General features: G+C 41.2%; 2 protein-coding genes, 1 long non-coding RNA gene and 1 other non-coding gene across 9 annotated transcripts; 1 reads left to right on the top strand and 3 right to left on the bottom strand.

The window, feature by feature from the left end:
* Window positions 1–8,301: 8,301 nt before the first annotated feature.
* On the bottom strand, window positions 8,302–19,210 carry LOC132486250 (uncharacterized). Of its 3 annotated transcripts, none has more exons than XR_009531464.1 (3): window positions 18,645–19,210; window positions 15,607–15,688; window positions 8,302–8,502 (listed from the first exon to the last, which is right to left on the bottom strand). It is a non-coding gene; the product is annotated as an uncharacterized LOC132486250 (long non-coding RNA). The 3 variants fall into 3 exon arrangements; XR_009531463.1 differs by lacking the exon at window positions 18,645–19,210 and adding an exon at window positions 16,977–17,143; XR_009531465.1 differs by lacking the exon at window positions 18,645–19,210 and adding an exon at window positions 16,453–16,580.
* RHOBTB3 (Rho related BTB domain containing 3) lies at window positions 18,617–74,806 on the top strand. 3 transcript variants are annotated; one of them, XM_060093170.1, is made up of 12 exons: window positions 18,617–19,460; window positions 19,581–19,806; window positions 27,741–27,927; window positions 37,245–37,399; window positions 40,462–40,573; window positions 43,277–43,642; window positions 50,641–50,753; window positions 54,206–54,326; window positions 59,093–59,266; window positions 62,442–62,608; window positions 66,916–67,012; window positions 71,895–74,806. In XM_060093170.1, exons 1-12 carry the CDS (start codon window positions 19,399–19,401, stop codon window positions 72,008–72,010), a joined length of 1,896 nt encoding a protein of 631 aa, XP_059949153.1. In that variant the 5' UTR covers window positions 18,617–19,398; the 3' UTR covers window positions 72,011–74,806. The 3 variants fall into 3 exon arrangements, with proteins under 3 accessions (XP_059949153.1, XP_059949154.1, XP_059949155.1); XM_060093171.1 differs by having other exon boundaries at window positions 18,617–19,400; XM_060093172.1 differs by lacking the exons at window positions 62,442–62,608; window positions 66,916–67,012; window positions 71,895–74,806 and adding an exon at window positions 59,361–59,731.
* Window positions 74,807–100,856: 26,050 nt separating this feature from the next.
* GLRX (glutaredoxin) lies at window positions 100,857–110,028 on the bottom strand. 2 transcript variants are annotated; one of them, XM_060091820.1, is made up of 3 exons: window positions 109,735–110,028; window positions 103,581–103,700; window positions 100,857–101,981 (listed from the first exon to the last, which is right to left on the bottom strand). In XM_060091820.1, exons 1-2 carry the CDS (start codon window positions 109,939–109,941, stop codon window positions 103,587–103,589), a joined length of 321 nt encoding a protein of 106 aa, XP_059947803.1. In that variant the 5' UTR covers window positions 109,942–110,028; the 3' UTR covers window positions 100,857–101,981; window positions 103,581–103,586. The 2 variants fall into 2 exon arrangements, with proteins under 2 accessions (XP_059947803.1, XP_059947802.1); XM_060091819.1 differs by having other exon boundaries at window positions 100,857–101,978; window positions 109,735–110,026.
* Window positions 110,029–141,077: 31,049 nt separating this feature from the next.
* On the bottom strand, window positions 141,078–141,184 carry LOC132487327 (U6 spliceosomal RNA). The gene has a single exon (XR_009531610.1). It is a non-coding gene; the product is annotated as a U6 spliceosomal RNA (small nuclear RNA).
* Between the last annotated feature and the right edge of the window lie 2,995 nt (window positions 141,185–144,179).

Here is a 144,179-nt window from a genome sequence, read left to right on the forward strand (position 1 = left end):
ATTTGTTTTGGGTATTAGACTATCTTGGGACATGTGACAGATACATGGCTGTAGCAGCTGGTAGTCTAAGGAAATGGCAAATGGCTTTGGGGAATCAAAACAGATTAATATGGTACAGTTGATAGGAGATAGTAATTTTTTCACTTAATGATTTAGTCACAATGCAAAGTTTTCTGATTCTCAACTTTTTCAGTCTTACAACTATGTACAGAGCTAGTGATTAAAATTTTCTTTAAAAGTCCAATAAATGTCAGCTGGTAATAATGTTTATGTAGTATTACATTGCCCTAATACAATTTTGTAAAAAGAAAATTAACTGAGTATTTGTGGAGAATGTGCTTTAAACCTAACACTATACATTTATTTGAATGACTATAGACTAGATTGAATTTCACTATACTCTAATAGCTACCCAATTTTTTATGTCATGTAAGAAGCCTTTTCATTTTTTGTTTTTTATTTATCTAGAAGCCTTTTTATTTTAAATGATTTTTTATAGCTAATAACTGTCAGGAAGCACAAGAATATTAACTGAAATCTCAAACAACACAGGAGTTAGTCAAAACCTGTCTCAAGGGTACTATATTTCTAGTGTTTGTCCATGGTTTCTATTCAAACATAAATAATCCAAGGTTTCTATTACTCAGAAACTTTCCCAGATTTTCCTTTTTGATATTCCAGAGGGAGTCATCTATCTCCTTACTTTGTATTTCTGTAAGGAAAGTAAGGGAGGCACGCAGTGAGAAAGGGATGAAAGAAAAAACGTTTCCTACAGTGTCTGGGGTGCGGGTTCACCGATTTCCAAAGCACAGCAATTTGACCTCTTCCCACCCTCAATGAAAAAAAAAATTCCCCAGACCTTCTTTTATTTTATTTTATTTTTATAAATTTATTTATTGGCTGCGTTGGGTCTTTGTTGCTGCGCGCGGACTTTCTCTAGTTGCGGCGAGCGGAGGCTACTCTTTCTTGCGGTGCGTGGGTTTCTCATTGTGGTGGCTTCTCTTGTTGCGGAGCATGGGCTGTAGGCACGCGGGCTTCAATAGTTGTGGCTCGGGGGCTCTAGAGCGTAGGCTCAGTAGTTGTGGCTCAAAGGCTTCATCGCTCCGCGGCGTGTGGGATCTTCCCGGACCAGGGCTTGAATCTGTGTCCCCTGCATTGGCAGGTGGATTCTTAGCCACTGTGCCACCAGGGAAGTCCCAGTAACAAATCCTTTGACGACTTATTTGATTCCTTGAGACTAGGAAGTCTTTCGGTATCAAGAGAGGACTCAGTTACTTCCTAGAGGAACTGCACAACAGTTCAGTCTCAGGTAGATCTCAGGCAGATCCTCTGCTTGACATCCGAAAGGTAAATTAGATTGTTTCCTTCCCTGCTCACTCCTTTAATCATTTACATAAATTATTAAATTCTAACATTTCTTTCAGTAACTAGAAAAGAGGGCAATTTCTCCCCTTCTCAGTCTTATCTAAACAGAAACTCTGAGTACGTCATCCAAACTTTAAACAATATTTATTTTGTTTGATATATATAGTATATTAAAAAACATATATCATATAAAATTTGTATGTAAAGTACATCTTTATTCTTTTTTTGCTTAATATTTCTGCTTTATATTAAAGAGATAACAAGCTCCTTGCTAATAAGAACAAGCCTCATCAAGTTACTTGTAAAATATAATGGGGCAATAGAGGGTTTGTTCTTGCCATGTTGACCCTACTGTTTTTGAACTGAGGGTGTTTTGACACAAAAGCATTTTTTAATAAAAATAATTAATATCAGAAACAAACATTAATGAATATTGGAATTTTGTAGTCAGCTAAATTACCATTCAACAATAACAGTGAAATAACTTTTTTTCAGACAAAAATCAGGAGGATTTACCACAGAGAGGGCCTGTTTATTTTATCTTTGAATGACAGCTTGGCTGAAGAATTTTAAAAGAAGAAAATTCTGAAGGAAGGATGGATGTGAGAAGTAATATTAATAAAAGATCTAACACACGGATAAAACTAAACAAACATTAACCTTTAAAATAATAATAACAAGGACTAAGTTTAGCAGTTAAAAAACACAAGCTAGGGGCTTCCCTGGTGGCGCAGTGGTTGAGAGTCCGCCTGCTGATGCAGGGGACGTGGGTTCGTGCCCCGGTCCGGGAGGATCCCACGTGCCGTGGAGCGGCTGGGCCCGTGGGCCATGGCCGCTGAGCCTGTGCGTCTGGAGCCTGTGCTCCGCAACGGGAGAGGCCACAACAGTGAGAGGCCCGCGTACCGAAAAAAAAAACAAAAAAAACACCACAAGCTAAAATACTGGACACCAATTACATGTCAGTTGGGGTGGGGTGGGGACATTACACATTAAGTTTACACATTAACTGATAAAGACTTGACATTCACATAATGTTAAATTGTTCTATCCAGGAACGTGTGTGGTGTGTGCTAGATTATATTTTCTAAAGATGCTCTAACAATATCTCCCAACCCACATGCTCTACTACAATGTGGCCTTAGCATTCCCCTCATCAAGAGATGGGGGTCTATGTCCTCTTCCCTTTAATCTGTCCTCTTCCCTTTAACTGTCACACATTTGTAAGCAACATAATACAGCTGAAGTGACACTGTGTGGATTCTAAGACTAGGTTATGAAAGGTGATGAGGTTTCATTCTTGTTCAGTGAGATACTCACTTCTGTATTCCTGAACCACCATGCAAGAAATCCAACTATCGTAAGGTCTCTACGTTGTGAGGAATCCACAAGGGAAGGGCATGTGTAGGCCATCCTGTTGTCCCCCAGCTGAAGTCCCAGTCACTACAAGCATCAACTGCCAGACATGTAAGTGAAGATGCCTCCAGATGATTCCAGCCCCAAATCATTGGACCACTCAAAGCAGATGCATCACTGCAAGCCGTTACAGTCTACCCGCCTGAGGCCCCAGACATCATGGAGCAGAGACCAACCATTCCTACTGTGTCCTGTCTGAATCTCTGATCCACAGAATTGGTGAGCATTAGATGGCTGTTTTAAGCCACTATTTTCAGGATAATTTTGTTATCCTAGAAATAGTAACTAGAGGAATAGGGAATGCCTTTTCACTGGTTCAGTTCTTTTATTGTTTTTCCTACTAATGTTTAGTTTTCTTCGTACGGATCTCATACATTTCTTGTTAATTGCATTCCAAAACATTTTAGCCTATTTGTTGCTATTATAAGTGGAATATTTTCTTATATTTTCTAACTAGATGTTGTTTATGTATATATGGATTATATGCATTCATTTGTTCCCAACCAACTTACTTGATTTTCTTATTGTTTTAATGATTTTCCTATTGATTCTCTTGGGATTTCCAGGCATACAATCATAACATCTGAAAATGATTTTATTCCTGTTTCTATTTTACTTTTATTTTCTATTTGTCTTAGGTAAATTATGTTTTATACATGCTGAGTTTACATAAATTTATTTTTAAGTGGTTAAAGTTATCAAACTTTTCTTTTATGAGTAAGTTTCCTGAGGAACTACCAAGTGAAGATGGCTTGCCAATTGTATATACAGTTCTGATGCTCAGGAGAGAAAATTGGGGTCTGAGAGTTTGAAATTTGAGAATCATCAATGTATAGACAATTATAGAAGCCATGAGAACAGATGAAGGGGCTCCAGGAGGAAAAGTGTATAGCATGAGAAGAAAGAAAGTCTAGGACAGAACCGTAAGAAATGCCAGTATGTAAAAGATTGGCAGAACAAGGTAACCCTGAGAGTGACCACAGAGAGGCAGGAAAAAACAAGGGGAGTGCTTTGTAATAGAAGGAAAAAAGATGACATTTCAAGAAGGGGGAAAACATCTGCAAGGTCTTGAGAAACCTGAGGAGAGTCTTCTGAATTGGGCAATATGGAGGCCATTGGTGACCTTGGAAACAGCAGTTTGACTGGAATGGTGGGAATGAAAACTAGACTGTAGTGAATTGAGAAATGAGTAGCATATGAGCAAGAGAGACTTACATGTAAACAACTCTTTGAATAAGTTTGGTTTAATTATTAGAATTAATAATGGGATTTAGCAAAAGTTCCTGAAGGCAAAAATCAATATAAAAAAATCAACTGGGAAACAGGGAAAAGTTTCCCTTTATAATAATGTATAAGATATCAAATATGTAGGAATAAACTTTAAAGAGCCATGTAATACCTGCATGGAGAAAATTATAAAACTAATTGAAAAACGTTAAAGAAGACCTACATAATGGATAGATATACTATTGACATAAATTGGAAGACTAAATCCCAAATTGACTTACAGACTTAATGCAATCCCAATTAAAATCTCAACTGATTTTTTTCATGGAACTTGACAATCTGATTCTAAAGATTAGATAGGATTGCAAAAGGTCAAAACACCAAGGGACACTTGAGAAAGTGGAATTGGATATAAGAGCTATCCTAACACTATGATAATCAAGGCAGCATGGTATTGGCAGGATAGCCAAAAGACCAATGTAAAGCACAGACCCATGCATTTATAGACTCAACATAGGAAATATGTGGCACTGCAGAGCAATAGGGAAAGGATACTCTTTCAATACATGATGTTTGAACAATTGGATATTCATATGGAGGAAAAGAAAATTGTACGTCCACTTTGCATCATATACAAAAGTCATTTCCAAGGTAGGTTAAAGACCTACCTGTGAAAGGTGAAATATAAAACTTTTGAAGTAATACAGAAAAGAAACTTATGATCTCAGGTTAGGGAGAAGTTTCTTAAACAAGACAGAAAAAGTCCTAACTAAAAAGGAAATACTGATAAAATTGACTTCATTAAATTGAAGAACTTCAGAAAAATGAAGAAAGTCAGAAGATACAAGAATGAGAGGACACATTTACAACCGATATAGCCAACAAAGGACTATAATCTAGAATACAGAAATTCAGATCAAGGGGAAAAGACCACTCAACATAAAAATGGACAAAAGACTTCAACAGATATCTCATAAAAGAATAAATCCAAATGGCCAATAAAATCAACCTTATTATTTGTCAGGGAAATGCCAGTTAAAATCACAATGACTTCCCACTAGAACTGGCAAAAATTCAAAGGTCTGAAAATAACAAGATGGTTACTTTGGTGAATAAATAGAGTAACAGACTCACTTATGTAGTATAGTGTAAATTGGAGCTACCACTTTGGAAAATTATCTCATAAAATTAAATGTATGCATATTTTATAATGTAGTAATCTCAGTCCTATGTATATGCTGTATAAAAAGTAGTGTACATAGGTGCATGTACAAAAATGTTCATAAGTATTATTTATGACAGCCAGAAACTGTAATCAACACACATATTCATCAATACTAGAATCGACATATGAGCCATGGTACCTTCATGTACCGGAATTATATACAGCAATGAAAATGAATGACCTGTTGTTACATATAACAGTATGGATGACACTTCTGTAAATAACTGACAAGGGAAGCATGACACAACAGAATACATACACCATGACTCCACTTATATTAAGTTCAAAAGCAGGCAACTACATTCTCTAAGATTGCATACTTGGGTAGTGTTTTGGTATACTCAAGCCAGGTAATTGAGGATTGTTTAATAAAAGGTGTGGGAAGGGTTTAAGAGAAGCTATAGGAAACAGTGCAGTGTTAGGGCTCATAACACCAGGAGCCATAATGATCCCTAGGCAGGACGGGGTAAGCAGAGGGAACCCAGAAGGAGAGAGTTGCATGAAGAGGTAAGCCTCACAAGAACTGTGGCCTTTGGTTGGTGTGATGGTTAATTTTATTTCTCAACTTGGTTGGGCCACAGTGCCCAGATACTTGGTCAAACTCTTTCTGGATTTGATAAGATTTTTTTTTTCTAAACATGAAATTAACACTTAAATCAGTGGGTTTCAAGTGAAACAGATTACCCTCCATAATATTGGTGGGCCTCATCCAATGAGTTGAAGGCCTTAATAGAACAAAGACTGACTCCCCCAATTAAGAAGGAAGTCTGCTGGCAGACTGCCTTTAGACTTGATCTGTACTCTTCCTCAGGTCTCCAGCCTGCTGGCCTAACTTGCAGATTTTGGATTTACCAAGCATCCACAATTACATGATCCAATTCCTTAAAATAAAACTCTCTCTCCCATATATATAAAACAGTGTTTTTTATATGTATACACACACACACACACACACACACACACACACACACACACACACTCACATATCCTATTTTTTCTATTTCTCTGGCTAACCCCGATGAATAAAACCAGCCTAGTTAGCCCTTGGAGAGACGCCGTAGCAGAGCAGCCAGAGGAGGGAAATATCCGGTCTCATTCTTCTCCCTCTGATCTCCCCATTGACTAAATGAAACTGAAAGCCAGAAAGGAAAAGAAGCCTGCTGATATAGTTCATACAAGTTAGCTTCCTAGTATACAGAGCAGGGTGGAGAAAAGAGAAGAGCAGGCCTTGACAGGCAAAGAAAGAGTTAAACTCATAAAGAAAAGCTTGGAAATTATTACCATAAAATTCAGGAAGGTGGTCACCTACAGAGGGGTGAGAAGGTAAGGATCCAGAAGGGACCCATGGGTTGGGTGTATTTCCTTGATCAGCATGGTGGGTCAATGAGTGTTTGTCTTATAATTATTCATTAAACTACACATTTATGTTTTTTGCTTTTTCTGTATTTCATAATTTAAAAGTTTAAAGAAGAAAACAACATTCAACAATAAGAACTTGTATAATATATGAGTTCTAAGAGTCATAATAATTTTCCAGGTGAGTAAGTTTGTAGCACTTAAGACAAGTCTGTCTAAAACACTAGAAAATTTATTATAGACAAGCATACAAGTCCTGACAAGTGAAAGAACTAAATAACTCAGAACTCAAAACTTTTAAAAATTTCCTTCCAGCCAGAGGGGGAAGAAAGAATAGTAGCTGGAGACTTGGATGTGTTTAAACGCTGATAGTAAAAAACAGTAGAGAGGTAAATGTTGAAGGCACAGAAGAAATGGGAAATAGATGGAACACAGTCCCTCCAATGTCAAAAGGGGAAGCACACATAGCACCACCAGAGGGGCTAGCCTTGAATAAGATGAAGGATGTTTATTGCACTGTGACTGACGGAAAAAGAAAAGGATGTATGTGTCTGCGTATCAGTTTGTCAGCTTAGCAGTGGGAAGTTGAGGAGAGTTCCCCATCTGATGCCTCCTTTTCCTCTGTGACAGAAAACATAAGGGAGGTGAAGGAAGGAGAAGATGCCAAAGTCAGAGATAGCAGACAGTGAGAAGGCTTGGACCACTTTGGAAAACAAGAGCATTAACTAGGTTTGCCAGGCAGTACCGAATGCCTGATTGAAGATACAGACCATGAATTTGTAGCACCATTAATGTGCAGAGTTTTGTGGATTTCTACAGTAAAATGTAGCAACCCAGATATGCACAGAAAAATCAGACACCTGGATTCATCCAGGGTTGTTGGGATTTTGGACTGAAGGACAATAGAACAAGGCATGTGAGGATAAAGACAGGAGATGTACCACGAGACCTCAAATGGATAGGGAAAGAAATGAAGAGAGAAGAGGGCTAGCAGGGAGGGAGAAAGTAGAAGGGTCAACGGTTTGGAGGTTCTTTGCGAGCATGAGCAGGGAGCAACTGAGTGATGGAAAAAGAATCACAGAATGTTGTATGTCCAGGCTGTAGAATATTGGAATGCATTGTTTAGATGTGAAGCAGTTGCAGGTAGTGGTAACACCTAGGATCTAACCACGGGAAAGGTGGGTTGAAGTGGAGTAGAAGTGAAGGTCACTGAAGATGAAGAGGCTAAGATGTTGAAAAGATAATTCATGTGGACACTGACATCATGGAGGACCACGGACTTCTTGGGGTGGAGAGACGAACAGTGAACAGTCTACGTGTAAGGGGATGAGGTACGGGGGTTGACTGGAAGTTTGCTCAGCAACAGGAGAGAGAGAGGGGAGTATAGTTTCTCTTGGGTCTCAGAGAACAGAAGTTCTTCAGGAGGATGGAGGAGTAATGGTCTGGTTCTCCCTTTCTACTCTGATTGGAATTCCAGAAGGTAAACTGGAAAGTTTTGGCAGAAAGGAAAGCATGGGCAAACCTTGATGATCAGGATAAGGTATAGTTGGGCCTGTAATAAGGATCTCGGGGAATGGAGCATGTTAGGTTAAACTGGCTATAAAGTTTTCAAGAAGAATTTGCCCTAGAAATGCCCTGATATTGAGTAGTGGGTAGTATTGGTGGCCTAGATGCCAGGTTGTCTCTGGAAGGCTCCAAGTTTTTAGGTCACTCCTTGCTATGAGAATGTAGTAGTAAAACACACATGTGCATTATACACAGTTGTTTGCATACCTGTTCAGCAGGTCATCAGATTCCCTTGAAGTCTTTGTTAAGAACCATATTTAGAAGGTGGATTTGTGAATGTGGCTATTGGATAAACTTTGTTGTTAATTCCATCATGCAGACAGATATTAGCCTCTTCTAAAAGACTGAACCTGCCAATCAGAAGAGAAAACTTGAGAAAATTGATCAAGGCATAAATTGACTTAATGCAGTTGGCTCTGGAAAATAAGGTCTCTATAACAACTTAAAGCTGCCATAACTCTAATTTAAGTGTTTATATATGTAAAACATCTTTGGGATCAAAATGACCTGTACCTTACGTGCTTAATAAATGTTTGTTGAACTGAAAAGGTAATAAAGGGCTTCCCATGTAGACTTTCCTAAAGGAAAAAGAAGGTAGTCACGTATCCTAGATTTCTAGGCCCTTTGATAGTTAACCTTGTCATTATAAATGAACAAATTGGTATTCTAGTTTATGCACTGCCCCTTTGTGCATTGGGTTAGCACAGGTTTCATCCCTTGAGTATGATCAGCTTTGGACACCTTGTCAAAATAAAGTTTCTGGACTTGTAAAACCAAGGAATGAGCCCTGGAAAATGTGACTTGACTGAGGCAATGTCATCCTGAGGCCAGTCTGAACAGCCCAGCTGGCCTCTCCCTATGACATTTCTAGCATGGTTGTTTAGAACAGTGACTCTATTTAAATCAATCTGACCTCCTGCAATAAAAATCTTTGAGACCATGATGGAGTCATTAGCAAAACACTGTTGTAATCATCATTAATGCAAGACGACTGACTAATTTATTAGAAACCATAGTGAGTTAATAAAATACACTGGCTGAAAATGACTCCTAATTCTAGAGTCCAGCATGGGGAGTTACTAATTGTGCACAATTTGTGACTGTTCATGGGTAGCAACCTAGTAACAGACTGTTCCATTTTAAGGCTACAGCTAATGAGTACTGAAACTCTTGTAACAAAACAAAACAAAACAAAACAAAGGAAACTCTGCTTTTCTTGTCCGTTTTGTATTTTTTGTATTATGTTATACTTCACTGCTTCCTGCATTATGCCAGGGTTGCACATTTCTGAGTTTCATTCTTTTTGTTCATGGAATCATAGATCTTTCCCAGAATTCTGAAGAGTTAGACATAATGACCCGTAAAAACAAGATTTTTTCCTACATGGCAAACATTCCAATAACAATTACTGATTATCCTGTTTCTGTTCACCCACAAAAAGATAGTTTCTAACTAACCAGTTCAACAAAATGTCGTTTCTTTCCAGAAGGAAAGAGTTTTCTTGCCCCTCAGAACTTCATAAATTCTCTTTAAGATTTCATAAATTCTCTTTAAGTCATAATGTAAACAAGGCCCATCCTTTAATTTTACCTAGTGTCAAGTAATTTAACTATTATTTTTATATTAAATCAACAATGATACTATGACTTAATGGCAAAACTTGAGAAGACAAAAAAAAAAAAAATCTGGGCTGTGGTGGGGAACTTATGCTGCTACCTGGGTGGCAGGTTAGGGATGGGGATGTTAGGGGCTTTGCTCAAGTACCTCTCATTTGGGGGATATTCAGTGGAAAATTTGAGAGGCTGTGCTTGCCACTGGGATTAGTTCAGAAGTGCCTTCGCTTTTAGTTTTCCCTATTTATCGCTTCATGGAGGAAGGTCTGAATGCCGTTTAATGTAGACTGAATTGCCTGGTCTCACCCTAGTCCTAACTCCAGAAGGAGCTTGTAACTAGTACTAGAACATCTTGAGGAAGCACATGGAACAAGCCCCTTCATTAGCAGAAACTGTATTGGCCCTGTAGGAGTAGGGCAGTTATTGGTTGAAAAGGGGTTGCATCTGGCTACAGCGGGGTGGGGGTCAGGGGGGAGGGAGAAACTGTAATATCGCTGGAGAGATGATAATAATCACACAAGTCCAGACGTTTTAGTTTGAAGGTGAGAGGAGACAGTACCCACCAAAAATAGTTCTCAAGTCCCAGATTTAGATTTTTAAAATTGAATGGGCTCTAGAAAGGAGTGTAGAGAGCAATGTCAGTAAAAATGTGCCCCAGGGGATCTCTAGAGAAAGTGAGAAGCAGGAAAAAGGGAAGACAAAACAACATCCTTCAGATAAGCTAGATAAGCCGTTAGAACACCAGAAGGACTATTCCCCAAGGATACAAGCTGCCAACTTAATATTTAATGGTATCAGTGGGCTTTCCTCAGAAAAAAAGATTGCTGAGAAAATGTCAATTGTTGTTCACTGTAAAAAGAGTTTAACCGCAGACAGGATTAAAGACTCAGAAGTGAAAAGTAAAAAGCAAGTCTAGAAAAATAGAATCAGCAGTATTGTCTGAGGGCAGAAGTCACATTAATCAGCTAGTGATAGCTGTTGAACGAAAAAGGAGAACATTTGAAAGCATGCTTGTGAAATGCTCCAGCTGGGGTAATGCCCAATGGATGGCCATGGCAGAGATGCATGTACCTGAACACGGCAAGTAAAAGGAGTACAAGAGATGGGGAAGACTTGAAAGGGATTTACCATTGGAAATTGCATAACTTTTATTACAGTTAAAACTAGAGCCAGATGATAACAATCTATTTTTTTAATGTAATTGAATTATTCCAAAAGGAGGTCTATCAGCAATGTATTATAACATTTAAATCTAATATCCTATATTTCTGTATGGCTACAAATGGAGTATCTCACAAAATATTATGCATAAATAAATGACACAATCAATAGTGCTTGATTATGATACTTGCATATATATTTTTCCAGGGCTGAATAACAGAGCAGGCATTTTAAAGGCCAAACAACCAGGTTTGTTTGAAGTTCAAACCTTTGAAAAATGCTGGTAAGAAATGGGCAATCCTGATTCCAAGGAACATATTTTCTGGCATTTTAAAGTAACATTTTAACTGAAAAACAGAACAACTGTTTGAAAAACATGATTGGGCACAATAATAGAGGTGGGTGGATAATATAAGTTCAAACGAACATTTTAGACCTTTTCCGAAAGAGCTTAGGGTAGTTGGATTTTGCACATACATAACATTCTGGATTCTCATGTTAGCTTCTCCAAACAGAATTAATGATATTGCAGCCTTGTGGTTTAGAAGAAATCCACAATTTAGAAGAAAGCTGTTGGCTATTTCTCTGGGAAGAATTATCCAAGTAATAAAATGAGTAACATCAACTTTTCTTATGACTGACTGTATGGTTACTGACCCTGGTACATGACTTTGCTTAGGTTACTCTATGTGAAGTACTGCAAGCTATAGTTGTTAAAAAAAAAAAAAGCTAATCTTGAATTTTGTGATTTTTGTGTAAATTTGCAAACTTTATCTCTCATTAGATTACTTAATATAATACAAATACATTTTCCACTGGGCTGATTTCTAGGCAAGTAGGTGTGCAGTTTATCTGTGTTACCTTCTCCTATCTTCCCTTTACTTCCTCTCCCACAGCTTTCCTTGCAGCAGTCCCCAGCCCAATGCCCTGTTCTGCTTCCTGGCAGTCCAAGACTCCACTGTGGTTTCCTTCTAAGCCTGCTCTCTAAGACACAGCGTTAGACACCAGAGCAGCAGTCTCCAAACTTTTCTGACTGAGCCCCCTATTGGAAAGAACTTTGAGCACACCCCCAATATCTTTATAAATGACATGCATGTATTACTGTTAATATATCATGAATACAATAAAACACACTGAAATAGAAAATTTTCAATAGATGAGATAAAGATGAAGTAAATCATATTTTAAATAATTTCAAAATGTATTACTAATAATACAAAATATACTTTTCTCTAGCATGTTATTGTTAACAAAGTCTTTTAGGGGAACAATAATTGAATATGCCTCATTATTCTTTAAATCTTGGGTCAACATTTTGTGATACAGCAACACAGATGTCTGCTTTTATGTTCAGTTTATTTAAAGGCTCTCTGAAAAGAATTCACAAAGATATGGGTTCTTTAAATGGAAGAACTGCTTCATTAGCTGGGTTGCTAAATCATACTTATTTTTCAGTCTCATCACTCATTATGCAAAGATTTTGGTTAAATCTGATGGATGCATTTCCATCTTACCTAATGTTACTCAAGTGGATTAAAAAATCCTATAAGATATCAGAGTTTTTATAGGTTACATGCATTTTCAATCGCAAAAATTACATATAAAGGGAAAATTTTCAAACATCAACATAGCATAGTGGGGACTTCCCTGGTGGCGCAGTGGTTAAGAATCCACCTACCAATGTGGGGGACACGGGTTCGAGCCCTGGTCCAGGAAGATCCCACATGCCGCGGAGCAACTAAGCCCGTGACCCACAACTACTGAGCCCATGCGCCACAATTACTGAAGCCCGTGCACCTAAAGCCCGTGCTCCACAACAAAGAGAAGCCACCACAATTAGAAGTCTGCACAGAGCAATGAAGAGTAGCCCCCTGCTCGCCACAACTAGAGAAAGCCCACGCACAGCAATGAAGACCCAACGCAGCCAAAATAATAATAATAATAATAATAAATTAATTAATTAATTTAAAACAAATAGACATACCATAGTGGGTAAGGGCATAGACCCTGGAGCCAATTATCTAAGAATCCCAGCTCCTGGATTCTTACTACTTGTATAGCTGTGGGCAAATTACTTAGCCTCTCTGTGCCAAAATTTTCTTTCCTGTAAATTAGGATAGTAATAGAACCAACTCAATAGGGTTATTAGAGAATTTAAAAAGTCAATATTTATAAAGCAGTTAATATGATATCTGGCATATACTAAGTATTATTTAAGTATGTTAAGAAATACAGGAAGACTTCTCATGCCCTGCTATTGGGAATATAATACTTAAAACCACTTTTGAAATCAGTTGGGTACTATCTACCAAAGTTGGACGTACACATGCCCTGTGATCTAGCATACCCACCAAGATATTATATTTTAAAACAAGAGTAGTCCTAGTGGCTTTGTTTGTAATAGGCAAAAACTAGAAATAATCCACATGTGCATCTAAAATGGGATGGATAAGGACTCCTCTGGTGGTCCAGTGGTTAAGAGTCTGCCTTCCAATACAAGAGAAGTGGGTTCCATCCCTTGTCGGGGAACTAAGATCTCACATGCCGAGGGGCAACTAAGCCTGCGCGCTCTACAGCCCACATGTGCCACAACTAGAGAGCCCATGCACCACAACTAGAGAGAAGACTGCATGCCGCAACTAAGACCTGACACAACCAAATAAATAAATAAAATATTTAAAAAAATAAATAAAATAAAATGGGATGGATAAGGAAATGATAATCTATGTATCCACTGGATGCTATTCAGCAATAAAGGAATGAAAGGAAGAAACCACGGCTACAACAACATAAATGCATCTTACAACTGATGATGAGTACAAGAAACAAGATGCAAAAGAGTATGTAGAGTGTGATGCCACTTATATAAAGTTCAAAGAGAGGAAAAAACAAAATATTAGCTTAGGAATGCAGATATAGGTAGCAAAACTGTAAGGAAAAATAAATAAATAATCATCACAAAAGTCAGGCTCATGATTATCTCTAAGAAAAAGAAGAAAACTGTAACTGAGGAGGGGCACCTGTGTGTGGGGGGGCAGTGTTTGGGTGTGTGCACCCTTGCATGAGTGGTGATAATGTTCTATTTTCTGGCCTAGGAGATTGCTTAGGAATGTTTATTTTATAATTATTTATTAACTACGTGCATAGGTATTATGCACTTTTCTGTATGTATTATATTTCACAGAGAAGAAAAATCTTAAAACTGTTATACGTTTTCTTTCCACAAAATTAACCTCAGTTTCTGGCTCCAGCTTCTTTGCTGGAATAACTGCTTATGAGATATACCTCAAATGAATTTCATGTGGTTGCTCTCCCTGTAATCTTAACTTGGAATCCTTCCTTTCTTCAAAAAAAATTTTTTTAGTCTAAGTAACTCATCCATCGGTGGTTACACTTAACACAAGTTTTGCATAAAACACAGTTTTTATTTTTTTAAGTCAGTTGTTGAAAATACCATTGACAGATGTATTAGAGAAAAAATACCTTCTCTACTATAGCTTTCCTTTGGCGGCTCACAGAATTGTCACTTTAAAATGCATCTCATTATTGAAACACAATCTAGTAAATACCGCACTGAAACAGAATCTATCCAATACCATAATGTGAGACATATTAAAAACATCTGTGCTTTCCATTTAACATTATAGTAAACTTCCCACATTGTGTAACATGTTCCAATACTTGTGTCATTAGGTCTTTAGCAATGTTTTATATGCATATTCTCAAGGTATTTGCTGTCAAAGGAATGCAGTTTTTTTTCCATCTGTGTTCCATGTGTTATTTCAAACATTTTTATCTTCACAAGAAGAAAACTATTTTCCCAATGGTATGTTGCTTTTTGACTTTTTATTTTTAAGGAAGCTCAGAAAAGGCTTCATAGCATTTATAGTTGGTGAATTTTCTTTAAAGTATTGGCTTGAATCATACACCCCTTAAATATTTTAGAAATATTGTTGAGCTTTATGAGTTTGGATGTCTACTTTTTAAGTGGTTAGCTAATAGTGATCAGTTCAGAACATCATTATCTGTAATACCTACTTTGGGTGAAGATGGTAGTAAAAGTAAATATAAATTCATACTTAAAACAGTTTTAGAAATAATTTTAACCATCATTGCCAACTTCTTGTCAGATCTAATTAGTCATTAGTTTTTCATCTTGCAGTGTGGCTCCAAAAGGGTTCCAGAAACGTCAGCTCAGCCCATTGTGTTTGCCTGTTCTTGCATTATTAACACTGTCTCCACTGATCCATGCTATAATAGTTTACTTAAATATGATCTATAGATCCATTTAGTTAGATACAGAAACTGCAACATGTGGCAATATGTTAAAAGTGAACAAAGGAGAGAGTCCTCCCCTCCCCACATGGTGAGCGGCTGTGCTACCACCCTCTCCCCAGAGCACCCTGAGTGCCTGCCCACTTAATGGATCAAGTTTGGGGTGCCACTACCAATCCTCACATTAAATATTAGTAGGGCTTAATTTCTTTCCCTCTTTTTTTTGGGGGGGGGGAACAAATATATGTGTTTGAAGATAAAAGTTCAAATATCTTTTCTGGAATTTCAGGGGTCAGCTTCTGTATCTTATACTCGTATGTGGCTACATTTTATCTGGGGATAAGAACATCTATCAGAATGAACATGAAACAGTGGCATTCCAGCCAGGAAAATAGAAAAACATACTGTTTGCGCTGGAGGACCTTCCTTGTGTGTTCTGCAGTGACCTTGAAGTTGGAGGACATATGATAATCCAATTTGTCACACCCTGGTAAAAGTGCAAACAAACAGACAAACAAACACTTAATGCTACTAATGAGGGAAACTACAAATATATAAACCAAATAAAAATTGTACATAAAAGAGAATTAATTATTTAAAAAGTAGTCTTAAGATAATTATGAAAAGAATCTTTAAGATATCAGGAAATGGACCATCTGTGACACTGTATTAGCCAAGATAAGTAATACTAGCTGCTGTAATAATTGACCCCAGAATGTCTGGCTTAACTCAGTAGTGATCTATTTTCTCACCTATATCACAGTACAAGGCATGCTGTGAGGAGGCTCTGCTATAACTAGTCATTCAGAGACTCAGGCTTCTTCTAAGCTGCAGATCAACACATGGCTTCAAGGTTGACCCAGCTTCATCCAGTTGGTAAATGTATGGATGAAAAAAAATGGAGAAGGTCCACCTTCTCTTAACTGCTCAGCAGGGCTCATATTTCACTAGTGAGAACTAATCACATGGCCCAATCTACATGCAAAAACTTTGGGAAATGTACTTTCTCTATGGGTTCTGGAAGAGGAAATGGGTTTGGTGAGCATCTAGACAGGTTTTTGTCATATAAACACAGGTTGGTCTAGGGATTCCAAAGCTATAACTTGAGTATCACCAGGTCTGACTTTGGAAATCCCTTGGGAAGCCTCTACCACTCTCTTTTCTGCCTGCTGTAATAAAGGAATCAGAACACCAGCACTAATTTTAGCTCTTGCTGTTCCCTGAATCAGCCACGATCTTGCACATCGCTACCTCTGCATGTGATTTGTATATGACGTCTGTCCATTCTTTCCACCAAAACTTCTAACCACCGATTCCTCCAAATCCAGCAAGCTTCTTGTCATCTTCTAAGACCTAACACAATAGTTACTTCCTCCATGAACGTCTCTCTGATGACACACAAGGCACATATCTCTTCTTAATGTTCAATGAACTTTACCCGTGTACTTCGTTCCTACCTCTCTTACTGAATGCATAAGCCTGTATTATAATTTTTAAGGAACAAGTATGTTTTCAAAAGGATTGGATGCATTAATATTCACAACACAGTGACCCTTAATAATATTGAATAGATTTAGCTTCTCAAGGGTGAGGACAGAGTCTTATGTATCTTAGTATCTCCCATGCTTACCAGCACAGACCTGGCTCACAAACTCAATAACTGAGGAAAAAATGAACAGTCTCCCTTCCTTCCACTTCCCAGCAACTCTAACTCTTAACTCTCTCTCTATATATACATATATATAGTGGTAAAACACATAAAACACAAAATTTACCATCTTCACTGTTTAAAAGTATACATTACGGGCTTCCCTGGTGGCGCAGTGGTTGAGGGTCCGCCTGCCGATGCAGGGGACACGGGTTCGTGCCCCGGTCGGGGAAGATCCCACATGCCGCGGAGCGGCTGGGCCCGTCAGCCATGGCCGCTGAGCCTGCGTGTCTGGAGCCTGTGCTCCACAACGGGAGAGGCCACAACAGTGAGAGGCCCGCGTACCGCAAAAAAAAAAAAAAAAAAAAAAAAAAGTATACATTACTATATGCACCTTGTTTGCAACAGATCTTTTAACTTTTTCATCTTACAAAATGGAAACTTTATACTCACAGAACTCCCCATTTTCCTCTCCCCTCAGCCCCTTAAAACCAGCATTCTGCTTTCTGTTTCAAAGAGTGTGACTGCCTTAGATACCTCATGTAAGTGGAAAAAGCAGTCTTTGTCTTTCTGTGACTAGCTTATTGCCCTGGAGATTCATTCATGTTGTAACATATGACAAGATTTCCCCCTTTTTTAAGGCTGAATAATATTTCATCGTATGTATATACCACATTTTTCTTCATTCATTCACCCATTCTAGTGTCTTTGTTTTTGACTTGTGGTTACTGGAGAGGACTGATGACCCCAGATAAAAGGTGATCCTGTATTCTCAAAGATTTCAGGATGTTTTAGGTTCTAGAGACTAAATGAGAAACTATACTGAGTGCAAAGGAAATTAGATTTTTAAAAAATCAGTGACAACATAAAGAATGCCCCCCATTATACTCTATTTGAGCATGAGAAACTATTAAACTACTTTCAGTTGAGCAACCAAGGGCCCATAATAAAAAGTTGTTCACATTCCAAAGGGCTCTTACCCTAGGCTTTTCACTGTCCTACTCAGCACCTCCTGTTTCATACCCTCAAAATAGCTCGGTTGAGAAATGAAACAGCAACATTTTAAAGTCGGGCAAACTAAATAAATAAATAAAGGGATAAACAAGAACTCTTTCAACACAGAGCACTTGTAAGAAGTTTCATGTTTATGGAGAAGCAGAGCCCCAGAGTAAACTCTGGCCCTTCTTGGAATTAGTGGATTCCAGTGTTCATTTGCATTGAGGCAGTTTGAGGCCCTTTGGGGACATTCATAGCCTTTACTTCAGGGCGTTATCATGAAAGAATCTAAAGTATCCTTGCATTAGCATGATCGTTATTTTTTCAGCTGGTCTGAGGAGGTATTATTAAACTCAAATATGTGGCCATAACGTGCACAGAAAAATCTCCACGTAAACTAGCATTTAGCATGTAAACACAAACACCTCACGCGTAACTGGTTTCTAAAACTATCATAAGAACCTCAACACTTAAAAAGAAAAAGCAAAAAACCCTTAAGTTTTTGGTAAAAGATGCCGAATATAGCTTGAAGTAGTAAATAATCCTTCTGAAACGATATTAGCGAATTAATTGCTGCTTGAACAAAGAACCCTTTCTGCACCAGGATGAATGTTGCCTTTATTTTTTTCCTCACAAGTATGATTCTAGAAAACAGCTGTACTACATGTTGACAAATGACAAAGCGGCAGACTTGCTAAAACACTTTTTGGTCAAGGCCAAGAGGAGAAAAAAAAAAAAAAAATTGGGGCTGCTGGAGCGGCCAGCGAGCTGGACTCCCAGGGAAGCTGGCTTCCCTCACCTCTTTTTTTTTTTTTCCAGTCTTCAGGGAGCAGGGGCCTCACCGACCCACCCTCCCCTTTCCCCGGCTCTGGTTACAGCCTGTCGAGTTGAACAAACTTGCTGCAGGCGGATTGGCGATCGGGAGCTCTCGGGCTGGGGCGTCGTATTTATTAATTTATATTCCGCGGCGCCCCGCGCGCGGGCCGCTCCTTTGTACCCGGCCGCCGCCGCCCGGGCTCCGGGGCCTCAGCGGGGAGCGCGGCCCCCTCGTCCTCCCGACCCCCAAGGCGGGCACGTGCTGCTCCCGCCCGCCCGGCCCGCCCGGCCCGCCGAGGGGGCGGAGGCCCGGCTTTTCTCCTACCCTCTCTGGGCCAGAAGGAGGAGGAGCGGCGGCGGCAGCAGCAGCAGCAGCCGGAGGAGGCGACTGCTGCCCGGCCGAGGGAGCGCGGCGGACCGGGGTTACGGCGCTCGGCAACGCTCGGCGGCCGCCGGGGAGGCGGGAGCGGCGCAGCCGGCCGGGATGTTCCCTGGTACTTCCTGACTGGCTGGCCGCGCGCACACGGCCAGACTCGCACGCCCCCGGACCCCGTGGCTCGCTAGCTCGCTGGCTCGCGCGGGCCCGCTCTGCGTCGGCCGCGCAGCGGGGGAGGCGCGCTAGGGGGGACGCGGCCCGGCATGAGGTGATTGCGGGTGGATACGCCGCCGACGGGCTCCTAGAAGCCGTGAGGAGCCGCTTTTCTCCGAGTCGCCGCCCTGCCCTTGGATTTGAGATCATGTATGTACGCGTCGCGGTCCTGCCATTGTCTCTACCCCAGCGCGTGCCGTGCGCCCCTGGGTAAGGGGCTCGTGCCCATCCCCGCCGCGCGCTGCCCCCCGCACTTCCTGTTGGGATGAAAGGGAGCCTCGCGCTGACCACGCGCCTTTTCTCCCCCTCGCCCCCGTCTCTGCCGTGTAGGTCCATTCACATCGTGGCGCTGGGGAACGAGGGGGACGCGTTTCACCAGGACAATCGGCCGTCGGGGCTCATCCGCACTTACCTGGGGAGAAGCCCGCTGGTCTCAGGGGACGAAAGCAGCTTGTTGCTGAACGCGACCAGTACGGTCGCGCGTCCCGTGTTCACCGAGTATCAGGCCAGCGCGTTTGGGAATGTCAAGCTAGTGGTCCACGACTGTCCCGTCTGGGTAAGGGCCCGCAGCTGCTCTTTGCAGAAGCTGATGGAGCTTTCCTTTTCTTTCTTTGTCTTTTTTTTTTTCTCCTCCCCCCTTTTCCCCTTTCATGAATGTGGACGTCCGGGTCACCTGGGGAGAGTTTTTAAACATTTGGGGGAAATCTTTGGTCCTTCGTTTCATTGGGCAGGGGCCAGCCTAGTCAGAGAACACTCTTAGAAGGGAAAAAGCCCCAGTGGGAATGTGAAGCACTTAACGCGTACACTTCACGACTCTGGGTTGTCTCTTGGTAGACAGCTGACTGAATGTACCAACCCCAAGGGACGAGGTCACTAAGTTTCACCAGCAGACAGCAATGTTTTTTCATGCCTACCCTGTGGGTGATATAAAATATTAGTGTTCCAAAAATAAAGATCTCTGAAAGCTCAACACAGCAAAAATACATTTCACTGGGGCAGCTCAGAAATAAGACCCCTGGAAAGGGGGCGGGAAAGACAGGGACTGAGAATTAATTTTAAACGATTCTTTTATAGCACTATCCACCTTTGAAAAAATTTAATTAGTGTTTTTAATTTTAATAATGCAGATATTCTTGATATATTTAGCCATTTCTTTTTAGTGACCTGTAAATCAGAAATATTGCTAATACTGTTTTGGGACTTGAAAAAGCTTTAAAATTTGCTATAATTAAAAGAAATCGTAATGAAGTTGATAAATGCTAGTCTAATTCTTGAGTGATAAAAGAAGAAATCTACTCTCTGACATGTATAAATGTTTTCAGTACACAATAGCATCATGTTTTGAATGTTTTCATGTAATCTTACTTGAAAGTTTCTGATTCTTTACTAGTATAAAAGTTATATTGCAGCTAAGTATTATATTTTATAACAGAAGAAAGTTTAATGTCTAAAAAAAATACAGATATCATTATGTGAGATTTACATTTAAACTGCACTTTAAGAAAACCGAATTAGGGACTATAGGGAACTAATACACCTTTCCAAAGAAATGTATAGAATGTACGTAAAAACATTTCTTATACAAATTTCCATATTACTGAAAGAAAAGATCACTTGCCCAAATAAATTTTCAGCTAAAGTAAATTTAATAGGCTAAAATAAATGAAAAATGGGCTTTTTCAATAACAGGGATGCTATTAAATTCCTAATTATGATAGTGATGATGCTGATCATAGGAAGCATTGGTAGAGAACTTACTGGCTGGAGTCCATGCAAGCAAATGAAACCCTTCTTTTACTTTGGTCATTTCATTGTGAAAAATCTTACAGTCTAAAAACTAATTGGTTCTACACTCAGTTGAACAAAGGTTGAGTGAATAGAGTAAATAAATGTAGGGAAAATAAAATAAGCTGAATTAGGATGTTAGGATAACCTTTCCTGCTTTTTCTTTGAGCAGTGAACTCTTTCCTTTTTATGTTGTTAGTTTAGCAAAAGCAAATACTTGTGATCCCATGGATTGTAGTAAATGAAATCTTCCAAATCGATTGAAATAAGCCTTCACAGTCTGGATTTTTTTGGTCTTAAGTTTATTGTTATGTTTTATTATGCTAATCACCTTCTGTCTGGTTAGACTCTGGCCTTTTTTAAGACATTGAGTTTGTAACCAGGCACACTTTTCTGGGTTATAGTGGTCTTCAGACATAGTAGAATACATTTGTAGAGCTACTCTTTATAAGGTGCTTTTCTTCTCTTGGTGGTAAGTAAAAGCCCGTCAGAGATATGAAAGTTGATTGTATTCATCAGCTGGTATTTGACATGTACTGAATCAGAATATTAAACATAGCAGAGCAGATAGAGCACAGGTTTTGGTATGAAAAGGACCTGATTTCAGATCCTCACTTTGCGAGTTAGTGGCTGTGTTCCTGGGTAAAGTCACTCATCCTCTCTTAGCGTTATTTTCTCTGTGTGTAAAATAAACATAATAATCCCTGCCTCCCAGAGCTGTGCTGAAGAATAAATGAGTTAGTATGTGTAAAGTTCTTAGCATCCAGACGGGCATGTAGTAAGTAATCAATAAGCAGTAGCTACGATAATAGTAAAGTGTTTATCACAACTTTAGTATATCCGTGTATTGCTTAAATGAAGCAAAAGTAAAGTTTTCCCACACATCATTCAAGATCTCCACACAAATAAAGTACATAGAGGCAGCCGTGTTAGTACTTAGTAGATGCTGTATTGCAGCCTCACAACCAAATAGAATAAAATTGTTGTTTTGCTGTAAAAATTAAGATTATTTTTCAAAAGATGAGTTCCATTCCCCAAATGTGGCTCCAAGCCTCGTGTTGCATAACTGCCTAGAGGAAATCCTGGAACTGATTTACAAGGGGTGGGAGAATTTGATTTCCTTCATATTTCTAGAAACCAGTGGAGCATTTTCTCTTTGAGACAGTTTGAGAAGAAATGTGGTATTGTTTTCTTGGAGTTAGAGTGAGATAGTTGTGCTTCTCTTCTCTAGTTTTCTTCTGTATATTCGCAGCCTCACTCTGGATCTTTGCCATATGTACTTGGCACTTTTTAAATAAATGTGCTTCAAATTCATTATATGTAGCTTATTGTTTAGTATGTCTCTCAAACCCACCCTTTTTTGTTATATTATTATTTCATTTCTAGATCTTTTCCTGTTTACCAAAAATATTCCATAAAAAGCAATGAGATAATATATGCACACTTTTCTTGGGCAGGGTTTGAAGCTCTGATTTGTATTAAAAATAAAATTATTTATAGATTTATATCCTCAGTACCACAGAGTTAATGAAGCCAAAACCCATTTCCTCGTGACATTTTCCCTTAAATGTCTCCTTTTTCTTTCTACACGTCTCCAGTAACTCTGGAATTTTGAACTATTTGGAATGCAGAGAGCAGTTACTTTTGATTTGTTCTCTCAGAGTTAAATGGCTGCTTGATATTGGTCCCTCTTAAGTTTAGTTTGTTCATCCCATTCATCTGACTTTGTCCTCTTTCTTTATTGTATTTATATACCCTGTTGTACTTATATACTTTGAGCTTGAATACTGTAACAGATACAGCTGGAACTGAATGGGTTTTGTGGTTTGGGATTTGGAAATTAGCATAGAGCTCTGCTGGGAAACTTTCACATTTTCTTGATCTGTGTCCCAATTCACTTCTCCCTCCTCTTACATCCTCCACTAAGTTCAAGATTTTTGCCTTTGCTGTTTATATCCCCATAATTTGCCTTTTTTTTTTTTTTTGGTTTTTAAATCTTCCTCTAAAAAGGCTCTGTCCACCCCACTCTCAGTAAAGTATTCATATCTAAAAATTCTGCAATTCTTGTTATGCAGAGTATACTTGTAGGAAATGGGCAGGTTGTGAGGGTGTAGGGAATTGGGAGAGGCTTTGCTGGGGCATGGCGGTGTACTGGTGAGAAGAAGCTCCCTGCAAAAGGGCATTGCTGTGACACATCTCCAGAATTTTCTAACAGGATAAAAGCTCTGTCACAACTGATTGATTCAAACCCTGGTTTGGACTCATATTTCAAAGTGCAGACTTTCATAGCCCAACAGTTTTTGGACTTGTTAGCCATATCTAGCTGTCTGTTTTCTTAATCTAGCTTTATTACATCCTAGGAATACATACCAAAGGCCACATGAAAGGACAAATAATGATTAATAGTTAACCAGAATGTGAGAAGGAAGCCACTTATGCATATTTAGCAATGGTATTAAGGTACATAATGATATTTTTCTTATACCACTATTCACACAGTAACTTTGAAAAATTATTTTTAAAATACCAAGGTGTAAAGTTTTAAGGAGGAGGGTCCATAATAAATTACTTTTGGCCCTAATTCTAAATATAAATATTATTAACTGTAGTCCAAAAGTAAACATTTCAAAACTGGAAAGGTTTATCCTGAATTTTTAATTGATATGAACAAAATACATGAATTGCACATATATTCCCTACCATGTTAACATCATCTTATAATACACACTATCTTTTTGTGGAGGCATACACCTCCACCCCCCTTGTTCCCCTCACATGCACACTATATATATGCAGTACTGTCCAAAGAATGGATAAAGTTGAAAAATATATATGAATTTTGAGATATGGATACAATATATGGAACTCTACAGAATTCACAGGGTATTATCAATACAATCTAAATCACTGAACAATCCTGCGTTATCTAACTGGGTCACAGAAAATCCTCTGAAGTTTCCTTACTCACATTGATGCTCTTGCATCTAATGCATAGTGTTAATTTTTGAAACTATTAGGTGATAAAGCTATGGCATAATTTTATTTTATTTTATTGTATATGGTATTTTATTTATGTTTTAATTCATGTGCATAAATCTAGCATTCTGATTTTTTGTACTTAGTCCTAGTGGATTGTTATTTTTTTTAACGTCTTTATTGAGTATAATTGCTTTACAATGGTGTGTTAGTTTCTGCTTTATAACAAAGTGAATCAGCTATACATATACATATATCCCCATATCTCCTCCCTCTTGCATATCCCTCCTACCCTCCCTGTCCCACCCCTCTAGGTGGTCACAAAGCACCGAGCTGATCTCCCTGTGCTATGCGGCTGCTACCCATTAGCTACCTGTTTTACATTTGGTAGTGTATATATGTCAATGCTACTCTCTCACTTCATCCCAGCTTACTCTTCCCCCTCCCCATGTCATGTCCATTCTCTACGTCTGTGTCTTTATTCCTGTCCTGCCCCTAGGTTCTTCTTTTCTTTTTTTTAGATTCCATATATATGTGTTAGCATACAGTATTTGTTTTTCTCTTTCTGACTTACTTCACTCTGTATGACAGACTCTAGGTCCATCCACCTCACTACAGATAGCTCAATTTCGTTTCCTTTCATGGCTGAGTAATAGTCCATTGTATATCTGTGCCACATCTTCTTTATCCATTCATCCGTTGATGGACACTTAGGTTGCTTCCATGTCCTGGCTATTGTAAATAGCTCTGCGATGAACATTGTGATACATGACTATTTTTGAATTATGGTTTTCTCAGGTATATGCCCAGTAGTGGGATTGCTGGGTCGTATGGTAGTTCTATTTGTAGTTTTTTAAGGAACTTCCATACTGTTCTCCATAGTGGCTGTATCAATTTACATTCCCACCAACAGTGCAAGAGGGTTCCCTTTTCTCCACACCCTCTCCAGCATTTATTGTTGGTAGATTTTTTGACGATGGCCATTCTGACTGGTGTGAGGTGATACCTCATTGTATTTTTGACTTGCATTTCTCTAATGATTAGTGATGTTGAGCATTCTTTCATGTGTTTGTTGGCAATCTCTATATCTTCTTTGGAGAAATGTCTATTTAGGTCTTCGGCCCATTTTTGATTGGGTTGTTTGTTTTTTTGATATTGAGCTGCTTGTAAATTTTGGAGATTTTTTTATCCTTTGTCAGTTGCTTTATTTGCAAATATTTTCTCCCATTCTGAGGATTATCTTTTCATTTTGTGTATGTTTTCCTTTGCTGTGCAAAAGCTTTTAAGTTTCATGAGGTCCCATTTGTTTATTTTTGTTTTTATTTCCATTTCTCTAGGAGGTGGGTCAGAAAGGATCTTGTTGTGATTTATGTCATAGAGTGTTCTGCCTATGTTTTCCTCTAAGAGTTTTATAGTGTCTGGCCTTACATTTAGGTTTTTAATCCATTTTAAGTTTATTTTTGTGTATGATGTTAGGGAATGTTCTAATTTCATTCTTTTACATGTAGCTGTCCAGTTTTCCCAGCACCACTTATTGAAGAGGCTGTCTTTTCTTCATTGTATATTCTTTCCTCCTTTATCAAAAATAAGGTGACCATATGTGCGTGGGTTTATCTCTGGGCTTTCTATCCTGTTCCATTGATCTATATTTCTGTTTTTGTGCCAGTACCACACTGTCTTGATTATGTAGCTTTGTAGTATAGTCTGAAGCCCGGGAGCCTGATTCCTCCAGCTCCATTTTTCTTTCTCAAGATTGCTTTGGCTATTTGGAGTCTTTTGTGTTTCCATACAATCGTGTAATTTTTTGTTCTAGTTCTGTGAAAAATGACTTTGGTAGTTTGATAGGGATTTTTTTTTTTTTTTTTTTGTGGTACGCGGGCCTCTCACTGTTGTGGCCTCTCCCTTTGCGGAGCACAGGCTCCGGACGCGCAGACTCAGCAGCCATGGCTCACAGGCCTAGCCGCTCCACGGCATGTGGGATCTTCCCGGGCCAGGGCACGAACCCATGTCCCTTGCATCGGCAGGCGGACTCTCAACCACTGCGCCACCAGGGAAGCCCGATAGGGATTTCACTGAATCTGTAGATTGCTTTGGGTAGTATAGTCATTTTCACAGTGTTGATTCTTCCAATCCAAGAACATGGTATATCTCTTGATCTGTTTGTATCATCTTTAATTTCTTTCATCAGTGTCTTATAGTTTTCTGCATACAGGTCTTTTGTCTCCTTAGGTAGGTTTTTTCCTAGGTATTTTATTCTTTTTGTTGCAATGGTAAATGGGAGTGTTTCCTTAATTTCTCTTTCAGATTTTTCATCATTAGTGTATAGGAATGCAAGAGATTTCTGTGCATTAGTTTTATATCCTGCTGCTTTACCAAATTCATTGATTAGCTCTAGTAGTTTTCTGGTAGCATCTTTGGGATTCTCTACGTATAGTATCATGACAGCTTTACTTCTTCTTTTCCGATATGGATTCCTTTTATTTCTTTTCTTCTCTGATTGCTGTGGCTAAAACTTCCAAAACTATGTTGAATAATAGTGGTGAGAGTGGGCAACCTTGTCTTGTTCCTGATCTTAGAGGAAATGGTTTCAGTTTTTCACCTCTGAGAACGATGTTGGCTGTGGATTTGTCACATATGGCCTGTATTATGTTGAGGTAAGTTCCCTCTATGCCTGCTTTCTGGAGGGTTTTTATCATAACTGGGTGTTGAATTTTGTCAAAAGCTTTTTCTGCATCTATTGAGATGATCATATGGTTTTTATCCTTTAATTTGTTAATATGGTTTATAACATTGATTGATTTGCGTATATTGAAGAATCCTTGCATTCCTTGGATAAACCCCACTTGATCATGGTGTATGATCCTTTTAATGTGCTGTTGGATTCTGTTTGCTAGTATTTTGTTGAGGATTTTTGCACCTATGTTCATCAGTGATATTGCCCTGTAGTTTTCCTTTTTTGTGACATCTTTGTCTGGTTTTGGTATCAGGGTGATGGTGGCCTCGTAGAATGAGTTTGGGAGTGTTCTTCCCTCTGCTATATTTTGGAAGAGTTTGAGAAGGATAGGTGTTAGCTGTTCTCTTAATGTTTGATAGAATTCGCCTGTGAAGCCATCTGGTCCTGGGCTTTTGTTTATTGGAAGATTTTTAATCACAGTCTCAATTTCAGTGCTTGTGATTGGCCTGTTTATATTTTCTATTTCTTCCTGGTTCAGTTTTGGAAGGTTGTGCTTTTCTAAGAATTTGTCCATTTCTTCCAGGTGTCCATTTTATTGGCATATAGCTGCTTGTAGTAATCTTTCATGATCCTTTGTATTTCTGCAGTGTCAGTTGTTACTTTTTCATTTCTAATTCTATTGATTTGAGTCTTCTCCCTTTTTTTCTTGATGAGTCTGGCTGATGTTTTATGGAATAATTTTAAAACAAAGTGTTTAATTTTAAGTACAGGTGTTGAAAGAGGTTGCTTATTCCATCAGAGTCTCAGGAATTCTCTAGCTTCTATTTTACCACTACATAGTTGTCCAGGCTAAATGAATAAATTAAAAAATTTAAAGACTCGATAGACTTCAAATGTTTTAAATTTCACGTAGTTACTTTTTTAAAAAATAAATCTTAAAAATGAATTCCAAAAATTAAAATATAGTAAAAAAGTTAAACTAATATGTTACAGTTTATTTCATGATGGATTTGAAGATAAGCAGACTAAAGATTGCTCTTTACATTTTGGTTTAGGACATTTTTGACAGTGATTGGTATACCTCTCGAAATCTAATTGGAGGTGCTGACATCATTGTGATCAAATACAACGTAAATGACAAGTTTTCATTTCACGAAGTGAAGGATAATTATATTCCAGTGATAAAAAGAGCATTAAATTCAGTTCCAGTAATCATTGCTGCTGTTGGTACAAGACAAAATGGTAAGTGTTTAATTTTTCTTTTATATGAGAGTGCAGGTACCATATTAATTTTGAATAGCATTAAGCTTATTAGTGATTAGTACAATTTTTTTTTGAAAGCAAAATGACTGTGGGTTTAAATGCCAACTATTATCTCTTCATCATTGGATATGATAATGGGACATCAAAGGAAAGTATCACAAACTACTGCTGTGATTCTGATGGGTACAAGTTTGTCTTTTAAACTGCTGTTCTGTAGAAGTGAAGCAAATCAGTAATTGTGTTCTTTTTGATATAGGAGAGGTATTAGGCTGACACTGAGCCCTGGAAAACTCTTTTTGACAATCTAAGGGACTGTTCAGTTGGGAACGATAGATTGTTCACATAAGGATGTGGGATTGGGAACAGCGTTTTTAGGTAGGTAGCAAAGAGAGCTGAATACACTGACAACACCTCCTAAGAGAGAGGATTGTTGACTCCGTAGCTGATGGGTTAATTTGGTTCAGTCAATTTCAGTGGTTGCTTCTGTGCATACTATTGGCAGATATCTTAGGGTCAGCTCAGAATCCACTTTGAATTGGTGGTATTTTATAGTTCTTAGTGGTTATTTCCTCAGTAAGTGTGTCTTAAAATTTCATTTTTACTCATTTTTTCATTTTTATTGAAGTATAGCAAAATAAAGGACATTAGACTTCACTAATTTTAGAGCACAGTTTAATGCATTTTTGCACATATATACAGCTATGCAACCATCACACATCTCAAGATCTAGAACATTTGCCTCACTCCAGAAGCCTCTCATGCCTCTTCCCAGTTGATAACACCCCTCCCCAGAGATAATTGCTATTCTGACTTCTAACAACATAGATTAGTTTTACCTATTCTTGACCTTCATACAGATGGAATTATATAGTATGTAGTGTCTTGTGTCGACCTAATTTCTGTTAGCGTGATACTTTTGAGATTCATCCATGCTGAACTTATCTGTAATACATTCTTTTTATCGCTGTGTATTATTCCATTGTATGAATACGCCGTGATTTCTTTCTTTTTTTAAATTAATTAATTAATTTTTATTTTTGGCTGCATTGGGTCTTTGTTGCTGTGCGTGGGCTTTCTCTAGTTGTGGCAGGTGGGGGCTACTCTTCGTTGTGGTGCGTGGGCTTCTCATTGCGGTGGCTTCTCTTGTTGTGGAGCACAGGCTCTAGGTGCGTGGGCTTCAGTAGTTGTGGCATGAGGGCTTGAGTAGTTTGTGACTCGTGAGCTCTAGACCGCAGGCTCAGTAGTTGTGGTGCACGGGGTTAGTTGCTCCACGGCATGTGGGATCTTCCTGGACCAGGGCTTGAACCCGTGTCCCTTGCATTGGCAGGCAGATTCTTAACTACTGTGCCACCAGGGAAGTCCCCCATGATTTATTTATGTATTCTCCTTTTAGTGATGCTTAGGTAGTTTCCTAGGAGTAGGATTGTTGGGTCATATGGTAGGTATGTATTTAGTATTAGTAGTAGATATGAATAAAGCAGGCCTGACCCTTTGACCGTATGTCCCCTCTACTTCCCTAACTTTCTTTTTATTGCTGGTCATGATTCTTGAACGAGTCATCCACACTTCCTGAGTGCACTTCTTGACTTCCCATTCATTCTTCAGTCCACTACAGTCTGACTTTGACTTTCACAATTACACTGGGTTTGTTTTCGCTCAGGGCTGCCAGTTATATGCCTATTGCCAAAGTTAATTTACATTTTAATAACAATCCTCCCTTTGAAATTATTCAAATATACCTCTCCCTCCACTTAATAAAGCTACTCTTTCTTTCCTGTTTGTTCTAAATCTCTTTCTTCTTTCCTGGCACCCTCATCCTCCCTTATACACATATACCAAATCAATACATCCGGTAGTTGTTGCCCAGGGTCCCATCCTTTAGCTTCGCCTCTTCTTGCTGTTTACTCTGACCATGGACCTGCTAATCTGTTGCCCTAGCTTCCCTTGTATAGACACTGGTGATGACCCGGACTGTTTTTCTGGCTCCAGTCTCTCTCCTGACCCATGTCTCCACAGACATCTTCCTCTTTCTACTGAGTTCCCTGTCTTGGTGAATGATGCCAAACTTATCCATTCACCCAAACTAGAATCATCCAACCCAACTTTCGTTCCTATTCCCCATATCCAGTTGACTAAGAAGCTCTTTTGATTTTATATTTTATTTTATTTTATTTTTGTGGTATGCGGGCCTCTCACTGTTGTGGCCTCTCCCGTTGCGGAGCACAGGCTCCGGACACGCAGGCTCAGCGGCCATGGCTCACGGGCCCAGCCGCTCCGCGGCATGTGGGATCCTCCCGGACCGGGGCACGAACCCGTGTCCCCTGCATCGGCAGGCGGACTCTCAACCACTGCGCCACCAGGGAAGCTCTGATTTTATATTTTAAATTAACCTCAAATTCATTGCTTTCTTGGACCCAAACCAAGAATCATACCCCTAGACATATAAACACTAATATGTATAAAATAGATAACTAATAAGTGTCTGCTGTATAAAAAATAAATAAAATTCAAAAAAAAAATTCATTGCTTTCTCATCATCTTCACTGGATTTCAGTTCCTAGTCATTTAATTATCTCTCATAATGACCTTCATTTTGGTCTAAAGAGGCAGTTCCAGATTTGCAGGATCTGAAACTTACACAATTTTAGAGGTCCTTTGTAAGAAAAAAAAACTGCAAAATTACAGATACATATATGTATACAAATGAATATTTATTTAGAATGTGAAAAGAAAGCACAAGAAATTACAACTCCGAAAAAGCTGTCAGATGCCACAGACATTAAAAAAAGTTTCTATTGTTTAAAAACCTGGGCCTCCCTGGTGTCACAGTGGTTAAGCATCCACCTGCCAATGCAGGGGACACGGATTTGAGCCCTGGTCTGGGAAGATCCCACATGCTGTGGAGCAACTAAGCCCGTGGGCCACAACTACTGAGCATGTGCTCTAGAGCCCGTGAGCCACAGCTACTGAGCCCACAAGCCACAACTACTGAAGCCTGTGCACCTAGAGCCCGTGCTCTGCAACAAGAGAAGCCACGGCAATGAGAAGCCCTTGCACCACAATGAAGAGTAGCCCCCGCTTGCCACAGCTAGAGAAAGCCCACACACAGCAGTGAAGACCCAATGCAGACAAAAATAAATAAATAAATAAAATTATTTAAAAAACAAAAAAAACCTGACACTTCTTTAACTTTTCTTATATTTTTTGTGCTCACAGTCTTTGCAGTTCTTCACATGATAACTGCTTTTTGAGATTTTCCATAAGGAGAAGAGAATGATAGTTTTTCTTCCAGCGTATTTCTTCACTCTCCACATCTTTGTGATGCTGGGCACTTCGGTTTTTGTTGTGTTTGTCTTTCAGCTCTGCCTCTTTGTGTCATGACGCCAAATCAGTCTGCACAGTGGGTGGAAGAAGCATTCCTGAAGGCCATTCATGTACCAAGACAGCTCGCAAACACTTACAAGGAAGTGACTACAAACCACAAATAATATCTCGCTAAACCTAAATTTAAATTCCCCTAAGCAGGATCCTAAAAATGTCCGTGGCTACTCCAGAGCTGCCTGATGCAAGGTGAAGTGAGCTGGACTGGAGAGAGACTTATGTCTTAACCAGCCATAGTTAGAATATATTATTTTGCAGATTTTACAAAAGCATACGTCATGTGAAAGAATCTAATGCCTAGGTTTCTCTCAAGGCTTTGGAAACAGCCCACAAGGAAGGGCCTTGAAACTTAGGCTTCCTGGTAAATCAGCCTCTGGTCTCCTTTTCCTGCTTGGCTTCTTTCTGAAATTAATCCTCTCAGAATAATCATTCTAGAATATGTCAGATCATGGCACTCAATTCTTTAAAATCTTTAGAAACTTTTTTTTTCTAACTTTTATATGCAAAATTTCAAATCTAAGAAACTTGATAAGAATAGGACAGTGAACTCCAGATATGACAAATACAAACACACACACACACAACACACACACACTTTTTGTTTGTTTGTTTGAACCATTTAAGAGTAAATTGTAAACATTATGGGATTTCTTCAATCCTGATTAATTAAGCATGTCTCATCTAAGAACAGAGCCATTTTCCTATTAACCATAATGCAATCATCACTCAAGAAATATACTATTACCTATTATACTATTATTTAAAATATAACCCATATTCACATTTTCCCACGTATTCCAAAGCTGGTTTTATTGTTTTTTTAATCCAGGATGAAATTAAGAACTATGCATTGCATTTAGTTGTCAAGTCTCCCTGGTCTCTTTTAATTCAGAACAGTTCCCAATCACCCAGCCTTTTTTGGGGCGGGGGGGTATCTTTCATGACATTTTTAAAGAATCCAAGCCCATTATTTTGCATGATTCCTTCAGTTGTGATAACTGTGGTTATAAAATAGTGATTTCCTATCATTCCTTCTACACTTATTAGTTGGCATTCTTCTGTAAATAGGGCTTTGCCTTTTCTCTGCTCCCACATCTTTCTTTAAGAGTCACTATAAAAAAAAAAAAAAGAGTCACTATGATTCATGGTTTGATTTTTTTTTTTTTTTTTTGCGGTACGCGGACCTCTCACTGTTGTGGCCTCTCCCGTTGCGGAGCACAGGCTCCAGACGTGCAGGCTCCAGTGGCCATGGCTCATGGGCCCAGCCGCTCCGCGGCATGTGGGATCTTCCCAGACTGGGGCACGAACCCATGTCCCTTGCATCGGCAGATGGACTCTCAACCACTGCGCCACCAGGGAAGCCCCCGTGGGTTTGTTTTTTAAATTCAATATTTTATAATCTATTCTTCTCATTATTCTTTCTGATACTCCAGTTACCCCAAATTTGCCTAGAGGAAGCCTCTTCATGCTCTCTCCAATTAATTTGAGTCCTTCCTTGCTTTCTGGCACAGGTGTTCCAGGCTCATCTTAGGCTTGGCCTGCTCTAGTACCCATGGGCCTGTCTACTTCTGCTGGGGTCCTCCAGCTAACCGCCACTTAGTTGCCCTTGGTCTCCTCCTCGATCCCCTTCGTGAGGCAATGAGCACTTACATGTTGCTGCAGTGCATGAGGTCCCACCTGTCCTCCAAGCCTCAGCATCCCTCTTTGGTGGTCCTGTGCATACTGCCTGCAGCCCCTCAGGTGTTCCTGCTTTCTGGGCTGATGAGAGTCTCTCCTAATGTTTGAGTGTTGCTGCATGTGCACACCTCCCTTCCTCCTCTCTCTTTCTCCCTCCCCCATCCCTTGCTTCCTTCCTACCTCTTCCCCCTCCCCCTCATTATTTCATGATTTCTGTGATTTGGCAGGGAGAGGAGATTACAGTGTGGGCTTAGCTTGCTCCCTTGAAAGTGGAAGCAATGTCTTCCCTTTTTTCTCACCTTCAGGGCTCAGCATGTGCTATACTGTGTCATGCTCTGAGTGGACTGGCCCTCTGCACAACCCCTGTCATATCTGCATAGCGAATTCATCCTTACCCTTTAAATCATTCCCTCTTCTGTGAAGCCTTTCACAGTCCCCCAGGCAGAGTTAATTTCTTCTCCTCTGTTCCTATGGTGATTTTGTACACCTTCATTTTAGTACTTTTTTTTTGCTGCGTTGGGTCTTCATTGCTGCACGCGGGCTCTAGTTGTGGCGAGCGGGGGCTACTCTTCGTTGTGGTGCTCGGACTTCGCATTGTGGTGGCTTCTCTTGTTGTAGAGCTCGGGCTCTAGGTGCGTGGGCTTCAGTAGTTGTGGCGTGTGGGCTCAGTAGTTGCGGCTCGTGGGCTCTAGAACGCAGGCTCAGTAGTTGTGGCGCATGGGCTTAGTTGCTCTGCGGCTTGTAGGATCTTCCCAGACCAGGGCTCGAACCCATGTACCCTGCATTGGCAGGCGGAGTCTTAACCACTGCACCACCAAGCAAGCCCCAGTACTTATAATTGTCTGCAGTCGTATCTGTCTTGGCTCAGTTGACTATGAGTTTCATTTATCTGTGTATCTTTATATCCCTGCTATTTGAGGTGTGGTAGGTGCTCAAAAAACATTTGTTCAGCGAGTGAATGAATGGCTTTATGAATGATATACAGAAGTGAAAAGATCATTTTCACGAACAGGATGAAATGAATTGATCTTGTAAGATGTAATTACAAAGCTAAATCTGCCTCTTCAACTCAAGGACACGTATCGCTCCTCCCTCCTCCAATCCCTTGCAGTCTGTGGTGTTCTGGTAACTCCTCTCTCCAGCGCCTTTAAGAACAACTTCGGCAAACACAATCAGTCTCATCTCTTTCCTTTGTTATACGTGTTTTGACAAGCTTGACTGTGTGTGTGTCTTCATAATACTTGGCTCTGAATAAATTTTTGGCTTTTACTAAATATTGAATCAATCTTTAGAGTAGAAAGTTTTCTCCAGACTTGACAAAGGTGTATTCATAGCCTTAAGTTCCTGAAAGCGGGCATCCTGTCTTTTCTTTTTGCAGCGCTGACAGTGCCTAGTACATTGCAAGGCTGGAATTCCTCAAAGGATTTCTAAGAATCTCAAGCACTGGCAAGATTGTAAGAATCACCCTATAGGTTCTCAAATCCATTGCTTTGAAAGAGATGCCATTCATTTTAATTCCAGAGTTACATTGTGTTTGCTTTTTAAAAAAATAGACATTTTGTGATAACACCTTGAAAGATAATATATAAGAAAAAAAGAGACTACAGTGTAAACTAGAAGAATAACACTGATGCTGAAGTTCTAGGACTCTGAGGTAGGCTCATAGGAGTGAGTCCTGAAGAAGGCATCACAATTTAAGATTATATTGGGTCTTCTCATTGTTCCTGATGAAATGCTAAATGTAGGTTTATTTAATCCATAATGTTTTATTGATTCTCCTACCTAATATGTAATGACTAGGCATTTTTCCTTTTGGGTGCAAGTGAACAAAAAAAAATGTCTTCTGTGACATAGAGGAGATATAATGATTGGATATAAGGAGGCACTTTCTAGGTTGGTAAGATGCTTGTGGCTACACACAATGGAAAACCCCGCTCAGCTGGGTTAAACCTGACACTAGCTGGATTTTCCCGGAAACCAAGTTTATTTCCTAGCCATTATTTTACATTATGCTCTCTTAATTTTTCACTCAAAACACTACTGACATTATTTTTGTCCAGAAATAAAGTTTAATAAGATGATCTGCCTACCCACCCCATTCCATCAGCATAAGGAGAACTTTGTAGTCATAAGAAGATCTCTGTCTTCAGAAAATCAAAGGCACTGTTTATGAAGGCTTTGTAAAGAATGTGAAATACCAATGTGTTATTTTTCAAGATAGGCTAAATTGTGTTGGTAACTCTTTGTTCTGAACCAAAAATGATCTTAGAAAAAGTAAATGCAGGAACTCAGATTAGGATTTGTTGTATAATTTAGAGAAACCAAGCTTCATTTTTAAATCACCACATCTTTGGAATTAATAATTTTTTACTCAAACTAAATTTTTATCTTATCTTTTGATGACTCTTTATCAAGTAACAGTTTTATGGTTTCCGCATCTCTAACACACAAGGAGAGTCGGACAAGTCAGTTAACCTCTCTGAGCTTCAGCTTCCTCCTCTGCAAAATGAGGATGTGAATACATGGTTTCTGAGCTCAAAATGCTTTCAGTGAAGCTAAATTATCTAAGTCGTATGTGTATGTGCACACATGCATGTTACATGTATAGTATGCACGTGCACTGAATATCCTTAGTGTGCACACCATGTGTACATACATTTCCTCCATCTCTATGCAGTTCATTGGTAGGATATTTGTTGTGTATGCTGCGGCGGGGAGTAGCCTAAATGCCCTTTCAGGACCACTGTACTTACTCCCTCAGTTACCTAGTCTTTAGGCCACTGATGAACAGCTGAGTCCCTTTCCAGGCATTATCCCTGTGCTGATAGAAGCCACTTGCCCAAGGTTTTGCTCCCTCCCCAGGGCAGCCCTCCTTTCATTACTGGCTGATGTAGGGATACAAAGGCCCAGCTTTGTATGGGGAACCACTCTAAAGGGCCATCAAAGCTCCAGAGGCCCCTGTTGAATGGCTCAGGTCTCTGTTGCAATAGCATTGCAGTTCAAATTCTTCCTTTGCCCAGTCCTGCTTCCTGCACCCTTGAGAAGAGACGTTCCCGAGATCACCCCCCAGTAAACCTCCAGCACACCAGTCTCCGTCTCAGGGTCTGCTTTTCAGGGAAGCCAGCCTACAACAACATGCTCTTTTAGAAACGGATTTACCCCCTTTTGACTTGGCTGCCTTTTGAACAATGACATATCTCATGAAACAAAACAAAGCTGGCTGACGGATATGGAGTTGAACATACATTTTTAGCGTTATGAAGGTGTGTCCTTAGAGGTGGGTTGATGTACAACCTTCCCAGCCATAGATCTGTACACGGTACAACCATGACTCTTGGTACAGTTCACATTTTGAGTAATTACTGTTTATTCCTTCAGTTTTTAATTTTTAATTTTTTTTTTTGCGGTACGCGGGCCTCTCATTGCTGTGGCCTCTCCCGTTGCGGAGCACAGGCTCCGGACGCGCAGGCTCAGCGGCCCTGGCTCACGGGCCCAGCCACTCCGCGGCATGTGGGATCTTCCCGGACCGGGGCACGAACCCACGTCCCCTGCATCGGCAAGCGGACTCTCAACCACTGCGCCACCAGGGAAGCCCCTAATTTTTTAATTTCGAAGCAGAAGATAAAAAGTGACTGAAATTGATCTCTGCAGTTGAATGCTTTAGAGTTCAATAATTGAAATGTCTGGATGAATAAGAACATACTTCATATGAAATTTACAAAGACTGGCAATTTTGCAGCCGTAGAGATTGAGGTCAAGTTGAGGATTCTATTAAAATAAAAGTATAAGATCTATTCAAACTTAGTGAATATATTTAAAGTTTATTACAAAAAAAAAAAAAGCACCAGTCCATGGTTTCTGTGGGCAGTCAGGTTGTTGATTTTGTATTGATATTCAGGATGTCAAGGTTGTATAAAAGGAAGCAGGTCTGGCATTACCGTCTGATTGGTCTAATTACTATAATAGCCTTGGTAATAGTCATTCACCTATTTAAAAATTCTTCTGTTTTCTAAGGTCCTATTCATTCTTCTTGCATTTAAAGCTTGTTTATTTTAGGGACCTTGCTGTTATCACTGACACTTCTTATTCAGAGTCTAGTGAATAGTGGATATATTAAATGGCCCTGAACTGTGATTCTTGCATGAGCTCTTAATTTGCTGTTTAATGTCCAGGTTGTCTAGGTACATTTTTTCATGTTTAATTTCAAAAGTCTTTGTTCCTCATATTCATTTTCTCAGAAGAGTTACCTTGCACATGCCCACTGTGTACCTCAGACAGAGGGAGCTGTGTCAGTACGACGGAAGGGATCCAACTTGCTAAAGAACTAGGAGCCACCTATCTGGAACTACACAGCCTTGATGACTTCTACATAGGAAAATATTTTGGAGGAGTGGTAAGTGGAAATTCCAGTCACATAAATTAGAGTCATTTGTCAGGTTGGCTCTTTAGCTGTTTTCCATAGCATCAATTAGAACTTTAGTTTTAAAAGCAGGATTAGTTTTAACCTTGTGAAATAAAACGGGAGCAAATACAAAAAAGGTTTTGTCAGAGTAAAACTCTAATTTTACTTCTCTCTCCAAATGAAACATTTTCTGTTGTCTAATACGATATTTTGAATTTTCCACTTGATGACACTTTACACAAACCCGTGATGTCTGTTTAGCAACTGACATTTTGTCACCTTTAGTGAAAAGATTTAGTAATCTTTACACAGCTTGATGAGCCTGGCAACCTGAACCAGCAGGGCCTGAAAGTTCTCCTTCATTTCTGTCTACTACTTGAGAAGAATGATTTTTCTTCACTATGTGTGCTTCGGCAAGGTTTCATATACTCCTGATTTTGCTGTAGCTCAAAAAATATCCAGAGGAACTACTTGTACAGATGGCTTCTTGTTGGACAGGTGGTGGGGAGCCAGGATCTGTTGCTCTGTTGCAGAGGCATCCATTGGGTCCTGCAGGCATTTTGAGGCCCACCTTAGCCCACAGCACCTACCCTACGACACTAGGACTGCATGGCCCTTGGAGAATACCTGTGGAGTTGTATCATTTAAGTACTACTGACTTTGGAACTCTCTTTCCAACCCTCTAAGGAGTGACTCCTTTCAACAGACAAATCTAGTAAACATTGACAAGAGACTTAAACCAAAGTAAACCCTACATTAAGCGGGAGCACTTTGGATTCTCCATCAGTTCCCTAGCTCTTCATCAAGTACTTTATCCAGTATGCCAGACTATTCATTGTATATATTCATGTCGAAATGTTGAGGTTTCTACAGATGACCAGAGAAATTTCATTTGTTCTAGAGTTACTCAACTCCAAATAAGAACCAAAGATAAAATAAGAACCCAATATAATAGTTCTGATTTCTGTCAAATATAAATGGCTATTATTCATTCAGTGATGTAAAGAAACAATAATACAGCATTAAGGAAGATACACTCACAATTGATGTTATCAATGACTGAGAATCTTCTGTCTTATTTGTTTAGTGATGAGAGCAGTGGGTAGAAAGGTAAAGAGGGATGAAATATAATTTTTCTGTCAAGCCGATGATATTGTTAGTGGCTTAAAAAAAATCTTAGTTTGTTCTAAGAATTTTACATTTCCCTGAAATTCCTAGGGAGTTGTGTGTGTGTCGGGGAAGATAGTTTGGTTTCATTTGTTGGAGAAGATGGAGCTCTTGGGGACCTTTGGTCTCCTGGTTCCCCTTTCCAGATTCCTGACCCTGAAATTCTCAGGATCGCTCTGCCCATTTCCCAGCTCCCACTTTCTCTTCTTTTCTCTCATTGTTTCTCTTTGTTCCTAATACCTAGTGTTGGAGGCATGATGAGAATTGAAGATGCGGTCAAAGTCAGGAGAAAAACTTGGTGGTTCCTTTTTTAGCTAACTCAAGACTTAATGAGAATATGAAAATAAGATGAGAAAGATCTCGTTTTAGACTCTTGAATAGTAAAGTACAGCTGGGATCTTGAGTGTAAGAAACAATGGTGTTTGCAGGAATATGGATGGAGTGATAATGTCAGAGTGAAAGGAGCATTTTACTATCTTGTGTTTAAGAGTCGGGGAGGAAGAGCTGTGCAATGTTACCCTCAGACCTGGGCAAGGGTGGCATGTGCCTTGGAGCTCTAGAAAGCCTTATCTGGTCCTCCTCCAGTTGCACCCCTTCCCATAGGGCACGAGTTGATGGAGCCATGGGGATGTGCCCACTACAGCTAGTAGCTCCCTTCCTGACCTACATCATCCATGTGGTAGCCACTAGCCACACGTGGCTGTTTATATTTAAATTAAGTTAAAAATAATTCAGTTCCTCAGGTGCACTATCTACATTTCATGTACTCTATAGCTACACGTTGCTAGTGGCTACTGTTCCGATGATTAGCACCGATGTTGTAGGACATTTCCATCAGAACAGAGCAGAGAGTTCTGTGGAACAGTGCTGTGACCATGCTCCCAAACCCAGGACCCCAGAATTCTCTGACCAGCTGGCTCTGAATCTGTTTCCCAGATCTGTACAGGCCTCTTTCCTGGGTCTGTCCTCCTGAAGGTGGACTGCATGGCTGGTGTTTGCACCCCTAGTCCTGAGTGGTGGCTGAGGGGTGACTGCATATGAGGAGTGGGGGAGGGGACAGTGGATGGAGCTTGGTTGGATAGGTGTGGATGTCCGCCTGTATGCACCTGCCTCCTCAGGTGAGGAGGTGTGCGTTGGAGGAGGGGGAGAGAAGAGGAGGGGTGGTCTTGGGTCCCAGGAGTTAGGGGCCAGCTCTCCCTGTGCTGCATGAAACTCCGAGGACTCTTAAGAATTTAAATCTGAACCTGGCCTTCCAGGCTTTAATGATGACATACTGGTCAAAGCAGGAGGATAGAATATATTTTACATAACAGTTTATTTTCTTGATTTACAACGCTTAAATATTTAGGTATGTGGTATGTGGGCCTCCATTTGTACTTTTGCCCCAGGCCTCATATGCCTAGAGCTATGTAAGTGCATGTGGTTAAGATTTTTAATTTATAAAATAAAAGATGTATTTCAAAGTAGCTTATTCAGGAAAAAAAGTAGAGTGTGTGTGAACTTTCCTAGTTGATATGGGTATATGTGGCATAGAGCCAGATCTGTTCTTGCCTTGAATTTCTCTAGTATTAGTTGCTGTGGTTGCCCACGAGATGGTTATTGGCAGTCACACAGTTGTACTGCTTGGCTTTCTTGATTATTCAAGAGAAAATACAGTTCCTGCTTGATTGATAGTTTATTTATGTTTAGACAAGGCACAATCTGTTCTACTTGAAAGATTTTTTTCTTTTTTTAATAAAACAAATTGTTTAAAAGTGTTTGCTAAAGCATACACGTAGTTGGTACTGGCATTAAAAACACTTGGCAGATGTGGTTTGGGGTACAAATAATCATGTCAGATACATCATTTCGTTGGAGCTTTAATTAAAATTTGATTCATGTTTTAGTTGGAGTATTTTATGATTCAAGCCTTAAATCAGAAGACAAGTGAAAAAATGAAGAAAAGGAAAATGAGCAACTCGTTTCATGGAATTAGACCACCTCAGCTTGAACAACCAGGTGCATTTATTAGCCAATGTCTAGACATTCAGTTGATATTTATTGTAGATCATTTCACAAGTCATAGTAGTTGTTCTCAATTTTGAGTGTGTTCAGGACTCATTTGGCATTTTGATTCAGTAAAACTGGGATGGAGCCTGAATCTGATTTTTAAATAAGCTTCCCAGATGATTCAGAAGCAGGTGGTACCTGGACGACGTTTTGAGGACTGTTGTCTTAAAAAGTTGAGCCTATGGATTCTTAAAAATAGTGTGTGTGGTAGAGAGCTGTTCTAGATTATAGTCTAATGAGAAATAACCAAATGTACTGCATGAAACTGGAGTGGATCCTGGTTCAATAAAAACATCTAAAAGATGTTCTTGGGACAGTTGGGTAAAATTTCAATATGGACAGGAAATTAGATGATATTATGGAATTACTGTTAATTTTCTTATGTATGATAATAGTATTGTGGCTAATAGAAAAATGTCCTTATTTTTAGGAGATAAATGTGAAAGTATTTAGAGCTGAACTATCCTGATGATTACAACTTACTTTTAAATGGTTCGTGAGTGAGAGAGGGAGAGAGAAAATCTAGAGATAAAGCCAAAAATGACAAAATATTAATAATTATAGAATTTAAGGGCAAGATATATGTATGCTCATTGTATCATTCTTTCAACTTTTTTGAATGTTTGAAAATGTTCATAATACAAGGTTAGAAGACAATAGTTAAAAATAAATAAAATTACATCAACTGTTATCAGAATTTATTGCATAATTTTGTGATAGCAGTGGTAGACTAGAACTCTATTCAGATCAATTAATTATGGATATTATTTTTAAAAGGCACTTGATAAATATTTGTTGAATGAATGAATGTAGATTAACAAACCAGGAAAGTATAGATTTGTACAGGAAGTCAATTCCAAGTTTTAAAAAATGTGAATACATAGACCGTTAAATTGACTTTGCACTTCGTGATGTGCACAGTGAAAGGGGCGACATGGTCTGTTATGTAGCAAACACTGGAGCCTTAAGTACTTTCTGGATGAGAAGAGGAGTGGGGAATAGCCAAATAAATAATATTGACAGATAATTTCTTAGTTCTTATTAATCAAGAAGAGAAAACATACCAGTTCCTCAGAGAAAGCAAAGCATTTCATGTCATTTAGCACTAAAAGGAGTTTCTCCTGTGGGTCTTCATTTGGGGACACTAGGTGGGATAGTGGGCAGGGCCTTCAGGAGTGTCCTGTCAGCAGTACAGCCTCAGCTTCCACAAGGCTGTCTCTTGTACCCCTTCCAATGGGAGAGCTGTGGAATTGCACTGATTGTAACCCAGGGTCCAGTCTGGGTTCACACTGAGCATAACCCAGTCTGGGTACACGTTTGTTCTGGTGCTGACTTGTTCTAAGGACAGATCCTGGGCTCTGGGGCACGTGGCTTTCAAACTGTTCTCAGACTTTAAGGGTCTGTAAGGTGCCTCTGGCAGTGGAGTGGAGGCTGGGTAGGGTACAGTGCAGAAAGAGCCTGGCCCCCAACCTACCTTGTTGTTGTCCATTTTGTAGACAGGAGTTTTGCTTTAGAGTAAAGAATTTTTATTTCTGAAGAAGTTTGAGTTGCACTTGTTTAGATGGTTGCATAACCTTCAAGCAACCCTTCACAGCTCACACTGTCCTCAGCACAGCTATTGCAGAGAGTTCACAATTAGGACCTATGATGAGGGCCTAGGGTGTGGTCCTCTGTGTGGAGGTCCTGCCTTGATGGAGGCTAATCTAATTTTGTTAGCAATCACGCTAGGAAATGGAAGGTAACATCCCCTCTTGGAACTCAGGGAGCCTAGACAGCAGTCTCCCTGAGGTGTGCTGAGGGGAAGGAGCTGGTTCTCGGGAAGCATAGTGTTTTACTAGGAGGAAAAAAAATTTTTAGCATCAGAATAAAATGTTCATGATGGTTTCAAACAGTAGAGTCTAAGACTTTGAGCCCTAGCTTTGAACAGATGCAGTTTTAACAATTTATCCCTCCACCTCCATTTCTATTCCCAGAAAGAAAACAACTTCAGATGTGAGGTTGGGTTCTTCAGAACTTATTCAGTAATTTCTTTGAGTTTTTTTTGTTTGTTTGTTTGTTTTTTCTGGTACGCGGGCCTCTTACTGTTGTGGCCTCTCCTGTTGCGGAGCACAGGCTGCGGACGCGCAGGCTCAGCGGCCGTGGCTCACGGGCCTAGCCGCTCCGCGGCATGTGGGATCTTCCTGGACCGGGGCACGAACCCGTGTCCCCTGCATGGGCAGGCGGACTCTCAACCACTGCGCCACCAGGGAAGCCCTCTTTGAGTTTTTTTATCAGGTGAAAGTAAAGGATGATGACAGCCAACATACTAAAATTCAGTATTTGGAGAAAAATTTTATTTTGGGGCACACATAGTGAGAAATGCTCTTTATGGCATTAGTACGTTTTCCATTTGCACTACACAAAGTAAATACAGTATTTCTGTGTGTCTGTTTTAATCCCTGGATAATTAGTTTATATGTGTTCATAATTAGATTAAGCTATACAGAAAGTGCTCTTTTATAGGCCAAAAATGGCCAAATATTGGCAACTTCATATAGTTCAACCTAATAATACTAAAAAATATTGTTTTGTTGTGTTTAAAATAAACCGGAAGTGATGGGGTCCCATAGACCTAAAGAATAATTTATTATTTTTTTTTCTTCTTTGAAACAGAAAAAATGCCTGTCTTGAAGGCTGAAGCATCACATTATAATGCTGACCTAAATAACTTGCTGTTCTGCTGCCAGTGCGTGGATGTGGTATTTTACAACCCAGATTTAAAGGAAGTGGCTGAGGCCCACAAGATCGTCCTCTGTGCCGTCAGCCATGTTTTCATGCTGCTTTTCAATGTGAAGAGTCCTGCTGACATTCAGGATTCCAGTATCATCCGAACTACCCAGGATCTCTTTGCTATAAACAGAGATCCTGCGTTTCCAGGTGCTAGCCAGGAGTCTCCAGGCAACCCACCCTTACGAGTCATTGTTAAAGATGCCCTCTTCTGTTCTTGTTTATCGGACATTCTGCGCTTCATTTATTCAGGTATCTTGTCAAATGGTTCTGGCACATTATCATAAGCTTTTGAAATGAAGTATGGCCTGTGGTCTCAGGTATACTGGTTGGTTTCACATTTCTCTTCTTCCTACCATCTGAGGTGACAATTATACGTGAAGTAGTATTTGCTTTATTGATAGGAATTGGTCCAAGCTTTCTGTCTCTTTACAAGTTTCCTTGCCTTGGTTTTAAATCTACTTGTAAAAACAATAATCTCTTTTCCTTTTGAACAGCTATGTTAGTATTTTATTTTTAAAAAACTCCAAAATGTGAAAATACAAGAATTTATTGTCCAGTTTAACTTTAAAGAAATAAAATACTTCAAGTATATATGAAAATAAGTGTCTTTAGCTACTTATTCATTTGTTTTGTTTGTTTGACCCAGATTTTGGAGGGAATTGAGGAGAGAAGTTAGCATGGTCATTGCATTCAGTTTAGCAACTAGAAACAGTTGCTAAAGTTAGTCCAAAGTTAGTTCAAGCTGAGATCTGATCAACTTTGGCTATGATTATTTTAGACTTTACTTTACTTCTTTTATTTACTGTGCTCTTTGTAAGATTCAGCTTATCAATTGTTTTTCTTCTTGTACTTTTAAAAACTGAGTAGCATGTATATTCTAAAAATTAGACTCTTTATGAATTATTTTAGCAGATGAACTAAAGGTCTCACATCTAAGTGTCCTATATAAGAATAGAAAAGAATGGATGTAAAGTGATTTTTAAAGTAAGCATCTAAATATACATTTTCTGAAGATTTCTTTTTTAAAAAATTATTTATTTATTTATTGCTGCGTTGGGTCCTCGTTGCTGCGCGCGGGCTTTCTCTAGTTGCGGTGAGCGGGGGCTACTCTTCGTTGTCGTGCGTGGGCTTCACTTGTTGCGGAGCATGGGCTCTAGGCGTGCGGGCTTCAGTAGTTGTGGCTCACGGGCTCCAGAGCTCAGGCTCAGTAGTTGTGGTGCACGGGCTTAGTTGCTCCGCGGCATGTGGGATCTTCCTGGACCAGGGCTTGAACCCATGTCCCCTGCATTGGCAGGTGGTTTCTTAACCACGGCGCCACCAGGGAAGTCCCAGATTTCTCTCTTCTTTAATTTTCTTTTTCTACTTGGAATCATGTGCTGATGAATTACTAGGTTGAGGTTGATCCTTCTCTGCAGTGTGTCTGGAGAAACATTTATGATCTGTTTTTAGACTTCAGAACTGGAGATTGATGACAAGTTTATAAAAGTTTGCAAATAAAGGAAAAAGTATTATTTAGCATCAAAATTTGGGTAGCCTTCTGTTGAAATGATTGATGTTAAGATTTCCCTTTTTTTCATTTGGGTTGTTTTTAGTTTTAAAAGTTAAAATTAATGGTTGTGAAAAATACAGTTGCAGCATGCAGATTTAAGTGGATTAAAAATAATACGTATTGGAGTAGAATGTGATGGTAGGTATTAAATCCATTGTTCAGTGAATATTGGCTTGGAAAAGGCATAAATAACCACTCCTAGAGAGCATACCAGCACAGTGCCTTCAGCATGGAGGCTTCTCTGTAAGTTCTGGTTGAACTAGTGAGTAGACTCTAGTAGCTGTGAATCATCATATGAATAAACCAGATAAGTTAGAGACTTCATTTAGTACTATGGATTTTTATGTTTAAACTTAGAATCTCACAGTTCAGAATTTAAGACTAATTTTGAAAAACCGAGATGTTTACATGTTAAAGAAAAAAAATGTCTTTAATGATATGTCAGAGAACCATGAAGGAAGTGTTTGGCTTTTCTTTTCAATGAGTTTGCTGTTGAAATTATAAATTATTTAGCAAGTTTCCCACAGTATCCATTAAATACTTTCAAAGGCACACAAACACTTTGAGGTCAGTTTTATCCTCTTTAATATGGTAGCAATAAAATAGCTAGATGTGTCTCCAGTGACAGAACCTGCTTGTCTTTCTCCTAGGGAGTTATTTTTTTTAATTGTAAAATTAATACTTGCAGATGGAAAAAAGGGGGAAAGAAAAGAAAAAGTTATCCTCATTCCCCAGTCCCCTTCCCCAGAGTCCATTATAGCTTTTTCATGTGTTCACTCTAATGCTTTTTTAAAGGAATTAATATATTGAGAAACTTGCATTAATGAAAATGTAATTTTTGGTGAGTGCTGTTTTCTGGGAACCACAGGTAGTTTCCATGGCTGGAGCACAGAGTGGGAGGTGATGGCTAGAAGGAGCTGAGGCTGGCAAGGCCAGTGGGAGCTCTTCCTGCTGTCCTTAGAAGCTGATCTAGAATTTTATGCATGATCAGACTGGGCTTTAGAAAGATCATCTCTGGTGATGGTGGGAAGATGGAATAGAGCAGGCAAGACAGGAGTCCAGTCAGAAGGCCCTGTTATTCTGGAGCTCAGCCTTAGGAAGGCCAACATTCTGACAATAGGTAGTTGGTTGGTCTTGTGGCTTGTCCATCATCTGGGCCGGTGCTTTTCAAACCTTAAAGTGCATACAAGTCACCTGGTGATCTTGTTAATGTACAGATTCTGATTCAGTGGGACCGGAGTGGGGCATGAGGTTCTGCATTTCCAACAGTCTCCAGGCAATGCTGATGCCATGGACTACAAGTAGCTGCAGCACCTGCTCTTGGAAGAACTGGGACCAGCCGCAGCAGATAAGGGCCTGGAATTCAGCCCAGAGGCCCAGGAGAGGAACCCAGTTATTAGTCTCAGGGCACAGGGTCAGAATGGAGTCAGCTGCAAGGCTGACTGTTGCAGAGCTCTCTGGAACTGGAGCTGTCTGTGCCTTCTTGTAGCCCCTGCCTGAAGTTGGGGAAAGTGAATGCTTAGCGGTTGGGTGGAAACTAAGTGAGCCTGGGAATAGTGATTAGAGGGCAGAGGGGCATGATGGCAGGGAGGAGTTGCTGAGCTACAAGCCCTTGACCAGTTCAGAGCACAGGCTTCGTAGTCTGATACTGAGCTGTTAACATTTCTGCTCTGAACTCTGCTTGTATGTGACCCAGTCAAGAGGTGGTGTCAGGTATGAGCAGGGCCACAGGCCATTGACCTGGGGCTACAGGGAGACCCGGATGTGGGTTGGGGAAATGGGAAAATAAATGCTTCAGCAGGTACCTGTTAATTATTCTTTAATTATTTACAAAGTATAACCTTAGACTCAAGCAAAAATGATATTGTTTGCTGTGTTTAAAAGACATTAAAGCTATATTTGCACAGTAAAGACAATTTTGAAAAATGCAGAAAATTTAAGAGAAGAAAAATCAACCAGATTCCCATTCTCAAATGTCTAAGCGTTTATTGATGTTTTGTTTTACCCTTTTAGTCTTTCTGAATAGGTTACTTTAAAAAAAATTTTTTTTTAATCAAAGCAAACTAAAATATTAAACCTAATTTTTTTTTCTTAGAGACTTCAATAAAGAGGCCAGGCTTGTGTGTTTTGTTTGTTTGTTTGTCTTATTGTTGTTGAACATTTAAAAACTTTTGAACAGAGCACAAGTCTTAAGACCCAGTTACACACTGGTTTCCTCACAGCAGCCCAGGCCTGCCCATGGGTTATGTAGGGAACCGTGGAGGACAGGAGCCAGTTGTACTCACGTCAGTTGGGCTGGGATGCACAGGCAGAACTCCATGGCAGGGCGTGCTTGGGAATATTTGCCCTGAGTAAAAACATGGGCTGAAAAACCCTATTAAACCTATCTCCTGCTTTATATATATAAAAAAAAATGAACCAAATTACAAAGACTGTCTTAATTCTTTTTAAATAACATGCTTCTTTTTTTTTTTAACCTTTAGGAATTTGAAATTTTGTAGGTATTGTGTCACCATGGACATTTGGGTCCTGTATTTAGGAAGGGCCTGTTTAATCCTCTGGTTAACACTTTACCCATATAATAAAGGCTGCTGTTTATTTTCCTATTCAAATTTCTGAGCAAACAGATACAGTGAAAGTGTGTATGTTTTGCATATGTTAATTTCCTCTTCGAAACTGCTAACACTGCATAATGTCTGAGTACTTAATGACTAACACTGAGGGAGGAATAATCTGAAAAGTGAGGCCAGTGGTTTCCTGGTCTTGAGGAGTAATCCTTAAATGGTGTACAATTGTAACATTCTTATAATACACTACACAGTCTTTATGCTGGCAAATTCCTGAGTCACGGGATCTCAGATGGTGAGGAATTGAAGTCTTTGTAAGAGCCTCAAGAATTTAGCTTTGAGCTCTTCCTGCCACAGATGGCCCTTAGAATTTCACATCACTTAATGAAATGCTGCCAAAGTAAATGAATCTGTGGAAATGAGCATAGTATTCTCCAGCTCCTGAAATTTTTCTGCACTGCATGAAAACACAGCTGAATGCACACGGGTAGACCATGCTCTCTAAGGGTCTAAGTAAATAGGTGCTCTGAGAAGTTAACTAAAGAAAATCACAGTCTATTATGCAAGACAAGTTCTAGAGCTCTGCTGTACATACAACATTATGCCTATTGTTAACATAATGTATTGTGTACTTAAAATGATGTTAGGAGGATAGATCGCATGTTAAATGTTATTACCACACACACAAAAAAAAAGAAAGAAAAGAAAATCTTTGTCTGACTATTGCTTTATTAGGACCTAAGTGTCAAAGATGGTTTGATTAGCATTTCTAATTATGAAAACAGCCCAATCATTAGAGTGCCCTTATGAACTAGTCTTACTTTCCTTTTCAGTTATTGGATCTTTCTGTGTCTGTTCTCAAACAGATTGGTGGACTGTAGAGATTTACCTGCTACTAATCCCATATATTTAGATTAGATGCTTGCTTTCTTTCAGGTACTCTTCTGAATGGAGATATATTGTGTAGGTGTTCTTTAGTTAATATAACTTTACTTTTAAGAAACAATATCTGTGCTGTCCTTTAACATGCATGAGTGTAGACAGTCAAAACTACATACATACACTGTTTATTGCATGCCACTGACCCTGGTTGTTTGGTTTTTTTTTTTTTGCGGTACGCGGGCCTCTCACTGTCGTGGCCTCTCCCGTTGCGGAGCACAGGCTCTGGACGCGCAGGCTCAGTGGCCATGGCTCACGGGCCCAGCCGCTCCGTGGCATGTGGGATCTTCCCGGACCGGGGCACGAACCTGCGTCCCCTCTATTGGCAGGGGGACTCTCAACCACTGAGCCACCGGGGAAGCCCTGACCCTAGGTTTTGATAGTGGATGAAATGTCTAAAGGAAGAGCAATAGTTGTCAGCTCTCAATACACATTAGAATCACCTGGGAGGCTTTTAAAATTGATGTCCGGGCCCCAGCCCCAGAAATTCTAATCTAACTGGTCTGGGGATAAAACCTCCTCCAATGGTATTTTATAAAAGATCTCCAGGTAAATGTAATGCACAGCTAGAGGTGAGAATCACTGGCATAGAGTGAATTTTCTTGATTTGGGGTCCCTTGTCTTCTAAGGGGTTCTTCTACTCCTAACATTTTTAAAAATATTTTTAATTACCTTTTTAATTTTTTTAAACATCTTTTTTGGAGTATAATTGCTTTACAATGGTGTGTTAGTTTCTGCTTTATAACAAAATGAATCAGCTATACTCCTAACATTTTTATACAGACTGCAATGTCTGTATGTGCATTGGAAATTTTTGGGAGTGGTGAGCCCAAAATTTATCAGATTGTGAAAAGAGTACGTGACTTTAAGTTAAAAATCATTAGTTGAGGAAGAGGAAAACTACTACACTCTGCTTCTGTCAGCATTCTTGTCAAGGGCAGGTAAGGAGAAGTTTAAAGATAGGTAAACATGCTAAGTACTGCAGGTCTCAGCTGTAATGAGGCCTGAGAGGAACTGGACTGTCAATTTGACTCTTCAGATGAGCTTTGGATCTCCTTGGTACAGCTTAGCTGCAATTGCTTGATCTCATTGGTTCAATAAATGTTTATTCTGTGCCCTCTCCACTCGCCAGTATTCATGAAGGCATCTGGCAAAGTTCTGGGTACATGAAGGGAAACATCAGAAGAGCTAGATTGAGAGTAGATAGAAAAGGATCTCGAGTTATGCAGAGAGGTGAAGCAACTTGCCTAAATTAACACCAGTCATTACTGGCAGAGATAAAACTAGAAACTGGGTCTCCCAGTTGTGTCTACACCTTTTTGAGTTATATTTTTAGGAGTTAGGACTTTCTATAAGCCATGGGATGGATAGGGGTAATCTCAAAATACACTTTTGGAGACTTATCAGCATTGATAACAAGATACATTTGATGGGGAAAAGGCCACCCGGGAGCAGGGAGGCTGGGTAGGAGGCTGCTGTAGGCCAAGTGAGAGGAGTGTTTGGGGAAAAGGGGAGCTTTTGCTGACCCTGTGTTTTGTAAGACACGGAGGAAAAGGGGCTGACAGAAGTGAAGTGAGCCTAGAAAGAGATGGCTTGAAAGTGGGTTGGGGTGAAAAGGGAGGAAGGGACCAGGTGGGGTGATTTTTTTCTAATGTCATGGTTGTGTAGCTCATCAGAAAATTATCGAGCTCCCTTCTTCAGGTTGGTTCTGTAGACTTGGCTATGGAACATCCTACTCTGACCCTGACAATGCATGAGACCTTCTGGATACATTCTGCTCCTTTGCCTGATAGCAGTCACTACTCTCCATGATGAGTATGATTAAATCCAACCTTAGAAAGGACCACAACTACCTCTTACTCAGGGCAAGTAAATAATTTGGGTTTGGACCACTTGTGACGGGAACTCATATACTAGCCATTGCTGTTATCACTAGCTGATCACCTACTATAAAGAGATAGTAGCTGTTCAGGAAGAAGGACTCCAGGTTTTGAGAAATAATTTAGGTGAAGGCAAACTTTTTTTTTTTTAATGTGAGAGCTGTTTAAATGTTTTAGTGTAATTACACAGATATATATTGATAAATAAAAATTAAAAGAAAATACTAAAAAAAGGAACATGGATACCTAATAAAAGATTTATTTTTATTCCTGCTCTAACAGAAAATCCAATGTATATTAATTTGTTCACAGGAGCCTTCCAGTGGGAAGAATTGGAAGAAGATATCAGGAAGAAGTTGAAAGATTCTGGGGATGTTTCAAATGTAATTGAGAAAGTTAAATGCATTTTAAAAACACCAGGAAAGGTAAATTAGTTTATTGTAAGTTAGTTTACTTTGACTTTCTCCGAATTATAACTGATATACTATGGATGAATATACTGAGTCGTGAGGAGTGTCAATAATACATAATTTTCCTTAAGTATATATTTTTTCCATTTAAATATTTTAAATATAAACACATGATTTCTGGCTATCTCTGATTTTAATTCACGTAAGGATTCAAATATGTATGAGTCATGTCTTTAAAATGTTGGTTTGTGAATTCCATTCTCTGAGACATTCCCCTGGGGCTCTGGGAATATGCAATCTATGTCAAGAATGAAGGGCTGTTGAATTTGTCCAGTTACAGTTAAGCTTGCTGTGAGGGGATGCCTTCTCACTGCTCACGATTTCACTCCAAACAGCTTTCAGGGGCAAGGCAGTTTCTGTGTGTGTCTTTTTCAAGAGTTCCGAGAAATCTGTTTGACTAGGTAGACAGTTAAGGATTTGTTTCTCACCTAGTATAGATTTTAAATTATACATTAGGTTGAAAGATTATAAAAATGTAGACTTTGTATATGGTCATAAACTTGTACACATGAAAGCGCTAGTAACTGAGATTGTGCAGAGTCTATAAGGGCCTTAAAAGTAGGTTTGTTAAATTTTAAGATGACTACATTATACAGTTCAGCCAGTGTATTCTTATTTCAGATTCTGTGATAAACAAATTGGCTACAGTAGATAAAAAAGGTAAGTTGTGTGCAATGCTTAGCAGAATATAGGTTTATATTAACTGTAAAAAAAAGATTATTTCTTTATTTTTTATACAGATGACTGTCAATTCTACAACCTAAATTTATTAACAATTTAAGTTAATATTTTAAAACTGCATCGGCTTTTATAAAGACTCCCAACTATTCTTTAATTGAGAAAATGATCTCTCTCTCTCTCTCTCTCTCTCTCTCTTTTTTTTAAACAAAGTAACGTAGAATTAAGGGGCAAGACCTTTCTTTTCTTGTTTTAATAACACATTGAAGTAGGTACACAGAAGCTGTCCAGTTGTACAGGTGTATGGCAGGGTGGTAGCTCTCTTACAATCTAATTCAAATAAATAATGCTTTTGTAGAAACGTGCACATAAACTTGCATTCTGCTTTTCATAAGTTCCCTAGATTAACTTGTTCATGGACCAGTGAAAATGTACATCTGTATTCTCTGCAAACTTCTGCCCTCCCATTTTTTTTCAAATTCAAGACGTAGGTGAGAGTTCCGTGGTGGCCCAGTGGTTAGGATTTGGGCTTTCACTGCCATGGCCTGGGTTCAATCCCTGGTCGGGGAACTGAGATCCAACAAGCCACATGGTGCAGCCAAAAAAAAAAAAAAAAAAAAAAATTCAAGGCATAGGTGACAAGGAAATCTGTTATACAGATTCATAATCTGTATATCCATACCTGAAATGCATCTACATATATTCATGATGTACAAATTCATAAGCTTGATATAAATGGTTAGGATGGAAGTGTTGCCTTTTGTTCTAAACCTGAGCCTTTCCTCGGGTTGGATTCTGAACACAGTCATTCCCTTGAGTACCAAGAATAAAACAAATTCTTCTGGGAGAAGGGAAAGCTGGGGACTATATTATTCCATGAAATTGAACTAAATTCCCTCCTTTGCATGGGAGGACAGAAGAATTCTTCTGTGGTTTCTTCCTGTGCTTTCTCGGGGTAAGGGTCTCTCTCCTTCATTGAGTATTGGGAAGCAGGAAGTAAACATTTAACTTGTGAGTCTGCCACAAATAACCTGTGGCTCTGAGTAAGTCTTCTCAGGGCTTTTTATAAAATGAGGGATAAACTGGCTGATTTCTAAAGCCCCTGCTAGCTCTCAGGTTCTGGTGATGCTTTTTCACTGTTTCTCTCCTGTATGTGTGACAGGCACCCAAACCCTCTCCACGAGTTCCTTCAATGTGTATTAAAGTATATTGTGTGTAGGACCTGAGACTGTAAGAGCAGGATTTGTATGATCCTGTTTTGGTTGTCTGTTTTGCTCATGGATATCATTCTGGAGTGTGTGTTCTTCTTTGGGAGGAAGGATAACATTTTTTCCTTCTCTCCAAACTTTTTTTTTTTTTTAACACACTCTCCTTATGACTTTTGAGTGGTTTGTTCTCCTTCTTTTTATTATTATTTTTTAAAATTTATTTATTTATTTATTTATTTATTTATGGCTGTGTTGGGTCTTCGTTTCTGTGCGAGGGCTTTCTCTAGTTGTGGCAAGCGGGGGCCACTCTTCATCGCGGTGCGCGGGCCTCTCACCATCGCGGCCTCTCTTGTTGCGGAGCACAGGCTCCAGACGCGCAGGCTCAGCAATTGTGGCTCACGGGCCTAGTTGCTCCGCGGCATGTGGGATCTTCCCAGACCAGGGCTTGAACCCGTGTCCCCTGCATTGGCAGGCAGATTCTCAACCACTGCGCCACCAGGGAAGCCCTCTCCAAACATTTAAACTTCCCACCATAGTAGATTAACCCAGAGTGGGGAGTAGGTGCCGTTTATTCTTATTGCTAAAGTTGTATGCTTGATTATTTCTTAGGGATAAAGCTTTCTGAGTTCCCTACCTAGCCAAGCAGAGGGTCAGAGTCTGACCCAGGCTGAGATTCTGAGCGTCAGCCAGGGAAATGGGTGATGGGTAAGGGAAGAGCAGCTGGCCCTCAGTTTCTGGGGTTGGCAGAAAGGATTGTCTGAAGGATCACAGAAAAGATAAACGAAGCACCAAATCCTGAGCGGGGAGCAGAGGAAGGCTGGAAACCTCCAGGTAGACATGGTGTTCCTGGAGCCTGCCAGTTAGCAGTTGTGAGAGGACAGACAGGTATGGCCATGGGACAGGTTCTGTAGAGCTCCAGGTTATAGATGCAGGCAACCTTTGATAATCAAGATTGCAGCAATGATGACTGTGGGCAGGAAAGATATTTAGGATTATAAGTTTGCAGATTAAGACGGGGATGAATTAATCCATCACTCTCAGGTGTTTTAATGTTGGATCTAGTGAGCAGTAGGACATGGTGTGATAGGTGAAACATATGTTTTCTTAATTACAAATTAAGTTTTGTGTATATATTTTCTTAATTAGTGAATAAACAAGCAGGTTGTATATGCAAACATATTTTACTAGGTGTTCATATGAGATTGCACTACTGTTGTCTGTTTCCCAGCTAACAAAAGCCCGTGGGGGTTCAGGACCCCACAGCTTCTCAGCTGTAGAGTCGAGTTTTCACTTAGCCAATTCCTTCACCACTGTGAGTGCTGCATAGGGCAGTGTTGCTCATTGACAGGTAGCAGATGTAGTTCTTGAGGGTAAGTTTCCGTGAAAGCTGTGATCAGAGATGCCATAGAGTAGGTAATCATTACTTCTTTAGACATTTAGCACAGTTTTCCAAATTCTCTAGGCAAATTACTAAAGCATATTGTATAACATTTCCCCTTGTATTTCTATTTTTCCTTATAGTTTAATTGCCTGAGGAACTGCAAAACCTATCAAGCCAGAAAACCTCTGTGGTTTTATAACACTTCCCTCAAGTTTTTCCTTAATAAACCAATGCTTGCTGATGTTGTCTTCGAAATACAAGGTATAGTTCAATTTTTACAAAGTTCATTATTCATTTTTATTTCTTGTTTTCTTACCTAACTTTCTATTTCAGCTTCAAATATTTTGGGTGAAGGAATGACTGTTCTCTATTGTAGGATGTAGATTAACACGGCTTGAATTTCTACAAAAATTTTCTAGGGAAATGAGATATTTTATTAAAATAAGAAAAGAAATGTATATATTTTTCCCTTATTTTTATTTCCTTACCCAATGTTTCATTAACTTTTAGGCACCAGCAAGGGATGGGGTGATCTGTAATATCACCCCCTTGTATATTTTTGTTTGTGTGTTTCTTTAAGATCCTAGTTTTTGAATCATCTGAAACCAGCCCCCTTAACATTATATTACCTCTAGTTTGTTTTTTCAGGTCTCTTAATTGAGCAAAAGGAACTACTCTGGTTGAAGGTCGTGCCTGGCTTACATCAGGCATCCATAGATATTGCTACATTTTCTCCTTATGGCACTCAGAATTTTCACCAGAGCAACGGAGAGCTGCTTTTTATCTTTGTAGGAAAGTAATGCTACCTAATTTTATAAACATGAGCTATTTTAATGCCCATTATTGATTATTCGCTTGGATACTTTGGTCACTTTAGTAGATTGAAAGCATAGTATTAAAAATGAATTGTGAAATACCTTCAATTATGCAAGAAGGCTAGTTGTTTCAGATGACTTAAGTAGCACTTCAGGTGGGCTATTACCAAAAGGAAGATATAATTTAATTTTATGGTAGAAATGTATGGCAGCTAACAGGAATTTACTTTTTAAAAATTTTCCCCAAAAAGATCGCTTTACTTGTAACTCTGGTCACTTGCCAAGACAAACAGTGAATTGGAAACTTTCCAAGGTGCCTTTGGCTAAGCTACTGTTAGTAGCTGCAATGTGAGCGTGGGCCACTGAGAATGGGACAGTGAGTGACCTTGAAATTATATAAAAAATGATTTGGAAAAAAGAAAGCTAACAAGGGACTAAATTTGCTTATAATTTGCATAGGAAGCACTGACACCAAACATTGTCAATGTAACCGACTGAAAAGATTTTCATGGGGAACATTTAATGCATGAAAATATATGTTGTGTTAAGAGAAAAGAAACAGCAGTGATGTGGAGAATCCTTTCTCATAGTCTTTTGCTTTTCTTCCATGATTCCACCTACCGACCCTTTGCAGGCACCTGCTCACACCCGACCTTTGCAGACGCTGGATCTGCAAGGGTTCCTTGTAATGCCTGTGCTGAACGGCAGCTGCTCTAGTGCCCTTTGTAGCCTCCTCAGCTCAACAACCAAGGCCTCCAAGGGAATCAGGAGCAGAGTGAAGCAGGAATGAGTGGAAGCAGGGTCCAGCAACAGCTTCTCTGCCAGCAGCTGGAGGAGAGGCAAACCGCACTCTGAGAAGTGTGGGGAGGGCAGCTTCCAGTGTGTAGAAGCAGCAGTGTTGTCTGCTCTGGAGGAGGGTCTGGAGCCCTAGCTCTAGCCTTGGCTTTGCATGCCAACCAGTGTGTGTCCTTGGGCAAGTCCTTAATATGTGTGGCCTTGAGTCTTCTCATTTGTTAAGTGGAGAAAGTGAACCATGTAGATTCTAAAAGGTCCTTTTTAGTGTTAAGCTTGATGAGATGATAGTAACAGACCAGGTCAGGGTCTTGCTTGGATGCGTATTTACTATATAATAGGTTTTGTTGTGTTACTTTACATTTCTGATCCTCTGTTTCCTCACCTATAAAGTGGGGATACTGGTTTCTACCTGGGAGAGTGGTGAGTGGTCATGGAGATGGAAATGGTGCATATAAAGGTGTGTTTAGAGGCCTGATGGGCAGACTCCACTACTCATCCCCTACAGTGGCATCCAACACTGGTAGATCACTGCTTTTTTTGTGTGCTGAACCGAGGGCTGCAGCAAATCCTTTTTAAAAAATGTTCCAGGCATCACTGACAACTGGCTGGAGTTGACATGGGATATAAAACCTATTTACTATCCCTGAAATAAATAGTCATCAAATATATACATATACAAATATATACATATATATATATATATATATATATACATACACACACACACACACAAATATATGTGTGTGTGTGTATGTATATATATAAAACTACCACCCACAATTTGTTGTTTGAGTTTGTATCTTTTTCCATTAAATACTTTTAAAAAAAGCAGCTCTAAAACTAGTCATGGTAAACTTCTGGATCTGATGTAGAAAGATATGTTTCCTTTTGACATTTGAATCTGTGCCTTGTGAAAAATACTTTTACAGAGTTATATTCTGTCTTGTTTACTTAGCACATATTCTAAATCTCTCTTGAGCTCGGCAGGTTTCCTGTTTTCAGAATAAAACAAAAAATGATTCTAAAAATTTCATTTTTGAAACTTGGCCAGTAGTGTGAAGAAGGTATGACAAATGTAGTGTTTTATTTTAGTATATAATAAAAACAAAGATCTTTGATAATCTGTGCAAAGTTACTAGAAACTTGGGCTTTTAAATTTTGTTTCACTCTTAAAACTCTTTTCCTTAAAAAACATTCTTAAAAAACAATAACAACAATTAAATACTCCAAAGGAAAGTTACTTTAGGCCTTGACATTTTGAAAGGACATGTTTATCTCTTAGCTTGAAAATTGATGTCTTTTTCCCCCCAGTAATTCTTCAGCTCTATCCTATTGCTGTTGCATAAATAATCATTGCATTATTTTCATTCAGAATGTTTTATACAGTGCTTATACATTTATACAGTTTATATACAATGTTTAAAAATGTGACTATACTGAGGTATTGTACTACAGTTTCACAATAGAACAATTTATAACACCAAAACAGTAGTTTGAAAAGGTGAGAAACAGAAATGGATGTTTTCTTGGAGTTATAATAGTTTTTCAAATTAAATTCGAAGCTTGAAATAGCCTTTGAAAATGCTTTAAGGTACCGAGTGTTTTGTTGCTGGTTTTGTAACTCTGTTGTAACTACATCATCAACGGAAAATTTCTGTTAAAATTTCAAGGTTACCCATCAAGCTTCGTTCCCATCTACTACTATCTACTAGGTATTTTCTTGCCAATCTTAAATCCCTCTGCTTAATCCAAATGATAGGTTATCTAGTTTGTTTAAGCCATACTTCTAATTTTCTTTTTCTTTTTTTCATGGTTCCCTATTTAAGATTTTAAGACTAAAGTTGCAAGTCAAATAACATCGCGATCTGTTTGAATTCCTTTTTAATTGCCGTGTACAGATATATCCATCATGCTTTAGTTACGGAAACTGGTTATCCCCCAGAGATGGACACTGTAACCTTGAGGGCAGGTGACCTAAAGGCAAAGAGGCAGAGAGGAAGGGGAAGGGGCTGAGAGGGGAGGCTGCCTGCTCGTAGGTGTGAGGACCTTGGAAGAGAGCTCCTGTGGCTTCTCCCTGCGCCCTCCTGGGGGAGGTGCGTCTGTGTGGGTGACAGTGCCAAGCAGTGAGCTCAGAACTGGCACTGTCAGGCGCTGCGTATGGATCCTGAGGGATTATTGTCTTTGGAGAAAGTCACTGGGTTTATGTGGAACTTTTTTCTTCTTTTTCTGAGCCAGATGTTTTGCATGGATTTCAAGAGGATGAAGAACAGTAATTGTAAATATTTTGGAGAAGAATATATGTCCCTGAGAAGTATGAGATTTAGGGGCTGCCAGGTGAAGAGTCTTGGGCAGAGCAGAGTGGTCTGACTCATAGTGTTACTTTCTGGAAAGGCACAGTTTTGTCACTTAAACTGGCTGTGGTGTCTTCCACCAAACTAAAAGCTTGGGTGCTCCAAACCAGGGTAGCTCCATGTTTCTCACCTTTGTACCAAACATGGTGATTGGCACATGGTGGATGCTTGGTGATGATCTGTTGATCTGATCTAGATTGAACTGAGGGCTCACTATGGGCTCGTGGTTTCCTAAGGTGGGGGGAGTGGTAAGAACTGCTTCTCCACCTGTGAGCCCTGGGCCACATGCGTCCCATCTGGCACTGCCTTGGTGCGGTGGCACAGTAGCTGGAGAGCTTAGCAAGCTTTCACTGGAGAGTCAGTTTAGTGTAATGAGCTTCAGTGAGGGGTGTACACTGAGGGGCCTTTAAAATTGAAAGCCGCTCTGGTGCTCCCACAAGCAGGCAGGCATTGTTCATTTAGGAAAGAGTTTCCCTGTGGAGGTAGTTTGACAGGGAGGAAGCAGGGGACTAGGTCATCCCCATCCACATCACCCATGAAGTCTGAAATGCTCCCCTTGGCCCCAGAAGAGATTCCCTTGCCATTCCTGCTGTGATCTATGGACTACTTAGGCTAAGGATGGTTTACTGTTTCTGATACAGGGAAGCCCAGCCAGGACTGTACTGTGAGTAATGGTTGTGTTTTCTTGTGAGACACATGGGCAGGGGAGGGTGGTGGTGTCTCAAGCCAATTGCAAAGAACAGATGTTTCATGATAAAAAGACATGAAGCAAAATATTGCATTTCAGTTTTTCTATCTTTAGGAAATAAAAACTAAGTAACGAATAATTGCCTGACTTGCAAATTGTTGGTTTCAAAGTCAACTTTTGAACTCTTAAATTTTTCAATTTATTTTAAAGCTACAAAGTCTCCAAAGTTTAATACAGGTTATCACACCCCCATCTGGTTTCTGAATATCAGCTTAGCTGTGCCTAATGCAATACCACTCTAATTAGAAGGAAAATTGCTAGGACAATAACTCTGCAAGTTTATCTCCCTTAGCTTTGTTTCCCTGTCGAACCTTACAGGTACGACGGTGCCAGCCCACAGGGCCGTCCTGGTGGCCCGGTGTGAAGTGATGGCAGCCATGTTTAATGGGAATTACATGGAAGCAAAGAGTGTTCTGATTCCAGTTTATGGTGTTTCCAAAGAGACTTTCTTGTCATTCTTAGAATACCTATACACAGACTCCTGTTGCCCAGGTGAGCCATTATAAGTGTTAGATAGAATCTCATAACTCTTTCCTGATAACCCATTTTGAGAAATTGCTTTCTATGAAATCTCTTTTTGTTTAAGGTGTATGAGAGTTGACGTCATGGAATGTGCTAATGCAGGTGAAGGTGATTTGGGGACAACAATGAACTTTCAGTCAGTTCACGTGGAAGAGCAGTGACTGGGTACCTCTTCTGGGCGCTCAGACCCTGGGATAAGCTTACACGTCCCAGCCAGCACCAACAGCATGCTGATCGCTGTAGGCACCCTGGAAACGGAGGTGTCTTGTGGTACCCAGTGGCTACTTCACTTCTACACACTGGAGCAGAGAGCTCCTTAGAACACTGTCCCTGGGCTTCCCTGGTGGCACAGTGGTAGAGAGTCCGCCTGCTGATGCAGGGGACATGGGTTCGTGCCCCAGTCCAGGAGGATCCCACATGCCGCGGAGCGGCTGGGCCCGTGAGCCGTGGCCGCTGAGCCTGCGCGTCCGGAGCCTGTGCTCCGCAACAGGAGAGGCCACAACAGTGAGAGGCCCGCGTACTGCAAAAAAAAAAAAAAAAAAAAAGAACACTGTCCCTTTCATGAGGAGAAAAGGGCTGGGCAGCTGCTGTTATGGCTCTGACTTCTGTTTGAGGCACTTTAAGGAATTTCAGTATTCTGAGGCTCCTTTGCTCATCTCTCTGGCCCAGAGGATGGCCTTTTTCTGACTTTTATTTAAAAACCTAAAAAGTCTGACTCTTCCTGACTTCTAGAGTCAGACTCTCCTAAAACTGACTTATCCAAAAACTTTTCCTAAATGGTTTAGAATGCCCAGTGGACTGTAGGATTTATTTTCCTACTCACCATTAACTAGGAACTGTCTATGGCAGCTTCAGGTTGGAACAGATCTTGCAGGTTTCCTGTAGCTGAAGGCACTTTGGAGAAATTGCAGAATCCTTTCAACAGGCCTGGAGCCTTGGGATGCAGGCGAGGAAGCCCATTTTAATTAGTCTTTGTCCTTTGGCCACCAGATGGCTCCCACCACAAACACAACTAGAATAAGCCCGTGGTGGCTTAGTCCAGGAGCCTGAGACCTTGGTTACAGAACCTGGCCAAGAAAATACACATTTCTGACCATACCTCTCTTCAGGTTTACTGCTTTAATTTTAGATTTGGAAGACTTCCAATGTTCGTTATTGAAATCTCCTAAGATTTAAACTAGTCATGAGCCCTCTAGTGAAAAGTTTTAGAAGTTCCAGAACAGAACATTCTTTTAATTGAATTAATTATGGTCTTGCAGCTTTCTATAGAGTATTTTGGAGCCAGTTACAAAATCAGTGTTAAAGACTGGCTTATCATTTCTGTTTAATAAAAATGAAATCATTGGACTTCCCTGGTGGCGTGGTGGTTAAGAATCTGCCTGCCAATGCAGGGGACACAGGTTCAAGCCCTGGTCCGGGAGGATCCCACATGCCGCAGAGCAGCTAAGCCCGTGCGCCACAACTACTGAGCCTGCGCTCTAGAACCCGCGAGCCACAGCTACTGAGCCCACGCACCCTAGAGCCCGTGCGCCACAACTACTGAAGTCTGCGTGCTCTAGGGCCCACGTGCCACAACTACTGAGCCCACATGCTGCAACTGCTGAAGCCCACACGCCTAGAGCCTGTGCTCTGCAACGAGAAGCTGCTGCAATGAGAAGACTGCGCACCACAGCCAAGGGTAGCCCCCGCTCACCGCAACTAGAGAAAGCCCACGCACAGCGATGGAAGACCCAATGCAGCCATTAAAAAAAAAAAAAGACATCATTGATTCTCATCAGAACGTGTGTTATTGTGTATTTTATTATTTCAGTATGGGCAAATTTATATATTAAATTTAAAAATTTGACCAGTTTTGAAATAATAAGGAAATTTGGTTTCTTAATCATCCTCTCACTGGAGTAATTGAAGCTTTGGATTTTAAGTTTTATCTTACTAATTAGAAAAAATGCTCAGAAAAGCAATAATAACTATAAGACAAAACACTTTAAAAATTGGTAAAAGGTGAGAGTGTGTGTGTGGGGGGAAATGAGTCAAAATGAATAATCAAAAAATTAAGCTGGATACTGGAAAATCTGCATTGGGAAAACTGCAGAAAGAAAAATAATCTATTCATTATGATAAATAGTTATCATACACACTCTTCTTGGTTCCTAGCTACAAAGAATGTAAGGAGTTTAAAGAGGGACAAGAAAGAATTACAGAGAAGTGTTAAAAAAACAAACAAAAAAACCTTGGTGACTGCCAGGGGTTGAGGGAAAGGGGAAGTGGGGAGTTAGTGCTTAATGAGTGCAGAGTTTCAGTTGGGGAAGAAGAAAAAAGTTTTGCAGAAGGTAGTGGTGATGGTTACACAACAACGTGAATGTACTTAAATGCCACTAAACTTTACACTTAAAACTGCTTAATGCTAGGGACTTCCCTCGTGGTCCACTGGTAAAGAATCCACCTTCCAATGCAGGGGACGAAGCTTGGATCCCGGATCAGGGAACTAAGATCCCACATGCCACTGGGCAGCTAAACCCCGGGCTCAACTAGAGAGCCTGCGTGCCGCAAACTACAGGGCCCACGTGCCCTGGAGCCGGTGCGCCACAACTAGAGAGAGAGAACCCACACGCTACCACTAGAGAGAAGCCTGCGCGCCACAACAAAAGGTCCCGCATGCTGCAACAAAGACCCGATGCAGCCAAAAAATAAATTAAAAAAACAAAAACAAAAAAAGACAAAAAACGATTCATGGTAAATTTTATGTTACGTTTATTTTACCACAATAAAAACAAAACAAGCAAACCTGGGGACTAAAGCCAGAAGAAGAAAAATTGCAAGGATTTAGTATAGCTAGCAGACAGAATTACCCAGTAGCCCTGGAGTTGATTATTAAGGGCAATTGTAGAATCTCTTTCTCTGGAGAATTAAAAACAGCAGCAACAGATTCACTTCTGTGTGTGAAGGCTTGAATGAATTCCTTTTAAAATGGAGTAATAGTTTAGATTGCTGACTTACCCCTTCAAGGCTTTTTAGGCATTCTATTCTACATTGGATGATATAGTCAGCATTTTTTGTTTTTTGTTTTTTTGTTGTTGTTTTGTTTTTAGGTCATAAAAGAAATGGTTTTATGGTCCATTTTCTCTTATTTCCCTTCTTGCATCAGCTGGCATTTTCCAGGCTATGTGTCTCCTGATCTGTGCAGAGATGTACCAAGTGTCCAGGCTGCAGCACATCTGTGAGCTGTTCATCATTACACAGCTGCAAAGCATGCCAAGCCGGGAACTGGCATCTATGAACCTCGATATAGTCGACCTGCTCAAAAAAGCCAAGGTAATTGGCCCTATGTATCTGGTTGTTTGATTTTTTAAAAAAATATTACAAAAATTATATTACTTCACTCATTTTTTCTGTTCATTAAGAGATATATTAGTGCTTGTCTTACTTTGGAAATTTGGCTAAATGAAGTAAATGTGCCCTCACAACAATTTCTGCAGCTAGATAATTTTGAAGCATAGTGTTTTTGAGCAGATCCCTTTCTAAGGAGGTAGGATTTACCAATACAGAATTTTTTCAACTGAATGGTGGCCCTTATTAGCGTCAGTTGAGTGTGGTGCTGTATTATTTTGTATAGGCATTATAGAAAACAGAATTTACATTGAATTTCCCTCAAATGATCACATCTTAGGGTTCCTGAATGGAAAATGACAGGATTGGTCCGTACATACTGATAGAGATGGTTATGCAGAACTCATTTTTTTGTTCGTTCGTTCATTCATTCGTTCATTCATTCACTTCACGAGCATGTTTTAAAGTTCTGGTTGTTTGTAGGAGGTATTGGTGTACTTCATCAATTCTTTCAAACACCTTTTGTTGAAATGTCTCATTGTACGAGGAGTTATCCTACCATTCCATCGCCTGCCCTAAGACAGTTGTAGGGTTGCAGCAGTCATGGCACATTGATGGGTACTGAACTTGCATTAAGCTGAACTTTCTAAGTCTTTTTCATAGGAATATATTTGATCCATTGTTACAGACGATCAGGACTTTGTAAAATATTATCTGGCGTACAACATACTGACTGTCCCTATGAACTTTGACATCCAGAATTAGGAAAATATGACCAATTTGTCTTCACCCAAGTTGCTAAAATAGAGCCACATAATGGGGCAAAGGACTGACTCTGTGACAGCTAAAAGCTTGCCTCCACGCTGAGATGAATTTATTAATCAATATGTCTATTGCTCAGAATGTAAGGGAATTCATTTAAAGCACCTAGGTCTTCTCTTATTATCTCCATAACTATTTTGGAGTTCATTTCTCTCATAATCAAATCTTCAGATCATATGTATTGAATATTAGGGAAAAATTTTTTTTTAAATGAGTAACCTTAATCTCTCTTTGTAATATAATTACATTGAGCTTGGGATTAATAGCTATTCTCTAGATTTAAAAATTCTTTTTATTTTTTCTTGCATTTTTACAACCTTTTTTTTTTTTGGCCGCGTTGGGTCTTTGTTGCAGTATGCAGGCTTCTCTTGTGGAGCATGGGCTCTAGGCGTGTGGGCTTCAGTAGTTGCAGCACATGGGCTCAGTAGTTGCAGCACGCAGGCTTCAGTAGTTGTGGCTCGTGGGCTCTAGAGCACAGGCTCAGTAGTTGTCGTGCACGGGCTTGCTCCATGGCATGTGGAATCTTCCTGGACCAGGGATTGAACCCGTGTCCCCTGCATTGGCAGGTGGATTCTTAACCACAGCACCACCAGGGAAGTCCCTCCTGCATTTTTGATGTATCATTTTCATACATTCTAACAAGTCTGTCATACTTTTAAAAAATGGGCACAGGCTTTTCTTTCCTTATCTTGTAGTATCCTTTTACATAGTTCACGTATAAGAGAACTTCCTACTTGGTTGCACTGATTTCTTTAAGTGCCCCCCCAAAACACCCACACACGCACACACACACACACAGTTCCTCGTTAGCATCACTTATGATTGTTTTGTCAGAAATTCTTCTGACCTGTATTCCCTGAATGTGTGGTTTTTGACTATGTGATTATCCTTCTTTTTCCCTTTGAATTTTAAAAGTCTAAGATACCAACTTTTCTTGAATTCTACTATTTGTTTCTGAAGACTTTTCTGTTTGCTAAGATTAAGCCTACCTTTACTGGTTTTCCTTTAGTCTATTCCTGGTGGTCCCTAATTTGCCAATTATGAATCACAAAAACAGGATAATTTTCTTCCTGTTTGAAGTTCTTAGGTTGAGGTTCAACTTCGCCAGCCAGTTCATCTGTTGGTCAAACTTTAGTTAACCTTTCCCTCATTGCTTCTCTGACTTCTAGGAGGTGAAATTGTCTTTTGGCAGAATTAGATTTCCAGTAGCTCTCTGAATAATTGAAATTTCCAATCCCTCTGTCATCTCTGCCAGTTTTGTATTGTGTATCAGGAAAGCATCATTCATACTTTTGATACAAATAAGCAGTTTTGATACAGATGAGCTGGAACTCTCCTTTAACCTCTCTCAGTTCTTTACCATGATTCTACCTTCAGGTTCATATGTTTCCATCACGTTGAAATCTTAACACACAACAGAGGCTTTTTTCCCTTAATTGGATCAGTTCCTTTGGATTGAGGTAGAGATTTCCTTACTCCTCCTCCCCTTTAAACCTTATCTTGGCAAACTTTGGTGATTCCTATGAAGTCCTGTTTACTCTCATATTAAAGTTTTAAACTCAAATTCTTGCTTATAATCTGTGCATTTAATATTTGGCTTCTTCAGGCCACCAGTTTTGTTTCTGACCTTTTCCTTGTGAGTTTTGGGGTACTTTTTCCACCATTATTATTCTTCACAGGGCTGTTAAATGCTGTAGCATTTGGTTTATGGTATTTTTTAAATTTCTTTTTAAAATTCTGTTGTTTATTTCAGTTTAAACTGTCTTCTCAAGTCAGCACATATTCTTCCAAAAATATAGTTTTTCCAGTGGGATGCATTCCGTCTCTTGCCAAGAGCCCACAATTATGATATCTTAAATCTTATTCAAAAACAAAATTCTGCATTTGAACCATGTTTTTATAGCCAGCTATTCATTTCTGTGGTCTCCCTCTCTTTCGAAGTCACAGCCCTTAGGCAGTGTTCTGAACGTCTGTTGGTAGGTTTTCTCCTCTGGGTTAACCATCTAGTAGTGCTGGTGGCTTCTGTTAAAATAGCTCCACATTCTTGCTCTATTCCCTTGAGATCACTCATATTCATCTGCTAAAACATTAAGTGAAGGAAGATTGTTAATATGTGATGTGGTATTAGATGAACCATGACGTCTCTTACAATTCAAAAATTGAGTTTGTATAATTAAAATCAGAGGGACCTGTGAATTTATATGTAAAATATTCATACATTATAACTTTTAAAAAGAGTGATACTTGAGCTTCATTCTTAAGATTTGAGATTACAAATCTGTCTTCAATTTAGCATTACTTATTGCTTATATACTATTTTTGAGTGTCCTTACAAGAGCTATATTTAGCCTAAAGGTGGAAACAACCTAAATGTCCACCAACAGATGAATGAATAAACAAAATGTGGTATATACATACAATGGAATATTACTCAACCTTAAAAAGGAATGGAATTTTAATGCGTGCTGCAGCATGAATGAACCTTATGCTAAGTAAAATAAACCAGTCAGAAAAAGGACAAATATTGTATAATTTTGTATAACTTGTATAACTTATACAAGGTACCTGGAATAGCCAAATTCATAGAAAATAGAATAGTGGTTACCAGAGCCTGGGAGTAGGAGGAAAGGGGAGTTATTGTTTAACTGTACACGTAAGATGGTTAAAATGTTAAGTTTTATGTTATGTATATTTTACCACAGTAATAATAAAAGAACTATACTCACGTTCCTAAGTTGCCTGGCAGCATACTACTGTAATCTGAATTGCGTGGTTAGATGGATTAGTGAGTGTCACTGGGTTGGCACCAAGGTAATGATGTCATGGCCAAGTTTCTGAGTTTCCCTTCCATTAGCTATTGGAATTCAGGATGGATGATAAATGTGCTGGAAATCCTGCTCAGTGTAACAGTACATCCCAGTTAAAAGCAATTATTCAGACATAACCTTCTCATAGAAATAATTACATGTGGAAACCCATACCCTTAGATTGATGACATTTCCTCCTCAAAATATTCTTTGGTTTTCTGTGCAGGTGAATTTGTTGAGATATGGCCAGATGTATACCTTTGCTAACCATAATCTTTTCTCTGCTACACAGATATAAGTGCAGTTAGTGAAGGCCATGACCTTAGATGAAAAGCTTAAATGAAAGTCCTCAGGAACCTCTAGTAGTCTTTGTTACCCACAGATGCAACCATGCATCTGCTTAAAGACATTCAGCCACCATAGCAGCCGTAGCTTGTTCTTCATTTGATTTGGTTTCTTCATTGATGTGATTTTATTATTATTTGTTAATAATGCTCCCTTTTCCTTTCTGCTGTCAGAGTAGACTGAAGGCTGAATCATATACAGACACATTAAACGTGGAATTGGGCCCTCCATGAGTTCTCCTGGACTATTCTCTCGATCTCATCATCTTGTTGATGGTCATTATGTACAATATTGTTTCACTTTCCATTTTTCTTGCAGTTTCACCACTCTGATTGCCTCTCAACCTGGCTGCTTCATTTCATTGCCACTAACTACCTCATCTTCAGTCAGAAGCCTGAATTTCAGGATCTTTCAGGTAGATTGCTAATTAATGTTTTTGGAACGAAAAACCTTTACGTTCTTTGTTCTTAGATTTGGGACATAATTTGTAGGAATAGTAGTTTTTAAAAATAAAAAGTCAGTGCAAGACATTCCTTTTAAGTATGCAGTGTGGTAATTGAGGACACTTATAGTAACCGGTGTTTCATAAGAAGCTTGACCTGTGTTACACGAGAAGTTTCCTAATGATTGTTTCATAGCTCCCATCCATTTTTAAGTGCATTTTTTTCTGAAGCAGAGAGAGAAGGGGGCCTCACATGACATTTGGTTGTGATAAATGAGATTTGGTTTTAACCACCTAAGTCAGAAGCAAAATTTAAATAGTACAGCTTTTTAAATTTTCTTCTTAAAAAGAAAAAATTATCCCTAGTATATAGTTCTGTTGTACTGGTATCTCCTGTCTCTACAGGAGTCCATTATATCATTCAACAATAACAATTTTTTATTGATCAAAGAGTGGTGCAAAATTTACTGAGCAGAGAGTATACTTAATGTGATTTTTTTAAGGTAAATTATAAAGATTAAAACCAATCAAAGGGTGAGCTTCTGAGTGCTTCATAAGCTGAAAGAAAATGAAAATAGAATAGTCATCAAAGTAGACAGTTTAGATACAATGGTTTGCTTATGTTATTGCCTAGAATAGACCCAAGGAATAATCAAGATAAAGGGAGAAGGAATTTAAAGATCTCCTAGTCAAGTAGTTTCAAACTCTAAGTGGAGAAACCTCCTTGGCGATGATGCCCGCAGTTCTTGTGAGGTGGGGGCAGAGAGCGAGGTGGGTGGCGCAGAAGAGGGAGAGGGGAGGAGAGGCTAGCGCTTGCTATTCTTGGACTCCTCCCTCCCACCTTCATCCAGAGTGGTTCCACTTTGATCTGCTGAGATCTTAGAATTCTATGTAAAATTTTGCTTGTAAAAGAGAATCTGCTGCTAGAAGAGGTGAGCATCTCTGGTTTCATTCAGCTGCTCATTGCATATTTAAGGAAACCAAGAAACAGACAGTTTGGGGCAGATGTATTCAGCCAGTCAACAAACATTGTATGCCTATTGGGAGGCTGTTTACATAGAGTTTAACTATTAGTGCAGAAGAGTAACATAATAAATCATAGTAGGGCAATAGATATTTACTAACCATTTACTTTGTGCAAGAAACAAAGTTCATTCATAAACATAAGGCATACTTCCCCTTGCTGTTAGTTAGAAGGGGCATTCTTACACAGTTATTCTTTAAGGAGGCAATTAAAAATGAAATAAATGAACATTTTGATTTTAGGACCCCCTTTATTATGCCACCTGAGGTCACCTTCATTTGTAAAAGACGAGTCAGATGATTTTCTACTTACTATTTTGTGTAGATATGTGATACACATAGAGTACTATTACAACCTTGGGGGAAGGATGCTCTCTAAATCCTTTGAGTTATTAATCTTTATTTTATTCTGATACTTATACAATTGCCTATAAAGTATGTTATGACCATCTGGCACAGTGAGAAGCAGGACTCCAGGGTGTAAGTTGAGAAGGCAGGGTAAGAAAATGAGGCTGTGTCAGTGATTGTCTTATGTTCCTTTGATGGGAATTAAAACAGTATCCTGAGTGCTCTGATTTAGCGGTGCTTGTTCATGTCCAGGACCTGCTGTGATGTGTCCTTTTGGGCAGAGAAAAAGAAAGCCCCTGTGGGTAAGGGAGAATTTGATAGTCTATATCAGCAGTCATAAACCGGCAGTCTATGGGTTGAATGTAACTTGCTAAGGGATTTTATTTGGACCACATGGTATTATAATTTTTTTAGTGTCAGTATTAAAAATTGTAGCATGTCACATTTGAAAATCCAAATTTCTGGCTTCTTTTGACAAAGTTGGAAGATCTGGCTTCTCTGGGCGCATCTTCCCACATGGCAGCAACCTGGAACTGAGCGGTGGCTACTCATTTAAAGGCGCGTGTCCTCTCCATGGTGCCATAGTCTCCTCTCCTCCCTGTTGCCTGACTCTTGGCCTACCTCACATGGTCACTTGAAATTGAAAAGGGTTCTTGTTACAGTCTCTTTACAGCTTCCTTAAAGAATTGCTCATTTCCAACTTCAAAAATCATCAAATTATTATTGGAATTCTATGAAATGTTTTCCCTTAACTGGGGATCTTTCTTCTTTAGAGGTGTTTAGAAATTTAAAAGTGAGACTGGAAAAGATCTCAGGTTAATGCTGGCACCGATACATCGGAACTCAGTGAAATAGTTCATTAAATACTAGGCATATTTTATATACTGGACTTTTATATGAAAACAAACAGCAATGCACAGGAATATGTTACCCTTGGCATTTATGGATTCGTTATTATCACAGTTTAATTTATCTCAATATTATGTTATATATTATATATTATGGAGTTTTTTGTCTCGTTTTGATTTTTGCTGGCTACCAGAGCTCATCTCTGACAAGTTTCCTCTGTTTTTTTGCCTTTGGTTTTTTAATCTTAACTGAGGGAGCAGCCTTATGTCACCTTTGCTCCCTAATGAAACCTACAACTAATTTCCCTGGGCAGCTAGGTTGTTTCTTCTGATCCAGGCCCTGCAGCCTGGATCAAGACCTTGTTAATACAAATTATAATAGACGGGGTCAAACAGTAGATGGAGAAGTGGAAACTGACTTAGCAGAAGCAAACCTAAGTGCTCACAGAAGGGAATACTGATGAGAAACAAACTGATTCACCCAGCAGAATACTGTAAAGCCTTAGAAATTTGAGGTACCTGGTATTTCAGAAAGCAGGATGAGGCTTGGGGCTGAAAGCCATAGGATTCATTGAATGCTTTTGCTCCACTCCATCCCACCCAGGCAGGCAAGTGCTTCTCCCTCATCATCACAGGAGTTTGGAGGTTTATTCCTGGATAAGTTAAACCAAAAAAGTTATAGAATCATGAACTCAGAGTATAGCTGAGATTGGGGCAAGGAGCTGGACTGAAAACATAGAGATCATGTGAAAGTGTCACATTATATAGTAACCCTCCAGCCTTCTTCCCATATCCAGGTTCTGGAATTCTGGCAGCTGGGTATTTGACTCCCACCTTGACTACCACTTTGACACTCATACTCTGGGCATGAAACTGAAGCATCCTTCCCTGACCTCACATAAAAAACTGTAGGTGCAGTCATTTGAGAATTCTCTCAGTTAACCCAGTGGATGTCTGTTCAGTTGTGCTACAGTGTATTCCACCAGTCAGCAAGTCCTGCCCATGCCCAAAAGATTTCCAAACAGCTTTCTAGCATCTCACTCTTAAATATAAAGAGGCCAACTGAGGGTCAACAGATATTTGAGGCAGTGTCCAATGTGCAAGATGAATACCAAAAACAAAACAAAATGAATAAAAACAGAAGAGAAGGAACTTACAAGAACAAAGAGTAGAAGAAAACCTTAAAAAAACCCTATAATTAATATCCTCAAAGAATAAGAGATATACATTCATAAAACAGGGATAGAATGTTATAAAAAAGAAACAATATTCATAGAGACAGAGTTTATAGAATGGTGGTTGATGGGACTTGGGGGAAGCGGAAACGGAGTTGTTTGACGGGTATAGAGTTTTAGTTTTGCAGGATGAAAAGAGTTCTGGAGATTGGTTGACAACAATGTGAATGTACTTAACACTACTGAACTATACACTTAAAAATAGTTAAGATTAAAAAAAAAGTTAAGACGGAAAAACAAAAAAAATAGTTAAGATGGTGAATTTTATATTACGTGTATTTTACCATAATTTAAAAAAAACATAAAATAACAAGAAGTTGCTCTTGAAAATTAGGATAGCAAAAATGGAACCATAACAAAAAAACCAAACAACTAAATAAATAAAAGAGTAGAAAGATAAAAGTAAGGAAATCTGGAAAGTAGGACAAAAAGGATGAAGAGACAGAGAAAGGTTTTTTAAAAAAGTTGGAGGCTCAGTGCAGGAGGTGAAGTATCTCAGTAATAGAAGTTAATACAGGAAGAAAAAAGAAAAACAGTGCTGAGGAGGAAATTATCAAAGAAATAATAAAGAAGTTATCCCAGTACCGAGGAACTGAGTCAACAGATTAAAAGGCTCTGCTAAGTGCTCAGCTTAATGAATAACAAGGTCTATCACTGGGACGTGTAGGAACACCGACTATAAATAGAAAAATCTAAATGTTTACAGAATAAAAAAACCCCACAGATCACTTATCAGCGACCATGAATCTGAATGGTAGTAGAGTTCTTAACAGGCTTGGAAACTAGAAAGCAGTGGAGTACTGTCTTCAACATACTGAGGGAAAATTTTCAACCCAGAATTCCATACCAAACCAAATGATCTATTGGGTGTAAGGACAGATTAAAGACGTTTCATCACAAGCAAGGTCTCAAAAATACTTCTTATGCATACTCCGCTTCAGGAAGCTAATAAAAGTTGTGCTTCACCAACCTAGAGAAAACAGAGTGAAGAATCTGGAATCCAGGAGTGGAGGGATCCAATGCAAAAGCATGAAGCAGGCATAGAAGGCAAAAGGGTACAGGGCTCTGAAGAGAGGGATCTCCAGGGCAGCACCCCCCCCCCCATAGGAATGGCTAGATCCTCTGATAACTGTGGCCCCGTGGAAAACAGAATTGAGAGGACTTCAAGAGTTTGGAAGGTTGAGTTAGCTACAAAGAAAACTAATTAAAGGAAAAAAACTAAAACAGTATATAATTGTGAATCACAGAATAACATAAATACTGATGACTGACTGAGGGGAGGGGAGGAAGTATACAGCAGAGCTTGGATCTCACCTATTACATAGGAAACCAATAGTTAATATCGAAACTTGATCCCAAATAAAATATATTCAATTAATATTCTTTTTCTGAAACTTTTAGTGGAAGAACGCAGTTTTGTTGAAAAGCACAGATGGCCATCAAATATGTACTTGAAGCAGCTTGCGGAATACAGGAAGTATATTCACTCCCGGAAGTGTCGTTGCTTAGTAATGTAACCCTGGAGTTTTTATATACACACACTTTTTCTTGTTATTATGAAGAATGGGGTACTTCTGGGTTCTAGGAAAATTCTTGTGACTGCAACCAGTATGGGAGTTAAAAAAAAAAAATCACCATATAGCTTAATGTGCTTATTAGTTCTTATTGAAAAAAACTACTATTATGATTTTAAAAGGGAACAAAATATACCATAGACTAAAATTAAGAGTTCACCCGAGTATATAAGGCTGTGTACAGCTATTTTTCCCTTTAAGATGCCCTATTGGTTTAGTGATATTAATACCCCTTCCATTTAAGAAATGTTTAAATTTTTAAAAAATCATGTAGGATTAATACAGAAATTTCATCATATCTGATTAATTGCTCTATTAAAATAAGGGCCTTTTAAAGACCCAGTATGACTGTTTCTATAGTGAGAAATCTAGGAGAAGACTGATCAGGCTGAGATCTTAGGAATAGAAATTTGCCTAGGATTTTGAAAGTGAAATGCCACTTCATTCCAAATCAATGACGGTGTTTGAACCATAATGGAAAAAAAAATCTGGTTTTTATCTGAACAATCCAGCTGAGCCACCTTGTCTCTCCCCTGGGATTCTGATTAGGTAAGAAATCTATAGAGGACTGGCTTTGTGGCCATGTAACCTGTGTGCTTACACAAGGCCCCGTGCTTAGAAGGGCCCCATGCTTGGTTCAGTGCCCTGCGATCGCCATCTTAAAATTTGGAATAACGTTTGAAGAAGGGCCCTGCATTTTCACTCTGTACTGGGCCCCCAGATTATGCATATCTCCTAGCAGGGTATGTTTTCTTGCTCAAACATTATTATCTCTGAAAGCAGAAAAGAGGCACTGATGTCAAGGAAAGAGAAGGAAGCTTGCTGAGGGAAGAGATCACATGGGGTTCTCCCCATGGGAAAGTCTGTACCGCCCATGGCCTCGCTCCTCTGCCACCTCTGCTGGCAAGAGAGAAATGCATCATGTTGGTTTCACTTTGTAACACTCACAATTCTGGCACTACACGGATGAATACTTTCTTGATCATTCTCTAAGACCAGGATGTTGGTAAAAGTGACTGACCAGTGTGACTTTAATATGCACTTATAAAAATGCTCATAGGAAAAGACGCTTTCTGGAGAATTTGCAGTCAAAGGCTCAAGAGTTTTTCTTCTTTCAGTATATTTACTAAGATTAGGATGTCAGTGGCTTGAATTGTGTGAATTCTTTCTGAGGACTGAAAGGGTATTTGATGAGGTATAGCGTGAATCTTGTCCTTCAAGATTATCTAATAAGTTCAGAGAAAGGATATAAATCAAGACTTGTTACATGTAGAGAAAATGGTACTAAGATAGAGGACAAAATTATAGTTTCTCTTGTATCACATGTCAACAGAAACAGTTACATCAGAAGCTCACAAGCTGAGAGATGGAAAACCAGATTACTGTTTGTTGTTAGCATCGTTTTCATCTGTAATTCGGTATTGGAATATATTTTTCTTTTAATTTCCAGTGACTTTAGAATACACATAGTTTTTCCAACTGTTCAAAGGTTTGATTAAACAGTTTTATACCATAGTATAGACACAATACTATACAGTTAGTTAGTCCTTGGATGTATACCAACACTGTCAGAGTAAAACAGTAAAAATCCCCTACAAATATCTTACAAGAAACCTGATTTTAATTGGATCGTGTTGATAAATATTACTGGAATGCATTTTTAATTTTTTGTATTTAACTCACTTGAGCTAATGAGCTATTGACAAATTCCACTTGACAAAGATTAGCATTGGAAAGAATAGATACTGTAGTAGATTTTTAGAAATTCATTCACATTTAAGGCCTTTTAAAATGCAGTGATAGCCTTTTGCTTTTCATAAGCATTTTCTTACCCCTGCATTAATTACAGCACTTAAAATTCTAAGTCGGTCTTAACTTTTAATCTAGGAAATTAAAAAATATAAGTTCTAAGGCAAAATATTTTCTTGAAAATACTATTTAACATTTCAGTAGACCATAGATAGTTTCTAGGTTGTTGGACAAAAGTGGAAGTTGGGTTTGGGAGCTGGTGCTCTGCTGGTGCTGCGTGTGTAGTCTTTCTTATGAAAGTCGTTTGCCACCTGTGAGTAACTCAGACACCCCGATGTCACAGCTCTCCTGGGCTAGTCAGAACAGTAATCAAATTAGACTAGACTCTTCAATACCTTTGAATTAACTCAATTTAAAATAATAAGAATTTTTTTTTTTAGAAAAAACCTTACAGACTATCTTAGAGAAATGAGTGCTCTTTCTGAGTTTTTCTAATTGAAAGATTATTTCTAGATGAATGTATGCTTTGTGCTGATCTCTGCTTCAATATATTTACCAATCATTTTAATTAGAGAAGATACTGTATGGTAGAACTAAGGCTTTTTCTTTCTGGGCCAGGTTTTCACCTTATATAACCCTTGTATACTTCTGACTACTCTGTGTTCATATTGTAGAGAGTAGGCATATAATATAGAAGGTTCAGTAACGTAGCTGAAATTCACCCTTTCTAATAAGCCAGCATGGTGGCTTCATATTGGGCAGAAGCAGAAAACTGAAGAATTGGATAAATTTGACTTCCAAGACAGCTGAACTTTTCAACTGTAGTTTTAAAAACTACACTACACTGATATAGCTAATTAGATAAAAAACATCCTCAAGAGTATTTTATTTAATTTAAGGCATCTGTTTAATTCAATCTTTAATAATTTTGCAAAGAAGGGTATGTGTGTATTTTAATATAGCCTGACATGAATTTATATGTTTTTAGTTTTAGTATTTAACATTTTTGTAACAAATAAACCTTTTTTTAAAACAAGTTCAACACAGTGTCATGTAGTTATTTTCACCTTGTTGAATTGCTGAAGTAACTTTGGGAATTCTGCCTTGTATTTCTCAAGCATAATTATGCTTCATGAAAACCACTATGTGTAAAATATTTAGAATGTTGTTGATATGGTAGATGTGTGTGATGAGATAAAGAAATTTATATTACCTTTAACAGCTGGTAGCAGAATTTCTCTTAACAAAAATAACTGCAATTATTTAGAAAAATGCTTTGATAATTATGTAGCCTAGAAATGAGCCCTTATAGGCTTTAGTGTTGGCTGGGGGCAAGACTTTTGAGAAATGGAGAAGCAACCTCACATAATAGAGGGTTGAGAATTTGGATCTTTCCAACAAAATGAAAAGGCAACCTACTGAATGGGAGAAAGTATTTCCAAGTCATATGTCTGGTAAAGTGTTCGTATCCAAAATATGTAAAGAACTCATACAACTCAATAGCAAAAAACCCAAATAATCCAAATAAAAATATGCAGAGGTTCTGAATAGACATTTTCCCAAAGAAGACATACAGATGGCCAAGGGGTACATGAAGAGATTCTCAAGACCATTAATTTTCAGAGAAATGCAAATCAAAATCACAATGAGGTATCACCTCCCACCTGTCAGAATGGCTATCATCAAAAAGACGAGAAATATCAAGTGTTAGCGAGGATGTGGAGAAAAGGGAACCATTGTGCGCTGTAGGTGGAAAGGTAAATTGGTGCAACCACTATGGAAAACAGTATGGAGGTTTCTCAAAAACTTAAAAATAGAACTACCATATGATCCAGCATTTCCACTTCTGGGTGTTTATCTGAAGAAGATGAAAATACTAACTCAAAAAGATATCTGTACTCCTGTGTTCATTGCAGCATTATTTACAATAGCCAAGATATGGGAACAACCTAAGTATCCATCAATGGATGAATGGATAAAGAAAATATGCTATATATATACACACACAATGGAATATTATTCGGCCATAAAGTATAAACTCTTGCTATTTGTGACAACATGGATGGACCTTGAGGACATGATGCTGAGTGAAAAAAGACAGAGAAAGACACATACCATATGATCTCATATATATGGAATCTTAAACAAACTAAAACCCCCCAAAAAACTAAGCTCATAGATTTAGAGAACATATTGGTTCTCTAAGGCAAGGGATGGGGGGAGTGTGAAATCGGTGAAGGGGATCAAAAGATGCAAATTTCCACTTACAGAATTGGTCATGAGGATATAATGTACAGCATGGTGACTATAGTTAATATTACTATACTGTATATTTGAAAGCTAAGAGAATAGATTTTAAAAGTTCTCATCACAAGGAAAAAAATTTGTAACTATGTATGGCAATGGATTTTTTTTAACATCTTTATTGGAGTATAATTGCTTTACAGTGGTGTGTTAGTTTCTGCTTTATAACAAAGTGAATCAGTTATATATATACATATATCCCCATATCTCCTCCCTCTTGTGTCTCCCTCCCACCCTCCCTATCCCACCCCTCTAGGTGGTCACAAAGCACCGAGCTGATCTCCCTGTGCTATGTGGCTGCTTCCCACTAGCTATCTATTTTACATTTGGTAGTGTATATATGTCCATGCCACTCTCTCACTTCGTCCCAGCTTACCCTTCCCCCTCCCCGTGTCCTCAAGTCTGGCAATGGATGTTAACTAGACTTTTTGTGGTGATCATTTTGCAGTATATGCAAATATCATTATGTTGTATACCTGAAACTAATATAATGTTATATGTCAATTATATCTCAATTTTAAAAAATTAGACCTTTCCAGGGTGGAGGAGCCCAGGTAGGAGTGGGAGAGAGATCAGGCAGCCATAACATGAGGATGGGATGTGTGCTATATAATACAACAACTCCTCCCTAGAAGTTTCCTGAATTGTCAGTTAAGTCTCCTAAACCCATAACGGCCTCCACAGTTCCATTGGAATTCTGTTCCTAACACAAATCTGACCTGGGAACATAACCCTTCTAGAAAACTCCCATTGCTTATTAAAGAACCTCCATAGTCCTCACTGCCAGCAAGGCCTTTCCTAACCTAGCCCCATCTTTTCTGCCTTGACAAGTAGAACTGTCCATCCAGATGTCTGTGTATGTGTACACTTTATGCTCTTCCCATGGCTTGGGTTGTGTTGCCGTTTCCTGTCTACTTTGCAAACTCCAGCATATGCTGTAGAATCCCACTTATATTATTGTATCTCTTGCTTTCCATGACTCTCCCAGGAAGAATTAGTTGCTTCTGCATGTGTCTTTCCTTAGCTCTTTATTCATACCTTTCTTATGGCAGTTATTGCATTTTAGGTATTTACGTATTGGTGGGCTCCCTATGGTAATAACTTGAGGGCAGGTATCATGTCTTGATTTATCTTTGTGACCCAGGTGGTTGGCTGAATGGGGAGTTGATGAACAGATAGACTGGAAGAGTGGTAGATCAGTGAGGGGATGCAGAACACGTACAACATGATCCTTGGGGACACTTCTGCCTGGGAGTCTCCATTGGAGGTTAGTGTGGTGCTCCAAGGGCAATGATGCTTCAAGGACAAAGGACGACCCTGCCTGAAAAAGTGTCAGCGTTACACCCTCTACCAGACTCTTAATCGCCCTCCCCACCATGTTGTGATGGTTACAAAATTCCTGAGCCCACCTGGGCAACGGGACCTGTCCCAAATAAGGAAAGGCATCTGGCCTGTCCCACTCCCACCCTATAGAAGGAAGGTATATGTGCCTCAACAAATCAGTAAACAAAATTTTCACCTCAGACCATTCTTTTGTTTTCTGGCTATAAAAACTGATCAATAGCACATGTTCGGGCTCGACTCTCCCAGACTACTAGGAAGTTGGCCTGCTGTTCTGGCAGTGACCCTTCCCTCTAATAAATTCTATCTTCTTTACATTCTGCCTTGTGTCTGGAAATTCTTTTCCAACCCCCGTTCGGACCACGACAGTTAGCAGTGAGATGGGCTGTGGCAGACAGAAAAGTTCCTGTTGTGCGTAATGAACAGGAAACAACTCCAATGTTACACATAATGTTTAACTGCATACAAATAATTTCCCTGGCACGCGCTGGCTGTGTTCTCAAAATCTTAATTGTCCTGCTCTACTGTCACAGCTTAATGTTCAGTAATGATCAGATTATTATGAGAGTATCTGAGATTCTCTTACATGTTCAGAGCAAAGAGCTCTCTTATTTACTCCTATTTAAGAAAATACAATTTAGTAGACACAATATATTACTTATTTTAAAGAATTAAGTGAAAAGGAGATGGGATCTCAGCCCCTCTTCCTCTGTTGGCAGCTTGGACTGGAAAGTCCGCAGAATTCTTTAACTCAAAACTAACCAAAACTGAACCAGTAACTTTTCCTTAAAGGCTGAGCTTAGTCCTTCATCCAGGACTTAGTGCTTACCTTTTTTGTTCACATCCAAGCCAAATGGTGCATCCTTTTATCTTGTTTCTTATTCCCCTAGTAACTGCATCACCACTGAAACACTTTTCTCTTAATACTTATAACTCCTGTTACTCCAGAGTTCCCAGGGGTTTAGTCTCTGATGTGTCATGTTCAAGCAGAACAGCCAAACATTATTTAAAAGTTTTCTCATTCTTTTTATATTTTAGTGTTGTCATTTTGTGATAGGTAATATATTTACCTGGCTCAAAATACTACAAAAAGTATACTTTGGGAAGAGAGTTTTTGCTCTCATCTCTGTCCCCCATCACCCCATTTGCCACATTCCCATAGGTGATCACCTTCATTTGTTTTTTATGCATCATTACAGTGTTTATTTATGGGAATACAGGCAAAGGAAAATGCATAGTCTCATCTTTCTCCCTATGGTCAACAGAATAATGCTCTCCCTCCAATATCCACATCCTAATCCCCCAAACCTGTGAATGTTACCTTTCATGGCAAAAGGGATTTTGCAGGCATGATTACGTTAAGACTCTGGATAAGGGAAGATTATCCTGAGTGGTCCATTTTGATCCCAAGGGCCCTTAAAAGAGGGAGGCAGTGGAGCAAGAGGAGAGGAGGCAACGTGGGGATGAGAGGTTTAAAGACGCTACCATTTGAAGATAGAGGAAGGGGTCATGCATCAAGGGAGAAGGACTGCCTCTAACGCTGGAAAAGGCAACGAACTGATGCTGAACCCTGGCCTCTGTGCACCGGCACCAAATTGAATCTCGGAGAGAGAGTTCTGGGTGAAGTAGAAGAGAGTAGCTTTATTTCTTTGCCAGGCAAAGGGGGCCATAGCGGGCTAATACCCTCAAAACAGTGTGTCCCATACCGGGGTGGGGGGGTGCGGGTGGTGAGGGTGAGGGTTGTGAAGAGTCTTATAGTCAAGGGGCGGGATTTCTGATAAGGATCAGGGTGCATGCAGGGCCTGCATCCCTTCAATCTAGAGATCATCTGGCATCCGGTGGTCCCGTGATCTGTGGTTCTCAGGATATTGAACTGTGACCTTCTTTCTGGAATGAAGAATGCTTCATCGAGTAGTTAACATCTTCCATTTGTTGGGGGTTTTAGTTCTGCAGAAGAGCTCAAAGATACTGTTACGTACATCCCTTGAGGGGGAACCAGGACCCTGCCCCAAGGCTACACTGTTGTTTCTTGACTGCTCCTCCCTTCTCTCTGCATTCTCTCACTTCCCTGATTAGCAACTGTTTGAAGCTGCCCTTTAGAACTCAGGGAAGGTCATAGAGGCTGAATGAAGCCTATTTCCTACAAAAAGGAAATAGGGGATGTAGAAAGACTTTCATGCCCTGGAGCCCCATTTGGTCCTGCTTGGTTTTAGAATTCTCCCTTCAGAGCCTACAGAAGGAACCAACCCTGTTGACATCCTGACTTTAGCCCAGTCAGACTGATTTTGAACTTCTGACCCCCAAAACTATAAGACAATCAATCTGTATTGTTTTAAAGCCATCAAGTTTATGATCATTTGTTAAAGTAGCAAAAGGAAACAAATATACCCCTTTTCTTATATAAAGATGACATGAATTACAGCCTTTGTTCTCTTTAAGGAGGATTGGGTGGGTCTCAATACCTTGAACATTAGTAATTCATTAAACCGGTTGTTCTCAAACTGTAGCTGTCATCAGATCACCTGAAGGGCTTTTAAAAACAGAACCCGCGACTTCCCTGGCGGTCCAGTGGTTAAGATTTCACCTTCCAGTGCAGGGGGTTTGATCCCTGGTCGGGGAGCCAAGCTCCCACATGCCTCATGGCCAAGAACCCAAGACATATACAGAAGCAATATTGTAACAAATTCAATAAAGACGGTCCACTTTTTTTTTTTTTTTTTTTTTTTTTGCGGTACGCAGGCCTCTTCCTGCCGTGGCCTCTCCCGCTGCGGAGCACAGGCTCCGGACGCGCAGGCCCAGCGGCCATGGCTCACGGGCCCAGCCGCCCCGCAGCACGTGGGATCCTCCCGGACCGGGGCACGAACCCACGTCCCCTGCATCGGCAGGCGGACGCCCAACCACCGCGCCACCAGGGAAGCCCGGTCCACATTTTAAAAAAAGTTTAAATAAATAAAATAAAAACAGAACCCTGGACCCCAGCCCCAGAGTTCTGATTTTGTCAGTCTTGGTTGGGCCTTGAGAACCCACTAAACAATTCCATGTCTCTTGGGTCTGAAGCACCCAACTATTCTAGGGCTCCTTCCTCCATCAGTTTAACTTGACTTCTAGACCCATGTCCCTCCCTGTCTTCTTGATAGTTCTTCTGGCTCTTTCACCTTCCCTTCATTTTGCTAATTCTGCTTCATAAGAGTTTGACCAAAAGACCAGAGTTTCCCCCTGAGGCCTGGGCCTGTGGAGCAGTCAGGCAGAGCAGAGCTTCCCAGGATGACTTCTGCTGGTTGGGGAAGCGATGAGGGAGGTTTCAGGAGGTGGGGTCTCGACTCAGACACTCTCAGAATCACACACTAGGCCTGCAGGCCTCAGCTCGCACTGCTGTTGACCTTCCAATCTTCTGTCAAGCTTGGGATTTCTGTAGGCTTATGTTGAGTACTGGGCCTTTAACCCTGTTGTCCAACAGATGATACAGGGCTAGGAATTCTCAGTGAATTAATGTAAAATTAAATTCTGAAAGGACTTAGAAACAGCCCTATATGCACTTTTAAACGGGAAATCTGAGTCCGTCAATCTTTTCTGTTTATAATGACAGATTTTACTACTATCTCAGAATCTACTTTTTTCCTGAAAATTGTCTACCTTTTTATTATCTTCCAATTTAAAAAATATATATTCACCTTCCCTGTAAGAATTAGAAACAATATTGGAGCACAGTCATAAATAAATAATGTTTTTTACTCTGGAGGGCCTCATAGGACAAAGTTTGGTTAAACCGGTTTTGTGAGCCCTGAGAATTCTTTTTATAGGCAGCAGGTGACCACTGTCCCCTCACACAGGCTTGCTTCCAACTTCTGAGTGCTTTTCTCTTCCTCCTCTTGAATGGAAGTATCTTGCTTTTGCCTGTACTTTAGTAAGTTTAAGGCTATTGAAAAATAACTACAAACTCCTCAGTTGCAGTTTTCAAAAAATTAATTTTTTTTTTTTTTTTTTCTTTTTGCGGTATGCGGGCCTCTCACTGTTGTGGCCTCTCCCGTTGCGGAGCACAGGCTCCGGACGCGCAGGCTCAGCGGCCATGGCCCATGGGCCCAGCCGTTCCACGGCATGTGGGATCCTCCAGGACCGGGGTACGAACCCGCGTCCCCTGCATCGGCAGGCGGGCTCTCAACCACTGTGCCACCAGGGAAGCCCCTAAAATTTATGTAGACTATATTTTCCTAGAAATCTCTTGTCTACTTCTCTCCCCAGGGTCACCTGGGTACCGACACATCACTGTTCTTGTGTCTTATGGCCCCTTTGTTGGAAGAGGAGTAGGGTGGTTTTTGTAAATTTATAGTGACTTCCTCTGAGGAATGAATTGCCTCAGAGTAAATTAGGACATTTTGGTCTAGAGTAAATACATACCAAAGTCCGTAAGAGGCTATGGGTAAAACCCCTGGTAATAGGGTAGAAAGGCAGATTACAGGCTGCAATGTCCAGGTACGGTTCACATGCTTTCCTTGACTTAGAAAGAAGAAGTTAGGATAATTTCCTTTGCAAGAATTCAAACGTAAAGATGATCACTTAAAGTAGGTACCCACCACCACCACCAACAACAAAAACAACACTTCCTCTTTTATATCCCTCACTATTTTTCATGGATATGGTAAGAAAGGCTGATCTTGACCTTAGTATTAGTAGGCATCTGATTGCTTGTATTTTAATTCATTTTTATGTGTCTTTTATCACCATTTCCAAAACATAATAGTTGCTTCAGAAATGTCAGTTGAATGTAATGGGGCACAATTGATGGAGAACCCAGCAGAGTTACTGGCCTCCAAGTTGACAGTGTTGACTGCTGTGGCCCAGGGGCCCCATTTCTGCTTAGGGACCAAGGAACTTGACCAGAGGTTTGGCCCCAGGGAGGGGCAGAGAAGTCACTCAAAACAGAAGCAGAGTGAGGCCCCACTCTCAAGGGACTTCAAGGGCAGGGCCTTCAGGGAGGGGTGAGTGTGGAAGGACAGGAGACATCCGAGGGATAACTTCAGGAGACTTTGGGGCTCGTGTCCTGCAGGCAGAGATGTAATCGAGTGAAATTTCTGTTACTGCTGTTTATAGGAACTCCATAAGCTGGCGAGGCTTGGGGAAATTGAGGTACTATTTATTATTTCAACATTACTATTTATTGCCCTTTTACTAAGTGCCAGGCATTTTGCATATGTTACTTCTTCTTCAAAAAGATAATGTATAGCACAGAAAAGTCGTCTGGTGAGGTGATTAAACACCGGTGAAGCCAGATTGCCTGGATTGACTCAGATCCCGGCTCCACCTCTTACTGTGTGACCTCGGATAGGTGAGGTAGGCTCTCTCTGGGCTTTGCTCATTTATAAAATGGAGCTAATGGACGTAGCAAGCTCACAGATTCACTGGGAGGAGTAAGTGAGGTCATACATGTAAAGGGCTGAAACCAGTGTCTCGCGCAGAGTTAGTGCTCTGTAAGGACTCGTATGATCACATTGTCCCAGCAATCAGCTGAGCAAGGTGCTCTCAGTATCTCCATTCTAGCATGAGCACAGTGAGTGACGGCCTGAGGCCACGTAGTCAGTAAGTGGCAGAGCTGGCAGAACTCACACCTGACTGCAAAGCCCACATGCTCTACCAACTAGCAAACAGCCTCCATAAGCATCCTAAGAAAAATGTAAAATCATCCAGCTTAGGCGGGAATTGACGCTCCCTTTGAAGGTGTTGTAACACCGCTGGCTTTGTGCAATGTGGGAAAACACATGGAGTCTGGACATGTCCCGGCTCCAAGGTCAAGGAGTCACCCAGGTCACCACTCGTCTCCCACCTGCATCCCCACCCTCCTCCCAGGACACTATTCCAAGGTCTAATCTGATCATGATTCTTCACATGTTATGATGGGTTAACACACCACCCTGTGGTTAATATTTGAAGTTAAGTAACCTGAGACTGATGACTGGAAAGCAAACAGCATATCCTGGTATGAAGTGTCAGAGAGGAAGGTAGCTGGTTTCAGGGCACGAACAGCCAGGGAATGAGGTTTCTCTGTTAGGCCTCTTTCCTTTTAATCAATTTTAATTTAATTAGTTAACTTAGTTACTTTTAATTCTCATCGGAAGAACCCAAGCTGGAGAGATTTGCTTAGCCACAGGCACACAGCTAGGAAATGGCCTAACCAGGATTTGAATTCTGTCCATGTGGCTTCTACACCAGGAGAATCTATACCTGGAGCAGCAATTTTGGGTTCTTGGGAGAGTTCCTCTAGGAAATGTGCAGCTTAACATGAACATTCTCTTGTTAAATAGTACAACTGAAATGGATGAATTACATAAGCTATAAAATATGCCTGAATAAAATTATTTTAAAAAGAAAGGAGGAAAGAGAAAGGAAAAAAGGAATAAAAGAAGGGAGGGAGGGAAGGAGGAAGGAAAAATATGAGTAGCTAGAAAAATGTTTTCTTGCTGGTTTAATAACTACTGTAAACCAGTGACCTGGGTTCAGTGAAGCCCCACAGAACTGGATAAAAACTGGAAAACTTTGTTTCTGGGTAAATGCTTTGCATATGACCTCGTGTGAACTTCTTGCGAATGTATCTCCCCACCACCACCGCCTTCCTCCCTCCCCCTTCCCCACTGCATATCACACACACTGTACAGCCTTGGGACAAGGAAATTCTACACTCCATGAAGAGCAAGTATAAACACCTTTTTGTGCGTATGTTTGCTTTCGGTAAAGGCATGCTTGCTGCAATCCACAGAGCCCTAGGATCTCAGACTGACTGAAAGAGTTTTGTGTTAAGGGTGCCATTTATACAGTTGCTGATGCTTAGGACTGTGTTGTTTACTAACACATCCCAGATGCTGATTTAGTACATCTGGAAGGGCTAAAGAGTTAGACTGGATTTAGGGCTTGGTTAGGCTCACCTGCTTATGACCCTTTGTGACCCATTCCCACATCATCCCTTCAAGTTGGAGGTGCCCCTCAGGGAGGCTGTTTCCCTGCCATCTATCCTTTGTTGTCCTCTTCCTATATCTCAGCAAAGGGAGAGAGATGAAAGTGTGTATATGTGTGGGGTTTGGTGAGTTTAAGAGCATAGTTGTTGTTCTAATAGACTTTTTTTGGTGGGGGCGGGTATGCGGGCCTCTCACTGTTGTGGCCTCTCCCGTTGCAGAGCACAGGCTCCGGATGCGCAGGCGCAGTGGCCCTGGCTCACAGGCCTAGCCGCTCCACAGCATGTGGGATCTTCCCGGACTGGGGCACGAACCCATGTCCCCTGCATCGACAGGTGGACTCTCAACCACTGCGCCACCAGGGAAGCCCTAATAGACTTTTTTTTAAAATAAATTTATTTTATTTACTTTTGGCTGTGTTGGGTCTTTGTTGCTGCACGCGGGCTTTCTCTAGTTGCGGTGAGCGGGGGCTACTCTTCATTGTTGTATGTGGGCTTCTGATTGCGGTGGCTTCTCTTGTTGCAGAGCACAGGCTTAGTAGTTGTGGCTCGTGGGCTCTAGAGCGCAGGATCAGTAGTTGTGGCGTGCAGGCTTAGTTGCTCCGCGGCATGTGGGATCTTCCCGGACCAAGGCTCGAACCTGTGTCCCCTGCACTGTCAGGCGGATTCTTAACCACTGCGCCGCCAGAATATCCCTGATAGACTCCTTTTAAAATTAATTAATTAATTAATTAAGTTTTGGCTGCATTGGGTCTTCGTTGCTGCATGTGGGCTTTCTCTAGTTGCTGTCAGCAGGGGCTACTCTTTGTTGCGGTGCGCGGGCTTCTCATTGTGGTGGCTTATCTTGTTGAGAAGCACGGGCTCTAGGCGCGCAGGCTTCAGTAGTTGTGGCTTGTGGGCTCAGTAGTTGTGGTTCGTGGGCTCTAGAGCGCAGGCTCAGTAGTTGTGGCACACGGGCTTAGTTGCTCCGCTGCATATGGGATCTTCCCGGGCCAGGGCTCAAACCCATGTCTCCTGCATTGGCAGGCGGATTCTTAACCACTGCACCACTAGGGAAGTCCTTAATAGACTTTTTTTTAGAGCAGTTTTAGCTTCACAGCAAAATTGAGAGGAAGGTACAGAGGTTTCCCATATTCCTACTGCCTCCACACATACACAGCCTCTCCCATTATCAACATCCACCCCCCCCAGAGTAATACATTGGTTACAACTGATGAACCTACATGGATGCATCATAGTCACCCACAGTCAGTAGTTTACATTAGGGTTCACTCTTGGTGTCGTACATTCTGTGGGTTTGGATAAAGGTGTAACAACATGTATCATACAGAATAGTTTCACTGCCCTAAAAATCCTCTGTGCTCTGCCTGTTCATCGCTCCTACCCCCAACCTCTGGCAACCACTGATATCTTTACTGTCTCCATAGTTTTGCTTTTTCTGGAATGTCATATAGTTGGAATCATACAGTATGTAGCCTTTTCAGATGGGCTTCTTTCACTTAGTAATATGCTTTGAAGGTTCCTCCATGTCTTTTCAGGGCTTAATACCTCATATCTTCTTCGTACTGAATAATATTCCATTGTCTAGATGTACCACAGTTTATTTGCAGTATCTTCTACTGAAGGACATCTTGGTTGCTTCTAAGTTCTGGTAATTATGAATGAAGCTGCAATAAACATCCATGTGCAGGTTTTTGTGTGGACATCAGTTTTCAGCTCCTTTGCGTGATTACCAGGTGTGCATTGCTGGGTCACATGGTAAGAGTATGTTTAGTTTTGTAAGAACCCACCAAACTGTCTTCCAAAGTGGGTATGCCATTTTGCATTCCCACCAGCAATGAACACATTCCCGTTGTTCCATATCCTCATCAGCATTTGCTGCTGTCAGTGTTCTGCATTTTGGCCATTCTAATAGGTGTGTAGAGATATCTCACTGTTTTTTAATTTGCATTTCAGTCTTTTATCAGATATGTCTTTTGCAAATATTTTCTCTCAGTCTCTGGCTTGTTTTTTCATTCCCTTCACAGTGTTTTGGGTGTGGCTGAACTACACTGACTCCACTTTGTCAGCTCCACCTTAAGCCCACAGTTGTATTGTCCTCTCTGCAGGACTGAGCTTTTGTCTACTCACAAGGAATGCACCCAAGCCAGCTAGGTTCCCTATCAACTTTTACCCTTTCCTTCATCTGATATGAAAACTGGAAGAATGCCTTTTACTGAACCAGATGGTAATGAGACCCCTGGTTCCTGTCAGTGAGGATGTGATTTTCCCTATTAGTCAGTTTCTATTTTTAGCTTCAGCCCCTTTAAATTCCCCTGTACCCCTTTAGGCAGTGTGGCGTACAGCTGCTAATGCCTCTGGATCATCAAACACCCGACCCTGTCTGTGTCGGTTACCCCCAATAAACTTCATAGTTACACTTTATGGAATTGCCTGCTTTGTTTTTTGGTCTCAAAGTTCCTTCTCAGTTTGGAGGATATTATTCAATATCTCCACCTTCCAACACTTTCACAGAGCAGAATTTTTAAAAGTTTAGTGAAGTCTAGCTTATCAATTCTTCCTTTCATGGGTCATGCCTTTGGAGTTATATCTCAAGACATCACTATACCCAAGGTCATTTAGATTTTCTGCTATGTCATTTTCTAGGAGTTTTGCATTTTACATCTATGTCTTTGATCCATTTTGAGTTAAGTTTTGTGAGGGATGTAAGGTCTGTGTCTAGGTTCATTGTTTTGCACATGGATGCCCAGTTGTTCCAGTGCCACATGTTGAAAAGATTCTCTTTGCTCCGTTGCATGGCATTCGCTTCTTTGTCAAAGATCAGTTGACTGTATGTATGTGGGTCTATTTCTGGGCTCTCTATTCTGTTTCATTGATCTATTTGTCTATTCTTTTGCCAATACCACATCATCTTAATTACTGTAGCTTTATAGTAAGTCTTGAAGTCTCATAATGTCAGTCCTCCAACTTTGTTCTGCTGTTGACTGTGCTGGGTCTTTTGACTTTCTGTGTAAACTTTAGAATCGGTTTGTAAAATCCAAAAGTAACTTGGTGGGATTTTGATTAGGATTGCATTGAATCTATAGATCAGGTTGGGAAGAACTGACATCTTGATAATATTGAGTCTTCCTATCCATGAACATCAAATATCTCTCCAGTTATTTAGTTCTTTAACTTTTTTTTTTTTTTTTTGGCCATGTTGCACTGCTTGTGGGATCTTAGTTCCCCAACCAGGGATTGAACCCAGGCCCTGGAAGTGAAAACGCTGAGTCCTAACCACTGGACCATCAGGGAATTCCCTTTGAGTGTTATTTTAAATCCTCAGGTTCATTTATGTTAAATAGGAAAGTGATTGACTTTCATATATTATTACCCTTGTATCCTGAAACCTTGCTGTAACTGCCTATTAGTTCTAGGAGTTCTTTTGTTGATTCTTTTGGATTTTCTACATAGACAATCATGTCATCTGTGAATAATGACTGTTTATTTCTTTATTCACAATTTGTATACCTTTTGTTTCCTTTTCTTGTCTTATTGAATCATCAAGAACTTCCAGTATGATGTTGAAAAGGAGGGGGACAGTCTTGCCTTGTACCTGATCTTAGTGGGAAGCTTTAAATTTCTTGCCATTACATGTGATGTTAACTGTGGGTTTCTTGTAGATCTTCTTTATCAGATTGATGATGTTCCCCCCATTCTTAGTTTACTGAGAGTCTTTATCATGAATGGGTGCTGGATTTTTGTCGAATGCTTTTTCTAGATCTTTTGATATGATCATGTAATTTCTATTGTTTAGCCTGTTAATATGATTGGTTACATTAATTGATTTTCAAACATTGAGCCAGTCTTGCATACCTGGGATAAATCTGCTGGATTGAGGTGTATAATATTTTTTATACTTTGTTGGATTTGATTTGCTAATATTTTGTTGAAGAATTTTGCATCTTTGTTCATGAGACATATAGGTCTGTAATTTTCTTGTAGTGTTTTTGTCTGGTTTTGTCTGGTTTAGGGTAATGCTGGCCTCATATAATGAGTTAGGAAGAATTCTTTTGCTTCTGTTCTCTGAAAAATATTGTAGAGAATTGGTATAATTTCATCCTTAAATGCTTGATTAGAATTAACCAGCAAACCCATATGGACCTGGTGCTTTCTGTTTTGGAAGATGATTAATTATTGATTCAATTTCTTTAATAGATGGAGTCCTATTCAGATTGTCTATTTCTTCTTGTGTGAGTTTTGGCAAGTTATGTCTTTCAAGGAATTGGTCTATTTCATCTAGGTTTGTGGGCATAGAGTTGTTTATAGTATTCCTTTAGTATCCTTTTTAAAATATATATTTATTTATTTATTTTGTTGCACTGGGTCTTAGTTGCAGTACACGGGCTCCTTCGTTGTGGCACGTGAACTCTTAGTTGCGGCATGCATGTGACATCTAATTCCCTGACCATGGATTAGAACCTGGGCCCCCTGCATTGGGAGTGTGGAGTCTTTTCCACTGTGCCACCAGGGAAGTCCCTATTATCCTTTTAATGTCTATAGGATCTTAGTGATGTACCTTCTTTCATTTCTGATATTTGTAATTTGTCTCTTCTCTCTCTCTTTCCCTCTCTCCCTCTCTCCCTTTCTCCCTCCCTTTTTTCCTCTCTCCCTCTCTTTTTTAAGTAACCTAACTAAAGCTTATTGATTTTACTGATCTTTTCAAAGAATCATTTTTTGGTTTTGTTGATTTTCTCTATTGATTTCCTGTTTTCAAAAATTTTGTTGATTTTTGTTCTCATTCTCATTATTTTTTTCTCCTACTTAATTGGGGTTTGATTTGCTTTTGTTTTTTTAGTTTCCTAAGGTAGAAGCTTAGATGACTGATTTTAGATCTTTCTTTTTTTTAATATATGAATTTAGTGCTGTAACTTTCCCTCTAAGGACTGCTTTTGCTGCACCCCACAAATTTTGATAAGTTGTCTTTTCATTTTCATTGAGGTCAAAAATATTTTAAATTTCTCTTGAGACTTACTCTTGGACCCATGTCTTATTTAGAAGTGTGTTGCTTAACCCCCGTGTATTTTAGGATTTTCCAGGTATCTTTCTGTGTTGATTTCTAGTTTAATTCCATTGTAGTCAAGAGCACACATTGTATGATTTCTGTTCTTTTAAATTTGTTAGGTGTGTTTCATGGCCCAGAATGTAGTCTATCTTAGTGAATGTTCCATGTGAGCTTGAGAAGAATGTGTATTCTGCTGTTGTTGGATGTAGTCTACAGATGTTGATTATATCCAGTTGATTGATCATGTTGTTGAGTTTGACTATGTCCTTACTAATTTTCTGCCAGCTGGATCTGTCCATTTGTGACAGAGAAGTGTTGAAGTCTTCAACTTTAATGGTGGACTCATCTGTTGTTCGTTGCAGTTCTGTCAATTTTTGCCCCATGTATTGTGATGCTCTTTTGTTAAGCACATACATGTTAAGCATTGTTATGTCTTCTGGAGAGTTTATCCCTTTATCTTTATGTAATGCCTTTCTTTTTTTTTTTTTTTTTTGCGGTACACAGGCCTCTCACTGTTGTGGCCTCTCCCGTTGTGAAGCACAGGCTCCGGACACGCAGGCTCAGTGGCCATGGCTCATGGTCCCAGCCGCTCTGTGGCATGTGGGATCTTCCTGGACCGGGGCACGAACCCATGTCCCCTGCATCGGCAGGTGGACTCTCAACCACTGTGCCACCAGGGAAGCCCTGTAATGCCTTTCTTTATCCTTGGTAACTTTCCTTGCTTTCTTTTGATTAGTGTTAATATGGTATGTCTTTCTCCATTCATTTACTTTTAACCTCTATGTGTCTTTATATTTAAAGTGGGGTTCTTGTAGACAACATCTTATTGGGTCTTGTTTTTTGATCCACTCTGACAACCTCTGTCTTTTAATTGGTGCTTTTAAACCATTGACATTCAAAGTGATAACTGATATGCTTGGATTATCTATCATATTTGTTAAAGCCTTCTATTTGTTGCCCATGTTCTTTGTTCCAATTTTTGTCTTCCATTTTTTTTCCTGCCATTTGTGGTTTTAATTTAGCATTTTATATGATTGTGTTTTTTCTCTTTCATAGTGTATCAGTTATACTTTTTTTTCTTCTCTATTTTAGTGGTTGCCCAAGAGTTTGCAATATACATTTACAACTAATTCAAGTCCACTTTCAAACAGAAATATACTGCTTCACAGGTAGTGCAAGTACCTTATAATAACAAAATAATCGTAATTCCTCCCTCCTGTCCCTTGTATCATTTCTGTCACTCATTTCATGCATACATAAGCATACATAAACTCACATATATGCATAAGCATCCCTAATCAAATACATTGTTGTTATTATTATTTTGAACAAACTGTTATCTGTTAGCTCAATTATGAATAAGAAAAATAAAAGTATTTTTCACTTGTTCCTTCTTCAGTGTTCTTCCTTTCTTTATGTAGTTCCAAATTTCTGACCTATATCATTTTTCTTCTCTCTGAAGAGCTGTTAACATTTCTTGCAAGGAAGGTATGCTGACAACACATTCCTTCAATTTTTGTTTGCCCAAGAAAGTCCTTATTTCTGCTTCACTTTTGAAGAGTAATTTCCCAGTGTACAGATTTCTAGCTTGGTGGGGTTTTTCTCTCAACACTTTAAATATTTCAGTCCACTCTCTTCTTGCCTTCATGATTTCTGAGAAGTCAGATGTAATTTTTATCTTTGCTCTTCTATAAGTAAGGTGTTTTTTCCTCTGGCTTCTGTCAGGATATTTTCTTTATCTTTTATTTTCTGAAGTTTAAAAATGATATGTCTAGGTGTAGTGGGTTTTTTCGTCATTTTTTTTCTGCTTGGTGTCCTCTGAGCTCTCTAGATCTGTGGTTTGGTGTCTGGGGAAATTCTCAGTCATTATTGCTTTAAATATTTCTTCTGTTCCTTTCTGTCTTTCTTCTCCTTCTGGTATTCCTATTATGTATATCTTATACCTTTTGTAGTTGTCCCATAGTTATTCGATATCCTGTTCTGGGTTTTTCAGTATGAGACAGGAAGGGGGCAGGGCACAACATTTACAAGAATGACATAGCCAGAGGACACAACATAAACTGATTAGAACCAACTAAGTCCAAGATGGTGGACGAGTTGACTTCCACTAGACCTTGAGCCTCAGTGTATGCTCTTTGTAATACATCAGCAAGCTAAACAACACACACACAGGCGCCATGACAGTTACAAGGCTGACCATAAAGGTCAAAAAGTGGGTGGTGGCCCAGTTCCTGGAAATCCCCACGCCTTCCCCCAAATAGCTGGAATACCACTCCCACTCGTTAGCCTATGAAATTACCCACCCCTATAAAAGCTGACAGCCCCATACCCTGGTGCCTCTCTCACCTTCTGAGACGGCCCACAATCTGTCTATGGAGTGTGTTTCTCCGTGAATAAACTTTCTTTCACTTTGCTGTGGCTGGCTCTTAAATTCTTTCCTGCGCGAAGCCACAAACCCACACTTGGCGGCCATCCCAGGGACTCAGACATGACCTGGGATGTGACTATCCTTTCGCGCCCCACTCTCTTCCCTGCGTCAAGTATTTTTTTCTCTTTGTTTTTAAGTTTTGGAGGTTTCTTTTGAGACATTCTCAAGCTTAGAGATTCTTTCTTCAGTCTTAGTTTGGGCTGCTATAACAAAACACCACAGACTGGGTAGCTTATAAACAACAGAAATTTTATTTCTCACAGTTCTGGAGTCTGGAAAATCTAAGATCAAGGTGTTGGCCCTCTTCCCGGTTCATAGCCTGCGGCTTCTCACTGTGTCCTCACATGGTGGAAGGGAGTGTTGTGGGATCTCTTTTATAAGAGCACTAATCCCACTAATTTACTAATTCACCCTCATGACCTAATTGCCTCCCAAAGGCCCCACCTTCTAACACCATTGTATTGGGTAGAAGGATTCTAACATGAGTTTTGGGAGGACACAAACATTGAGATCATAGCACATGTCAAGTGAACTAATGAGTCCATCAAAGGCATTCTTCATTTCTGTCACAGTGTTTTTGGTCTCTAGCATTTCTTTTTGGCTCTTTCTTAGAATTTCCATCTCTTTGCTTACATTGCCCATTTGTTCTTTCATGCGGTTTACTTTATCCATTATAGCCTTTAGCATGTTCATCGTAGCTGTTTTAAATTCCCAGTCTGATCATTCCAACAGCCCTGCCTAATGCTTCTCTATCTCTTCCAACTGTGGTTTTTGCCTTATAATATACTAGTAATGTTTTCTCGATAGCATGAGACAATGAACTGGGTAACTGCTGTTAAGTAGGTATTTAGTAATGGGGTGGTAAGATGTGTGGAAGGAGAGGAGCCTGTTACATCCCTTTGATTAGGTCTCAGTCTTTTTAGGGAGCCTGTGAGCTTCACATGTGCTTCTTGGTGCCCACACCCTGGGGTGGGTTGCCCTGTCTAAGTAGAGTAGGGTGGCTAGAATGGAGCTGGGTATTTCCCTTTTCCCTTAAGGAAGGCCAGAAGGAACTGGAGTTGGGGTTTTCCCTTCCCCCAGGTCAGTTAGGCTCTGATAAAACCCCGGCACATTAGGCTGTAGTTAGAGAGGTAACTCTTGAGAACAGACCTTGTTAAGAAAGACAGAATGCTCTGGCTTATTTCCAAATGGTTCCTTTTCTGCTCCCCCTACTTAAAGCATGAGGGCTTCCCCCGGCACTAATTCTCATGTAAGTTGAGATTCTCGGTATTTGCCTGTCAGTCTCCCCAGTTTGGGGGGCACTGGTTTGCTCTATGACCTCACTTCTCTTATGGATCTAAGAAGAGTTACTGATTTTTCAGTTATTCAGCTTTTCACTTTTTGTTAGGATGGAGTGGCAACTTCCAAGCATCTTACACGCCGAATTGGAAACTGGAAGTCCTCAGTAGCATACATTTAAAAAGTTTATCAGATAAAAGGCCTGGACTCTCAAAATGAGTGCAAGTCCTGCAGGCCGGCACATCACGTAGCGCCCCTTTTCTCGTGTACCATTTATCAACATGCCATGGAACCAGTTTTCTGAAGAACCTACTCTGAGGAACACTGAGCTCGAGCACAGTCCATGCTGGAGAAGTATCAAGTTGTTCCTTGAAGTTGTGGCTCAGAACCCAGAGGCCCAGGGAGAACCTCCTTTGGTCATTCCATTAAACCAGGAGACACAGTCCCCTTTACAATGAAAGCCCTGGTTAAAGGCAGAGCGGTGCTGTGTGCTGGAACCCTGCTGGGCTCGAATCCTGGCTCTGCTGAGAGCTCCTGGGCAAATTAACCTCTCTGCACCTTAGTCTTGCCATCTGTAGAATGGAAATGATAATGACTAATGTTAGTTGGCTTATAGGGCTTCTGTGAGGATCACATGAGTGAAAACATGGTCAAAATTTAGAAAGTGCTTGGCACCCAGTGTGTGCAGCTGGGTCTTTGCAAGCTTCTTCAATCAGTGTACCCTGCAGACTCTCACATTCACCTGTTTCAACCAAAGGGGACACTATATAGCCTCTTTAAAATGCCTAGGAAACATGGGATAAAACCCATACCTTGATTTTGGTATGAGTTAACCATTATTTGATACCACCTTTACACTGCAGCTGTTTTCTAGATTTTGATCTGTATAAGTAGGAAGACGGAGGAGGACCGGTGTTAGCCCTCTCTTTGGTACAGGGAACTAGTCTCCAATATTTCCAAACTTGTAGACACCCCTCTTTTTTTTAATATTAAAAAATGGGACAGGCCACAGCCTCTCTACATGTAGTCATTGTGCTTTAACCATCGACTGAGACGACAGTAATAATCAAAAGCTATTATCAATGTTAGGATGCTTTTTTAAAAAGTAAATGTTTTAAATAGATAATTATATGTACACGCAGTGATCCTTGAAATGAATTTATGTTTTATTCCCTGCTGCTGCTGCCATGTAAGGAAGTAGATCAAGAAAACCTTTTATTTTTATTATTTTATTTTTTTGGCCATGCCATGTGGTATGTGGGATCCTAGTTCCCCAACCAGGGATCAAACCTGGGCCCCCTGTCTTGGAAGCGCAGAGTTTTAACCACTGGACTGCCAGGGAAGTCCCCAAGAAAACCTTTTAACTGGGTATATCAATTATTCACCTTTATTAAAATATTAGAAAATATAGATGCAGTGAAAGATACATGCGATGGCACCTCTTTATATATACCCGTGGAAAATCAGAGTATCTGTATATTCTCTGACCCTCTCAGTAACCCTGAGACCCCTCCCCAGGTTCTGCAGGTCACAGGGTCCACTCTCCTGTAGTCAAAGAATAATCAGTGGAGAAAGGGTCCTCATACTAAAGACCATCCTTTTAGTAAGAAACACTTATCCCTCACTCCTCAAAATCTTACAAAGGGGGGATGTCCCTTCTTGTGCCAGCTCAGGGGTGTTTAAGAGAACACTTTGCATCCATTGATCCATCCCTCATTTAGACAAGGGGAATTTCTCAGTTAGGTTAAGGACAGTCTATCAGCCATTGGACCTCACCTGAATGCAAAGAGTTTGGGGTAAATTGGCCTCAAAAGTGGCCTAAGAGGAGGGGCGAGGGAGGGAAGGATTGGGAGCTTGGCATTAGCAGATACAAACTGTGCATATAGGGTGGATAAATGACAAGATCTTACTGTATAGCAAAGGGAACTATATTCAATATCCTGTGATAAGCCAGAAAAGAATATGAAAAAGAATATTAGTGTATGTCAAAAAAAATAAATGGAATCAGACTATAAAAAAAGGGAAAGTGGCTTAAAGCCACAGTGTACCCTCACTAGTGCTACCTGCCTCGGGCTTCCTGGATGGAGAGAAGAACCAGGGCCCCTCTCTGGTTAACCTGTGGTTTGTCTATCTGGGACCACCCACATTCTTCCCTTTCTGGAGGCAGGCTGAGACCCATCCTTTCCTTCCCTTGCACTCTCTTGCCCTCTCTGGCACTCTCTAAACATTCAGCGACTGTGCTTGTGACTGGGATCTTCCAAGTAGTGGGCTAAGCGCACTTAGAGTCAGTTTTGCACGTCCACTCTTGCCACACAGTGGGGGTTGCATTCTAGATGTTGGGGGGCAGCCTGGGTGGCCACAGGTTCCAGCAGAGCTAATTTGGTCTTCCGGGGAGCTGTCAGTCCTCCATTCCTAGAGTGAGTCTTCTGGTCCCCATAGTCTAACCAGAGTTAGAGCCCAGGGCAGATTAGGTTAAAGGTCATCCATCCTCAGCCCTCAGGATGACTTGGAAGAATCATAAAGAAAGGCAGTGCAAAATCCCCACCTTCCCACCTTAAAGACAACTTGTAATTTTTTTTTTTTTCGGTACTCGGGCCTCTCACTGTTGTGGCCTCTCCCGTTGCGGAGCACAGGCTCCGGACGCGCAGGCTCAGCGGCCATGGCTCACGGGCCCAGCCGCTCCGCAGTATGTGGGATCTTCCCGGACCGGGGCACGAACCCGTGTCCCCTGCATTGGCAGGCGGACTCTCAACCACTGCGCCACCAGGGAAGCCCCTCAGCCCAATTCTTTAAAATATTTCCCAGGACCCACTAAAAATTGTTATGGCGCAGTGAATGAGGGAGCATGGCTTTGTCTTACAACCAAATGTCAAGGTAATGTCCTAATGATACCCACTGGGGATATAAATAGTGTGATCTGGGTCAAACTGATCACCCCTGGCTGTTGTTTCCCCTTAAGGGCCATCTTTGGACAACTTTGAATTGGGAAGAATGGCTGTCAGGTGTCCCACTCCAGGGGCCAGGCTGGAAGGGGCAGACTGAAGGCAGTTATTAAAATGAGATACATGCGGGAGATTGAATCACTTGCTTTTTATTTTATTTTATTTTTTTTTTTGCGGTATGCGGGCCTCTCACTGTTGTGGCCTCCCCCGTTGCGGAGCACAGGCTCCGGACGCGCAGGCTCCGGACGCGCAGGCTCAGCGGCCATGGCTCACGGGCCCAGCCGCTCCGCGGCATATGGGATCCTCCCAGACCGGGGCACGAACCCGTATCCCCTGCATCGGCAGGCGGACTCTCATCCACTTGCGCCACCAGGGAGGCCCATCACTTGCTTTTTAAAGTAAACCAAAGGAATAGAGCTTTGGCTATGAAGTTTTCGCCTGGTTATTCTTGTTGCTTCCCTCTGCCAACCCCGTGTGCCAACTTCTTGGTGCTCTTTGGATGACAGTCCTTTCTATCCCTGCATATCACACAGAACTACTCAGCAAGGAACAGACAGAAAACAGAAGATTACATGAGAGTCTGCACACTGACCAGGGGGCTGCCAAATCCCTTTCCCCTGCTTGGCAGCCAGAACCTGGTGGCACGCCTCAACCCCCACCTGGGAAACTGGAGAAACTGAACAGCTGAAAAGAAAAACGTCCAGGAGCTAACAGCTGGGTGGTCTGCAGCTAATCATTCATTTATTCACTCATTCATTCATTCAAACACCTAACAGATATTTATGAAGTACCTACTATGTGCAATCAGTCTTCTTGAGGCTGCAGATACAGCAGTAAATAAACAGACACAAATTCCTGGTCTCAAGGGGTTAGTGGTGAAGACAGATAGTAAATAAAGTAAATAAGCAAATTATACAACATATTAGGTGATAAATGCTATAGAGTAAAAACAAGGAAGAGGGATAGAGAATGCCAAGTGAAATTTTAAATAGGGTGATGTGGGAGGACTTGCTGAGAAGGTGACATTTGAACAAAGGCTCTATGGTGAAGCCCACCAGTTGACAAGCCCAATTCATACACACACAAATCTTCCAACCAGGTTTTGGTGCCTCATTCTTAAATATTTATGCACAGCCAGATTGCAAATGTTCCATGCAAAACATTGGAAGATCTTCAAATTTAAACAGAAATAGAACATAGGAACTCAGAGATAATGCTGGAATCAGAAGACAGCTTTTTTAAAAAGCCCCAACTATAATTAATATCCTTTGAGAGAGAGAAGAAAAGATTGCATCCATAAAACAAGAACAAAAAAATATTAAAAAGGAAACAACTGAGAACAAGGAAAAATTCTTAGAAATAAGAAAAAAATCACAGTTGGAAAAAAACCTCAGTAAAAATGTTTTTAAAAATCTCAATAACCTCAGCAAGGTAAGGTACTGCATTTATGAAGCAAAAACAATTCTAAAAAAAAAAAAGAAACACTCAAATAATATTGAAGAGCTATTGAAAGTTAAAAACATTATCAGAAATTAAAAACTTGATAGAAAAAAAAGGAGGGAAAAATGAGTAAATCCCTCAGAATAAAACAAAGAAAATAGGAGAGAAAATACAGCAAAAACTAGAGGACAAGTCCAGGAAAGCCAGTATTGGATTGCTAGGAGCTCCAGAAAGAGGACACAAGGAAAATGGAGGGGAGGAAAGTATCCATAAAATAATCCAATAAAATTTCCAATGGGCCTTTCAAACCTCCAAGTAGCCACTAAAATGTATGAAAATAGACCCTCCCCAAGGCACATCACTGTGATATTTCAAAGGGAAGATTTTCTAAGTTTCCAGAATATAAAACAAACAAGAAAACCAAACAGGTCATCAAGAATCAGAACGGCTTCAGACTTCTTAACAGCAACACAAAGCCAAAGACCATAAGCAGTGTCTTCAGAGTTCCAGAGGAAGATGACTTCCAACTAGAAGCTCTATCCAGGTAAACTATCAATCAAATATCAATCAAATAAAAATATTTTTAAACAAGCAAGGTTTCAAAAAGTTTACTTCCCATTCTCTTTTCCTTAAAATTTATGGAGGATATATTGTCCTCCAAAATGAACAAGACTAAAAAGAGAAAGATACAATGTGCTAATTTTCCTTTGACAGCCATTCTCCCCGTCTTTCTTTCTTTTCTTTTTTTTTTTTTTTTTTTTTTTTTGCGGTATGCGGGCCTCTCACTGTTGTGGCCTCCCCCGTTGTGGAGCACAGGCTCCGGACGCGTAGGCTCAGCGGCCATGGCTCAAGGGCCCAGCCGCTCCGCGGCATATGGGATCCTCCCAGACCGGGGCACGAACCCGTATCCCCTGCATCGGCAGGCGGACTCTCAACCACTTGCGCCACCAGGGAGGCCCTTTCTTTCTTTTTTTTAAGCATTTATTTATTTATTCAAAACAAACAACTTTTTATTGAAGTTTATTTGATTTATAATGTGTTAGTTTCAGGTATACAGCAAAATCATTCACTTATATACATATATATGTTCTTTCTCAGATTCTTTTCCATTATAGGTTATTACAAGATATTGAGTATAGTTCCCTCTGCTATACAGTAGGTCCTTGTTGTTTATGTATTTTATGTATAGTAGGGTGTATCTGTTAATCCCAAACTCCTATTTTCTTTCAATGTACACCTCCCTGAGTTTTAGCTGGGCAAGGGGCTTCCCAGCAGGGACACCACTGCCTAGTGTCACACACAGCTAACTTCTGGGCAATGAGATATAAGCAGAAGTGGTGCACACAACCCCTGGGTTGATTGTGACTTCAGAGAGCAAAGCCACCTGCTTGCCTCTGAACTCTTATGAGAGAAATAAGCTTCTGTCATTATGTTTTTGTTACAGCACTTTAGCTATAACAAATACTTATGGGGTGTGGGAAACAGGAGATCCAACTCAGGATAGAGAGCAATGGAATCCCCAGGATGACAGTGAAGGGAGATCCCAGGAAGAAAGCTGTGCTCTGACGTGGACAGCAAACAGTCCAGACTGAAGCAGTGAAATGCCCCATGTTGAGAGCTCAACTGTTGTCTTTTTTTTTTTTTTTTTTTAACTTGAGGTGAGGCTGCTTAAAAGAGCCTGAAGCAGATCGTTATCTGAACTTAGTTTGCCTTGTGCTGATGACATTTCTGTTCTCCATGACACAACCTTGGCTAGTTGAGGGAGTATGGGCTTGCCACACTGCTATGGATGTGGTGTGCTTGGACCTGTTCCTGAAAGCTGGAGGCTGGCCATGGAAGCCGAAAATGCAGAGCAGCCCATTTCCATTACATATTTCTGGGGGATGCCCAGTACCTGTTCACACAATAACCTCCCCAGCCATGCGTTGCCCAGTGTTTCCAAAGACTCATTTGGGAATACCCCTCTGGTAAACTCCCAGGGAAACAGAAGCTAATCTATGACTCAGAGCCTCTGTTCAGCTTATCTTCTCCTGGGGCCCTTCATCTGATGGTGAGAATATTGCCCTTTCCTTACACAGCTAGGTTGGTGTTTGCTATTGCTTTTCAAAACTAAAATGTATTGCTGAGGGATATTGTAGGAAGTAAAACTATAAAGGATCAGAATGATTACAACAAAATGAACTAGAGATCATCTCTGTGAAGGGAGGAAGGGGAGGGGGCACATGGGCCTCTACAGTACGGTTTTTTTTTTTTTTTATCTCTTGGCATGTGGGATCTTGGACCGCCAGGGAAGTTCTGGGCCTCTAAGGTACTTTATCAGTACTCTGGAAGCACGCTGTTATATGGGTGCGTTACTTCTTAACTTTGGAAGCAGATACATGGGTGTTCATTGAAATAGAACTATGCAATCTATATATTCTTATATACGTCTAATACATTTTACAGTATTTCTAAATAGCTTAAATACCTATGAAACTGATAAATGTGTGGCCAGGACTGGGGTTTGGGAGGGGTGGAGTAGTGTTGTAGTGTTGTTTGACATTTTAAACCACATGCATGTATTGCTTTGATAAAATAGAACCTCTGTGCTAGAAACTGGGCATATGAAGGTTTTTACGTCGAGGCTACTGCCTTTGAGTATTTCTGAATATGGCGAGAGACCAGTACAGATGATTAACTACAATACAGCCTGATGTTTTAAGATTACAGAAGAAGGAGCAATGACTTTTTTTAGTCAAGAGGCAGAGGAGAGGGTAGGTCCAGAGGGGAGAGTCTGTAAATCAGGCCTTGAAGGCAGGGTTTGAAAGAAGAACAAAGGATAAGAAAGGGTATCTCAGGAGGAAGGAACACAATGAGCAAGGACACAGAAATGTGAAAGAAAGAGCAGGCAAGTGGTCTGGAGGTGATCAGGGACTGTGCAGTTTGCACACTGCACAGCCTCCAGGGGTGGCATTCATAGTGTTGTGCAGTGTGTAACCTACTCGATCATCCACAGCCATCTGGTTGCAGGGAGTGGTTAGGGTGCATAAGGGAAGGGAGAGGAAGCCACAACTACGAGAGTATTAGGAGAGAAATAGGAAAATGGAATGTGGTATGAAAAAGACTATTATTGAATCCTAAACATTATTCAATAGGCTAGTGTTGACATATTCAAATTATGAAATTTATAAAATTACACCAACCGTTTATACTCAGTGAAGGACAATAGCATGTGCCTGCAGGGGATGAACATGAAAAAACTTTAAACTGGTATATTCTGCAATAATCACATTCTTTAAGGTCTTGAGAATGTAGGAAAGAATTGGACAAAAATCACCGTGTGATCCATGGGTACTTCTTTATTAGAGAAGAAATTAACCATTCATAGTAGAGACTACAGAGGGAAATTAACTTAATCTTGCAATTCTAGAACAACCTTCACAATAAGGAATTCTTAAGTTTTCATAGAGTGAGGGGGAAAGAAAGGAGAGAGAGAAAATCATTTAGAACAGAGTTTCCCAAATTTGGCTACTTTCACAGACATATTCTTGGAGGTGGGGATACAAGTTTTCTATGTAACATTTAAAATTTTATGTTTTACTTTTGTTTATAAACAAATTAATACACACTTGTTCACGATTCCCTGGACAACCATCTTACATAACAAGAGTGTTGCCACGTGATCATAGCATCTGCATTTATACCTCTGATCCCTGTGGCCTAAAATGAAGACCAACCGTGCTTAACTTTTCAGTGGCGTCTCTCAGACTGCATGCTCAGACCCTTCACGGAATTGTTGAATATTTCCTGTGAGATCTATGAGTTGTCACGGTTCAGAACACTGGTTCACGGCAGTGATTCTCACAGTAGGAGGGGGTAGGAGGTGGGGTGGGGATGGTGGCTAGGGAGATACCCTTTGAAAAAGCATATTCAGAATATCCATTGATTTCATAATATAAATTCTATAAAGTCAAACTCAACAAAATAATCTTTGGACAGTAGCAGAAAACCAACTATAGATTCAACCCAGGAGGTCTGGGATATACTTGGTTGAGAATCACTGGTGTTGAGGTAGAGGAGCCCCAGCATGTGGAGAACACGTAGTAAGGAACATGTGCCAAAGAGAAGCAACATCTTTTGGGTCAGTGAGTGAATCCTAAGCATATCTTGTCTTTTTGGAAACCAAAGGGCCAATCCACAAGAAACCCGAGACTCCCATCGAACTTCTCAGACCTGTTGTTTTGGGCAAGTTGGTCCCCTTTTAATACCGAGTCAAAAGAAGAAAAAGCTGTTTTTGCCCCCAAAATGCCCCCCACCCACTTTATTTGCGTTAACATATTTCAAACTTCTAAGTAAACAGTTGCTGTAGCTGGGTAAACGTAGCCCCAAGTCCATCCACCAGGAAGTGCTGTCATTATCTGCAATGCCATCCAGCTCTCAAGGGGGATATCAGCCTGGGGTCTGCTCTGCTAGGAAAAAATACAAAGAATTGGATTTTCTTGGAAAAGATCAATTCCTCTCATTTTCCTTTCATTACCAGAACACTTACTCTTGCTGTTTAAGCATAATTGGTTACAGATGGCCTTGAGATGCAAGTTGCCAGTAGAATACTGAGAGCGTAATATACTGAAGGACAATGCAGATAAAGAGACCTGGGGAATATGGCGGACTCTAGTGCCCATGACAACATAGAGGTAGCTGGGGAAATGGTGTTTCCCACCTTCCCAGGGAAGTCGTAAGTTTTCTTTCATTCTCATCTAAGCCTAAATTGCTAAAGAGTGTTCCAGAAAAGGAAACATTTGGTACAGCAGTTAATTGGGTTTTGAGTGCTTTCGTGCATGAGGTGAGGCCAGAAAGCTAACCCAAACAGACACAGTGCTTACTTGAGGGGGTGATGTTGTAGAATTGTGATTAAAAGTTGATAACATTGACTATTTTATTTCAAGGGATTCAGTTGCAGTTTTCAGACCTTGTTTTTTCACTTCCTGTTGCTATTCTGAGTAACCACCACAAATTATATGTACTCATTGCTCAAGCGTTAATTATTAATTAGTGGGCAATAAATGCTTTTCAAAGAACATTTTAATTTGAACCCCTTTCTCCTTTGGCTAAAACAGAGTCTTTCCAGGTGTGAGTCAGTGCAATTGGCCTGCTTAGAAGCTAGCTTGCACTAACAAGAGCTGGGGGGAGGGGAGTCCATCAGACCCCAAAGGTATCTTGATTCCTTTCTGAAGAATTCATCACCCTATGGTTTTCCATTCAGTCAAAGATCTCCTTTAGGTTACAATTTTAGAAAACTTTGTTTTGTCATTTGGGAGGCCAGTTAGATTGAATTGATTTGCAGGGTGAACACAGGTAAAGCAAAAATTACCTTGATTTCACACTGCACTTAGAATAATCTAGGTTGCTTACCATGGCCTGTGTGCTCTGGTCCCTGCCCACATTTCCTACTACTTTTCCTTCTTTCTGTGCTTCACTCAGTCTGCTCTTGCTTGCTTTCAGTTCCTTGAATATTCCATACTTGTCACCGCAGGGCCTTTGTACTCGCTATTATTCCTTCTGCCTGAAAAGCCCTTCTGCTTCATCTGTACATGGCCGTCTCCTTGTTGTCAATCAGGTCTCAGCTCAACCAGCCCCTCTGAAAAAGGCCTTCCCTTACCACATTAGCTTAATTTACTCCCCATCCCCCTGCCATGTTCTATCAAATTATTCATTTGTTTCAGGAATTATTTTCTTACTTGTTTTTGATCGGTCTACCTCTCTAGAATATAAGTTCCATGTTATCTTTTTGTTCATCTCTGTATTCCCAGTGCCTCGTACAGTGTCTGGCACATAGTAAATGCTAAATAAATATTTGTTAAATGATGGTTGAGTGAAAAGCTTTCCTCCCATTGATTAAATTAATCCATTTGTAAAATGGGAAACTCATACATGATGTCACAGTTCCTCAAATCACCCCAGATCATTCTTTCCCTAGCCAGAGTGCCTTCCTAGATTGTAATAAAACGTGGCAGTACAATTCCATCATCTCCCAGTGTTCCTGGCCCAGCGTCCCACCTGTCACTCACCTATAATTATTGTAGAGCTCCAATTTGCTTTAGCCGTGTCAACAGCTCCCCTTTCTCATGCATATTTACTAGATCACTGCATCCACCTATGCACTCTTGACCGATGAAGACCCGAGGTACCTAAAAAAGCAAACAAGCCAGGACACTTAGAGAACATCATTATTAGATTAGACATTTTATCCTTCCTCTAAATATTTCCCATGATCCAAAGCTTTTCAAATCACTTCACAACCTCCTCATGTATACTCTTTCAGGGCAGAAATTTATTATAAGCATAACATTATTCATTCAAGAACCTTCTTAAGCCAAGATGCTTTTCAAATAGAATGTTCTGTGTGTGTGAGATTGTCTAACTTGTCAAAGGGATTTAAAAATTTTACACTATGTTTCAGGGAAAGAGTTTTGGTTGGCCGCAGCTGGACCACCCTGATTGAATTCTGATTTCTCTACAGCTGGGACCACACCTGAGCCCTTAAACTGAGCCATGCCAACCAGGAAGGAGTCTGTCTCTAAGTACAGCTGGAAAAGTATTTGCATCAGTTCTCTGTCTCTGATTTTAGACTCAGAGTTTATGAGAGTTGTCTCTCTCGTCTGTGAGCTCTGTCCTCAGCTAAGGAAGGGGTGGTGGTGTCTGAATCTCCTTCTCTAATACCTGGCGCATCATAATATGTTTAAGTGCTGCAGCCCTGGGAGCGAGGACATGCATCTGCTTTGGTTTCACACCTGGCATGGGTGGGTAGCCCAGGGTCAGCCAGGCTGACACAGTCATTCTACCCACCTAACATGTTCATCTTGAGTCAAACTCAGGCTCCCTCCCTGCTGCTAGGTAAGGCGTGTTCCCGGACTCTAGACAGCTCTTGGAAGGAGGAGAGAGGAGAAGTCTTTTCACTGTGGCTCAGGCAAATTCCAGGCCAGGAGTGTTACAGAAAGGCTGACTGGCAGTGAAGAAACAAGCACAATGCGGGTACCCTGAGTGGTCAGGAGCAAGCAGGTCCTCTCCCAGAACACTAGGAACATACCAGAAGGGGCAGGAGAGGTGAAAGACAGAAGGCGGCAAGAATATTTTCAAAGCTTTTGACTTTCCTCAGAAGGCATAGTAATTCAGATGCATTTTTAAATTGAGGTGTAGTTGATGTACAATATAAGTTTCAGGTGTACAACACAGTGATTCACAATTTTTATAAATTATATTCCACTTATTATAAAATATTGGCTATATTCTCTGTTATACAACATATTCTTGTAGCTTATTTTATACATAATAGTTTGTACCTCTTAATCTCCTACCCCTGTATTGCCCCTCTTCCCTTCCCTCTCTCCACTGGTAACCACTAATATGTTCTCTATATCTGTGAGTCTGCTTCTTTTTTGTCATATTCACTAGTTTGTTGTATTTTTTTAGATTTCACATATAAGTGATATTATACAGTATTTGTCTTTCTCTGTCTGACTTCACTTAGCATAATACCCTCTAGGTCCATCCATGTTGTTGCAAATGGCATTATTTCATTCTTTTTTATGGCTGAGTAATATTCCATTATATATATATATATATATATATATATATATATATATATACCCCATCTTCTTTATCCATTCATCTGTTCATGGACACTTAGGTGACTTCCATATCTTGGAAACTGTCAATAATGCTGCTATGAACATTGGGGTGCATGTTGAGATGAAATTTTTTTTTTTTTTTAAGTGTGAGAGTTGAGAAAAAGGGCAGGATTATTTCAGGTAAGCCCTTACCTTATTTTTATTAAGAAGGGGGTCTGGGTGGAAGTAGGCTTTAAAAATTAAGGCCCCAAATTGGAAGACTCCTACACTCCATTGCTATGGCTATTTCCTATGTCCCAAGAGCGGGGAAGAGCACACAGGACTGTGTTCCAGCGGGAAAGCCTGGTAATGTCCTCCTCAGTCACAGAAGGTGACGCCTGTCCCACCTGCACTGCACGCCTGTATAGGGACTTTGCAAATGGAAGCGCCATCAAGGCAACATTGCTTTTTTACTAGCTGAAAGAATATGCAGAAATATGAGGTCAGAAACCTAACTTTCCCCCTGGATCTGGCCATTATTTTAGGGAAAATAAAGCACCTCTCAAATTGCTGGGGGCCTTTTGGCTTCTATCTGCTCAGGAACAGTTGGCTGTGGTCAGTTGCAATGGTAAATAAAACAGAATCCTAATGTAATTCTAATGTAATTATAATACAGGGCTCCTTCTGTAGAAGCCATTACCTAAATGAGGAAAACTCATCTGAGCTTTAAATAAGGACGAAGATGTATTCATTCTTGAACTTCTGTTATTTTCAGAAAGAATTGAGCAATGGTCACTCCTCTTGCCACATCTCCACCTTTGGCCAGGGTGCTGGCCCAGGGGGTTTGAGTTCAGTTATTTGGAGAGAAGGCCCTGAGGAGTAAGGAGTCTTCTCCTTAGATAGCTGTCCTCAAACTTGAACCCTGCATCAGAACTGCAGAGGGCTTGTTAAAAACATACGTGTCTACTCCTTGCCCGCACATTTCTGATACAGGAGATCCGGGCTGGGGCTCAAGAATTTGCATTTTGACAAGCTCCCAGGGGATGCTGACTCTCAGAGGTCACATCTGCAAACCACTGGTTGGCAATGATAGTGGTTCATTCCTCCTGCGGTAACTGAGGCTTTGGGAACCCACAGCTCTACAGCAGCCCCCAGCCACCTGAGGCAGGCCCTGAAACATGATCAGGGCGGACTTCTGTGCAGACCATCTGGCACACAAGCTGGCTTGCCTGAGAGCTGAAAGGGCCCGTTGCCCTTACACCCACCCTCTAGGCTAGGCAACAGTTGGCTGTGGTCAGTGTGATCAGTTGGCAGCAGGACAGTGTGGGAGGCTGTGATGACAAAACAGGAAGCTGTTGCTGCAGCTGAGGAAGGGAGACTCGTCCTCTGTGCCCTCCCCTCCTGGCCCATCCGCCTCTTCGGAGGAACTTGAGTCTGTTACTGCCAAGAAGCAGAGAACTGCCACCATAAAAGCAAGCTTGGGAATTCTGGGGCCCTTCCTCTCCTGGAGCTTTCTCCAGCCCCAGCTTCAGAGAGGTGGCATCTCCTGCACTCTAGTGTTACTCAGAGGCTCCCAACACTCTGCAGCACCTCCTTGGCTACTCCCTGGTACAAGCCACCATCTTTTCTCATCTGAATTAACTGCTCTAGCCTCCAGAGGTCTCCCAGCTTCCACCCTCACCCTGGCCTTCCTGTAGTCTCTTTCCCCACAGCCACTGGAGCGACCCTTTCAAAATCAAGTCAGATAGGGTTATTCCTCTGCTCAAAACCCTTCAGTGCCATCTCATCTCCCATCACAAGCACACTCCGTGTGATAGCTTGAAAGGCCTCACCAACCTATACCGCGTGATCTCTCGGCCCTCATCTCCTCCTAACTCATAACGTTCCACCCATACAGGCCTCCTTGCCAGGCATACTTCTACCCCAGGACCTTAGCACTTGCTGCTTCCACTGCATGAAATGCCCTACCCCTACATTTCTGCATGCCTTGCTCCCTCACTCCCTTTAGAGATCTACTAAAATCAGTGAGGCCCTGATGACTGCATTTGAAACTGTACCTTGCTGCCTACAGCCCACCTGCCTTTCCTGTTTTTTTCTCCATAGCACACATCACTTACCACCTTCCAACATACTATTTTATTAATTGCATTTACTAGAATGTAAGTTCCACAAAGGCAGTAATTTTTGTTTGTTCTGTTCATGGCAGTATTTCCAATGTCCAGAAAAGTGCCTAGTATAGTAGGTGCTTAAAAATACTTGTTGTATCTAGCAAAATTATCCTTCAAAACCAAAGGAGAAAAAGACTTTCTCGAACAAACAAAAATTGAGGGAATTTGTTTCCCAAAGATCTGCCTCGTAAGGAACATTCAAAGACATTCTTCAGAGAGAAGGAAAAAGATAGAGGTCAGAAACTTGGATTTACATAAAGAAAGAACATCAGGGAAAGGAATAAGTGAAGGCACTGATCTAGGAGCTGTGGCTGTGGCGAAACCAAAACCAGTTTCTCCAAGTACATGGCCTGATAGAAGGCCTACGTTTCTGTAATCAATCAAGTCTTGCTGGGCTCCTACTATTTGCACAGCACACAGGCATCACAGGATAAGCAAGATAGCGACAGCTCTCAAGGTTTCCAGTCTCTTCTAATAGAAACCCTTCACTGTTCGGGATCATGAAGTATACAACTTCCAAGAGTTTGTTCTTCCCCTTGGAGGAATGTTATTCAGGACTCAAGAACCTGTGAAAAGTATTTTGAAAAATTCAAAAACAAACTTAAAAGACCACTAGAAGAAAAAGTGTTGCTTTACAATGAATTGAAAAAACAGTTGTTGAATGAATGCGTGAAGAGGTTTGTTTTTCCTGCTAGAGAATAGGTGCTGCCGGGCTGAAAGATGTAGCTCCCAAACCTGGTTGCAAATTAAAATTACCTTTTTGTTTTTTTGACAGGAGATAAACTCTATTTTCACTTCCAGATTTTTTGAGGTATAACTGACAACTAAATATGTGTGTATTTAAGGTGTACAGTGTCATGGTCTGATACACATATACTACATTAAGAAGTGATGACCGCAATCAAGTTAATTAACATACCCATAACCTCACAGCTACCATTTGCACGTGTGTGTGTGGTGAGAACACTTAAGATCTAATCTCGTAGCATACTGCAAGCATACAATACAGTATTACTAACTATAGTCATCATGCTGGACATTACATCCCCAGAATTTATTCATCTTATAACTCAATGTTTGTATCCATGTCCTAGGGATCTTTAAAACTACTGATGCCTGGCTGCCACCTCCCATATTGTGATTTAATTGGCATGCGGTGTGACTTGGGCATTGGGAATTTTTTTTTAAAAAAAAAAGCTCTTCAAGTGATTCTAATGAGCAGCAACATTTGGGAACCGCTGGCCCAGCGGGATGCCTCACAGCGGGGGGCCACAGGCGTACTTACACTGCCCTTTCCCTCCTTCCAGAGACGAGGGTCTTCAGCTGACAGCAGGGGCCCTGGAAGCAATGAGGTAGCGTGTTTTGCCTCTTTCTGCACCAGAAGGCTGATTTCTGACTGGAGAAGGGGGGAGAACAGCCTCCCAGGCTTTACACTGAGAAGCCGGAAAGAACACGGTAAGTCAAACTAAACCTGAGCTAGGATATGTGTTTCTGCAAACGCTGTGTCCTAGAATGTGCGTCCTGAAAGGGAGTTTGGGTGAGCTGGTGGGACAGAACTTACCACCATGCCCCCGCCCCAGCACCTGAACTGATGCTGGGGAATCTGGTCAGCTGGCTATCTTGCCGGGAAGCCGTGGGTGCTGAGGAAGAGGAAGGCTGTTCACATAGAGGACAGCGGTTCTTAGGGTCCCACTGTCAACTCATAGCAAGAAGGGATTTAGCGGTCACCTCCTCCAGTCTGGTGCTGCAGCCAGAAGGTCCCTGAGAGTCACAGAGCTGGTGACTTACCAGGATCACACAGCAAACCATTGCGAGAGCCATCCGGAACTCTGGCCTCTGGACTCCCTAACAGGCCTGGAAACATCCCATAATTTAGATTAAGGAGCAATAATGAGCCGTTAGATTTTTCCAGTGGGAGGAGTTAGATAAGATAGGGAAGAAGGAGCGATTCAGATGAAGGTTAAAGAGAGCCTAGAGAAAAGATGGAAGGACAGCAAATCCCACTGGGCCCTGTGAACGCAAGGAGTGCACACGATTCTTGCGCAACAACAGAAACGCACCGATCACACTTGGCTCCTGCATCCCTCCTTCCACCCCAGCCCTGCAAGCGCAGACTGTCAGCGCTTAAAACAAAGACTCCAGATAGTTCCTCAGTGACTCCTGGGCAGCTGCTGGGCCCGCTGCCCCTGACGCCCAACACAGTCAGCTGTGCTCCCTCCTCTGATCTGAAAGCACCGTTGGCCGAAGTCCAGCCGCCCATTCAAGGAAGCACTCCTCGCTCAGGCGCCCTCCCCCACCTGCACAGCCCTCCAGCCGCCTGGAGTGACAGACAGAGCCCTAGCGGTGTTCTAGGGAAAGGCGCAGGCGTACCCCGTTCACAGCCCCGACAAGAAAAAGGAATCTGGGAGCCTCCTCCCCAGCCTTTTAGAAGGAAACCCCAGGCTCACCGTTCTGGCTCCCGTGAGATGTTGCAAATAATCTTGAATCTCGTTGGTGTCATGGTGGGCTGTGATATCGACAAATTCCAAAAGCCCTTGTTTGAAGGGCAACTGGCTGAGGAGCTCCTGGGCCCTTCTGCTGTAGGGGCAGGTGGGCTTGATGAACACAACTACCTTCCCAGGCTGGATTTTGCTGTTCACAAACACTTGAGCCATGCTCACAGGCTGCTATCTCCTGGGGAGGAAAGCTCGATTGCAGGTATTGCTTGGGAGTAAAGCGGGGCCCCGGCCAGCTGGCTCTTATTTAAAGGAACCTCCCTGGAGGAGGAGTTTGCCCGGTAGCGTGCTCGATTTTTAAAGGGCCAGTCCTGAAGTCATTTCAGTCTGGAGTGATTCAGCAGCTAGAGTTTCGGAGGAACGCCCGCTGGTATGTCATCATCAGTAGCTATGTCCAGGGTGTCATTGTCCTCAGCCCTTTCAGGAGCGCCTGCTCTTGGGAAGGGAACAGAGTCACGTCACTCTCTGGGGAAGCAGAAAGTGTGCAGCCCAGCCCCAGGGAGGGGGCGGAGAAGGCAGAGTCAAACCTTTGTTGTCTCTGAGACACAGTTTCTAAAAACACATGCAAACAGAATCATTCAAGAAGCAGAATGCGCTGAAATCTCTTTAGAAGAAGTGAACTTCAGATGGTGACTTTGTGTCCGGTCTTGCTTGGCCTGCACTGTTTGTCGTTGTCACTGTTTAGTGGAATTAGTTCCCCACTTTTAAACATCTGGAGATTTCACAAAAGAATCTGAACCCGCGACCTCTCTCTGAAAAGTCAGGTCGTCTTCATTTGTGGCAGCAGCTGGGGCTGAGGAGTTGTTGTTCTTTGGACAGACAGCGGCTCAGGGATGCCACTGCCCGCCCCCCGCCGGGCTGGCTCACGCCTTCCAGACACCTGCTGTGCGTCCCTAAGCATTTGAGTTTGTGACCCTTGAACTGCACTTTAGCATGGAAGTGAATTCCAGCACAAACCCAAATTTCAAACTGCAGATCCAATGAAGGTCTTTTTCTCTGTTTGACCCTTTGTTTGTGACCCTTGGTTTTCACTGTTGTGAGTCTAAGGGGTGTAATAACCCACTTCTCACATTCACCTGAGTGTTGTAAGGCGCTTAGGACCTGATGCTCTTCCCGGTGGTGCCCACGCTCCCGAGTGGGGCGAGCGAAGTCTTTTGTTCTAGGGCCAGTTCTGACCCCTCCATGTGCAGTAAGTTAATTAAACAAAGCAAGGAAAAAAGGAAAACCACCTCCTTGAAAAGGGAACTGTCCTTTTCCCCAGGAGGTTTTACACCGAAACTAGGGCCCAAGCTGGAGCTGCACACCTTCACTGATTGTCACGTCAGAATCCCAAGCATAGCATGATTGAGAGAAGGGAAGAAAATTGACTCCTGGAAGCAGCTCTAATTATTACTAAAATTAAATGGCAAAGCAAGAAACACAGATTCTGAGTCACAGAGAGGGACTAAGATACGAGATCTCTGGCACCAGAAAGAATGTGCTAGGGCGGGAGGCCTGAGGTGACCGGTCCACGTCAGGCTTGGGACTTCCCAACCCACAGCTTCATTTTCTCCTGAATACGCTCCTGGCAGAGTCCTTGTCGTCTCTCTTCGTGTCGTCCTTTCGCTCGGACTCCTGTGGCCGGGCCCCTCGCTGAAGCCCGGGGCCTCCTCAGGGTCTTCTCTCCCGCGCAAGGGTCCACAGCACGCCTTGCGCCGGGCACTTCCCTCAGAACCGCTCTCTTCTCAGCGTCTGGGCGTAGCCTCTCCCGCTCTGCTGGCTCTTCTTCCTCAGCATGTGACTCTGGTCAAGTCTCTGCCTTGTTACAAACCACCACCACCACCACCTTCCAACTCCTTGACCCTGCTTTCCTGCCCTTCCCTAAAAACCAAGTCTCATAGGACCTGCTGTTATGTTTGCCATCTGAACTTGACCTACCTCCCATCCTCTCCTCACCTCAGTGCGGTCTGACCTCCTTCTCAGCCGATCTGCTGAAACTCCTTTGGGCAATGTCAATCATGACCACCACATTGCTAAATCACCTTGCAGCCAGGTGTCCTGCCTGAGACCAACCCAGAAGTGTGGGCGTGGAGTTTCTGGTAAACTGGTTTAGGGAAACTCCCAAAGGATCTGTTTGCATAGGGTCCCTGGAGGGTTGGGTACCTGGGGCAGAGATCAGGGTGCAGGAGGAGAGGGCTTCTGTTGTCTGCCCTACAGGTGAGGCCCAGGGACTGGTGTCTGAAGCCTTAGGACAGATGGCCACAGGACACAGCTGAAGAAGGCCTTTTCACGAGACTTGGAACAGAAACAGATGGCAAAGAGCGGGGGGTCTTCTCCACTTTTCAGAAAATGCCGTGGCTTCACTTCAGGGAAGAATTCAAAGCATAGAATACTCTGTTGCGTTAACATCATGAAAGTTTATAGCTTTGGCACATCAGGAGATGGAACCCATGGATCTCGAGGGTATTTCAGGGTGGGCAGCCACCATGGGGGCTGCCGTCCTGGAGTGCTGTGGACATCAAGAGGGGGTGTGTGTGGAAGAGACATGAGGACTCTTCTTGGGCTTGTGCACCCCCAGGCACTCCCAGAAATACTGGGAAGCAAGGACTTTGGCAACAAGCTAGTGATCCATGTGAAATGTGAAATACGGGCTATTACTATTAATGTGATCTCATTTGTACCGCAGGCTGATGAGGGCTGGGACAGTCTGACCACAAATGAGCATTTTTCAGGCTCTTTTGCTTACTTGCCCGCTTTGCAGGATTTGACCCTGTAGATCACTGTCCCTCCATCTCCCCTCCTCCCCCCAGCTCTCTTCTTTCCAATGTCATTTGCAGCTTGATCTCTTTCTCCTTCCTGTGTCTCTGGGTATTCTGTCTCAGCCTCTTCCTCAGGAGTTTTGCCGGCACATGGGGTACATCCTGGGGCTTGGTCCTCTTCTCACTCTGTGTACACCCTCCTTGAAAGATTTTGTCTGCACACGTGGCTCCAGCTATCACCTTTTTGTTGATGAGCTCCACATTTATTTTTCTCATCCAGAACTCTTTCCTAAGCCTCAGGAATTGATAGTTCATTGCCTACTGAGAAGACCCACTTGGGGTTCCTCAGGCATCTCAGCCTCTGCGTGACCAAAATGGAAGGCAACCTCCTGTCTCTTCCATCCCTGCTTATCCTCCCGGGAGGACTGTCATCTATCCATCGGCCAGGGCAGAAACCTGGGAGGCATCTTGACTGCTGCTTCTTCCTCTACTCCCTGCTTTTTTTTTAATGCAGAGTGACCAAACTCTAATAATTTTGCCTCTTAAGTAGCTCCCCAGTCTGACTGCCCCTGCCTTGGGCCAGCCCTCATCAGTGCTTTGCTAGATCTTGTTAGAATCTCCACCTTGACCTCATTGCCTGGCCTGACACGGCTGCTGGGATGATCTTTATGTATGTACATCCTGTCATGTTCTCTCTTTTTCTTAGGAGACTTCCATTTTTCTCTAGGATAAACTCCAGATTCCCTAGTGGGAATGTGGCCCTGTGTGATTGGTCCTCCCTGCCTTAGCCATGTCACTGCCTTTGCCCCACATTTCTCCTTTATCCCAGCTATCTCGAGTCTGAGCCATTGCACCTGCTCCCCTCTCTGTCCATGGTGCCCCTGACCCCCATTTCTGTGTGGCGGACTCCTGCTGGTCCAACACGACCCAGATCATGGCTTGACTCCTCTAGGAAGTACCCCTGAACACAGATCTCTTTTCCCCACTGGGTTGGGTGCCCCTCAGCTGAGCTCACACAACATGCTGTACTCTGACTCATGCCATTTCATTGTTCTTTTTTACTCCTCTTCTGTCATCTACAGTGAGCTCCCTGAGGGCAGGGAAAGAGCTTTCATCCCTATATTACCAGACGCCAGATGCACGCTGGTCCTTATCCATCCACCCATGCATCCACCCTACAAACATGATTCAGCTCCTCTGGGCCAGACACAAAGATCACATGCAGCCCCAGCCCTTAGGACTTTATAGTCTAGGGGAGACGATACAGACATGGAAAAAGAACCCAGTGTTATAAAGTATTCTACGTGGTATAATAGAAGTATGTATGGGCATGAGGGTGACCAAAAGAGGGTGGTCATTGCCACCTGGAGGGTGCTTAGGGAAAGGTAGACAAAGATGAGCTAGGCTGAATCTTGAGAGAGGAGATGTTTTTGAGTCTACAATGTAGGGAAGTGCACTTCAGGCAGAGGGAACAGGAAATGCAAGAATGACATAGAGGGCACTTGGTGTTAAGTGTAGTCACGTGCGAATAGAGCATTAAGGGCTCGAGGTGGGGAGAGAGGAGAGAGACAGCTGGAGAGCAGGCGGATCATGGGTGTCTTTTACCAAGCTGAAGACTAAGGACTTTACATATAGGCAGTGAGGGGCAGTAATAGATATATTTTAGGCATGAATAGATTTGCAGTTCAATGTTTGATGAATTCAGCATGTTGTGACATCTTCCATTTAGCACAATGAGTGGCTAAATGCAATCTGACCACAGAAGGAGTGGTAGGGATGCTTTGAAGCAGGTAAACATTTAGGGTCCTTCAAGGCTCACCCTGGGACTGGTCCTGGCTTCCACAAGGCTTGGAGTGTGCAGAAGGGCAGTTCAGTGGGTGTTGGGCTGCCGGGGTTCTGAGCTGCCCTCAAGACCTCTAGACTCATCATGGCTGCCCTTGGTCCTCTCTATGCAGCTGCAGGAGTTCAGGTGAATGAACCACGTTGCCAGCAACCCTTTCCAGCCTCAGACACATGACGATTCTGGTGTGTGGCTGTGCCCGTTTTCAGAGCCTATCTTGTTTGATGCTCTCTCTCTGGATCTCTCTACATTTGACCACAGAGCACCAATCTGACTCTCACTGTAGACTCGCTAACTCCAATTTGACCTCAGGAGACACTGATGCTGACTCTAACTGTGGTCCCTCACCTTCTACCTCTGAGGGCGGCTGCTCGGTGCTGAACTCAGAAACACTACAGCTCCCATTTACTATGGACCTACTGTGTGCCAGGCTCAGTGCTAGGAGCTTTACATACATCATCTCTAATCCTCACAGCGACTTTGAAAGGTAGATACTTTGGATCCCAAACTGACTAGGGGAATAAGGAGAGGGTCCCTGACTTGAAGGACTTGAAGTTCAACCAAGGTCAGGAGTAGAGGCTGCTTTCCAATAGGCTCCACCATATATTGTGAAGTCTCTCCAAAAGTTGCCACCTCTTCTAAGATCCAGGCTCAGTTTGATATAGCATGTCACCCACTGATACTGGTGCCTTGAGAGTCCCTGGGTCCCACTGAGGTTTCTTGCTATCATTTGAGCTCAAGACTATATCCTTTACCTTTCCAAGTGTTTCACCACATGCAGCTCTTACTCTTTCGATTGGCTTCATGGGAGGGCTTTCTCTCCTCTCCTTAACCGAATCATGTCAGGCAAACCAAACTGAGCCGTTCATTAGGAATCTCTTTATTAGGGACAGCAGGAAGGAAGTGGCATTATGTTTCTCTCTTTTCCCAACTCTTGGTGCCAAGGTAGGATATGTCACAGGGCATCTGGCCTGTCTCCTTTGGGATGGTTGTGATTGGGGAAAGATGAAAGGTGAAGGATTCCCCTTGGGCTGTGACTTGGATTCCCTCTAAGGGGTTCTAGGGTACTTTGAGAGAAAGCACATAGATTTAGACTTCAGAGCATCGTATAAACAAGCAAAATATGATAACTCCTGCTCTTATAGCCCCAGCCTCTAACCGGGTTTATCAGCTTGGATATTTTAGGTAGAAAGAAACAAAATACCCAGTTTAAACCAGTTTACATTAGAGGGTTGATTTTCTTGGCTATCAGCAAGTTGGAGGTAGGAGGCAGGCTCAGAGGCTCAGGGATCCAGGGCTCTGGGTGGGTGTATCTGAGATTCTCATGGTCCTCCCCTCATGGCTGAAGGTTGGCTGCAGCTGGTCCAAGCATCCGTCCTCACATAACTGTGTTCAAAGGTAGGAGGAAGAGGGTAGCCCCGGCAGGGGGTGACACAGGTCACTCTCTGTCATACGTGGCACTCTGATTTTATCGACTAACACCCACCTTTCACCATCAAGAGCAGGGGTCTGCTTTTCACCGGTGCCTCCTTCCCAAGGTAGTTACATCGGAGGTGAAGGGATTTTCTGGACTAGTCCGTCACTTCTGTGTGCTAGGATGCCTTTGGCTGTAAGGAACAGAAACCCCAACTCAAACTGGTTTAAATAATAATATTCAAAAAAACAAAAGTCTGAAGTAGCGCAGCTTCAGGGCTGGCACAGTTGAGAGGCCTCAGCTCCATTCCCCTGCCCTTGTCCACGTGATGGCTTCACCCTCAGCCTGGCGGTGGAATCCCTCATCTCTGTGGACAACAGTGTCCAGAGGAAGTGAGAGAGGGTCACTTCTGAAGATTTCCCAAACCTCACCTGCTGGTGTTGGTCCACTTTGCCTCACAAGCTCATTCGTGACACAGATTAGCACAAGGAATGGAATGACCACACTTTTGGAGAGAGTAGGCCCATGCCTGGGGTGGAGACAGTTTAGCCTCTCCTGAGGGAGGGGGCCGTGTTGGGGAGGACTGGACTCCTGGGCAAAGCTGGGAGGAGGAAGGGGAACATGGACATGGGAGAGGCAACCGCCAGCTCCCAGGACAAACTTCTTGGAAGCAGAGAGCCGCCAGCAGGGACTTTATCTTATTTAGTCAAATGAAGCTAAAAACACTGAAATAAAGGCTGACAGCTTCTGCTGTCGAATAGACGGTTGTATCCACTTTTTTGATGCAATGCCTTCCAAGCCTAAATGTTTTCAGCAGTTTCAGATCTGTCACTTCCTCCTTTCCGAAGGCAGGTTATCAAAATGATATTTATCTGATAAGTATCCCCTCTGTATACCTGCCGTTTGCAGGTAGGAAAGCAGCCCCTGGCAGGTTTGAAGGCTGTCCAAGGCCCTCCAGCGATAGACTTGGGATTCAAGCCCAGGTGTGTCTGAGCCCAAAGCCGTCGCTCTCTGCTTTGCTCTGCCCAGCAAAGTCCCCGGTGAGTCTGGAAGGGGCCTCAAAGGCCACCTACACTAGCCCTGTCGCGTGCTGGCATCCCCGCCAGGGCATTTTTCTGCCCTGCTAGTTCAGCCTGCCCTTGAGCCCCTCCGCGGAACAGGCAGGGATTGGAATCAATGAAAGGAACGCTGGGCATCTCCCACAGAGGGTGGAGCCTGCTCCTGGCTGTGAAGCAAATGCCCATGCCCCACCCGAACACAACTTTCAAGTAGGGAACATTTGATACTTTCATGCGGATTATAGGGCCAGGACGAGGAAGAAAGCAGCAGTGTGCAAGGCCATCATGTGAGAGACAATCACAGCTTTGCTTGTGAGAAAGAACATAGTGGTTCCAAATGGGAGTGAAGATAAAATCACATTGCCAGGCTTTTCTGAAAGCACACCTGAGCACATTTCTTCTTTCATATTGAAGTCTCTTAGCCGTGTCTCTCCCGCAGCTGGTGGCCTGAGTGCCAACTCACTCCTTGAAGCTCAGCTTGATTCCACAAAGCTGATAAAGCCCAGAAAGCTTAACTGGACCTGTGGTGAACTCACCCTACAATGCAAATTAGACATTCCTGTTGTCATCTAAGTTCTAGTCTAACTTTTATCTGGATACCTTTTGTTGATACACATCCACTCCCCTGAACAGTCTACAAGCTGGTTTTATTTCTTGCTAATTCCCTTGATGTCAGTACAAAAGAAAACACTGATGAGTGCTCAACTTGAATACCCATCAGTGGGCACTAATTTAGTAATAATATAGGAATATGATGGAAGACTGTGAAATTTTTTTTTAAGATTTTTTTTTTGATGTGGACCATTTTTAAAGTCTTTATAGAATATGTTACAATATTGCTTCTGTTTTGTGTTTTGGTTTTTTGGCTGTGAGGCATGTGGGATCTTAGCTCCCCAACCAGGGATCGAACCCACACCCCCTCCATTGGAAGGCGAAGTCTCAATCACTGGACAGCCAGGGAATGTCCCATGAAGAGGCAGACACATGTGAACTGGTTTGGGACAGTCTCTTGTTAAGATGCAGCAGGATGGCAACAGTATGCTAGCGTCACTTGTGTGCAAAGAAATGGTATGTTGAGTGGGACTTTCTTTTTGCACTAGAATTGGGAGGCCAGAGCTGGGGATGAAGAAGGGTAAATACTGCATCTCCTATAGAAAGCCACCAACAGCTGGTGAGACTTCCTTTTCAGGGCTTGCCAAAGGATGACGGAACTGACCCTGTGATCAGCATGCTCTCCCCACCACCTCCCCTGACCCTGGGGGCCTAGAAAAGAATGTTGGGTGTTTTTCCTTTTCCTCCTCCAAGCCAAGTGAGAAGGGCTCCAAGAGAAGCATTCTTTTTTTTTTTTGCGGTACGCGGGCCTCTCACTGCCATGGCCTCCCCCGTCGCGGAGCACAGGCTCCGGACGCGCAGGCCCAGCGGCCATGGCTCACGGGCCCAGCCGCTCCGCGGCATGTGGGATCCTCCCAGACCAGGGCACGAACCCGCGTCCCCTGCATCGGCAGGCGGACCCTCAACCACTGCGCCACCAGGGAAGCCCGAGAAGCATTCTTAAAGATTGGCATGTACCTGCAACAAGGGAGACTGGTACCTCACCTGCCAGTTGGTCAGCTGCTCAGGTTGTCAGTACCTTGGTGCCTACCGAGGAGGGCAGAGAGCCTTGGGAGAGATGGCAGGGTCTGGCTCGAAGAAGATGTGTGAGTATCCCCTGGGGTGAATGGACACCAGGAAGGGTGACGGCATTGAGCCGTCTTGTTGTAGCAGCAGGAACCTGAGGAGGTTGGAAGAAGTTAACCTGCAGCTGGATCTCCCACACTGGGGAAGCTGTGTGGGAGGAACTCTCTCTGAAGAACTTACCTGTGAGCCCCAAAGAGCCTGCATTAGGATGCTAGCCACTCAGAAAACATCACCAAGGGCTAGTGTTGGCCAGGGAGCGGTGACCATTCACAGGGAGAGGACCACAATGTAAGCCACTAAGAGATATTTGCCTTCCTTCCCTCTTGTCCCTCTCAGTCCCCAGCCTTGAAAAAAGATGGGGAGAGATCTCATAGAGCCTATCATGTCCCTCCCGTGTCCACCCCAAGAGCTGGACTGGGTCAGGAGTGGGGGACTGCAGGTCCCCCAGCCAGCAGCGGGGGTGGGGTTTGAGCTGATATGAGATTGGAATTTTAAACTAGATTAGATGAGACTCCTAATAACTAGAGGCAAACAGCAAGCTATGGGATCTGTTCATCTTCTGCCCACCCGGTAGAGAAGGGAGATTGGACAGAGCACAGTAATAAGTCACAATCAGTGAAAAATAAAAACACTCCAGGTTAGTTTCTTGCAGCTTCATATATCTGAATATGTATAGACTATCTCTAGAGGGACACACAAGAAATGGGGAGCAGAGACTGACTCTTGGGGGTGACTTGGGGACTGAATGCATCTCAAGGATGAGAGGAAAACCTACTTCCTGCATACCTTTTGTGCTGCTTTTTGTTTGCTTGTTGCTATGTACGTGTATGACACAAAATTGGCAGAAGTCATGCCAAAAGCAGTGAGATAGAACAGGAGTGGTGGAAGAAGTGGAGACAGGACCCTTAGATCTCAGAAAAACTTGGCCAAGTTCACCTCTTTAAGGGAACGGGCTCACACTGAGGTGTAAAACCCAAATTCCTTTCTGCCCCAGCAGGAGTGGGGTATGGGGATGGTAGGGGCTACTCTGCACCCAGGTTGTTCCTGAGAAGCAGAAGATGAGGATGAATCTGGACGCTCACATACAAACCACGTGCTGGAAGCAGCCTGTCCCAATGGCAGGGCACAGAAGAGGGACTGCAGTGCACACAGCCCTCCACCTGCCCGTCCTGCAAGTGCTTGTCTAGAAAAACTCACAACATGCAAGGATGAGTAATCAAAAAGAAGCCATCACGACATCTATGTACAGACTGTGCAAGAGGAAAAGTCTAGAAGCAGGAAGAGAGGAAACGTCAACAAAGCATTACAAGTTGTATGTATGAGGATTTTCCTTGTGGCATTGTTGGTAATAACAACAACAACCCTAAAACCTGAGAACCACCCAAACACTCATGAATAGGAATTACTTATACAAATCTTGGTAACCTATATAACTGATTATTTTGAAGTCATTAAAACATGAGTTATGTATGTATGTCCTAATATGGAAAGGTCTTCAAGATATATAATTTTTTTTTTAAAGAAGATGTTGGGGGTAGGAGTTTATTAATTAATTTATTTATTTTTGCTGTGTTGGGTCTTCATTTCTGTGCGAGGACTTTCTCTAGTTGCGGCAAGCGGGGGCCACTCTTCATCGCGGTGCGCGGACCTCTCACTATCGCGACCTCTCTTGTTGCGGAGCACAGGCTCCAGACGCACAGGCTCAGTAGTTGTGGCTCACGGGCCTAGTTGCTCTGCGGCATGTGGAAATCCTCCCAGACCAGGGCTCGAACCCATGTCCCCTGCATTAGCAGGCAGATTCTCAACCACTGCGCCACCAGGGAAGCCCAAGATATATAATTTTAAGTGATCTAAATAGGCAATATGAGGACATATTGCAAAATTCTAATAATACAAGATGGTATTAGTAGACAGTGAAAGCAAAGTTCCTCCTTCACCCCCATCTCCCAGCTGCTTAGATCCTCTCACCAGGAGCAGCCACTGTTCCCAAATACGTCTGCCAGGATATATTACTGAACTTTTTTAAAAAGTGAGGTCAGAACAGCATGCAATCCCATTTGCATAAAATTTTAAAGTATATATATGTGCAGATGTGTGTATATAAAATATATCATATATATAATGCATAATATGTATATATAAACGCACAGTACAGTATATAAAAACAATATATATTGTTTTTCTGAAAAGCAACTCAGGACCCTATTAATCAATCAATTGATTAATTAATTTCTTCAATCATCTTTAGGAAAATGACTAGCAATCAGAGGAGGGTAGGGTAACTTGATCAAGTCAGTAGTATTTTATTTTGAAAATATTTTAAAATATAAAACACATTCTCCCTGTAAGAGTTTCAAACAATATAAAAGTATTTAAAGTCACAATGATCACTATTCAGGTGGCAGTTTGAGGCTGACCCTGCCAGAAGAAGTAGGATGCCAGCCAAGAACCAGCAAGGACTGGTGGGACACTAGGACCCGGGCAGAAGTGCGGTGGTAAAGCTGTGGAAGGGCGGCATCCAAGCTGGCCCCCGGTGACGCTGGCCTCCTGGAATGCATGTCCTGTGTAGTTCCATCTCACACTGCATAGGGCTGACCTGTATGTACCAACAGGATAGAGTGAAATGATGTGCATGACTTTTGAGTTAGGACATAAAAGACACTGTGGCTTCTTCCTTGCTCTTTCTTGGATCAGTTACTCTGCCTTACAACTGCCGCAGTGTGAGGACATTCAAGCAGCCCCATGTAGAGGTCCATGAGGCAAAGAACTGAGGCCTCCAGTCAACAGCCATTGAGTGAGACATCTTGGAAGCGGGTCCTCCAGCCCTGCTTCAGATGACAGCAGCCTCAGCCAACAGCTTGACTGCAACCTTGTGACAGACCCTGAGCCACCTAATTGTCCCTGGACTGTTGACCCTCAAACACTGTGTGAGATAATAAATGCCTGTTGTTTTAGGCAGCTAAGTTTTGAGGTAATTTGTTGTGCTGCGATGGAGAACTGATATGAAGGCCTAGGCACCCTGGGCCTCACCCCACATACAACAGGGGACTTGATAGTCAACTACTTCAGCACCATTTGCAGGTGGGAGTAGGACTTCTGCTAACACAGGGTATGTTCAGCCTTCAGCCTAAAGGTCTTCAGAGCTGACATATGGGAAGGGGTGAGGCAGTTTGAGGCGTGTGTGTGTGTGTGTACAATATGTGGGTATGTGAATAAGAGTTGTTCCCTTGAGCCTTCCATAAAGGAAGAAAGGAGCCTGTTTTATGTGCCCTTTGCCCCCAGGGTGACTATGAATCCTACTTTAGTTATGGGACCTTTTTAGTTTTTTTTTTAATGGACTTTGTTTTTTTAGAGCAGTTTTAAGTTTACCAAAAAAATTGAGAGGAAGGTACAGAGGTTTCCCATATTCCTCCTGCCTCCACACGTACACAGCCTCCCCCATTATCAACACCCACCCCCATGTGTTACAACTGATGAACCTACATGGATGCATCATAGTCACCCACAGTCAGTAGTTTACATTAGGGTTCTCTCTTGGTGTTGTGCATTTTACAAGTTTGGACAAATGTATAATGACATGTATCTACCCTTCAGAGTAGTTTCACTGCCCTAGGAATCCTCTGTGCTCTGCTTATTCATTTCTTCCTCCCAAGAAGGAGCTTTCTATTCCATGTTATACCTTCTTCATTGACTCTTTACCATATGCATGTATCACTTTTATGTTTAATTTTTTACTTATTTAAAGTAGTGATTGGGCAGTAAGGGAGTGGAGAAAAGCAGTGTAGAGTAGCCTTTAAAGAGCTTCGCCAGGAGAAAGGGAAGTGAGAAAGTGATAGGGTAATAGCTTAAGGAAATAGCAGGGCAGAGAAAAAAGTATCTTTAATATGAGGAAGTGTTGTGTACTTTTTTTTTTTTTTTTTTTTTTTTTACAGGAAGCCAGCAGTTGAGGGAGGAAAATATAGTGAGAGAGTAGATGCTTGCTAGAGCAAGGTCACAGACAGAGCTGAGGGTAGGGGACAGAGGGCCAGGCATTGGGGTTAACCTTGGCCAGAAGGAGGGACACATCCTCAGGGGAACGATGGCGTTGGGGGCCTCATGGGGAGTGGTTCTGGGGCTGAGGATGGGCAAGCCAAGTGGCAGCAGTGAGAAGCCCAAGGGACTCCAGACTGACACATGGCTGAAACAGCAAACGGTGGGCTCCAGGCTGGAGAGGAGGCAAGTGAAGCCAGGAAAAGCTGGTGAAAGAACAGAGTGAGGAGGGATTGACGTCAAAATGAAGATGAAAAACTGGTTCAGTGGCAGAAATTTAAAAAACAATAATTTTTTTAAAAGTTATGCTCAGTGACAGGAAATTCAGGCTCATAAGCAAGCACTCGGTGGATGCTTGGCTGTATCACTAAATATGAGTAGCAATGTCAGAAATGTTGAAACAAAACTATGAAAGATTTTCAAACAGCAGTTTCAAGCCTTTCTTGGGAAACACAACTTTCCTTTGGCTAAAATGACCCCACAACTAAACACGCTCTGTTTGACCAGGGAGGTGACACTAGAGGGAAGCAAACCACTGGGGCCAATTAGCTACCAATTCGTCAACACATCAAATTAATCTCTTCAGATTACCAGCTGTACAGCACCTGCCTCTTACAGAAGTAGAAGCTACATTTATGCACAACTGGTTCTGAGAAAAATGCCTTATACGTGAGCTGAGATGCTAAAGGAAATGAGTCACTTAGGAATAGAGCATCTTTAATGGAAAAAGACAGCTTGTCCCACCCAGAGACAATTGCTGGGCACACGTATATGGAGCTGTCATTTGAAATGACTTGCCCAAAGTGCTTGAGGTAAAATTTAAATGAAGCTGAAACTGGAAAATAAAGTTCTGGGCTGACAGTAACTATTGAACAACATTACCAGAGTGTTAGGAGATGAATCAAGAGGAAACACCAGTGTCTGAGCTGTTCCACACCCAGGAATCCTCCCTTTCATTTCTTTCTACCCAGCGTCCTTTCCCCATGTAACAGTTCTTAGGTTTCATGATTCCTCCATAGGCATGGAGTTCAATTAAACATAGACAAATGTTCTTCAATGGGCTTCTGATTAATGAATTTGGTCACATCCAAATGATGGAAGAGGATGCAATTGTTAATAACAACAAGGTATCTCTCTATCTATATCTATATGTGCTGAGGTTTCTAGGGTCTAAAAATCAAAGTGCAGAACCATGTGTATAGGACAATCTCCTTTGTATGAATATAAAAATGTGGGGTATGAGATTATTTATATGTATGTGTATTTATATATATATATATATATATATATATATATTTGTTTATGAATGAGATACATCTATATATCCTAACATGAAAGATTTCCAAGTGAAAAATATATCAAATTTTAAAAGTTGCAAAATAATATCTATATCTTAAAAAATGATATATGTGCATGGATCCATATACTGTTGATGATGGATATGTCCAGAAAGGGGGCTGGAAGGCTGTACAGCAAACTGTGGGTATGTGGCCTCTGAGGGGAGAGTGGCTGTGGGAAGGATGGTGCCGGTTTTCAGCTTTGCTCCGTAGACTTCTAAATTGTTTGCAACGTGTACAATAAGGATGTATTCATGTATTACTCAGATAAGAAAAAAAAAAAAAAGCAAAAAGACCAAAAGTTAAAACTATGTGATCAGGCTTCCCTGGTGGCGCAGTGGTTGAGAGTCCGCCTGCCGATGCAGGGGACACGGGTTCGTGCCCCGGTCCGGGAAGATCCCACATGCCACGGAGTGGCTGGGCCCGTGAGCCATGGCCGCTGAGCCTGCACGTCTGGAGCCTGTGCTCCGCAATGGGAGAGGCCACAACAGTGAGAGGCCCGCGTACCGCAAAAAAAACCCAAAAAACAAAAAACAAAACCTATGTGATCAACTCTTGATACTTTCCTGGGAAATTAGAGAATCAGAGTGTGGTGGTACAGACACATCCCAGGTTTACTAAGCATGGCCTTGCTGGGAGCTGCCCAACAGAGGGTCATAAAAGAGAGAGGGAACAGAGTTTGGTAGCATGCTAGGCCCAAGCCCCTCATTTCTACAGATTTGGGGACCACCAGAGAGCTGTGAGGAGACTGAGCTTGAAAGTTCATCTCAAAACATTGTGACCCCTCAGCAGCTATGGGGTAGTGGGGAGGGGAGAGACCTTATCCAGGTTGCTGAGGAGTAATTTCTCTACACTTTCCAGGAGAAGATGGAATTGTAGGGCTTCCCCTTTGGACTCTGAATTACTAAAAACACAACTGTTTTTGGAGAAGACAGATTGTCACCGTGTAGCTGGTGATGCCTGAGTGCTGAGGCATGAGACGGCCCCACTGGCCCTGCGATGTGGGCCAACACGTAGGGACAGGTGGCAGTGAAGGCCAGTCTGCTTATGATAGAAATAGCAGACGATCAGAAACTGAGGGTATTTTCTGATAATGAAACTGTCGAGATAGCCTCATCCACCAAAGTGCAGACAGCAGAAGCAAGAAGAACTACAATCCTGCAGGCTGCGGAACAAAATCCACAATCACAGAAAGACAAACAAAATGAAAAAGCAGAGGACTATGTCCCAGATGAATGAACAAGATAAAACCCCAGAAAAACAACCAAATGAAGTGGAGATAGGCAACCTTCCAGAAAAAGAATTCAGAATAATGATAGTGAACATGATCCAGGACCTCGGAAAAAGAACGGAGGCAAGGATCAAGGAGATGCAAGAAATGTTTAACAAAGACCTAGAAGAATTAAAGAACAAACAAACAGAGATGAACAATACAATAACTGAAATAAAAAATACACTAGAAGGAATCAATAGCAGATTAACTGAGGCAGAAGAATGGATAAGTGACCTGCAAGGCAGAATGGTGAAAATCACTGCTGTGGAACAGAATAAAGAAAAAAGAATGAAAAGAAATGAAGACAGCCTAAGAGACATCTGGGACAACATTAAACACAACACTTGCATTATAAGGGTCCCAGAAGGAGAAGAGAGAGAGAAAGGACCCGAGACAATATTTGAAGAGATTATAGTTGAAAACTTCCTTAACATGGGAAAGGAAATAGCCACCCAAATCCAGGAAGCACAGAGAGTCCCAGGCAGGATAAACCCAAGGAGAAACACGCCGAGACATTGTAGTGAAATTGACAAAAATTAAAGACAAAAATTATTAAAAGCAACAAGGGAAAAATGACAAATAACATACAAGGGAACTCCCATAAGGTTAACAGCTGATTTCTCAGCAGAAACGCTACAAGCCAAATGGAGTGCCATTATATACTTAAAGTGATGAAAGGGAAGAACCTACAACCAAGATTACTCAACCCAGCAAGGATCTCATTCAGATTTGATGGAGAAATCAAAAGCTTTACAAACAAGCAAAAGTTATGAGAATGCAACACCACCAAACCAGCTCTACAACAAATGCTAAAGGAACTTCTCTAAGTGGGAAACACAAGAGAAGTAAAGGACATACAAAAACAAATCCAAGGGCTTCCCTGGTGGCACAGTGGTTGAGAGTCCGCCTGCCGATGCAGGGGACACGGGTTCGTGCCGCGGTCTGGGAAGATCCCACAAGCCGCGGAGTGGCTGGGCCCATGAGCCATGGCCACTGGGCCTGTGCGTCTGTAGCCTGTGCTCCGCAACGGGAGAGGCCACAACAGTGAGAGGCCCGCGTATCACAAAAAAAACACAAAAAAACAAAAAACAAACCCAAAACAATTAAGAAAATGGTAATAGGAACATACATATCGATAATTACCTTAAATGTGAATGGAGTAAATGCTCCAACCAAAAGACACAGACTCGCTGAATGGATACAAAAACAAGACCCATATATATGCTGTCTACAAGAGACCCACTTTAGACCTAGGGACACATACAGACTCCAAGTGAGGGGATGCAAAAAGATATTCCATGCAAATGGAAATCGAAAGAAGGCTGGAGTAGCAATATTCATATCAGATAAAATAGCCTTTAAAATAAAGACTGTTACAAGAGACAAGGAAGGACACTACATAATGATCAAGGGATCAATCCAAGAGGAAGATATAACAATTATAAATATATATGCATCCAACATAGGAGCACCCCAATACATAAGGCAACTGCTAACAGCTATAAAAGAGGAAATCTACAGTAACATAGTAATAGTGGGGGACTTTAACACCTCACTTACACCAATGGACAGATCATCCAAACAGAAAATAAGTAAGGAAACACAAGCTTTAAATGACACAATAGACCAGATAAATTTAATTGATATTTATAGGACATTCCATCTGAAAACAGTAGATTACACTTTTTTCTCAAGTGCACATGGAACATTCTCCAGGATAGATCACATCTTGGGTCACAAATCAAGCCTTGGTAAATTTAAGAAAATTGAAATCATATCAAGTATCTTTTCCAACCACAACATTATGAGATTAGAAATCAATTATGGGGAAAAAAAACCCCATAAAAAACACAAACACATGGAGGCTAAACAATACACTACTAAATAACCAAGAGATCACTGAGGAAATCAAAAAATACCTAGAGACAAATGACAATGAAAACATGATGATCAAAAACCTTTGGGATGCAACAAAAGAAATTCTAAGAAGGAAGTTTATAACAATACAATCCTACCTCAAGAAACAAGAAAAATCTCAAATAAACAATTTAACCATACACCTACAGGAACTAGAGAAAGAAGAACAAAGAAAACCCAAAGTTAGTAGAAGGAAAGAAATCATAAAGATCAGAGCAGAAATAAATGAAATAGGAACAATGAAAACAGTAGCAAAGATCAATAAAACTAAAAGCTGGTTCTTTGAGAAGATAAACAAAATTGATAAACCTTTAGCCAGATTCATCAAGAAAAAGAGGGAGAGGACTCAAATCATTAAAATGAAAAATGAAAAATGAGAAGTTACAACAGACACTGCAGAAATAGAAAGCATCATAAAAGACTATTACAAGCAACTATATGCCAATAAAATGGACAACGTGGAAGAAATGGACAAATTCTTAGAAGGATATAATCTTCCAAGACTGAACCAGGAAGAAATAGAAAATATGAACAGACCAATCACAAGTAATGAAATTGAAACTGTGATTAAAAATCTTCCAACAAACAAAAGTCCAGGACCAGATGGCTTCACAGGTGAATTCTATCAAACATTTAGAGAAGAGCTAACACCCATCCTTCTCAAACTCTTCCAAAATATTGCAGAGGAAGGAACACTCCCAAACTCATTCTAAGAGGCCACCATCATCCTGATTCCAAAACCAGACAAAGATACTACAAAAAAAGAAAATGACAGACCAATATCACTGATGAATATAGATGCAAAAATCCTCAACAAACTACTAGCAAACAGAATCCAACAACACATTAAAAGGATCATACGCCATGATGAAGTGGGATTTATCCCAGGGATGCAAGGATTCTTCAATATATGCAAATCAAACAATGTGATACACCATATTAACAAATTGAAAAACCATAGGATCATCTCAATAGATGCAGAAAAAGCTTTTGACAAAATTCAACGCCTATTTATGATAAAAACTCTCCAGAAAGTGGGCATAGAGGGAACCTACCTCAACATAATAAAGGCCATATACGACAAACCCACAGCCAACATCATTCTCAATGGCGAAAAACATTTCCTCTAAGATCAGGAACAAGACAAGGATGTCCACTCTTGCCACTATTATTCAACATAATTTTGGAAGTCCTAGCCACAGAAATCAGAGAAGAAAAACTAATAAAAGGAATAGAAAAAAATTGGAAAAGAAGAAGTAAAACTGTCACTGTTTGCAGATGACATGACACTATACATAGAAAATCCTAAAGATGCCACCAGAAAACTACTAGAGGTAATCAATGAATCTGGTAAAGTTTCAGTTTACAAAATTAATGCACAGAAATCTCTTGCATTCCTATACACTAATGGTGAAAAATCTGAAAGAGAAATTAAGGAAACAATCCCATTCACCATTGCAACAAAAAGAATAAAATACCTAGGAATAAACCTACCTAAGCAGGTAAAAGACCTGTACTCAGAAAACTATAAGACACTGATGAAAGAAATCAAAGATGACACAAACAGGTGGAGAGATACACCATGTTCTTGGATTGGAAGAATCAATATTGTGAAAATGACTATGCCACCCAAAACAATCTACAGGTTCAATGCAATCCCTATCAATTACCAATGGCATTTTGCACAGAACTAGAACAAAAAATCTTAAAATTCGTATGGAGACACAAAAGATCCTGAATAGCCAAAGCAACCTTGAGAAAAGGAAACAACAAATGGAGCTTGAGGAATCAAACTCCCTGACTTCAGACTATACTACGAAGCTACAGTAATCAAGACAATATGGTACTGACAGAAAAACAGAAATATAGATCAATGGAACAGGATAGAAAGCCCAGAGATAAACCCATGCACCTATGGTCAACTAATCTATGACAAAGGAGGCAACGATATACAATGGAGAAAAGACAGCCTCTTCAAAAAATGGTGTTGGGAAAACTGGACAGCTACATGTAAAAGAATTAAATCAGAACACTCTCTAACACCATACACAAAAATAAATTCCAAATGGATTAGAGACCTAAATGTAAGACCGGACACTATAAAACTCGTAGAGGAGAATATACACAGAACACTCTTTGACATAAATCACAGCAAGATCTTTTTTGACCCACCTCCTAGAGTAATGGAAATAAAAACAAGAATAAACACATGGGACCTGGTGAAACTTAAAAGTTTTTGCACAGCAAAGGAAACTATAAGCAAGATGAAAGAACAACCCTGAGAATGGGAGAAAATATTTGCAAACAAATACAAGGAAACAAAACAAAAGGAAATATGTGTTCCACATTTTTTAGCTTATTTTGGAACCCACTTTTCCTTCATATTTTCCTTCAGAGAAACCAAACCAAATAAAATATAATTATAATATCAAGGTCCTTAAAAAAAAACCAAAGATTTATTGAGAGGAGAATATAATAGAATAGCAGGTTGATAATTCCTATGTGGAGTTTTCTCTGGTGCAGGTAACTTCCCCTTCCCTCAACAGGAAAAATGCTCAGGGCTTTGTGTTCTGAGTTCCCAGATTCCCTTGTCTTGGATGGGGAAAGGGCCAGTGTCAGCTCTTTTGTGTTTTAGAATGCAAAAATTAGTTTTGAAATGTAAGGAGGAGCTGGAGGGAGTGAGGGTATGGGACTGAGCTTTGAGGGGAGGAAGAGGACGGCCTGGTTCCAATGGTAGAAAGAGGGTGGCAGATCTTGAGTAGCGGGCACCTGTGTGCCTCTCGCCATCCAGCACCCCAAGCTGTGATACACCCGGGCTGAATCAAGCGACTGAGGCTGTGGGCACCTGGCAGTGAGCACTGACTGTCAGGACTTGGGGGCCTGGCCTAGAGGGGGTGGAGGCCACCAGAGGAGCCTGCAGGTGGAGCCAGGGGCTGGACACTGGGCAGCTTGCTGGCTACCATAATGCACCCAAGGCCCCTGTCCAGTGTTCCTGGATCCTGGAAACTTTAGAACCCTAGAGTTCTTTGCCGATCCCAAAGGAGGGGCAGGGGCAGCGTGGCTAGGGGTGAGTTAGATTTCATTTTCTTTAGAGGAATTAAGAAATATGGCAATTTTTATGCTCTAGGGTAGTGGAGTGATTCCCACCACACACAGATTTGTTGGTAGATCATTGAGGAAGGGCAGGTAGAATTGAAGTTTGGTGTGTGGAGAAAGAACAACAATGCATGAGCAGGTCCAGCAGAGCCAAAGGTGTGATGGGGGAGGCCTGCAGAGGAGCTCCTGGCAGCAGGTGTTAAAAAGGGACGTGGGGACCAGAAATCCCTACAGTTTTCTGTGGCTGTGGCTACAAAAACCTCCCCTGAATCCTCCAGGACACCTACAGTGAAGTTGAAACTTGTTCCCGATGCTTTTGGGTGGCTGGCTTCTCCTCCCCCTACTTCCTCTTAGAAATGTTTTAAAGTAACTCTGGGTCATTGTTACAAAAAATCATATAAAGAGACACTTCCTCTTATTCCTGGCCTCAAATTCCTCTCTCCAAATGCAACCGCAGTTCCCTGGTTCCTGGTTCCCTGTTTCTTGTTTCTGGAGATGGTTGTTTGTGAATTTTTTCTTAAGCAGTAACATACCGGTTCACTGTTCTGCCTTTGTTTTGGTCACATGACAGTTTATCTAGAGTGTTTGGAGCTCCAAAGCGTCTTAATAATGCTACTTAGTATCCCATTTTATAAATGGACTCTAATACATTTAACCAGTTTCCTGTGGTTGGAGTTTGGGGTTGGTTCAGTCTAGTAGGACGGCTACAATGACTCTCCTTGTCCTGTGAGTGTATTCTTTCAGGGAGCTCAGGGCACTCAGAGGGGAATCCAGAGTCCACAGTGTTGCAGGGACAGCCAGCAGGGACTCAGAAATCTGAAGTCAGAGGACCAAGAGAGATTAAATGCCAGGGAATGGGGCTTCCTTGGTGGCACAGTGGTGAAGAATCCACCTGCCAATGCAGGGGACACGGGTTCGAGCCCTGGTCTGAGAAGATCCCACATGCTGCGGAGCAACTAAGCCCGTGCGCCACAACTACCGAGCCCGTGCTCTAGAGCCTGCGAGCCACAAGAGAAGCCACTGCAATGAGAAGACTGCGCACCGCAACAAAAAGTAGCCCCCGCTCGCTGCAACTAGAGAAAGCCCACGTGCAGCAACGAAGACCCAACGCGGCCAAAAATAATAAATAAAATAAATTAATTAAAAAAAGAATGCCAGGGAATGTTAATATTGGGAAACTTTGGGGCTTCTCTAGCCTGAGAATTAGAGATTTGAGGGATCCTAAAGAGATCTCAAGGACTGTTCATTCATTTTCTCCCTCCTCTGAATCCCAGGAGTCCCTTGACTAACCTACCCTAATGTGCCTGCAGTAGGGTCTTGAGAAGGAAGACTCACCTTTACAGTCCCTGCATCACTTACAGGCCCCCTAGAAAATATGATTGAATTGAATCTATCTTATTTTCTTGTGAACAGAAGTATAGCATCTACTTCAGTGTTGATGTTTTCTTCCTCTGAATCTTCCAATGGAGAACTGCAGTCCTTGCAAAGACCTTCCATTTATTTCTGGGGAGCAGCAGAGGGTGTTTCACATGCCCTTAGTAATAAGCCCTTTCAGTGGCTGCTTGATGTCCCTGATACTTTTTACCTTCCTCCTGACTCTGGCTCCATCTCTTTTGGGCCCTGCTGCTGTTTTGCTGGGCTGAGCAGAAAGTTCCATACTTTCGACATCACCCTGACAGCTCTGCGCTGTGAGCCTTGCTTGCACAGATCCTGTAAGTCCCTGACATGCCACCATGCTCCTAACATAGGCAAACATAGGAGTGTTCAAGTTTGGGTGTGGTTCTATCTTCCAGGACTGGCTCAATGTTCAAGGATTATGAAACCCAGTACCTCACTCTCTCATGACCTAAAAAGCAAATGGAAATTTCCTTGGGAGGAATAAGTGGGTGGTTGTGTAGACAGATGCTGAGTCTCCTAGTAGTTGAACATTGAGACGAGCAGTAGGGCGATGCCACCTTAATGGACTTTATGGATGATGCAACTTAATGGACCTTAGGCCCTCGTTCTGACACAGTAACACACCTGGCTATTGTTACTCATCTTTGACAATTCCACCCCTTGTGCAAGAAGAAATTGTTAGGAAGAAAGATTTACATAAAGGTGAAAGAGAATTATGCAATCTCCATTTTTGTTTTCTTCTCACCTAGTGGAGTTCTGTGGCAAACTAGCAGAAACAGCAGGACCTGCTTCAATTATGTGCTGCCAGAATTTGCCAGTGTGCTGTAAGGACCAGCAGTGGTTCTGACTGGTTGGAGCCCATGCCATCTGAGATGTTAATTTTTTTTTTTTTTTTTTTTTTTGCGGTACGCAGGCCTCTCACTATTGTGGCCTCTCCCATTGCGGAGCACAGTGTCCGGACGCGCAGGCTCAGCAGCCATGGCTCACGGGCCCAGCCGCTCTGCGGCATGTGGGATCTTCCCGGACGGGGGCACGAACCCGTGTCCCCTGCATCGGCAGGCGGACTCCCAACCACTGCGCCACCAGGGAAGCCCTGAGATGTTAAATATTTTAAATATGCCTGGGCGTATTCTGAAAATCATATTCAATATTACACAATAATTTTATATATGGAAAATTTTTAAAGGGGATTTCTTTTGCAATTCAAACTATAGGAAGTAACGTTTGGCAAATTCTTTGGTTGGTGACATAGGAAAATGCAAAAGATAGAATGGGAAGGAAGAGACCACTGGGGACCAAACCAGAATTTGGGGTAGTGGTAGTAAGAATTTTCCACCTCTCTGATGGGCACATGGATGAAATAAATTTGAGAAACACTCAACTACTAAAAATATAGGTGATAGAGGTGATTCTGGCTAGGTACCAGTTGGGGTAATGCATGAAGGCAACCCCTATTATAGCTTCCCCACTGTATGTTGGCTGGAGAGCATGCATTTTCAGACATCAAGATTGAAATCACTCAGCCCTGTGGGCACTGGAGGTGCCAGTGGCCTTCCTGTGTCTCTCTGGGGCCCAGAGTATTCTTCCAGGACACCCTTGTTTGTTCTTGTCATTCTGTGCCTTTGGGCTTCCGTGCTGGAAAAGGACTTCCTGAAGCAGAGGTCCACGGGGGGACAGTGTGTAGAAGTTGAGAGCAGGGCTTCAGGGTCAGGAAGACCTACTTCCAGTCCCTCAGCTGCCACTGACTGGCCATGTGAATTCAGGCAAGTGACTTTATCTCTCCAGCCCCAAGTTTCCTCTTTGGTGGACAGTGTTAGATTGGATGGTGTTGGAACTTCTCTCAGAGGAGAGACGAGGATTACATAAGATGCTATCCTGAAGTATTCCCCACGGTGCCTGGCCCAGAGTACGTGCTCTCCTGGTAAGTGGTAGCTGGCACTGCTGATCCACAGGGGCGGGAGAGGGATGCTGGGAGTTTGGTTTCATGCTAGAAAGAGAAGGCAGAAATGTCAGGAAGGCTCAGGAAATCCCTGTTTAGGAGCCTGAAAAGGGTGATGACCAGGAATAAAGACCGTAAGAAAACTGTAAGACTTCTGAATCTTTGAAGTTTTCCCATTCCTCAGTATACCTCTAGTTCTAATGAAGAAGAAAATCTTTTTCCTGGTTTTCAAGAATGTCAAAGGTAGCTGGAAAGACAAGTCTGTCTTCTGTCCTAGGCCAAAGTTAGGAGTAGAGAAACTCAGGAAACAGAGTAGACAAAAAAAACAAAAAGGGCTGGTATCCTGGGGCCCGCAGGAAGGCAGAAAAAGTAGCTGACAACCAGACAAGGCTCAAAATATGGTCCTGGGAGCTCAGCCAGCTGGAAGCCTGAGGTGCTTCCTGACACAGTGGCTCCTGGAAGCCAGTTTACCCAGGAACACTCCCTACCTGTGCAGGATCTAAGTTTGTGGCTTACTACAAATAAATATTTACTTAATGAACATATAAGTGAATGGGCAAGCTAGCTTAGCCAATAGTTTCTGTTATTTAACTGCTCTCCAGCCCACCAAAGGCATCAGGTGTGCATTATCTGATCAACACAGAGAGCAGCAGAGCTGGGCCGTTGAAGAGACTACACAGCTGTGGTTTCTGCCAGGGCAACATCCCTTCTTCCAGCAAAGAGTCTATCTTTTCCTTTTTGGGAATCACCCCTCCCCTATTCTTGATTTGGGTTCCATCCTTTAAGACTCAGTTCTAGCAGGATGTGACTTCTGGTAAGTTCTTAAATCCCAAAGCCAGGGGTGGCCACGTGACACAAGCTAACCAATCAGAACCAAGCCAGTATGTTCAAGGAGGGGCACATGATACAATCCAAGACAATGAGATGCAACTCCTGATACCTGGCGCATTGGGACACAGGTGGTCTCTTCCTAGAGGGCTTTAAGTTTGTCTGCTTGCAACTCTTGGAGTTTTGCCTTCCCTCCAGGAGAGCCTGAGTGAGGATGGAGGCCATCAAAATAAAGTGGAGATGAGAGAGGGAGAGATAAATGCCTGATGACACCATTTGAGCACCTGCCTCTGATTGTGTGGATCCGCCCCTGCACTTTTCCATTGCCTGGGCTGGTAATTTCTCTTTTTTGCTTAAGTTGGTTTGAGATGGGTTTCTTTCACTGAAATACAGCAGGAAACTGAGAGGGCACCTTCTGGTTTCACCAGTGGAGTAGAAAAGCAACATCGTCCTTTTCCTTTAGACCTACATTATAGACTTCTCTTAACTTTTTAAGAGTTAATCTCTTCATGCTGACCCTTGGTTTTCCCAACTCATGTCTTGACTCAAGCTCTTGAAGCTAGTCTGAAATTAATTCCACATCTTGTAAAATAAGGGGAAACAGAAGTTGGTGAGAGAGTATTTTACGAGATAGTTTTTGGTTGTTGTTAAACGTCTATCAGTGTGTCCTCTGCCAAGGATAATTCAGAGCCAGAGATTTAAGCCCTGGAGGAAGTGCTGCCTTCTTCACGGCATCTTTTTTTTTTTTAATTAATTAATTATTTTTTGGCTGCATCGGGTCTTCGTTGCTGTGTGCGTGCTTTCCCTTGTTGCAGTGAGCGGGGGCTACTCTTCGTTGCGGTGTGCGGGCTTCTCATTGCAGTGGCTTCTCTCATTGCGGAGCATGGGCTCTAGACTCACAGGCTTCAGTAGTTGTGGCTCGTGGGCTCAGTAGTTGTGGCTCGTGGACTCTAGAGCGCAGGCTCAGTAGTTGTGGTGAACGGGCTTAGTTGCTCCGCGGCATGTGGGATCTTCCCGACCCGTGTCCCCTGCACTGGCAGGCGGACTCCCAACCACTGCACCGCCAGGGAAGTCCCTCACTGCATCCTGACAAAGAGTAACTAATAGCTTTAAGACAGTAAGTAAAAAGATGGAAAAGAAAAAAAAAACATCTGGATGATGGAAATGATGATTCAATTACTTTTCAGGTTTTAAGGGTGTGGTTTGGGGTTTAGTAGGTATTAAATGTGTTTTGCATCTGAGGCTCCATGTGTGTCTCTGGGAAGAGAAAATGTCTCTTAATTGAACCTGAGAGGCAAATACAAACTGCCTTTAGTTTTACATGGTTTGACAAACGTGCTTTTCTAAGCTGTGGGTCAGGTGAGATGTGGTTCTTTCTTGTCTACGTGGACACCCTGTTCTCCCCTCCTTGGCATGTCCAAAACATTCCCCACTGTGTGTGTGACTTTGGGATGGCCCCCAGTGTGCTTTAGTGATCTCATCTGTAAAAGAAGCACTTTGGACTGGATCAGTGATTCCAACTTAAAGAAAAGAAAAAAGCAGTGGGGGGCTTGGTTTGACATGGCTTGTACAGAAGCCCACCAAACTGGAGCTGCTTGGGCTGAGGTGGGAGTGCTGGGCTGGGAGCCCACCTTGTTTGGCCTCCCGGGATGCCTCCCCAAGCCTCTAGGACTCTGAGGGGCCTTATGAAATGCCCACATGTTCACCAAGGTCCTAGCCCCCTCCAAACATTGCAGCTCTCTCATTCTAAGTGCCACCTCTGTCATGAAACCTTTCTCGTACCCTGTCCCACACAGATTTCTTCTTTTTCTGCAGCACTTTCACATTTGTGAGTACATCACACACTCTGGCCTATGTTTTTAAACTGACCTCAGTGTGGAGATTTGTCTTCCTTTGAAGCTGGCATGTCCATGTCTTTCTTTTGGGAAGTGACTCAAAACTCACTTGGGAAGCCGAATGTAACTGAAAGAACTCCAGGAAATGGGGACAGAAGCTTTGTTCACAGACTGTGGAAGTCTGGCCTCATCACACCAGGGCAGAGCTCGGCCAGTGCAGACCTAAGGCCCCCACAGCGGTCATCCTCCTCCCAGACCTTCTCACCTTAGTGCACACATTGACCAGGCTGTGGTAGTTGGAAGGTCCTGGAAATACCTGTGTGAGCTGGGTTGTGGCCTCACCTTTCAGTATCATTGGGCCAACCAGTGATGACGGCATCCCCAGGAGGAAAATAGCCTGGGCCTATCACTAATACCCCACCTGCCTTAGTCATTTCCTTACCACTGCTTTCCTGAATAGAAGGCTTTACAATTGTCATCCTCACTCTGGCGTTCCTTGTAAACTTCATTGGGCTTATAAACATATTTCACGCAATGTGATTTCATTCAATACGGCATTGTCTAACGTGGGACCTGACCTAGGACTGTGTAGGAAGGTTTTCGGAGGCTCATAGAGACATTGTGGTTGGAACGTCACCTAGTGGCGGCAAAGAGTAGTGCTGGTCAGGAATGAATATGAGGAATATTTCCAAAGGGTGGATAGTAAGATAAAGAGCATTCAGGGGTCTTTGGTCTCCACACTTTCATTGAAAATCTGCTTTAAAGCAAAATTATCCTGAACATAATTTTTAGTCTTTTAAAAATGATTCCAAAGACAAGTCTGTGTCACCATAATGAATACTAGCTATTATTATAGAGTTCTCTAAATGTAGGAGATTGGGAAAAATCTATAAGTTTTCCATCCCATTTAAGTTTCTGTTTTTTAAAAAATGGTACATCCACATCCTCTGGGTTTCCCATGCTTGTTTTAGCTGTAGGAAGATTTCCCTGAACCTGGAGATTTGGGACCCATGGAATAGGTACCACGCAGTATTACTTTAAAGGGTCTGCATTTGCTCACCCAACCTCACCAAACCTCTCAGCCCCAAGAGTGTCCAGCCTTATGTCTCATCCAACTGTGGGTCTGGATGTGGTCAGTCCAGGTTGCATCTCAGCCCCTGAACGAATTTTGTAAGAATTTCTCTCTCTTTCACTGTCTTTGTTTTGTTTTGTAATTTATTTTTATAATGGGGTTTAGCTGATTTCCAATGCTTTACACCCGCTTGACTCACTTACAGAGAGATATCAATAAATACTTTTTAAGATTAAAAAAAATTGGTACATCCATAAATAATATACCATGTAACCATTAAAGAGAAATAGGTTTATATATAGAACTGGCTAAGAGATATTAAAAGAAGGATGTAGGATGTAGAAAGTATCAAGTGAATGCTACAATTTATGTGAGAAACACATTAGAAAAAATATATGTAAATTTGGTCTGAACAAAACTTTTGTTAGTAAAGTGAGAGACTGAATTATTCAGCTCCAAAGAACAAGGGACATTTGCTGCTTCCAGCCACAAGGTGTTCTCAGGTGACTTAGAACCTAACTAGTGTCTGAGGATCAATCCTTGTGATGTGTAGTGGTCCTACAGGGGCACCCCACTAAAACCATTAAGTAAATACTGCTCTTCCAGGGACACACAATATAAGGACTGATCATTTAGTGCTGTAAGCGCCCGTGGCGTTTTTAAACTGTCACAGGGAGAAACTGAGACATTAGAAGAGCCTAACTGGCCCAAGGGTAACTCCCTGGGGAGCTAGGCTCAGAAGCAGCTCATATCCGCTCCACCACACTGTCCTCAGAAAGCTGTTCAGATCAAATCTCATATCCAAATTAGACTACTGAATTGATAATGGGAAATTGTGCCTCAAAGGCCAAACAGCTCCTGAACAGACAGCCAACTCTGGGGATACCAGCTGGTTTTATGTATGCTTTCAAGTACTTAATTGAGAATTGAAAGAAATCTTGCCCTGAAATGGCCAAGATGAGGTTTTGGCCCTCCAAAACTGCATTTTGTGCACACAGAGAAAGCCAGCAGAAAGCAATTTCTTTTTTTTTTTTTTTTTGCTGTACGCGGGCCTCTCACTGCTGTGGCCTCTCCCGTTGCGGAGCACAGGCTCCGGACACACAGGCTCCGCGGCCATGGCTCGCGGGCCCAGCCGCTCCGCGGCATGTGGGATCCTCCGGGATCGGGGCACGAACCCGTGTCCCCTGCATCGGCAGGCGGACTCTCAACCACTGCGCCACCAGGGAGGCCCAGAAAGCAATTTCTTATCATGTCAGTCAGTCTCCTGGATTCCCTGCCTGCAGGGTCTGCTGGAAGCAAGAGTGGTAAGAATTTTTCTCTTTTCTAAAATTAGATTAGCCAGAGAAAATATTTGCAGAGCTAGCTCCTTGGACCCTTTGAATTGGAGTCTTTTAAATTGTTAAAATTTTAGAGGGCCCTCATCTTAAAATACATTACCTATTTTAATTGGTATACAGAAGCCCCCAAAGGCTTCAAAATTCCAAAATAGCCTCATTGAAAGATTTGTTGTAGAAGGCTAATGAAAGATTAATGATATAAAAGGTACCTAAAACAAACAAAGTTTAAGGATGACATAACTACTGCTTCCCTCTATCCTCCTTTATTTGAGTACTCATCCTAGTAATCCTCTGTCTGGGTTGCCTTTCCACTCCGAAGAGACTATTAAATAGTTACTTTAGAAATGGGACCATCTGAGGCTGTAGGTGAGAGGCTGTAGGTGAAACTATTCAGATCAAAGGCCAAACTGAGGGCCATAAATAAAGAATTTCTTAACCCAGGGAGCATCCTCAAAAGTTTTTGTAAATGGATTACCAAGATGAGGGGCCACCAGTCTGACTAAACTCCTAAATTTAGCTGATATTCAGAGCCTGATGATAGAAAAAAAAATTTTTTTTTTTTACCTTCTCCTCTGAGCTAAAATGAGGGAAAGAAAAACATTCCAACGTAGGTGAATTGGTATGTCATTCTTTTGATAACATTAAGGGGGTCACCCAATTCTTTGAGGAATTAAAAACAGCTATCCTTGTTTTACAAATCTAGTATTTACAGGACTAGAAATGTGAATCCAGAAACAATCCACAGCCTACCAATCCTTTTACCACTCCCCAAACCTCCCCTATTTATTTTAAAAGGCCTTTAAGTATTGAGAAAGGTCAATAGAGTCATCATCATTTAAGTGTAATACTTGTGCCTAAGTTTACTAGAAATCAAATGAGATCTTATTCCTGTTATTAAAATTTGTCAGCAAGAAATATAACTTGATAAGATGAAACTTTTAAGTAAATTAAGTGTAAATGAGATAAGAGTTTTTAGGTGAACTCTTTAGGAATAATTATGTTTTAGGACTGTCTACTTAAAATACTTTCTCTAGATTTTTGGTAATTTGAAACTGCTAAATGAAGTTAAATGATGGGAATTCATTGAATATTCAGATCATTTCCAAATAAGATACTGGAAAATTAATTGCTAAACAAGTCTAAGTTTACCTACTTTTGTCTTATTAGAGAAAAACTAAGATGTTTGGATTCATGGGACATGTGTTATACCCCACTGAGGAAAGAAATTAAGTTATAGAAATGTTATAAGTTTGCCAACCAGAATGTGCTGGTAAGACAAACAGTTCATAATTGCTTACTTAGTTTTCACTAGAAACTAAGATTTTTTAAGGTTAAGAATTCCAATTAAAATATGCAATTAAAACTACTAAAAATTAGTAAGTAAAATATCTTTGTATCCAATGAAAAAGAAGGTGTAAGGAATGGAAATTTTTTTTTTAAGGGAAAAGAAAGTAATTTTGTCCTAAAGCTGGTTATTTCTAAATGGGGAAGAAAATAAGGGACAAATTAATATGGATATAGAAAGTTGTAGAAAGTTTGTGAGAAATAAAAGAATCTTTAGAAAGGAATACTATGTGTAGCCAAGGCTAAGGTTAGAATAAATTTAAGTAAGTAAATTTTAATGTTAAAGTGGTACAAAACCTGACTTTGGTTTTCTCTCTGTTATGAGGACAAAGTTTTCTTAAAATATCGATCGACTTTTTTTTGGGGCGGGGTGGATTTTATTTATTAAAATTTTTATTGGAGTATAGTTGATTTACAATATTGTGTTAGTTTCTGCTATACAGCAAAGTGAATCAGTTGTACATATGCACATATCCACTCTTTTTTAGATTCTTTTCCCATATAGGCCATTATAGAGTATTGAGAAGAGTTCCCTGGGCTATACAGTAGGTCCTTATTTGTTATCTGTTTTATATATAGTATTGTGTATATGTTAAACCCAATCTCCCAATTTATCCCTCCCCCCTTCCCCCCTGGTAACCATAAGTTCTTTAACTGGTAATCTGTTATAATTTTCTTTTGAAATCTTTTATTGTCACTTTGATTAAGTGAATAAGTACTATTCTACAGTGACCCATGATACTATTTGACCAGGTGTTTTGAAAGCTTTTTGATATTTTGACAAAATTTCCAAATATAAAATTCTAATTGAAGTTCTTTTGACATCTAGCTAACTTTGGGATACCTCAGAGAGGACCCCTGAAGCATCTCAGAGAGAGGAATAATAAGCTAATTAGGCTTATTTTCTATGTTAAATTACATAGAAAGCATTGTCAAATGAGTGGTGATAAGCCTTCTTAGGTTATATTGTATGGGTAAATATTATTAAAAAGATATTCTAGAAATTATATGGAATTTCTAAAAATCTGATATGTCCTGGTAAAATGTTATCAGTTATAATTCTAGTTATTATCTTTTTTTAACATCTTTACTGGAGTATAATTGCTTTACAATGTTGTGTTAGTTTCTGCTATATAACAAAGTGAATCAGCTATACATATATCAAAAATATGGAGTGCTTCATGAATTTGCATGTCATCCTTGCACAGGGGCCATGCTAATCTTCTCTGTATTGTTCCAATTTTAGTATATGTGCTGCTGAAGCAAGCACTCTAGTTAGTATCTTAAATGTTGTATTCACAGCATTAATCAAGTTTCTTTGTTAATTGCATTGTAATCAGATCTTTAACTGTGCCTTTTAAAGTGTTTTGTCATTTATGGGCCATTATTGTTTTTTCTGATGCTTTTGCAAAAAATGCTTCATCTTCAAGAAGAGTCAGAGAAATGACTTTTTGACAAGTACAGGTTTCTGATAACTTTCAGATCATACTGCTGAACTGGGTAAGAAATTAAAGAATTCTAATGGAAGACCTGATAGCTTCATAAAACTGTTAACAGAAGATTAAGATCAAGGATTAGTCACATAGGACTGAGTGAACCGATGAATATGATATAATTTTTGGGTTTTGTCTGAAATATTACTGGTTTTAATCTGTGTTTTCCAGATATAAAGAAACCTTTCTCCTCAAGCTAATTATGACTTACAGCAATTTGGTAAATTATACCTTTGTAAGTAGAATTGAAACATTTATCTTTTCTCTCTACCTGATTCCTCCAGAAATTGGAAACTCTTATGTTCCCAGCAGGCTTGTTATCAGGTGAATAAGAAAGGCTGCCTCCTGGCAGGTGCAGGAATCTCAATATTTTGGGGAACTCAAGAGAGGAATCCACCCAAATCTATAGATATCGCAAGTGGAATCTGATGGCAAGCCAGATTGGTGTGGTTTTCCTGGTCTTGAGAGGCCTTTTAAAAGTTCAGTTTGCGATTTCTTATAAAAAGTTCCAGCAGAGCCAACTTAAAAGAGCCTGTATGATCAATTACATTTATGTAAATGATCAGGCCAAGTTTATTGAAACCAGACTTATTTTGCAAATAAATCAGTCTTAATTTGGCTATACTTGGTAGAAATTAGGGTAATTTTAGAGGGGAAAATTATATTTCAGTGGGCATTAAGTAGTAGTGTTATTGTTTTTGAGGATTTTTTGCTGTGTGTGTTTATTGCCTAAGACTCACTGCTCAGATGGCTCCTTGTTGCTCTGTTACATTATTATAAAGTTTGTTCCTGAAGCTTAGCACAGTAATTTATCTTTGGATGAAGATCAGATGCCCCATGACCTGCAACCAGGAGATATGCATTGTCACAGCTTTTTCAGTATGCCACTCTTCCTCCCTAACTGCAGGATACAGTTCACTTTTAAAGGGGTTAAGGTGACAGCCTTCTAAGGGTCTGAAGATGCAAGGAAAGGGCTAGATGGCAAACAGGTACACTTAATTTCCAATTATAAAATATTCCTGGTGTGAAATTTTAAAGTGATGGAGTTGGTAAGGTGAGGCTATGGTGAGGAATGTGAAGGAAAGTTTGCTGGTACAGCAGCACTTGCCTAAGAGAGATAACAACTGAAGATGTGTTTCTCACAGCTGGCTCTGACCAGCTGAAGCTGATAAAGGACCATGAAATTGGAGGGACCCTGGCACACCAGGCTCTCAATGGTCCTAACTGAAGACTCTTCCTAAACAGTGAGCAGTGAGGTTTGTTTTAGCCAACTGTGTTTATTTTTATTTTTTTTATTGAGGTATAGTTGATTTACAATGTTGTGTTAATTACTGCTGTATGGCAAAGTGATTCAGTTATACATATATATATATATACACATTCTTTTTTATATATATTCTTTTATATTATGGTTTATCAAAGGATATTGAACATAGTTCTCTGTGCTCTACAGTAGGACCTTGTTGGTTATCCATTCTCTATATAAAAGCTCACATCTGCTCACCCCAACCTCCCACTCCATCTTGCCCCCAACCCTCTCCCCTTTGGCAACCACCAGTCTGTTCTCTATGTCCATGATTCTGTTTCTGTTTCATACATAGGTTCATTTGTGTCATATTTTAGATAGATTCCACATATAAGTGCTATCATATGGTATTTGTCTTTCTCTGTCTGACTTACTTCATTTAGTATGACACTCTCTAGTTGCATCCATGTTGCTGCAAATGGCATTATTTCATTCTCTTTTATGGCTGAGTAGTATTCCATTGTATATATGTGCCACATCTTTATCCGTTCATCTGTCAGTGGACATTTAGGTTGTTTCCATGTCTTTAGCCAACTGTGTTTAGCCCTGTGGATCCATTCTGTCCTCTCCAGAGAGATCCAGAGTACTGGATCTCAGTCCTTAGTTAGCAATAACCGCAGGAAACCCCCTTCTGGCTAGTACTTTAAAAACTCTTTTTCCCTCTCAGTGAACTTCTACTTCATCACTAGCTTGTGTTCCTTCATCTAGCAAGTCAGTAGACTTAGCTTTTTCTTTTTATCTATTCATCTATCCGTTCCTTCATCCATTGTCCATCCATCTCTTCCCTTATTATTTATTAGCTCTGGTGGTCTTTGTTTTATTTGTTGACAGGCATAAATAAATTAGTATATGTAAAGCACTGATAAGTAATAGCTATTATCTTATTCACTCACTGGTATCTTGCATATATGTTATAAGAACAACATGTCTACAAAGCTACAGTAATCAAGACAGTATGGTACTGGCACAAAAACAGAAATACAGATCAATGGAACAGGATAGAAAGCCCAGAGATAAACCCACGCACATATGGTCACCTTATCTTTGATAAAGGAGGCAGGAATGTACAGTGGAGAAAGGACAGTCTCTTCAATAAGTGGAGCTGGGAAAACTGGACAGGGACATGTAAAAGTATGAGATTAGATCACTCCCTAACACCATACACAAAAATAAGCTCAAAATGGATTAAAGACCTAAATGTAAGGCCAGACACTATCAAACTCCTAGAGGAAAACATAGGCAGAACACTCTATGACATAAATCACAGCAAGATCCTTTTTGACCCACCTCCTAGAGAAATGGAAATAAAGACAAAAATAAACACATGGGACCTAATGAAACTTAAAAGCTTTTGCACAGCAAAGGAAACCATAAACAAGACGAAAAGACAACCCTCAGAATGGGAGAAAATATTTGCAAATGAAGCAACTGACAAAGGATTAATCTCCAAATTTTATAAGCAGCTC

This window comes from Mesoplodon densirostris, chromosome 3, assembly GCF_025265405.1.
Source record: "Mesoplodon densirostris isolate mMesDen1 chromosome 3, mMesDen1 primary haplotype, whole genome shotgun sequence".
Lineage (NCBI taxonomy): Eukaryota > Metazoa > Chordata > Mammalia > Artiodactyla > Ziphiidae > Mesoplodon > Mesoplodon densirostris.

What these genes read in the sequence shown, in the direction of transcription:
- RHOBTB3 (XM_060093170.1), top strand. Translation starts at nt 19,399, where the DNA reads ATGTATGTACGCGTCGCGGTCCTGCCATTGTCTCTACCCCAGCGCGTG. An exon ending in ACCTCAGCTTGAACAACCAG is followed by an intron (nt 40,574 to 43,276) that starts GTGCATTTATTA and finishes TCTTTGAAACAG; the next exon opens with AAAAAATGCCTGTCTTGAAG. An exon ending in TCTGCGCTTCATTTATTCAG is followed by an intron (nt 43,643 to 50,640) that starts GTATCTTGTCAA and finishes ATTTGTTCACAG; the next exon opens with GAGCCTTCCAGTGGGAAGAA.
- GLRX (XM_060091820.1), bottom strand. Translation starts at nt 109,941, where the DNA reads ATGGCTCAAGTGTTTGTGAACAGCAAAATCCAGCCTGGGAAGGTAGTT. An exon ending in ATCTCACGGGAGCCAGAACG is followed by an intron (nt 103,701 to 109,734) that starts GTGAGCCTGGGG and finishes TTGCTTTTTTAG; the next exon opens with GTACCTCGGGTCTTCATCGG.